At 44.3% G+C, this 144,179-nt stretch overlaps 1 protein-coding gene across 1 annotated transcript; it reads right to left on the bottom strand.

Moving 5' to 3' along the window:
* Positions 1–50,223: 50,223 nt before the first annotated feature.
* On the bottom strand, positions 50,224–141,889 carry LOC126095340 (lachesin-like). Its single transcript, XM_049910145.1, has 4 exons — positions 141,853–141,889; positions 141,544–141,723; positions 124,710–125,000; positions 50,224–50,303 (listed from the first exon to the last, which is right to left on the bottom strand). Exons 1-4 carry the CDS (start codon positions 141,887–141,889, stop codon positions 50,224–50,226), a joined length of 588 nt encoding a protein of 195 aa, XP_049766102.1.
* Between the last annotated feature and the right edge of the window lie 2,290 nt (positions 141,890–144,179).

Raw genomic sequence — 144,179 nt, 5'->3', positions numbered from 1 at the left:
ATGCACATTGATTTAGTATCATTTCTGGTAAATCCTTCTTCATTATATTCTCCTAACTGACTATATAATATCAGTTAACTCTTTTTGTAATTTGTATGTATTTTCTATCCAATTTTCTTAATTTCATTCTCAGCTAGCTGATTTGTATGATATGTTAAAGCGACTATTATTGCTCCAGGACAGCATACACTGTCATTATTATTAATTCTTGTGATATACTTTTTTCTTTTTATTATCAGCTAAATTTATTATATTTTTGTACCACTACCTGTAGGAACTAGTAAAATCTGAATGTTAAATATGGTATCTGCTATATCAATAGACTATCTCTTATTTTATTGTACAACTATTGAATAGATTATTTTATATTAGCTAATGTCTTATAACACATAATTATGGATTTGTGGATATTAAAATTTATCTCATTTTCTAAAATGAGTTCTCTTTCTTCCTCACTAATGGTATTGAGTTTACTGATATTAGCACCATTAAAGACAATTTTATGCTCAACACACTAAGCATTATCTAATTCATTACATTTAGATTTTATTTCTTTAATCTCAAATAAATCCTTTTTAGACAATTTGTTCTCTTTTTCTTGTTCAGATAGTTTTCCAATGAACTGATAAATTTTATCTAGTCACACTATTCTGTCTTTTCTTGGTGGTTGAATTTTTTTCAGAGACATCATCATCAAATCTGTAAAAATAATTTACACTCAGTATATTTTTTGACTCTGGTCTAGTTCTTTTGAATAATTTTGGGTGCACAGAAAGTCCAGTAATGCAACTTAACTAATAAATGCTGATTTCTTTAATTTGCTGCAGCCTCTAATACCATTATATTTAGCTAAGTTTTTGAGTTCAATACTTTCACATTATTGAAACTTCTTGAAGAAGGTGGTAAATTATGTGAAATAATTAAATTAATTAAATCACCTTTTAAATGGGCTATATACTCTTAAATTATTCTTTCAGCAATACTCAGCAAGTTGTGCAACTGTGAATTGTCTCAAAGACTGCTCCATTTATCTATGCAAAAATTGATCACATTTTTGAAAAATTAGAGTTTCAAAAAGTGGTAAAAATGTGGCGATTATTAAAATTTCAGATGCAGTTATTTTTATGACTGTTTGTTACAAACATATTCTGACGCTTTTTAAAAATATTTCTTCTCCATGTATACAAACTATTGTTCTTTTTTGTCTATCTTGTCATTGACAAATCATGCACCTACTTAAGAGCTTGTCTGTAGCTGCAGGATTTAATTTAAATCAATGAAAATCTTTAATTTTTTGGTAATCAATACTTTTTTGTTAAATTATAACATATTTTTTCATAGATAGTAATATATTAGAATGTTCATCTATCAAGGATCGTTTTAAATGATTTTTAAAATATTTGAATGTGACATAGTTTCCACACACACAGATAATTAATTTACTGTAGCGCATTTTTATTATATCTGGTAAGATATTCCTGCCATGAATTCTTGTAGTATCCTTTGCATATTTGTGTGAGTGAAAGTTTTCAATTGACTTCTCCACTGTATAGACTTTACACTTCTTGGATACTATTGCTTCAATTTACTGACAAATTTATTGTTAGTTTAATTATAGTTACATGAGTGATATCTCCAAGTTTCATTTTTCCCTAATATAACTAAAAATGTATGTAAATAAATGATTCTCTTTCTTGTTGTGTGCTCTAGATGGCTGTATAGATAAAATATTTACAGTCTTAATTTTTTTTGCTGTTGCTAGTGTTTCTCGTACGTATTATTTTATTTCATTTCTCAGTTTTTAGTGCAATATACATTTTATGAAAAAGAATTTCAGATCTATAAGCAAACTGTTTTAGACAGACTCTTAAGGAAATTACAAAACCAGGTAATTCGAATAAATAATCAGAAACTTTCCAGGCCCACTTCTGAGATCGATAAAGAAAACGATATCTGTCGAAGAATCTGAATGATATAAGCTAATATTTAAATTTAATTTAAAAAAAATTGTAAATACAATAAATAGTGTCAACCTCAGTTGGGATACATTTGCTTGTATCTCAGAAGTATCTATGATGAATGTTTTTCAGAATAACAATATGCCTTCATGTAATAATAAACAAGTGTTTGTGATAATTGATAAAGAGAATAATCCTTGGTTTAAAGCTAAAGATGTTGCTGAAATATTAGAATACAAAAATACAAGTCAAGTCATTGGAAAAAATCTTGATGAAGATGACAATATTATTTATGATAATAATAACAACCCTATCTGTCAGATGGGTTTAAAAGGTGAGGAAAAAAGTACTGTTTTCATCACTGAATCTGATTTATATTTTTAAAATACATCATCAAAAAGAAGAAGCCAAACAATTTAGAAAATGAGTAAGAAATATAGTTCTACCATATATCAGAATATAGGGTGAATATGAACTACAAGAAACTGTAAAATTAAAAGATGAGGAGATCAACATTTACAAAAACTGCTACAAGAAAAGGAATGTCTGTATTTAAAAGATGTAGTAGATGGTGTAATGGAGAAGAAGAATGAACAAATTATTTACATTACCACATCTAGGCAGTATGACAAGAAAAATTATTTTAAAATTTATTATCTAAAAGTGTATTATCTAAAAAATCATCTTTCATGGAGATTATCTGGTTATAACAGTGTAATAGCTAAAGAAGATAAAATATTTTATGTCACTGTTGTACAGTTCATAATGTGAAGTACCTGTCTTTAGCAACCAGTCAAGTAATAAAATAAAGGTGGATGCCTTGGGAGTACGTGTGATCAGATTATGTATTATTGATTTATCATTTACACCTATGGTTAGAAGAGTTAGTGGATATGTTAGTGATAATAATTGGGATTCTCATTTGAGATAACCAGATTTTTACACAAAAATTCAGATGGGTTGTGTATAGCAGAAGTTTGCTCATTGGTGTACCCTCTACCTAACTTAAGATAGTCACCCAAAATTTTCAAAGATAGAGGGATTTTATGAAATGCAGCAGGCAAATCTGCATAGCAGTTTCATTGAAAATAAGATTGTGTCTGTAATTAGAGGATAATATCAGACTTAGTTACATAGTGAACATCTTTATTTAAATATGTAAAGTTATAGAGACTGTAAATTTTGAGATCTGTTTAGTCTCATTTCCTTTCAATTCACGCTGTGCTGGATTCGGGAGTTTCTGGATTATTTTGGGTGTGTGGGAAGGCACAATACATTGGATTTGAAACGGGGCAGACAGAGAACGCAACGAAAAAACGGGTCTTTTCCGTGAGAGCAGGCCAGTGCCTCAGAGGAACAGGCTATTGGTTGTTGTTACTGCTTCGTCTTGCCCTGCCTTCACAGTTGGCAGCACTGTGCCAGTTTTTTTAGCTTTTATGAAGATCAGTTATTTAGATAGTAATAACAGGTAGTTTAGTACAAATGACTCATTAAATAAATGTATCAGTGCATTTTTTAAACTTACTATTAAAGGTATCACATTCCTTTGTATGTTAGACTAGAAAACGCGAAAAGATCGTAAGGTTGGGTTATAATTGTAAATTTGTTTCCGTTTTGGCACAATTATCTTACAGAATTTCGGTTAATGATACTGTTTTGCTGTTCAACAATTTAATTTGAACTTGTCCATTCACTGTTATGCATATATTTTCAGAAAGTAGCATAAATCTTAATTTGTTTGAGTTAGAATCTTTCGCACTAGTCGGTTGTTTACGTGCAGTTGCGTTCAATAAAGTTACATTCTTTTGTGATTAAGATAATTTAATGGATACTGCAGTTGAATGAGTATTAAGCTCTTATTCCAAGCAGAAATATATAACTTTTTACAATATATCATACACCTGATGTCCTAAGTGTGTTAAGTGTAATCCGTGTCGCAATGCGTGATAAGTGTGAATATTGCTGTAGGGCAGTCGAAGAGGCAGTGTTATGTATAGACTGTGGGTTGGAATTCCACTCGGGTGACTGTAGTGAGAGGAACTGAATGGGTAACTGAGCGATACTCTCCCATGGAAATGGAACTGTACGCCCATACACTTTGTGAAAGAGAGAGAGAGAGAGAGAGAGAGAGAAAGAGAGAGGGAGACAGACAGAGAGAGAATCACTGAGCAGGAGGTAAACATTTGTGCCCTTCCGGCTGAAGTAGATCACGCGAAATTTGAACTGGAGAGATTGAATAGGAAAAAAGATCTTGGGAACTGGGTAAAGGTAACAAACAGTGGGTGAAAGGAGAATTGCTGTTCAATTTATCTGCATTTGAGCTAACAATATCGAATAAATTTGACTTGTTACCTGAAGTAGGAGGGGAAGAGCCTCACTCAGCTGTGATGCACTGCAGGGTATAGCAGATTTCTGGCAAAGAAGCTTAGTGTAGGCCAGTACCAAAAGAGAGTAGGAAGAAAAGTGCCTTTCTGCTAGGTAGTAGTCATGGTAGGGCTGGAGGCTAGATAGTGCAGGACACATTAGGGACAGGGGACCAGGTTACAAGTAGGTGATAGACGACATAGTGAATTTGTGCAACGGTTTTGGCAAAGAGTATCATGTTATTATAGTTGGTGGAGCAGGGAACAGCCTGGCTAAGAACAGTATTGCAGCATGAGGGGTGAGGTGGATAAAATATGAGTAGCAACTAAACACGAAAATGTGATATTCTTGTCGGTCCTGCAGCGCCATGACCAGACCTGGGTAAATACTGCTGTAAGCCATGTGAATACTGAGTTGAGCAGGCTGCAGCTGGCTGAAAAAAAGTCTCATATAAGTGCTGTGCCAGCTGCTACAATTGGGAGACGGGAATATACTAGATATGGCCTACACCTGAGTAGGAGACGGAAAGATATGTTGGCTGAGCTTCTTGCAGATACTATTCGGAGCCACCATCACACAATGTAAGATCTCTGTGATTACTGGTGTCAGGGGGGCACCTTTTTAGGTTAGAATTAGGATTCAGACACCCAGTTTTGAAAGAAGTGAAAATAACAGACGCGCAGCATAAGATACAGAAAAGTGAGGTTAACTTATTTCATGAACATATTAGAGGATTGAGTAATATGGTAGAAGAGCTTCTTGTCCACTTGGAACATTTAGAGAGCTCTGAAAAGGTAGACATCCTGTGCCTGTCTGAGCACCACATAACCACAAGGTTAGATAAGTTACATATAAAAGATTACACTACTGCTGCTTACTCGTGCACACATAACACGGGAAAAGGGGTTGTTACATACATTAGGACAGAACACAAGTTCAAGAACGTTGAGGCACGTAGATTTTGTAGTGACCAGCACACAGTAATGCGTGCCTGTGAATTAATGCTGAAAAATGGTTCACTTTTAATTGTAACTGTATTTAGATCCCCACTGGGAAGTTTTGAACTTTTCATCAGGAACCTGGATTCCTTATTGTGCTATATCTCAGACAGTTAACAGTTTACAATCTGCTGCGACTTCAATGCGGATTTTCTAAGGATTCTGACAGGAAAAATGATATGGAAACCTTATTTGGATCCTACAATTTGATCACAGTAGTTAACTTTCTAACACAGATGGACAAGACAGTAAGATTGATAATGTTTTCTTTGATGAAGCTCGAAGCACAAAAATAACTGTTTGCCCATAAAAAACTGTTATCTCTGATCATGGTGCACAGATGGGATAAATAACATAGCTCCTTACAGTATGGAAATCAATTAATTAATGACTGCGAGAAAAATGTTTTTAAGAACAGTTTAGAGGAGACGACCTGGGACGAAATTGATAATGAAGCAAACGCTAACATGAAATTTAATCTATTCCATAATAATTTCGTACCATTATTTTAAAATAGCTTTCTGCATAAGCTAATCAGAAATGTCACTAACAACCACGTAAAAACAATGTATCACTAGAGGGACTAAATTATCTTGTGAAAGGAAAAGGGAACTGTATCTGTTTCCATAAACAAGTAGGGATCCTGCAGTAGCTGCACACTACAAAAACTACTCAAAATTACCACGAAAGATTATTAAAAATCAAAGCACATTGACATAATGTCAGAAAACAGCACTTCCGACAACAGACTTAAGGCTCTATGGGGAATACTGAAACGAAAGAGAGGAAAACCAGACACAGAACAAGACAACTTCACTACTGAACTGAATGAGCTTTAAATGATGAGGCACGTATAGCAAATGCGTTTAATAATAATTTCTTAAATATAGTGGAAAGCATAGGGACAAACAATTCAACAGAAAACCCTCAACAGTATGTTGAAAATGTAACGTTCACAAAATCAGTCTTATATCTGTCTTTCTGAAGTTAAGAAAATTATACATTCTCTCAAAAATGAAAATTCATCTGGTATTGATAGTGTTACAATAGAGAACTAAAAATTTGTTCCCGTGTAAAAAGCGCACTCTAACCTGAAATACGTAATGCGTCACTAAATCTGGGGGTCATTAAATCTAGGCATTTTTTGAGAGAGACTGAAATATGCCATCGTTAAATTCCACTTTAAGAAAGGTGATAAGAGAGATGTCAATAACTACCGACATGTTTCACTACTGACACCATTTTCCAAAATTTTTGAGAAGGTATATTCTAGAATAGTATCTCACTTTAGCAACAACAGTATACTTAGAAAATTACAGCTTGGGGATTAGAAGGGTTGCTCTACTGAGAATGCCATTTACACATTCATTGACCAGGTTTTAAAGCATTAAATAATAAAATAGCGCCGACTGGCTTTTTCTACGGCCTCTCTAAGGCATTAAATTGTGTGAATCACAGTGTTCTACTAGGTAAATTGACGTTTTATGGCTTGATGGTATAGCCATCCAAGGGATGATGTCACATCTAACCAAAAAAATGCAGAAAGGTGAACTTAATAATTCGAGCAATATAGTCCAGGGACATAATTCTGACTGGGAAGAAGTCACGTATAAGGTTCTCGAAGATTGAATCTTAAATCCAATACTATTCTACATGTATGTAAACGATCTTCCGTTTAGTACACAACAAGCCGAATTAGTTCGTTTTGCAGGTGACACTAGTATTGTAATTAATCGAAGCATACATACAGAAATAGAAAAAATGTTCTTAAAAGTATCATTGTCTGGTTTTCTGCGAACGGTCTCACCTTCGATCTTAAAAAGACGCAAGATATTCAGTTATGAACGCCTAGAGGTACTACGTCAGTTATATGTGTAACACATGGTGAGGAAATAATAAATAAGGTGAAAACTCCAGCCGGCCGGAGTGGCCGTGCGGTTCTAGGCGCTACAGTCTGGAGCCGAGCGACCGCTACGGTCGCAGGTTCAAATCCTGCCTCAGGCATGGATGTGTGTGATGTACTTAGGTTAGTTAGGTTTAATTAGTTCTAAGTTCTAGGTGACTGATGACCTCAGAAGTTAAGTCGCATAGTACTCAGAGCCATTTTTGTGGAAACTCCAAAATTATAAGGGGTGCATATTGAGGAGAATTTAAATTGGAGAAAACACATTTTGGAACTCCTAAAACAACTTAGTTCAGCCATATTTGTGCTTAGAATCATTTCAAATTTCAGCGATAGACTAATCAGTAAGTTGACATATTTTGAATATTTTCATTCAATACCGTCATATGGTATAATTTTCATTGAGCAAAAACGTCCTGTCAGAATAATATGTGGTGTTCACCCACGATCATCTTCTAGATATCTGTTTAAGGAGTTGGGCATTCTGACTACTGTTTCACAGTACATTTGTTCCCTCATTAAGTTTGTGTAAATCATTCACTACAGGTCAAAAGGAACAAAGAGTTACATAATTACAATACCAGAAGGAAAGATGACGTTCATGACTGCATATTAATGTTGATTTTAGCACGAAAAGGGGTTCACAATGCTCCAACAAAAATTTTTGATCACTTACCCAGCGATATGAAATGTCTGACAGACACCAAAGTAGAATCTGATGACAAACTGAGAAAGGTTCTCCTTGCTAAGTCCTTCTACTCCGTAGAAGAGTGTCGATTAGTGTAATGTGTAAAAGGTGGTGGGTAGGAATTATTAAATCTACATCTACATAGATACTCCGCAAGACACCGTATGGTGCGTGGGGGAGGATACCCTGTACCACTACTTGTCATCCCCCCCCCCCATTTCTGTTCCAATCACAAACAGAGCGAGCGAAAAACGACTGTCTGTACGTCTCCATATGAGCCCTAATTTCTCGTGTCTCATCTTCGTTGTCCTTAAGCGCGGTGTACGTTAGCGGCAGTAGAATCGTTCGGCAATCGGATTCAAATGTCGGTTTCTCGAAAGAATGTCGCCTCCCCTCCAAAGACTACCACTTGAATTCCCAAAGCATCTCCGTAACACTTACGTGTTGTTCGAACCTACCGGTAACAAATCCAGCAGCCCGCCTCAGAACTGCTTCGATGTCTTCCTGCAATCCGACCAGGTACGGATCCCAAACACCCAAGCAGTACTCAAAATAGGTCCCTCCAGTGTCCCATATGCGGTGTCCTTTGCAGGTGACCCTCTCTTTTCTAAAATTATCCCAAGAAACCGAAGTCGAGCATTTGCCTTCCCTACCACAATTCTCACATGCTCAGTCCACCTCATATCACTTTTCAACGTTCCGTCCAGATATTTAAACGATTTGACTGTGTCATGCAGGAAACTAGTGAAACTGTAATCGCATCTGTGTGTCTTTTGTCTTTCTGTAAAAAACAAAAAAATGAAATCCTTAGAAATGTTCAGAATGTAACCCTATGTACAAATTAGTGTGTGATGTGGATGTGAAATGACTCCTTACGCATCATTACAATCTATCGTGCAAAATCATCGATGCAACATGTGACTAACTAACTAACTAACCCACTAACCCACTGGAGTGGCGACGCAGCAGCAGGGCTGCGCAGCTTTTTCGTGTTTTCCGGGCGGTCTTTGCAGGCAGCCATCTGACGATTTTAGTAAGATAACACGGCCTGCAGAAAATAACGGCCTAGCCTCATGAGCTACTCCAGGAATTACAGAAGGGCTCCGAGGCAAGGTAGCTGCTGGTCACGAAAACGTGCCATTGATATCTCGGCCAGCGCAGCGACCGATTTTTAGTAGTAATAGGGTGTTTCACGATGTGATTGGCTAGAGATCGTGACGTCTTACATGTGGAGGGATTTTGTATGCACAATGAGGCTCAGTATTGGACCACTGTGTTTTCCATTTCCGCTATTGGTGATCAGGCACGGTTCGGCGAGAAAAGTCAGCCGGGCGTTAAAGTCCGCCAAAAATTTGACGACTTTTTGGGGAGACATCTAGACTTCTTTCGAAGAGGCTGAGCTGGGCGCATCTTGTACATGTCAGCCGCGTACCTGGGAGTCGGCACTCAGCTCACTGTAGCGGACGAGCAGAGGACACACCATCGTCTTCAACCGAGAGCCATTCGCAGCGTTCACTGCGGCGGCCGTGTGTTATTACGGCCAGTGCGAGTAGCAGCACCTGCGTAGTAGAACATTCTCGGTCTGCACATGCGGAATTCCGTACTTGTCTCGGATTCAGCCGCCTTGTGTCAAACGTGTAAGCTCTGCAGTTAGACACCAGGTTTTTAGTGTGGGCTTAACTTGCTTTTCTAATGATTTTATGGCGGACATTAGCTTCAGCTGGCCATGCTCCCAGTCAAATAACACAGCTAATCAATTAAAGCCACTAATCATAGCCGGCCGCGGTGGTCTCGCGGTTCTATGCGTGCAGTCCGGAACCGTGCGACTGCTACGGTCGTAGGTTCGAATCCTGCCTCGGGCATGGATGTGTGTGATGTCCTTAGGTTAGTTAGGTTTAATTAGTTCTAAGTTCTAGGCGACTGATGACCTCAGAAGTTAAGTCGCATAGTGCTCAGAGCCATTTGAACCAACCTTGCCTTCAAACTAATTATTCTATGTGCAACCCTCCACTTTCGCATCTATACCTAGGGCCAATAAAATTAACGTCACCAAATTAAGTTGTGCGCACTGAACTCATAGCGTATGCTCTGGGGTGGGGTAACTTCCCACACGCAGTAGCTTCGCACCACAAGCTCCTGAAACTGCTCCGTCCCAACCTGGAGGCTCAGTAATGCTCATCCTAGCGACTTCATCACTGTCCCTAGCCCACGTAATCTCTACTGTGAAGGGTTCAACTGCTTTTACTCTGCAGGTCCTCACTCCCCACAGACCTACGATCCCTCGTGTCCAATAAAAGTTTATCTCTCTTACCATTTACAACATCTACTGAGCAACCTCGCCTCTGCATACGTTTCTGCAGCGCTGAAATTCACTGGGAACGCCCACCGAAGGATTTGGAGTTCCCCTCTGTATTTAACTCTAGATTATTTCGCCGCTGCCCGTTTCTTTTTACATTCCTGCCATCCTGTTGCTGGTGATCACCTGCGCCACATCTCCTACTTTGTGTTTTACGTTATTGCATCAGGATGTGGGCCGAATGCACACATCTATAACACACTACTACTGTTTCTACATCTACATCTACATCTACATCCATACTCCGCAAGCCACCTGAAGGTGTGTGGCGGAGGGTACCTTCAGTACCTCTATCGGTTCTCCCTTCTATTCCAGTCTCGTATTGTTCGTGGAAAGAAGGATTGTCGGTATGCCTCTGTGTGGGCTCTAATCTCTCTGATTTTATCCTCATGGTCTCTTCGCGAGATATACGTAGGAGGGAGCAATATACTGCTTGACTCCTCGGTGAAGGTATGTTCTCGAAACTTTGACAAAAGCCCGTACCGAGCTACTGAGCGTCTCTCCTGCAGAGTCTTCCACTGGAGTTTATCTATCATCTCCGTAACGCTTTCGCGATTACTAAATGATCCTGTAACGAAGCGCACTGCTCTCCGTTGGATCTTCTCTATGTCTTGTATCAACCCTATCTGGTACGGATCCCACACTGCTGAGCAGTATTCAAGCAGTGGGCGAACAAGCGTACTGTAGCCTACTTCCTTTGTTTTCGGATTGCATTTCCTTAGGATTCTTCCAATGAATCTCAGTCTGGCATCTGCTTTACCGACAATCAACATTACATGATCATTCCATTTTAAATCACTCCTAATGCGTACTCCCAGATAATTTATGGTATTAACTGCTTCCAGTTGCTGACCTGCTATTTTGTAGCTAAATGATAAAGGATCTATCTTTCTGTGTATTCGCAGCACATTACACTTGTCTGCATTGAGATTCAGTTGCCATTCCCTGCACCATGCGTCAATTCGCTGCAGATCCTCCTGCATTTCAGTACAATTTTCCATTGTTACAACCTCTCGATACACCACAGCATCATCTGCAAAAAGCCTCAGTGAACTTCCGATGTCATCCACCAGGTCATTTATGTATATTGTGAATAGCAACGGTCCTATGACACTCCCCTGCGGCACACCTGAAATTACTCTTACTTCGGAAGACTTCTCTCCATTGAGAATAACATGCTGCGTCCTGTTATCTAGCAACTCCTCAATCCAATCACACAATTGGTCTGATAGTCCATATGCTCTTACTTTGTTCATTAAACGACTGTGGGGAACTGTATCGAACGCCCTGCGGAAGTCAAGAAACACGGCATCTACCTGTGAACCCGTGTCTATGGCCCTCTGAGTCTCGTGGACGAATAGCGCGAGCTGGGTTTCACATGACCGTCTTTTTCGAAACCCATGCTGATTCCTACAGAGTAGATTTCTAGTCTCCAGAAAAGTCATTATACTCGAACACAATACGTGTTCCAAAATTCTATAACTGATCGACGTTAGAGATATAGATCTATAGTTCTGCACATCTGTTCGACGTCCCTTCTTGAAAACGGGGATGACCTGTGCCCTTTTCCAAGCCTTAGGAACGCTACGCTCTTCTAGAGACCTACGGTACACCGCTGCAAGAAGGGGGGCAAGTTCCTTCGCGTACTCTGTGTAAAATTGAACTGGTATCCCATCAGGTCCAGAGGCCTTTCCTCTTTTGAGCGATTTTAATTGTTTCTCTATCCCTCTGTCGTCTATTTCGATATCTACCATTTTGTCATCTGTGAGACAATCTAGAGAAGGAACTACAGTGCAATCTTCCTCTGGGAAACAACTTTGGAAAAAGACATTTAGTATTTCGGCCTTTAGTCTGTCATCCTCTGTTTCAGTACCATTTTGGTCACAGAGTGTCTGGACATTTTGTTTTGATCCACCTACCGCTTTGACATAAGACCAAAATTTCTTAGGATTTTCTGCCAAGTCAGTACAATCTATCTCCTCAATCTCTGTAGATAGCCTGATAGTAGAAGCCACGTCCTTTTGAGTTCCTATCCACACCCTCCTTGACATATCTGCTGGCAGTCTCCTTAGAAAAGCAATTTATACTCTTTGTCCCACCGTTTGGAGAAGAGCTTTCCTTGCTTTGTCATTATCTATCAACCTATATCTGCATTAATTTTCTTTATTCTGCTAACTCGTCCTCCCTCTGTGATATCCCACTCAGCTCTTCCCAAAAGAATCTAGAGCTGTTATAGTTCTCATAGCGCTGTACAAGACACTCTTTAAGTTTCTGGAATGTCAATGCGTTCCTTAACCCCTCGTGGTACCTACCAAATGCCTCTGCCTCCCCTATAAAACTCAACCTAGTCATCTGCCACAATCGCTCTTCCGGCCACAAACTCAGTTTTGCGGCAGCCACTAGGTCATCTATAAATGGCAACACATCGAGCGGTAACCAAATGAAAGATGGTGAATCTAAAGAAAGAGCAGCCATAGTGGATGAGGCCCTACCCTCTCTCTCTCTCTCTCTCTCTCTCTCTCTCATAGCAACTATATGCTTATGCATCTGTGTGTTATTCATCTTTAACTGCACTTGTGGCTGCTTTGCAGCTACGCCACAACCAATCACTCAGGTAACGCAATTTTTATCTGTAGTGCCAATATGTGATCCATGTATATTTTCTTGCAGCTATAGAAAAATTAAACAAAAACACTAGCGCAACATGTATTTTGCACCCAATATGTTAAGTACCCCCACCCCCCCTCCCCCAATGAACAATGGACCTTGCCGTTGTTGGGGAGGCTTGCGTGCCTCAGCGATACAGATAGCCGCACCCTAGGTACAACCACAACGGAGGGGTATCTGCTGAGAGGCCAGACAAACGTGTGGTTCCTGAAGAGGGGCAGCAGCCTTTCCAGTAGTTGCAGGGGCAATAGTCTGGATGATTGACTGATCTGGCCTTGTAACACTAACCAAAACGGCCGTGCTGTGCTGGTACTGCGAATGTCTGAAAGCAAGGCTTAACTACAGCCGTAATTTTTCCCGAGGGCAGCTTTCCTGCCGGAGGTAAAATAGTCCCCCATTTGGATCTCCGGGCGGGGACTCCTCAGGAAGACGTTGTTGTCAGGAGAAAGAAAACTGGCGTTCTACGGATCGGAGCGTGGAATGTCAGATCCCTTAATCGGGCAGGTAGGTTAGAAAATTTAAAAAGGCGAAATTTATAGGTTAAAGTTAAATATAGTGGGAATTAGTGAAGTTCGGTGGCAGGAGGAACAAGACTTTTGGTCAGGTGAATACGTGGTTATAAATACAAAATCAAACAGGGGTAATGCAGGAGTAGGTTTAATAATGAATAGGAAAATAGGAATGCGGGTAAGCTATGCCCAAAAAAACAGCATAGTGACGCATTATTGTGACCAAGATAGATACGAAGCCCACGCCTACCACAGTGGTACAAGTTTATATGCCAACTAGCTCCGCAGATGACGAAGAGATTGATGAAATGTATGATGAGGTAAAAGAAATTATTCAAATAGTGAAAGGAAACGCAAATTTAATAGTCATGGTTGACTGGAACTCGATAGTAGGGAAAGGAAGAGAAGGAAACGTAGTAGGTGAATATGGAATGGGAGGAAGGAATGAAAGAGGAAGCCACCTGGTTGAATTTTGCACGGAGCATAACTGAATCATAGTTAACACTTGGTGCAAGAAACATAAAAGAAAGTTGTATACATGGAACAAGCCTGGAGATACTGGAAGGTCTCAGATAGGTTATGTAATGGTAAGACAGAGATTCAGGAACCAGGTTTTAAATTGTAAGACATTTCCAGGGGCAGATGTGGACTCTCACCACAATCTATTGGTTATGAACTGTAGATTAAAACTGAAGAAACTGCAAAAATGTAGTAATTTGAGGAGATGGGACCTGGATAAACTGAAAGAACCAGAGGTTGTAGAGAGCTTCAGGGAGAGCATTAGGGACCGATTAACAAGACTGGGGGAAAGAAATACAGTAGAAGAAGAATGGGTAGCTTTGAGAGATGAAATAATGAAGGTAGCAGAGGATCAAGTAGGTAAAAAGACGAGGGCTAATAGAAATCCTTTGGTAACAGAAGATATATTGAATTTAATTGATGAAATGAGAAATATAAAAATGCAGTAAATCAAGCGGGAAAAAAGGAATACAAACGTCTCAAAAATGAGATCGACAGGAAGTGCAAAATGGCTAAGCAGGGATGGCTAGAGGACAAACGTAAGGATGCAGAGGGGCATATCACTAGGGGTAAGATAGATACTGCTTACAGGGAAATTAAAGAGACCTTTGGAGAAAAGAGAACCACTTGCTTGAATATCAAGAGTTCAGATGGAGACCCAGTTCTAAGGAAAGAAGAGAAAGCAGAAAGGTGGAAGGAGTATATAGAGTGTCTATACAAGGGCGATGTTCTTCACAATATTATAGAAATGGAAGAGAATGTAGATGAAGATGAAGTAGAAGATATGATACTGCGTGAAGAGTTTGACAGCGCACTGAAAGATCTAAGTCAAAACAAGGCCCCAGGAGTAGACAACATTCCATTAGAACTACTGACAGCCTTGGGAGAGCCAGACCTAACAAAACTCTACCATCTGGTGAGCAAGATGTATGTGACCGGTGAAATACCCTCAGACTTCAAGAAGAATATAATAATTCCAATCCCAAAGAAAGTAGGTGTTGACAGATATGAAAATTATCGAACCATCAGTTTAACAAGCCACGGGTGCAAAATACTAACGAATTCTTTACAGACGAATGGAAAAACTGGTAGAAGCAGACCACGGGGAAGATCAGTTTGGATTCCGTAGAAATGTTGGAACACGTGAGGCAATACTGACCCTACGACTTATCTTAGAAAAAACACTCCTGGAAATGGAAAAAAGAACACATTGACACCGGTGTGTCAGACCCACCATACTTGCTCCGGACACTGCGAGAGGGCTGTACAAGCAATGATCACACGCACGGCACAGCGGACACACCAGGAACCGCGGTGTTGGCCGTCGAATGGCGCTAGCTGCGCAGCATTTGTGCACCGCCGCCGTCAGTGTCAGCCAGTTTGCCGTGGCATACGGAGCTCCATCGCAGTCTTTAACACTGGTAGCATGCCGCGACAGCGTGGACGTGAACCGTATGTGCAGTTGACGGACTTTGAGCGAGGGCGTATAGTGGGCATGCGGGAGGCCGGGTGGACGTACCGCCGAATTGCTCAACACACACCATTCGCAACCGTCTCCATGAAGCTGGGCTACGGTCCCGCACACCGTTAGGCCGTCTTCCGCTCACGCCCCAACATCGTGCAGCCCGCCTCCAGTGGTGTCGCGACAGGCGTGAATGGAGGGACGAATGGAGACGTGTCGTCTTCAGCGATGAGAGTCGCTTCTGCCTTGGTGCCAATGATGGTCGTATGCGTGTTTGGCGCCGTGCAGGTGAGCGCCACAATCAGGACTGCATACGACCGAGGCACACAGGGCCAACACCCAGCATCATGGTTTGGGGAGCGATCTCCTACACTGGCCGTACACCACTGGTGATCGTCGAGGGGACACTGAATAGTGCACGGTACATCCAAACCGTCATCGAACCCATCGTTCTACCATTCCTAGACCGGCAAGGGAACTTGCTGTTCCAACAGGACAATGCACGTCCGCATGTATCCCGTGCCACCCAACGTGCTCTAGAAGGTGTAAGTCAACTACCCTGGCCAGCAAGATCTCCGGATCTGTCCCCCATTGAGCATGTTAGGGACTGGATGAAGCGTCGTCTCACGCGGTCTGCACGTCCAGCACGAACGCTGGTCCAACTGAGGCGCCAGGTGGAAATGGCATGGCAAGCCGTTCCACAGGACTACATCCAGCATCTCTACGATCGTCTCCATGGGAGAATAGCAGCCTGCATTGCTGCGAAAGGTGGATATACACTGTACTAGTGCCGACATTGTGCATGCTCTGTTGCCTGTGTCTATGTGCCTGTGGTTCTGTCAGTGTGATCATGTGATGTATCTGACCCCAGGAATGTGTCAATAAAGTTTCCCCTTCCTGGGACAATGAATTCACGGTGTTCTAATTTCAATTTCCAGGAGTGTATATTACCTGCAGCTAACGGAAGGTGCATTTCTCCTTGCTGATAACTATTCCACATAGCTTAATTCTTTCGAAAACGGACCTGAAACGTTCTTCAAGCAATATTTTTATTTTTGAATACATCATATACATCATATAGGTACGCGAAAAAAAAAAAAAACACTTTAAACCCCACAGTACCTCGTCCACAAAGCTTTGCCACGCCTGCGCAGCGGTTTTGAGGCTGAAAGCCATTCGGACGAACTGGAACAACCAGAAAGGTACTGTGATTGCCGTCTTTGGTATATCAACCTCTGCGACTGGTACTTGATGGTATGCTTTCTTACAGTCAGTCACGCTAAAGACTGTCGATCCTGTGAGGAGATTAGTAAAATCCTTAGATTGCGTACCGAGTAACGGTCTGGAACTGTGCGGGCGGTTTACTTTCAATAGTCACCACAAGTGACGGATGGATGTGTCCATGGGCTGTCCGAACTAAGGAGCATACCCGTTTTTAACAGACCTCGAATTTGGCCTTTGCCACTAGAAAACTAACCTCGTTGGTCGTTGTGATGCTAGGTGACCGGACTGAAGTGCTCTCGTGCTGCCATTTTGGCTCCTTGCCACCTCTTTGTGGATGTAGCCTACGGTGCGAAGTATACCTCGTCCAGTAGTACCGATGATGACTTCATCACCTTTTTTAATCTGTGCAGCACCGATATTTATCTCGGTTCTCATGTCTCATTGGAAGCTGGCGCCTAATATGTCGTCTGACACCTCTGCTAGCACAAAGCTCCAATGGCAACTTTGTTTAAATACTAAATCCACCTACATTTCGCAGGTGCCATAAATCGTTACCGGTGACGCATTTGCCGCTGTGTAGTGCACCTGTGACGTCGTGGTGATAGTTTGATAATCCATGAATGGTAGTGCACTGACATCCGACACCGCCTCAGTCAGTAACGACACGACCTCACGTCTGTAACATATCATCTCTGTGAAGGCGTGGGTAGCGTTGACAGACTACTCACAAGCCTGGCTCCCTCGCTATTCCTACCCCTTTGCTGAAGGCGCTCGTGTGGGTTCTTGCCTACCGCCGACCGCCATCGCCGTTTGGGTACGCACACGTTCTTGAACACCTCGTTGCCTTGTCGCCAAACCGCCGGTGGTACCAACACATCTTCTGCTGGTTGCCGTTGTTAGTCAAGTTCTTATCTTTCTTTTAACCGGCTGTTTTTTGCTACAGACTTCATGGATAAAGTGGAACTACTGAGCCATGATTATCGGTGCTGGTTACTACAGAATTCATGGGCGAAGTCGGATTATTGAGCCATGATCATTGGTGATGCCTGAACTTATGTAGTGAGCGCATAATGTTCAGAAAGTGTGAACAGTTGTTTGTGCTAACCACTATGCCACATGCTGTTTCATTTTATGCGTTTCAGGTTCCAGCTACCGAGCGAGGTGGCGCAGTGGTTAGCACACTGGACTCGCATTCCGGAGGACGACGGTTCAATCCCGCGTCAGGCCATCCTGATTTAGGTTTTCCGTGATTTCCCCAAATCACTCCAGGCAAATGCCGGGATGGTTCCTTTCAAAGGGCAGGCCGACTTCCTTCCACGTCCTTCCCTAATCCGATGAGACAAAACAACCCCAACCAGGTTCCAGCTAAATCCAATTTTAGTCTAAGAGTTTACTGGTCACAATGTGGCTATCTTACATTGCTAATGGTTTGTGTCTATTAATGATAGAGTAATTCCTGTCCATCATGACTGAGGCTGGATTGTAATTTACGAATAAAGGTATGTGCTCATCTTCTGTAATTTATTATTCTAGCCAGAGTTAATTTTACTGCTTCTTGTTTTAGTCGAAGGCTTGTGAGGTCACTGTTTAAATTTTATTTATACATGCTTTTATACAACTAGCTTGAACCATTTGCACCCATCATACAGCCGGACGGGGTGGCCAAGCGGTTAAAGGCGCTACAGTCTGGAACCGCGCGACCGCTACGGTCACAGGTTCGAATCCTGCCTCGGGCGTGGATGTGTGTGATGTCCTTAGGTTAGTTAGGTTTAAGTAGTTCTAAGTTCTAGGGGACTGATGACCTTAGAAGTTAAGTCCCATAGTGCTCAGAGCCATTTGAACAATTTTTTTTTGAACCCATCATATACAACTGTAGTAATATTTCTCAGAAGCTTACGTCTCACATTTTTTTAATGACTGCCCGCTGGTTGTATTGATTTACGGGACTTACAGGTGTCAGTTGATGTCCTGACAAGTTGGTTGGTTGTTTTTGGGGGAGGAGACCAGACAGCGAGGTCATCGGTCTCATCGGATTAGGGAAGGACGGGGAAGGAAGTCGGCCGTGCCCTTTGAAAGGAACCATCCCGGCATTTGCCTGGAGCGATTTAGGGAAATCACGGAAAACCTAAATCAGGATGGCCGGACGCGGGATTGAACCGTCGTCCTCCCGAATGCGAGTCCAGAGTCTAACGTACTGACAAGTGTTTAGTGATGAGTGGTCTATTTTTTTTAGAACTGACGTCTTTTCTAATTGTTTCAGCAACGGCTGTATCTAAATTGTGCTCTGTTCAATTTATCTGATGGTGTACATAACGTTACGATGTTAAATCTCACCTGGAAGTTCCTAAGTATGCAGGTGTTAAATCTTGCGCTAGTTTTCATCTATTCATGTGGGACTGTTAAACTTGACATGTTCAAAAGGAAAAGAAACATTTTTTTACAATTTCTTAAATAAACTATGAGCTGTGGCTGGCTCGCGTCATGCCTTGTTTTTTTATCATTGGTTGCAGTCCAGTGGTGTCTTCCTTGTTCTTCGGTTACCGCCATAACTTTGCTGTCTTCTCTCCGTGAGTGGCAGCAGAAGCGTGTATCGGTACTAGTAGTGCTGTACGATCTTTGGTGTGGTGGATATATTTTCTGAGTGTGCTGCGTGTGGCATTTGGTCGGTTGGGGCAGAGCAGCGAGGAAGACTGCGTGCCGCGTCGTCGCGCGGTTGAAGTTGTGAGGCGCTTCTTGCGAGGGTTACGAAGTTCCTCGCCCACCGATCTTGGCCTCTAAAGTTGAGTGCTCACTTAACCTACTATCCAGTTTCAACTGCTATCACATCTCCTCGTTTGATCCTGGTTGTCGCTTTATGGGTGATTCCCACAAGCAACAACGTGTGTGCATTGAGGTCAGCTAGAACTGCAGCCGTCTTCCTGTGTGGTGTTTAACTTACTTTAATTCAGTCTTTCATTAATGGAGTGTACCAGCGGTATCTTCTGCCTCGTGGCCGTTGACGTTCCGGTGACCTGCCCTGGGCGTTGATGTAGTTTTCGGCAGTGTATTTTCCTTGTCGTGATGATGCTGTCCAGCACGGCGTGTAGTTCGACAGCTGAGATGTTGTAGGTAGCTTTGGGCGTTTATTTTGACTTGGCTGAATTAGGCACCAGTAACCAGAATGTGGTGCTATTGACATCTTGTTGTCATTTTGCTGGTCAGGTGGAGCAAAACTAATCTTGTTGTTTGGCTCGCCGGCTGCCTTTCGGTTGGGTTGCCTTCGCATTAAGAGGTTGTCGGTCTGGCTGCCTGTCTCACCAAAATTTGCGTTAGTGTTGCCTTCCCAGGCCGATCCTTGTAATCTTCTGAGCGCCGCTCCTTGTGTTTTACATAGTGATTTCCTTTTTAGTCTTAAGTACCCTGTGTGGCCTTCAGCCGAGTTTTAGCTTATTAAAACTTCAATGCTCATCTTCTTAGGCCATAAGCCGGAAAAAAATTGTTTCTTGTTTGATATGTGGCCTTCAGCTAAGTTTCAGCCTTTCAAAATTAAAACTGAAAATTCCTTGTGCCTAGCCCGTAAGACGAGAAATTTGTTTCAAGTTGGTATGTGGCCTTCAGTCGAGTTTTCAGCATTTTCAAACCAGAAGTTGAAAAATTTTGTGTAGGCCTTAAGCTGTATGAAATATTTTCTAGTTTTTATGTGGCCTTCAGTGCCGGCCGAAGCGGCCGAGCGGTTCTAGGCGCTACAGTTTGGAACCGCGCCACCGCTACGGTCGCAGGTTCTAATCCTGCCTCGGGCATGGATGTGTGTGCTGTCCTTAGGTTAGTTAGGTTTCAGTAGTTCTAAGTTCTAGGGGACTCATGACCACAGCAGTTAAGTCCCATAGTGCTCAGAGCCATTTTGTGGCCTTCAGCCGAGTTTTCCAACTCAAATTAAAAATTGGGAATTTCTTTGTCTGGGATTTAAGCCGAGAGATTGAGTTTCATATGTGGCCTTTCTTGTGAATTGGCAGGAGCCAATTCACGGAATTTGGAGGAAGCCGAAAGGCACGCGATTAAGCTCACGCAGGCTGGCCTGAGGTCTGGAACAGATCAGAGAAATAAGACTAGCAAAACAAGAGTAACTGGTAGAATACTTAACTTTAATCCACAATTGTAGAACATCGCTCTTGTTACTGTACAGGCTTCACAATAATAATTATCAAATGCTATGGCGCCTTGCTAGGTCGTAGCAAATGACGTAGCTGAAGGATATGCTAACTATCGTCTCGGCAGATGAGAGCGTATTTGTCAATGTAGCTTCGGTATCAAAGTCGGCTGTACAACTGGGGCGAGTGCTAGGATCTGTCTCTAGACCTGCCGTGTGGCGGCGCTCGGTGTGCAATCACTGACAGTGGCGACACGCGGGTCCGACGTATACTAATGGACCGCGGCCGATTTAAAGGCTGCCACCTAGCAAGTGTGGTGTCTGGCGGTGACACCACAGTCTTCAGCCTAGAGTTATGAGAAGCATTTTAGGATAAAGCCTTTAGCCTATTTTAGTTGAAATTTAGAAGCTCTATCCTTTAGGCCTTAAGCCGTAAAATTGTTTTCTGTATGGTGTGTGGCCTTCAGCCGAGTTTTAATGTCTCTTAAATTAAAAATTAAAAATCCTTGTCTTATGCCCTTAAGTCATAAGATATCATTCTTTATTATGAGGCCTTCAGGCTAGTTTTTCACGAAATATTTTAAGATAAGGCCTTCAGCCTTTTCAAATTGAAAGCTCTTCTTCCTGGGCCTTAAGCGGTTAATTTGTTTTGTTGATATGCGGCCTTCAGCCGAGTTTTCAGCCTATTTAGATTAAATATTGAAAATCTTTGTCTCGGCCTTAAGCTGTATGTAACATTCTTGATTAATGTGAAGCCTTCAGCCGAGTTCTACGTCAAAAATTTAAGCTAATGCTTTGAGCTTATCTATACCGAAGACAAAAATTTTTTCTAAAGAAGTGAAACCTCCAGAAGAACTCCCGAACCTCAATTCCTTGCTTAACCCTTGTGCCTTGGATTTTCGATGTGGCCTTCAGCCGATCTAAATTGAATCAAAGGAGGTCTTTCGTTAAAACCTTGAGAGTTTTTGATTCTTGCTTGTGTGATTGTTTTAAGAAATAAACTTTATATGTTGAGTGCAACTGACAGTAACTTATTTTGGCCCATTTCCACAAATATAACCTCATCCGTTCTGTCCTGCTAGCCCAGAGGTTTCTAAGTATTTTGTGGGCAATGCCCTCGCATCTTTTTACTCGCAGCTCCTTGTTTGTGGTCTTTACATCCTAGCCAGTTAGAGGAATGGAAGCATATTTTGGTATGAATTCGTTTGTGTCTTTTACCTCCAGTTGTGGTACTCTATCGTACTTTATTACAGAAAAATCTACACTAAAGAGCCAAAGAAACTAGTACACCTGCCAAATGTCGTGTAGAGTACCCGCGACCTTGTAGAAGTGCCGCAGCACCTCGTGGCATGGACTCGACTAATGTCTGAAGTATTGCTGGAGGGAATTCACACTATGAATCCTGCAGGGTTCTCCATAAATCCGTAAGTATGTGAGGGGATGAAGATCTCTTCTGAACACGTTGCGATGCATCCTAGATATGCTCAATAGTGTTCATGTCTGGGGAGTTTTGTGGCCATCGGAAGTGTTTAAACTCAGAAGAGTGTTCCTGTAGCCACTCTTTATCAGTTCTTCACGTGTGGGTTGTCGCATTGCCCTACTGGAAAAGCTCAAGTCCGTCAGAATACACCGTGTTCATGATTGGATGCAGATGACCAGACAGGATGCTTACGTACGTGTCACCTGTAAAAGTCGTACCTTGATGTATCAGGGGTCCCATATCACTCCACACAGCCCACACCATTACAGAGCCTTCACCAGCTTGAAGAGTCCCCTGTTGACACGCAGGGTCCATGGATTCAAGAGGTTGTCTCCACACCCGTACGTGTCCATCGGTTCGATACAATTTGAAACGAGACTCTTGTGACCAGGCAACGCGTTTTCAGTAATCAACAGTCCATTGTTGGGTTTGACAGTCACATACGAAGCGTAAAGCTTTGTGTCGTGCAGTCGTCAAGGGTACAAGAGTGGGCCTTCGGCTCCGAAAGCCCATATTTATGATGTTTCGTTGAATGGTTCGTACGCTGACACTCGTTGATGACCCAGCGTTGAAATCTGCTGCTATTGGCGAAAGGGCTGCACTTCCGTCCCGTTGAACAATTCTCTTCACTCTTTATTGGTCCCGTTCTTGCAGGATCTTCTCCCGGCCGCATCGATGTAGGAGATTTGATGTTTTATCGAATTCCTTATATTCAGACTATACTCGTGAAATGGTCCTACGAGAAAATCTAGTCTTCATCGCTATCGCGGAGGTGTTGTGTCCTACCGCTCGTGCGCCGACTATAACACCACGTTCAAACTCACTTAAATCTTGATAACCTGTCACTAGCAGCAGGTAACTGATATGACAATTGCGCAAGACACTTGTTGTCTTATATAGGCTTTGCCGACCGCAGTGCCGTATTATGCCTGTTTACCTACAGGGTGTTTCAAAAATGACCGGTATATTTGAAACGGCAATAAAAACTAAACGAGCAGCGATAGAAATACACCGTTAGTTGCAATATGCTTGGGACAACAGTACATTTTCAGGCAGACAAACTTTCGAAATTACAGTAGTTACAATTTTCAACAACAGATGGCGCTGCGGTCTGGGAAACTCTATAGTACGATATTTTCCACATATCCACCATGCGTAGCAATAATATGACGTAGTCACTGAATGAAATTACCCGAAACCTTTGACAACGTGTCTGGCGGAATGGCTTCACATGCAGATGAGATGTACTGCTTCAGCTGTTCAATTGTTTCTGGATTCTGGCGGTACACCTGGTCTTTCAAGTGTCCCCACAGAAAGAAGTCACAGGGGTTCATGTCTGGCGAATAGGGATGCCAATCCACGCCGCCTCCTGTATGTTTGGGATAGCCCAAAGCAATCACACGATCATCGAAATGTTCATTCAGGAAATTAAAGACATACAGAATGGCGCACCCACAGACTGCGTTGTCTTCTATATCTTTCACATCACTTGCAGCGCCATCTGTTGTTGAAAATTGTAACTACTGTAATTTCGAGAGTTTGTCCGCCTGAAAATGTACTGTTGTCCCAAGCATATTGCAACAAACGGTGTATTTCTATCGCTGCTCGTTTAGTTTTTATGCCGTTTCAAATATACCGGTCATTCTTGAAACACCCTGTATATCTGTATTTGAATACGCATGCCTTATACCACTTTCTTTGGCACTTCAGTGTAGTATCTTACTGGGGGAGCTATAATTCCCACACATCTTAATAATCCTTCACGAGTGTGTTTCCCTTCCACATGTGGTTAGTTAGGAAAGAGGAAACGGATTACTGCGCTCCTCATCCACATGGGAACACGTTTTTCAGAGATAAGTTGGACAATTTACCCCCTATTTACTCTACCAGGCATGGGTGGTTTATTTAGCAATCAACCATGCTACACATCACCCATCCAGTCGGGATATCTACAAAGTGGTTTCAACAGTAATTCATCTTCTTCCTCCAAATGTCTACCCAGAATAACGTCCGTAAATCACACAATTTGGATTATGGTGGAGGTGGAATCGATTACATTGTTAGTTAGCGGATCGTAGATGAGTGTGTTGACTTTATCTGTCCGAAATACAGCTTTACGCGTACTGATTCTTACAAAACTTTCGCTCGATGAGCATCTGACACAGGTGATGCAGATTCTACCTTCTTGTTCGTTTTATAACGCAGGATACTGATCGGCTGCAGCTGTTGGAGCTTCGTATATTCTGCAACTGTCCAAGATGTATGTAGCACATGGAAATCAAATCTGAGGAACTAGCTTACCCATTTGCAAACTCTTAGCTCAGTTCTACTATTTTGTGTGACGTAGGGATGACCTGACGATCTCCACTGCCATTTGGATCTGCTTAGTTCGTCCTCTGTTTGTGAGCTGTCCAGTTGTGTTTAGTGAGCTACCATTCATCTTAGACTATAGTGAGAACGCTGCAGGGCTGCGTGTAGTATTGGTTTGTTCTCCTCGTTGATATTGTGCGTACATTCCAACGTCAGGAACGCTTCAGTCAGGTGATTTTATATTCTGCGGTGGTCTGTTTCTACTTTCTCAGGTACTCCTCACTGCTGTATTTGTATTGTTTGAGGGTTTATTCAGTTTCATTAGAAAGTATAATGTGAATACGGATAGTGCTTGTTGTGAGCAGAAACATGGGAAACTGGCTGCCATCCGTAGACAGCTGTGTTGGCCATGGTCAACAGGCTTCTGGCTACTGCTCAAAGCTGCGGTGACATTGGGGTGCCTGTGACGACACATACAACATCGTTGGTGCTGTTGGAATCCCTGGTCACGTGGCTGTCGCTGTCTCTTCTGATGCACGACATCTAACTGGTCAGTTTCCACTCGAAGGTTAGTGGCAGACAGTGGTGGATTCGCGAGTTACTTGGCACAAGGCAAAAGCTGGAATGCAACACACGGGTGGCTCCTTACGTCTTAGCAGCAGGTACGAGATGCTACCCAGTGTTGATAATATGTCTGAGCCAGCACGGAATGCCTTTTGGGTCGGCGTCTGATTTTCCTATCCAGTCCGGAAAAGTGCAGAGGCCAATGGTAGCTCCAACAGTAGGCGACTAATGGGGGCCCTTAGGGGAATGGCAGGCAAGGCGGGAGGGGATGCCAGTGTGCACTCGGTATATTTGCTGGGAGGCCTGGTCAGAGACGTCGAGGGGGCTCTGCCGGCGGCTGTCGTGTGGACTGGGTGCAACCGGCTGCAAATACTAGCACAGGTCGGCTCTAACGACACCTGCCGCTTAAGTCCTCGGTTCTTTTCGAGGGACAGCCGATTTGGTGAAGGCAACTATGTCACATACTGGGCACATTCTAAGCTCACTATTTGTCTCATTGTACCCAAAGTCGATCGCGGCCCTCTGGTTTGGAGCAGAGTGGAAGGTCTAAACCAGAGGCTGAGACGATTCTGCGATGTTTTCGACCTACGCTATCGGGTGGAGAACTATAGGGTACCTCGTAAAGGGTCAGGCGTGAACTACACGCAGGAAGCGGCTACTATGGATCAGAGACGTATTCCCCACCAAAATCGAATATGCGGCCACAGTGTTCTCAGAGAATACTCGTCCTTGTAGATCCGATACGGAAAGGTTTAACTTTAGTAAAATGCAGGAACATCTAAGTTAGGCCCCACTTAGTATTAGGAGCAGACAGTTGGTTGAAACCGAAGTGAATAGCAACGGAATCCGAAGCTCAGTTTCGAATATTTATCGTAAGGACAGGTAGTCGCCACTCGTGGCGGCGTATTTATTCCAGTAAATAATTCGATTACATCTAGCGAGGTTATCACTGATTTCGAATGGGAGTTAATCTGGGTGAAGCAAAGGCAATGGTAATCGGATGCTCTTCTAGATCGCCGGCGTCAGGACCTGCACTGGTAGAGCGCTTCAGAGGAACTTGCGAAATGTATACAGCTTTCCTGATCATACCGTTCTAACAGGAATCGACTTGAACTACCTGGGCGTAGATTGCATAGTCATGGGATCAAAACTTCTACAAAGATCATGCGAAAGAACTTGCTCCCCTTCTAGCATCAGTTTATGATACACTGAAGCGCCAAAGAAACTGGTGTAGCCATGCCTATTCAAACACAGAGATATGTAAACAGGCAGAATACCGCTCTCCTGTCCGCAACGTCTGTATAAGATACCATGTGTCTGGCGCACTTGACAGATCGGTTGCGGCTACTACAATGACAGTGTTGTTACAGTCGGCGCACGTGCGATGGGACACAGCATCTCCGAAGTAGTGATAAAGTGATTTTTTCGTACGATCATTTCACGAGTGTACCGTGAATATTTGGAATCCGGTAAAACATCAAATCTCCGACATCGCTGCGGCAGGAAAAAGATCCTGCAAGGACAGGACCAACGACGACTGAAGAGAATCGTTCACAACATGAAATAACTGCAAACCTTCCGCAAATTGCTGCAGATTACGATGATGGGCCATCAACAAGAGTCAGCGTGCGAACCATTCAACGAATCATCATGACTTGTACCCTTGATGACACGACACAAAGCTTTTTCGTCTCGCCTGGGACCGTCAACGTCGACATTGGACAGATGATGACTGGAAACATGTTGCCTGGTCGGAAGTGTCTCGTTTCAAATGTAGTGGTGTGGAGCGCGTGCGACTGGAGTGATATGGGACCCCTGATGCATATAGAAAAGACTCCGACAGGTGACACGTACGTAAGCATCCTGTCTGATCACCTGCATCCATTCATGTGCGTTGTGCATTGCGACGGACTTGGTCGATTCCAGGAGGACAATGCGACACCCCACACGTCCAGGATTCCTACAGAGGCTCCAGAACATCCTTCTGAGTTTAAACACTTCCGCTAGCCACCAGACTCCGCAGACATGAACAGTATTGACCAGATCTGGGATGCCTTGCAATTTGCTGTTCAGAAGAGGTCTCCAACCTCTCTTACTCTTACAGATGTATGGACAGTCCTGCAGGATTTTTGGTTTGAATTCCTCCAGCACTACTCCAGACATTAGTCGAGTCCATGACACGTCGTATTGCGGGACTTGTGCGTGTTCGCGGGGGCCCTACACGATTTTAGCCACATGCACTATTTCTACATCTACATCTACATCCATACTCCGCAAGCCACCTGACGGTGTGTGGCGGAGGGTACCTTCAGTACCTCTATCGGTTCTCCCTTCTATTCCAGTCTCATATTGTTCGTTGAAAGAAGGATTGTCGGTATGCCTCTGTGTGGGCTCTAATCTCTCTGATTTTATCCTCATGGTCTCTTCGCGAGATATACGTAGGAGGGAGCAATATACTGCTTGACTCTTCGGTGAAGGTATGTTCTCGAAACTTTGACAAAAGCCCGTACCGAGCTACTGAACGTCTCTCCTGCAGAGTCTTCCACTGGAGTTTACCTATCATCTCCTTAACGCTTTCGCGATTACTAAATGATCCTGTAACGAAGCGCGCTGCTCTCCGTTGGATCTTCTCCATGTCTTGTACCAACCCTATCTGGTACGGATCTCACACTGCTGAGCAGTATTCAAGCAGTGGGCGAACAAGCGTACTGTAACCTACTTCCTTTGTTTTCGGATTGCATTTCCTTAGGATTCTTCCAATGAATCTCAGTCTGGCATCTGCTTTACCGACGATCAACATTATATGATCATTCCATTTTAAATTACTCCTAATGCGTACTCCCAAATATTTTATGGCATTAACTGCTTCCAGTTGCTGACCTGCTATTTTGTAGCTAAATGATAAAGGATCTATCTTTCTGTGTATTCGCATCACATTACACTTGTCTACATTGAGATTCAATTGCCAATCCCTGCACCATGCGTCAATTCGCTGCAAATCCTCCGTCATTTCAGTACAATTTTCCATTGTTACAACCTCTCGATACACCACAGCATCATCTGCAAAAAGCCTCAGTGAACTTCCGATGTCATCCACCAGGTCATTTACGTATATTGTGAACAGCAACGGTCCCATGACACTCCCCTGCGGCACACCTGAAATCACTCCTACTTCGGAAGACTTCTCTCCATTAAGAATAACATGCTGCGTCCTGTTATCTAGGAACTCCTCAATCCAATCACACAATTGGTCTGATAGTCCATATGCTCTTACTTTGTTCATTAAACGACTGTGGGGAACTGTATCGTGGGGAACTGTATCAGTGTAGTTCGAGGAAGCAACGGGGGGTACCTAGCAACTGGAAAAAGGTCAGGTTATCCTTGTTCTCAAGATGAGTCGTAGGACGATGCACACAATTATAGACCAATATTGTTGACGTCAATCTGTTGCAGAATTGTGGAACATGTTTTATGCTCAAGAATTTTTGCGTTTTAGGAGAACGAAAATCACCCCTTTAAAAATCAAAACGGATTCCGCAAACAGACCTCCTGCAAAACTCAGCTCGCTCCGTTCCTCCCTGAGATCTGCAGACCTGAAGACAACCGTGCGCAGGTTTATGTCGTTTTCCTTGACTTCAGGAGGCCTTTGACATCGTCCAGCACGGTTGTTTACTGAAAAAAAAATCGATCTTACCGATAATCGCACCAGATTTACGACTGGATTCAAGACTTCCGTGCGGATAGAAGTCAACATATCGCTCTTAGCGGAACAAAATCGACAGCTGTAAAGGTAATTTTCGGAGTACCCAAAGGGAGTGTGATTGGGCCGTTACCGTGTACAATGTATATAAATGATCTAGTAGACAGTGTCGGAAGGTCTCATTTATAAACCTCTATAAATGCAGGAAATAAAATGGAAAATTAAAATCCCAGAATACTCTTGGTTACCGGTAATCGGAGTGCATGCAGTCTCCTTAGTCGATTTTCTACATCTTCTAGGTGTTCCGATAAGAAAACGTGGGACTGGATAGAACATAAGTTGGTATTTAGGATATTCTGCATAGTTTACACTGCATTAGAGATACAGAGTTGCAGACCCTCTGGTTGAGTTAGCAAAGAATGCTACGTTAGTGTATATACGCCCAGAGGCTTTAGGTGCCTTTTGTTAAAGTGGGGCACCAATATCAACAGTTTATATGCAGAGAGATAACAGCGAAGCTTATCGGTTTTTAATGTGCTAGCTGTTATTGCTTTTTGGTCTTAATGCCATCTCTGACAAAAATGATCATCATTAAAACGAACACGATTGTGGTGACTAAACAAAGAACTGTCAACCAGGAGTCAGCTCAGTACTGCCATTTGTCGACGTAGGCTATCCTCCAGGGGATTAAACATCCCCATTTTATCCAGAAAAGCTGTGAGTACCGGGCGTGAGTCGTGCTTCGGTAGCTTAGATGGTAGAGCACTTGCCCGCGAAAGGCAAAGGTCCCGAGTTCGAGTCTCGGTCGGGCACACAGTTTTAATCTGCCAGGAAGTTTCACCTCCATTTTATTCTTCATAGAAGACTATTGTTAAGACGTATTACACATTTATGTATCGTCTGTTCTGCAAAGTTCGCAGGAGAGCTTCTGTGAAGTTCGGAAAGTAGGAGACGAGGTACTGGCGGAATTAAAGCTGTGAGGACGGGGCGTGAGTCGTGCTTGGGTAGCTCAGCTGGTAGAGCACTTGCCCACAAAAGGCAAAGGTCCTGAGTTCGAGTCTCGGTCCGGCACATAGTTTAATCTGCCAGTTTGGAACACTATTGCACTAACACTGTACTGTGTCATAGAAGGCATCCAAATGCAAACTATTGGAGCGTGTGGCCACACCATCTGAAAGTGTAGATAAGCTCAGTTGGTATTTTTATCACTCCTCGGGGCTATAAGGTATCACAAAGTATATAAGAGAGCGTAACCTGTTTTGATATTATCCCAATATACGATGTAAAGTACATCGATTAGTAAGCACTTGAGTCACCTGTCACAAAGCAAAATCCATCAACAAAACTAGTAAGACTGAATTGCAACCTATTTTGCCTGGAAAACTACTTGACATCAGAGATGTTCCTGTTGCCATTCCATGCCCGAACGCCTGTGGAGGTATCAAATATGTTATTACATTATAAGACTTTTTTCCAAGTTTGTAAGGCTATACCCTGCGAAGTCCGTTACAGGTACCGAAATTTTTTGAAAATCAAAAAATGATTACATTTCCACAGTAAGGAAAACCCAAGACATTGCTAACGGACAATGCATCTTGCTTCAGTGGCTACGAACAGAGAGTGTTTTTGTGAGAAAATGGCATACAAGTAATTTCAATATCACTCTTTAACCCACGAGTAAATCCGTGTGAACGAGTATTCTGTGAATTAAACAGTTTCATATGCACATATACGCATTATCAGCACACTCACTGGGTGCATTATCTTGATTAACAGTGAGCATCTAGTGAAGTATCTTCCTATTTATAGGGTGACAGTTATTGAACTATATGAAAAAAAACGTAAATCAGTTACTAACCACTGCGCGCTCACACTTTATTCAACATGTAAACGCCATTACAGATATTCAGTTTTAATTTATGGTATGTTCGATATGCCTGCCATCATTAGCAATGATGTGGCGCACACGAATAGCGAAACTCTGCATCACCCGCTGAAGTGCCGGAATATCGATGCTGCCGTTGAGCTCCTGAAAGACTGTTTTCAGTTCAGCAATGGTTTTGGTGTTACTGCTGTGCACCTTGTCTTTAATATAGGCCCACAAAAAGAGGGTCGCACGTGTTCAGATCGGGAGAATATGACGGCTAATCGAGGCCCATGCCAGTGGCCCCTGGGTTCTCCAGTCCCCAAAGTGCTCCTCCAGGACATCAAACACTCTCTTTCTTCGAGCTCCGTTTGTACAAGAACCATATCTAGTCGAAATGAGGGTCACTTTGGTAAATGGGGACGGCATCATATTCCAAAACTTTCACGTACCGTTCGGTAGTCACCGTGACATCAAGGAATATGGTTCCGATTATTCCGTGACTGGACATTGCACGCCACACAGTCACCTGTCGAGGGTGAAGAGACGTCTCGATCGCGAAATACGGATTCAAAATGGTTCAAATGGCTCTGGGACTTAACATCGGAGGTCATCAGTCCCCTAGACTTAGAACTACTTGAACCTAACTAACCTAAAGACATCACATACATGCATGCCCCAGGCAGGATTCAAACCTGGCGAAGTTTCGTGGACAACATACTGAAAATCCTTACCTGTAGCGTGTGAGCGTTGGGGCGGCGGGCGGGGGTGGGGGGGTGGGGGTTTAAAGGGCACTTTTTCACGTTTTTCTTGAACAGCTCGAAAAGCATGGCTTCTAGTGAAACTGCTTCCCAGTACAAAATTAAAGTGCGTTGAATTTCGTACAAAAAAGCTTCTATTAATTTTTTCTCTAGGACTAATATTTTCCGCGTTATAAGGGGTGTAAAAGCCACAATTAAAAACAAAACAGTGTTTTAATGTTGTAAAATTAATATTTAATGCCCAATGAACTTGGGAATAACAGAAAATACACATTGTTTATTATAAAACAACATCTTAGCTTCAGTTTGTACATTTCAAGAATCGACAACTGTCTCATCATCATCGTCATCATCTTCCAGGTCGCTCAACAGTGCACTATTTGTACACGTACCATGGCACGTGCCGCAAACCACTGGGCATATGATTCCTGCTTTTCGACTTCCGCATCGTCCCCAACACTCAGTAGAACATCGGCAAAAGATGGTGTTCAGTATAGCTTCAGGTACTGCTTTGTCTTTGGTAGTCAGTGGATGGAGCTATCCGTCCGACCTCGCTTCCATCCCCATTTAGTAGGCAGTATGGGGTTGTTGAGCCACTGTTGTATCTGTCCTACCAGTTCAAAATGGTGTGTAGAGATGTACGTAGAGTCTGTTTATATGCGTAGTTCTATTAATAACTGATATCAGCATCCCATTTAGTGTTAATGCATTTGTGGAAAATAAACACTTATTACACGTGTCCTCGTACAACGCACTTTGTAAAATATCGAAAATCTCCAGGTGATTCTGCGCTGTGCGTCACCAGTGATTTACGAGGTGCACTGTGGAATGGTCGGTATAACTTGGTGAAACATCCTGTAGCTGCTTCTTGCGACGCAGCGGGGTAGCTGGAGTGAGGACCCACTAATCGCTCTTCGTTTTGCGGACGCACAAGTAAGGGAAGTGCTTGACATCGTTCCGCGTCACGTCTTCCATCATCATCTTCTACCCTCCACCGCCCCTCCCCCTCCAAACTTCACTCACACCTGCTGCCATCTGTCACATCCTCAGAACAAAATTTATCCCTCAGTACTGTCCCACTGTACGCAAATGAGTTCTACCTATTTAATATTTGGTCTCAGTCACCTTCATTCAACAATAAACATTAATTTATACCATTAAGACATTGTTTTCATAAATTTGGCATTTTTCCACCCCTTGTAACGCGAAAACTATTGATCCTACAGAAAAAAATGAATAGGGCCTTTTTTGTAGGAAAATTTGTACTGGGAAACATTTCTCTAGAAGCCACAGTTTTCAAGTTATTCAACAGAAACGTAAAAAATTGACCTTTAAACGCCCCCCCCCCCCACACTCCAACTACAGGTGAGGAGGTTTAGTATGTTGTTCACGACACTCCCCTCTATCACTATACAAAAATTTGCGACTACACGAATTTTTTCCCCTAATCGCCATTTTTTGTCTTCGTTGACTGGGCTATACAGTCCTGTAGACTTGACGTTGAATGTCAAAGAAGGCAAAGAGTGGGTAGACCCTCTATCGGGATTTCCAAGACAAGCAGAATGCTGTGAAAAATGGGTAAAGTTCGTGTCCATTGCACTCACTCATCAAGCGCATCTTAGAAAATTGCAGTATGACAACAATCCGAAAAGCACGCCAAATTGTGAAGTAGGAAGTTATACTTTACTCAGGACTCACCCAAATCTTCACAGCTGAAATGGAAAAAGAAAAGGAAGTGGGCGTTTCTTCATCGAGGGCGATATATCATCATATGCATTCCAAACTCGTTATTTACCCACAAATCACAGAACGAGTAAGATTCAAACTTTGTGCCCAGGCTAACATCTTACACAAAACCATTAAACGAACATCAGAAAAGATAAGCACCAGCGACGAGAATAACCGTCAACTGATCACTGACTGTACTAAAACACGTGAAACATCTTGTACCCTGACTTCGCTTTGGAATAAGCATTACATCTACAACACGTGTATGCTCAGGACCTACACTCGCTCAAATTGCATTTATCGATTTCCACACGGACACACATATTAATCTGAAGAAGATATGCTATAGCATCGACTCATTTTTATGTTTATTATGAAGCTAAATGTTTTCGCCTGTGTAGGTGTAAGATTGTTTTAATTGGGTGAAAAAGTGCATCTCAGGGTTACACGTTGCTGAATACCCACTGTGCTTAACGTATTTTAATGCTACAAGTTATTTTGCGAGGAGAGTAAAAGATGGACGTAAACTTTTACAACTAAGTGACTAGTGAAATGACAGAGAATGATGTCCTGTCAATGACAGGAAACATTTACACAGAAACAATGCACTGCGTGCTATGTACCACCTGAATACAGCACAATGCCATGTAGATACGTAATGTTCTATCCTGTTCACAAAGTTAACATCATAAACACATAAAATACTACTCAGCAACACGAATGGTAGTGTACAGGCGACGTGAAACTTGTAACTAGAGGTTCTTCCTCTGCTCTTTTTAGGTGAGTCTCTGTTTTGCACATGAATCGTTTCTAATATTAGCTACTTTGCACTGACATACTTTAGGAGTGATATGCTGTAGTGGCTTTTCTCTGACCTGACATTTGTGGGTATATAAGCAAATGCAACTTCATAATATATGAAATTCACACCATGATCCACACCATGATTTTCAAGGCTGATAGCAGGATGAGTAAAAATCGTAAGAATATGACTGGTTAAAAGAAACTGTGAATAAAATGACTTTAACAGAAAGCCTGCAAATATAAAACCCCATAATAAATACGAAACATCGTACGAAGGTACCAAAATTTATACTACATTGGTGGTTGCGTAAGTGATAAAACAGTGACAAATCGTGTGTTGGGGTAGATAATTATTGAATAGCGCGTAATTCAGATCGCTAGAGGATGCTAATGGAACATTAGGACAATATGCAGCATTTCTACCGGATACGAAGATATACACTTACCTCTTGGGAGAAATGGAAGTGATTCCCTCAAGATGATGTGCTATCGAAGGTGTGTCGATGAGTTCCACTGCACAGGCGCTCAAAACGTGTCTCCAACATCGATATTCGCTGAGAAATCTTCACACCACATAAATACGGTGTGCCGCGTCCAGTGGTCATGTCTGAAGTAAGCCACGGGCGTGCCTATGGTAAAATGTGATCGTCGCCGGACAGTTGTACGGGGGATTTTGAGCATTCAAATTTACACTCTAAAACGCGTATAAAAAAGTAAACTTGGACACGGCAAAATTTGTGTGAATTTATGAACCTTCGTGTACTATCACATAAAAAGAAGACGCTTTTTCAGCTTCAGCCGAATTTAAAGAGTACCTGTGCACTGGGCAATATCCAAGTGTCTACAATTAACTAAAATAGAATGAAAACGATTAATTTCTATTGTAGATAGTATGAACAATCTAACTGCATGTTACTTTTGAATACATTATGGGAGTGAAAGTGATCAATACGTTACAAATATTTGCTATTAAAAGCAGTCTTGATCCCAATTTATTTATTACGGTGACCGGTTTCGACCACTACTGTGGTCATCTTCAGACCGATGAGTAAGAACCTCCTTCTGCTAGAGAATCACTACTGAATCAGTAGTGATTCTGTAGCAGAAGGAGGTTCTTACTGGTTCAGTGATGATTCTCTAGCAGAAGGAGGTTCTTACTCATTGGTCTGTAGATGACCACAGTAGTGGTCGAAACCGGTCACCATACTAAATAAGTTGGGATGAAGATTGTTTTTAATAGTAAATATTTCTAACTGCATGTGATTATGTATTGATACAAATGAAACCCAAACTTTATCTTCTGTAAACGCGCCATAGCAGTGCATCGTTCTCAAAAGACTGGTGGCATAATACGATCGCAGAGCTTCAGCAGTACTGCACGCATACGGGAGGACGCTGGGCTGAGAGGCACCGTGAACTGAGGGAAATCGTGACGGCTGACCTAGCCTAGGCGACGTGCAACCCGCGGCTGACGTCACTCCTCCACTACACTCGCGACCTGCACTGTGCTGCGCACACAAATCAACAAGTGTGTGAACTCTACTCTTGCTTCAGAACATTAGTGCTGCTCACGTACCATACTGTCGCGTACCTATAGATACGTCTGCACCGAGAACTTGACAACTAATTAATAATTGAATTACGGGACTATTCTTGTCGAACATTTAAAACCTAATATATTAATTTTTTTCTAGGAGTGTAGAGAATCTGTCAGTTCCATGAGTTGAAAGACTACTCACAATCAACCAACAAACTGTTTCGCAGTCATCCAAGGATCCAATGTAATATTCCTTACCATGTATCTGCGTATGCACTGAACTGGGGACCTAGAAACGACGGAGAGCCTTCGTCCCCGCCGTAGCCTCAGTGGTCCACAGCCCCACAACAGGCTACAGCAGTCTACTCACCCCACCGCCGCCCCACACCGAACCCAGGGTTATTCTGAGGTTCGGCTCCCAGTGGACCCCCCACCTCCTACCTCCCGATGAGTGTAACCCCAGTTTTTGCGTGGTAGAGTAATTATGTTGTACGCGTATGTGAAGAAAGTGTTTGTGCAGCAATCGCCGACAGAGTGTAACTGAGGCGGGAAAGGGGAACCAACCCGAATTCGCCGAGGCAGATGGAAAACCGCCTTAAAAACCATCCACGTGCTGGCCGCCACATTGGTCCTCGAAACTAATCCACCCGGCGGATTCGTGCCGGGGACCGGCACGCCTTCTCGCTCGGGAAGCAGTGCATTAGACTACGCGGCTAGCCAGGCAGGCTCTCCTTACCATACATTATTTTTGTGTGTGTATAATTTTGTGTATTCTTTTGCAAAGGAGCATACAATTGATATATCTATTAAGGATCAGAGTATCCATAAGACAATAATTATACTATCTGCATAAATAAACGAGGCCATGGCCTTAAATTTTTTCGTCGGTGGCAGCTAGAAGATGCCTGACTATTAGCTTTTGTCTTGGACCATCCTGATCTTGTCACGTAAGCATCGCTCTCTGTAGCTCTCAATAATTTTTGTCATATTGAGCTAACTGTCATTCAAAATGTGTGTGACTATCTTGTTGCAATACCAGTCCACATATTTCACAATCTGTGACATGGTCACAAATGGAACAGTAGTAGTAGGGAACTGGAGGCTTCAGGACACTTTTAGTATCCCATAGAAATGCAAATTAATTAAATTGGTTAATTAATCACTCCAGCCCCCACCCACCTCCGCCCCTGACAACGCCCACCCCCACCCCGGGATGACGTCACGTGTTTTCTCAGGTGCACATGTACCCCAGTGCCCTCCTCACTCCCCCTCCACCAAATCAACCCTCATGGTGGAAATTTCGAAGTTTTGTGAAAATTTTGGCGAGAATTTCGAATTTTCGTGGGAATTTCTTTGTCCCAGTGTTGCGCTGACCTTCCACCCCACCCCCACCTGGGAAATTAAAAATGGTGGTGCTCTTTCCGGGGCTTGAACCCTGATTCTACTGTATGGAAAGCCCAAGTGCACCCCCTACCACATGGAAACTGTCCAGATGCTGGAGAGGAAGGTTAGGTTGTGTACTTTATTTATTTTGGTTGGGAAACTGATACAAAGATCGGTCCTAATTACGTAATTAATCACAAAAATCGGTCCTAATTACATAACTGTATGCATAGCGCTACACAAGGACGGCATAAAAGCGCAATACACCGCAAAAACTAAACGATACCATGCAACTGGTGTTATGCTGCTGGCAAAAAATTTCGCAGGTCCACTCGAAACTAGTCACAGACACACTCATACTGTACCCTACACCTCCAAGCTGGTGGGGAAAATGTTGGGCTGTAAGGTACTATCTTTATTCTTTGTGGTGGGATCTCTTATCTCTCCCATGACACTGTTGTTATAACATTCCACATAATCCTGGGTGTAGGCTGCCAGTTCTTCTGCTGCACAATCTTGCGGAATTTCGGTATCGAACTTTCTGTTTACAACTTTTGCAAAAGAATTACCATTAAAGGTTGTTATTCCGTTGGTTTTAAACTCTGCAAACGGTTCTTCTGTTGCTAAGTACAGGGTTATTACAAATGATTGAAGCGATTTCACAGCTCTACAGTAAGTTTATTATTTGAGATATTTTCACTATACTTTGCACACACATACAAAAACTCAAAAAGTTTTTTTAGGCATTCACAAATGTTCGATATGTGCCCCTTTAGTGATTCGGCAGACATCAAGCTGATAATCAAGTTCCTCTCACACTCGGCGCAGCATGTCCCCATCAATGAGTTCGAAAGCATCGTTGATGCGAGCTCGCAGTTCTGGCACGTTTCTTGGTAGAGGAGGTTTAAACACTGAATCTTTCACATAACCCCACAGAAAGAAATCGCATGGGGTTAAGTCGCGAGATCGTGGAGGCCATGACATGAATTGCTGATCATGATCTCCACCACGGCCGATCCATCGATTTTCCAATCTCCTGTTTAAAAAATGCCGAACATCATGATGGAAGTGCGGTGGAGCACCATCCTATTGAAAGATGAAGTCGGCGCTGTCGGTCTCCAGTTCTGGCATGAGCCAATTTTCCGCGGGCTACGCGTGAAACTTGCCCGCACGCGTTCAACCGTTTCTTCGCTCACTGCAGGCCGAGCCGTTGATTTCCCCTTACAGAGGCATCCAGAAGCTTTAAACTGCGCATACCATCGCCGAATGGAGTTAGCAGTTGGTGGATCTTCGTTGAACTTCGTCCTGAAGTGTCGTTGCACTGTTATGACTGACTGATGTGAGTGCATTTCAAGCACGACATACGCTTTCTCGGCTCCTGTCGCCATTTTGTCTCACTGCGCTCTCGAGCGCTCTGGCGGCAGAAACCTGAAGTGCGGCTTCAGCCGAACAAAACTTTATGAGTTTTTCTACGTATCTGTAGTGTGTCGTGACCATATGTCAATGAATGGAGCTACAGTGAATTTATGAAATCGCTTCAATCATTTGTAATACCCCTGTATATGACATCAAGCCCACCACGTTTCGATACAATGTATCCCTCTTTTTTTAAGCACATCCAAGGAGGAATGGAGTTTGATAAACAGATTTTTCGTGTGTCCTTTAACATAGTAAACATGCTCCAGTCCGTCATTTTCGGCTAGTACTCCAACATATGGCAACTTGCCACTGATCTTTACTCTAAATGTTATTATCTTGTATTCCCCAGTCGTAGCCACATTTCTCCATACAATGTGTTTGAAGCCATATGCGAACCTGGCCTGCATATCTGCAACAGCCTCTTCCTTTTCCATTTGAAGCTTATATTTGTCCTTTATGGCAGTTGTCTCCTCTGTATAGTTTTCTTCATTTCGATGTCTTCCATTTCCAGTTTTATTTTCCGTGTACATAACACATTAACTGTAATTAAAGGTGTGATTTCTTTAATGGTAAATGGTCTAAGTCTGTGGCATACATTTACTCTTTTTCTTAGAATTTGTGGAATAACGTTGGTCGCGTCAACCAATCACAGCGCTGCAATGTCTGTACCGGACGGTATTGTGGGTATTGTGGAGAACAATGTTCTGGTCTGAGAAAAAATAAGTTTCTCCTGCTTTAACATAGCACTTACATTGTCTTTATTGGAGATAGAGTTAATAATCTCCACGTAGTTTATAGGTAGATAATTAAGACTGTATTCAGACAGAACAGAGCTGATAAGCTTTCCTCTGTCTGGAGTATCTGAAAGACTTACTTGTACACCTGTCAATTTTCGGGTATTCTTATTACCTCAGTACGCAAACTGCAGAACGTTATTAAACAAAACACAACAGTTATTCTGTACGTTATCCGTTGATTGCCGCCACACGGAAGCAAGAGGGACAGAGTAAAATGGAGCACATTGTAAATACTGATTACTGGTGTCCGATACACATAATCACTCTTGCACAGGGTCGAATACACGATCCATTCTGTAGTTGTATATTGTAGCCTCCAACCTGGCAATGCCAAGCTGCTTAGCCAAGGAAGACCTAAAAGTTCCTCGTAGTCGCATGTCTGGACACTTTATAAAATCTATAATATGGTTACCAATAGCTTTGTTCACTCCTGAACTTGTGATCTGACAGAAATTTGTTATATATCTTTAAACTACAGTTGGAGCTTAACCACGTCGGACCGTCTATTCCAATTACCGTTGTCCACAATCACATTGCTGGTTTCCTGGCGATCTCCTTCCCAAATCCTGAGATGGTATTAAGTAAGTCGTTAAAAATTCCGGCGATGTCTTGCTTTATGTCCAAGTACAAAAGGTAATAGTTGGCTACACGTAGCTGCTGCAGTTTTCCAGGCAACTCCTCCAATAGAACATCCATTTTAACGTCGGATAATTCCACTTTATATGGTATAACCACAGGATTCTTATATTTCTTCGAAATAGTACCCCTTGCTTCCTTGACGATTTTTTCCCGTATCCCTCTTACTGTCATACTGTCTTGAAGTGACAAAACTGGAGAATCCGTTTTGCGATAGCATTATGTTGATTAAAATCTGTGATCAAGTGAACTATCAAGACCAATAACAAAGTGGATGATGGTCTGTAGTGTTAAAGAAGGACATGTGTCACTGCAAGACATGGCGTCAAACCGAATCTACTTGTTAGTACTGTAGGGAGGGTTTCATAGTTCATCTACATCATACTCCGCAAGCGACCTAATGGTGTGTGGAGGAGGGTACTTTCGGTACCACTATACGATCCCTCCAACCCAGATCCACTCGCGAATGATGTGTGAGAAGAATGATTGTCGGTAAGCCTCTGTATTGGTTCTAATTTCTCGAATTTTCTCCTCGTGGTGGGGGGAAGTAATATATGTTGTCCTACTACTCCTGAAATGTGCTGTCCCGAAATTTCAATAGTAAATCTCTCCGCACAACGCCCCTCTTGTAACGTCTGCCAGTGAAGTTCGTTAGTATTTCCGTAACGCTCTGTCGCCAACTATACGATCCCGTGAGGAAACGCACTGCTTTTCGTTGGATCTTCTCTATCAGTCCTACCTGACAGGCATCCCAGATAGATGAACAATACTCCAGAATCGGGCGAACGAGCGCCTTATAAGCCACTTCTTTCGTGGATGAGTTGCATTTCCTTAAGATTCTTCCGATGAATCTGAGTCTGCTGTCTGCTTTTCATACTATCTGTTTTATACGGTCATTCCACTTAAGGTCACTCTGGATAGTTACGCCTAGATATTTTACGGCATACGCTGTCTCCAGATGTTTGTCATCAATAGTGTAGCTGTACAGTAGTGGATTACTGTTCCTACGTATGCACAATATGTTACATTTATTTACGATCAGGGTCAACTGCCAGTATCTGCACCATTCGTCAGTTCTCTGCAGGTCGTTATGCAAATTCTTACCATCACCTGGCGTTGATACTTTGACATAGAAAACTGCATGATCTGCGAATAGCCTTAAAGGGAATCCGACGATTTCTACTATATCGTTTATATATACTGTAAACAGCAGCAGTCCTATCATACTTCCCTGTGGTACACCGGATATTAGCTTTACATTTGTCGATTTAGTTCCTTTAAGAACGACGTATTGAGTTCTGTCTGCAAGGAAGTCTTGAATCAAGTCGCAGGTCTGCTCCGATAGTCCGTAAGCTCGTATTTCTTTCATTAAACGGCAATGCGGAACGGTTTCAAACGACTTACTGAACTGAAGGAACACGCCATCAGTCTGAGCGCCGTTGTCCACTGTGCAGTGGATCTCATGGAGGAACAGACCGAGCTGAGTTTCGCAGGTTCTCTGTTTGCGGAATCCATGTTAATTTTTATATAGAAGATGTTCATTTTTCAAAAACGTCATAATTCTTCCGAGCATAAAACATGTTCATGTATAACAGGGAAAAATCTTGTATCAGATTTAACAAATTTACAGAGATGTCTGCGATATATTATTCCTTACGGTAGGGAGCTGCTAAGGCATATTGTTATTATGTCTAATGCTGTGCTAAATTTATTGTATGTGCTAACGTCTTCTGTATCGTTGTTCTGTTATGGTTAAAAGCAGTTGTTGAAATGTTAACATATTAATGAAGCATATTTCAAATGTTAATGCTCTTATTAATCACGATTATAAGTTAGGGTCTTTCGAACACTTAATATACAGGAAAGGCAGTGTTTGGCCGAAGAGGAAGTAGATTGTTACACTAAGTCGTATCTGTGGATGGAATAAAACACAAGCTATATTTTTATTATAACTTTATTAAAAACATTGAGCGCTACGTGAAAAAGAGAATATAACTTGAAGTTTAAGATAAAGCAGAGCATGCTTTCAAAAGAACACACAACGATGATGCGGACATTGCACATAGACACAAATACAATTCGTTTGGAATTGGCACTTGTAGAAATCAGTTGCGCAGATCATTACCACCACTTCCTTCATGTCGAAATGTTGTTTGTCATGCTCCTTACAGAAGTTACAGATTATTTTCGTCGAGTTTCATGGAAACTTGAGATCTTTGTCTTTGGGCACACAGAATGTGAGTAACTCAACCTCAAGCTCTTCTTATACAAGGTAACCAGTTGAGAATGTTAGGAAGTTCACGAAGTTTGAGCAAGGTGGACCTTTTCGTAAAAAGACGAAGACGCTGCAGGGGGAAATAAAACGACTGAGGGTATTGACAGAGCTCTGTTATTGCAAGGACGGAGAGCTGTAATCGTATTCGTACACTTCTGTGGACTGACATTCAGTAGCGTGAATTTTCTGACTGAATCATGCTGTGACAGTCAATCAAACACAGAAATGTGCACCTGGTAGCGGATCAGATGAAGGTAGTCAGAGCTTCCTATGAAAAGGGAGTTAAACCAATGTCGACCCAGAAACCAACAATTGGTCTACGTAATTACAATGTGAGTTCTGGAAATCGGCCGGTTGACTGAGAAGCACATGCTTCTCTTTTTATATTCGCGATGTCACGTGGAACGGAGTTCCACCAATTCCTCCAGTGACAGTGTTGTTTGTGCTTCGTAGAGTGTGAATTCCACAACTATAGTTGTACCACAACAGCATTTGAACTCACAGAGATTGAATGTTTGCACCAAGCTGCTGTTACAAACTGAGTACTGATCATTATCCTCAAGTGCATTACTAAAAAAATTCTTCATGCCATTTTTTGAAAATGCCACCACTGAAGAGTTATTTATTTCACTGTGTGGAACTACGTAACTGGACTCCCTGCGGTGTGACTCCAGTCTTCGTACAATGTCTATGCTCGGTTTACTACGACAATTTTGCGAGTTCTGCAGGAAGAGTTTCCAAGGTGACGGAAAATTCATTTTTCTCTTCACAGTCCCTCGGTCTGGAAAAAGTACATTCACACAGTAGATATATTAATGGTAGTCAATGACAATCTTTTCCTCCTGTAGTTGCGTAGCTAGAAGACAATGTTCTACAGCTTCCTAGAACATGTATAAATGTGCGCGGGCGAACTAGCGAAAACAGCTTCTCAAGAGTACGACAGCAATTTCTGGTTCAGCCGTTGAGTGCCTCCGCCCAGTCTCATTAAAAGGATCAACTGTTTACTCTTTCGCTTATCAACACTAACAAGAAGCCTCAAAAGGACGAAATATTCAGAGTAGATTTTTCTGTGTGCTCTGTAAGAAATGATACTTGAGAAAAACTTGTCGTTCCAAATAGGTGTTGCGTAATGTCAGCTAAACGATGCAACCCTTTACATCATAATCATTTGAAAGAAATACAGCCAAACAGCCCGCCGCTCAACTTAAGCACGACTCACGGTGTAAGTTGAAAATGCTGGGTATGGGCAAAACTGCGAAAGAACTGATGAAAGTATTTTGGGAGATCGTAGGAACATACTCATTTATTATTGCGGTAAGATATCAACAGATTTATGAACACTGTAAAACTCTTTCGAACAGGATGCTTTTAGCAACTCGAAGCAAATGGAGAACACTAATTTTCGTGAGAGGAAAGCGTTCGGCTGTTCCGCTATTTCGACATTACTGTTTAAAAAAAAGTTGTTCGAGGGCTTTCCGTCAAGTATCAGAGCTTTGGATATCGAGAACCTCTGCAGAGTGAATATTTGTCACGGACATTTATTTTCAAAATAATCTGACAGGTCATAGAATTTGATCTCGTGTACGAAGTGTGTGAGAGGATACATCAATAAGAACATGACAACGTCTGCTTTCTGTGCAAACCAGCGATACGTTAATTGCACTCTGTTTCAGGCCCCCCACGAAGGGAAATTCCCTGGTTCTACCGAGTGTTCAACCAAGGTCCTCAATATCGCAGTCAAACAAACTGATTGCTGAGCTACGAAGGCTGAAAATACAAACTCAAGGTTTTTGTACGCATTCAAAAACGTTAAATAGCTAATGAGAGACAATTTCATCACTTTGTTGCACTCCATTCGAGGACAGAGGGTCAAAATGGTGTGACATAAATGAAAATACAGTGGTAACTACCGCTTGTAACTTTTTCATCGAGTTGCTTGTACTGTGAAGTGATATTTCATAACACAGACAATCTAATGAAAGATCATAGTCACCAGAATGTAAGTGGTAAAACCAATTAAGCTTACCAAGAGTAATAAGGTTGGTCTGGCGATAGAACACAGTATGTACAAAACAAAAATAGATATCGGGATGAGCAGAAAGGTACCGAAACACTGGAAATGAGCCATCATTATTCTAATACATAAGAAGAGTGACAAAATGGGACTCGATAACTATAAACGGATCTCAGTACTGATCATTGGGTATTGGATACTATCTAGATACTCTCTAGGTACTCTCTGCATAGAATGGCAGCTCAAATCAGGCATTGGATACCATGAAACTGGCTCCCGGAGAGAGAGAGTAATTGTACTGAACAGATTTGTGGACGCAAAAAGGTGTTAGAACACAGTCACAGGAAAGGTAAATACATTGCAGTGACCTTCGTGGACTTTACCAAAGCTTACAATGCCGTGCTGCTGGATGTCCGTGGTCCCAGTGACTGACACTCCCACGAATTAATGAGGGATACCTTGAAAAGTACTACTTCTAGGATCAAGTATCAGTTCCGCGTGGGAAAGCCTTGGAAGAAGAGACAGTTGTTCGTCAAGTAAAATGGGTTGTCACCGGTTCTCTTCAACTTATTACTGACTGAAGTGGTCCGTCAGTGACGGCAGGTGAACGAAAGCGTGACCATTGAAGCTGTACAAATTGGGTACAAAATGAAACATAATACAACAGCAGACTGTCTAGCCTTTACAGATGACGTGGCATACATAGATACACGAGTAGGATGAGGATGCAAAATGACACTGGAAAATCTTGCTGTGGCTGCGGCAGAAGTTGGCCTCAAGGCAGTGTCGAGTGAGACCAAGGTTCTGAATGCAGAGAGCAATTGGAAGGTTGAGGGTCAAGTAGTGGAGAATGTGAGCAGTTTCCGCTGTCTGTGAGTCAGCATAGTACCCAAGTTACAGAGCAATAATAAATAAACAGGTCCCAAGAGCTGCAGAAACTAGTACGTATTGTAAAGATGACTTATGAAAGGAGAAACCTGTCCAGGAACGCAAAACTGAGACACTACATGTAAAAAATCGGAGCTGCAGCATTGCGCACAACAGGAACAATCACCTTGGGCAAGAGGGTCTTTTTCCGCTTGCAGGCAAGGGCCTATACCCACTTGGAAGATCAGGAACGAAATATCTTGAGAGACATCTGGTCCATGAAACACAAACGTGAAATTTGTATACGTAGATCAAGGCAGGAGCTGTATGAGAGAGGTAAACCAATTGGATGAAGGAAGTCACGGGGGATTCGAAAACAATTGGAATTAACGGAAAAATTCGTACACAGTAGTGAAGGGCATGTCCATCAAAAGAAAGGTGGTCATTGGTGGACGGATGCCATGATCAAAATTAAGTTCCCAGAAGCAGAGAGAACAAGGAGACGCAAGAGAATGAAGAGGTAGCAGAAAGAAATAAGACGTAGTGAACAAGTGACCCGCGATCCTAAACGAAGTCTCTTTTACACCCGAGGAAAATTTAAGATAAATGTACACAACGTTCTTAAGAGAAACTTCCTTGTCGAATCACTGCCCCTGCGAGCATGGCGTTTCTGTGCTTCCAAACGAGCGTCATAACGTCTGTCGTTTAGCTGGAGTCTTCATCTCCGCACAGGTCTTGACCGACAGCGTCTCCTTCAGCTCGAGAGACTTTTGGAAGGACGGAGAAGCAAAGTCACTCTTGAGATCCTTTCTAAAAGTTTCATAAAGTCAGTTGTGAAGTACTATCACGGCTTTCTGAAGTCCATTTCCTCAAAAGGAGAAAAAAAAGAAAGAAAGAAACTGCTGCAAAAGATAGACCCTGCAGGCCCACATTCAACGAAATTGGCTGCTAGAAATAACTCGGACGTGGCCTGTAACACATGTTGGGGACGTAAAACGAAAAACTTCCGCAGACTATCGTCAATTTCGCGTCTTGGATTTGTATGTTACTGTACTGAAGGAACACTTTGTAGAGTGTACTACTATTGGTAGTAGTACGACGAATCGCTGGTTTTCCGTAACTTTCGGAGTTGAGCGCGCCTTTTCGCAGCAGGGCCATTGCCTTACTACTGTGTTCAACAGTGCCCAAGCGCTGCCGGTCACGTGGGAGAGTGGGAATCGAGTCGTTGTAAGGGTTTCGCGCAGAGCGGTTACTGATAGAAGCCTTGCAACTAAATTGTTTGCATAGTTACATTAAGTGATGACTTTTGAGTTTGGGAGTATTACGTCAGTAGGTAGGACAATAGCGAGCAATGATATCTTTTATTCGCGGAATGTCCTCGTAATTACGTGTGAAATCAGTGGGCGAAAGAGCATCGTTGTTGTCTGCCAACAGTTTACATTGGTGGAACTTAACGTCTTTGAACGGTTATAGGAAGGCTACCGTGGGTAGTTACAACTTGAATAAAAGCAATACAGCAATGGCAGTCTTCAGTGCGAATCTCGAATTAATTGTTTAGAGGAGTGTGGTTGGGAGGTGTGACTTGTAAAATAAATAGACAAAGTGAAATGATGTGTAGTGTTATTCTTTCAAAGCAATAGTTTTCCACTTAAATTTGAGGAACTAAAGTTAAAAACACAGATACATTTTCGTGTTATGCAGCACGTAAAATTCTTTTAACAACGAAGAGAATTCTCTCTGTTAACCACCCCGTACCAATATAGGATAGCAGCAAAATTAAACTATAAAAGGGAGCTTAGAACTTTCCTCGCTGGAAAGAGATATGATGACTGTTACTATGTGAAGTCTATGTATAAATGCTAATGAAGTAGCAGTGATGTGACACATTGTAAAATTGGTACCCAAAGACAGTTACTGTCCTCTTCCGTGTCTCGGGTGGTTCCTAGTGCTCCCACAGAAATCGACCGCCTGTCGCTGAACATCGGATGTTACCGATTGCTAACTCTCGGAAGGCCGCTCTGGACGCTGGTCTACGAAGAGAACAGTACGGCGTGCTTACATTTATATGTCGCGAGGGCTGTGGAGTGGTCTTCGTATACAGCAGAACACCAGTTATCCGAGTTCCTACTGTACAGATCACCAATAATCGGGATCGCTTTGAGGGAAAAGAAATTTTTGCTGTCTGATTAAAACTGTTGGTTTTGTTGGATAGTTCTTGCAGTATACAGTTTCGTTATCATTCTAAAACCAACCTACAGCGAATATATTAAAGGACAAAACCTTTCAGTGAACAACGAATACAGTACGCGCATTGCTGTACCCGTATTGTTGTATCTGTGGAGCCTGTGATTCCATGCGGCTCTTTGTTGTGACCTTAACGCATACACTGATTTGTCGCTGTACGTTCCGTCTTCTACGGTTTCTGTTTTGTTTTGTGTGTGGGTGTGTTCCAATTAACTTTGCAGCATATGGCTTCTAAAAGGAAATTCGTTGTCTTATCGTTGGCAGAGAAAATAAAAGTCCTCGAACAATTAGACAAAGGCGTGAGTGGTAAGCAGTTAGATGAGATGTTTAGCGTGGGAATATTAACAATTTAAGATATAAGAAAAACAATTCCTCAGTTTTAAACTTTATCTCTGTCCTTGAGAATAAAGATGGCAGTTCGTCGAGGAAAGCGATGACAACAGCAGGAAAAAGCTTGGAGAGGGTTTTCAAGTGGCTTTTGCAGCAGCGAGAATTTGGAAACCGTCTTTCAGGGCCAATAGTTTGCGTTAAATCAATACCTCTATCCGACGAAATCGACTGTTTGCATTCATTTAAAGCGAGCATTGACTGGCTATGGAATTTCAAGGTAAAGCACGGTATTTGTGAGTTGGATTAACGTGGTGAAAAACTATCAGCAGAGCCAAACCAGCAGAAATCTTTTTGAAAAATTCAAAATTGAAGCCGTGTCTTATCATCCTGAATTTTTATGCAGTGCAGGTGATGCAGGCCTTTTTTGGAACGCCTTGCCTAAAACAGTTGTAGCTCCCAAAAAGGGAAACTAGTGTGCCCGGCTGTACAGTTAGTAGAGAAAGAGTTACCGTGATGAACTGTGGCGACTCTACGGGAAACCACACAATATATGCCTTCTGTTGACAGGAAAATCGAAAACGCGCTGGTTTTCAAAAATGAAAGAAAACTTCCCATGTTTTGCAAGCATCAACCAAATGCCTAGATGTTTGCTGCTTTATTTTGTGAATTCAGTTTCGTATCTGAAGACCATAGGAAAATATAGGGAAATAAGGCTGTAAGGTGATGTTAATTGTGGACAATGCAGCTCCCATCACAAAGAAAGCCTTCTTGATAGACAAGATGGACGTTTCAGAACACTCTTCCTGCCACAAAACGTAGCTAGTTTGCTGGAGCCAATGGGCTCATTTGTTATCAGCACTATGAAGTTACGTTACGGAAGGAAGCTGTTGACGAAGGTTCCGATAGAACATGGAAATATAGACACTGTGGCTCATTATCAAAAACATTAATTCAAAAAGTGTTCTTAGATGGTGGTGCGTGCATGATATTCGGTGAAGACAAAAAGAGATCCTAATAAATTGAAAGTCTTTTCAACCAAATATGAGGTACGGGAAGACAAAAATGAGAAGGAGAAGCGTAAAAAGGAAGAAGAAGAAAGAGAAGCAACAGAGGACGAAACACCACTTGGGAACATAAGAAAGATCCGTTTGAAAGTTCATGGACGTTCCGATAGAAGTGCAGAGGGTATAGGCGAGTGGCCTGCTTGTGGTACTTCGGACCATGAATTGTAAATTCACAGTGGCGACGAAATCATTCAAAGTGTGACAGAAGAAACTGATGGACAGGAGGATGGCAGTGTCACTGAACCAGCTGCGGAGGCGTTCGCACGTCTTGACGCTGCGGTGACACGTACGAGCGGCAGCCTGAATGTGACCGTGTGTAACTGCTCACCGTCAAGCGGATGTCAGACTTGGCTGCAAGGGGAAGGACTGAACACAGGAACACAAGTGACTGTCCGATATGTCCAAGAACTAACACTGTACGTCTCTCCATTACTGTACAGAATCTGAACAACGTTGTTTTTTAGTCAGTAGATTACTGTAGTATGCATATTCTTGCTTTATTTGATTATCTGTATTGGAACCAATCGCAAGTCATCTGGGTACCTAGCGTTCTCCTGCAAACTGTGGTTACAAGTCACAAAAGTGGCTGGTAAGTTCCACACGCATTAGACTAGTTGAAAGATTCCTAGGTTTTTCCTGAGACCACAGCTAAGTTACCAGTTTCATTCTGTAGCACAATATTAGGCGATAGATAACCGTCAGGAAAAATTACTTCTAAAGCGAATAAGGATTTTTATTGCAGTTCAGCCCTTTTACAAAACGACACTGTGCTTGGATGTGATTCACTTTAATAAAATACTCCATAATTACTGAACCTCAGATAGGGCGAATTTCCCCTCAGACAGCATGATAAATCTTTATTGTTTTGTATATAGTCTGAGTACATTTTTTAAAGAAATATCTTTGTGAACCAATGTGCTCTAATCTTCCTTTCGTGTAATGTCGAAAGGCATGCGAGGATTAAGCGTTAACACAGACAGTAGTGGCAGTCTTATGTTTATTCCGCAATTAAATATGGTTCAGAATCAGATATTTTCCCCCCTCTCTTAGGATGTGTCCAATGCCCGTAGGCGACTAACACTGCCTGATCGTAAACTGTACTTTCTATACTGCATTCGTTGTTATCACTTGGGCACAGCTTGGCCACTCCTACATTACCTGTAAACCTATCCATAGGGTCACCATTTCTTGTTTCTTAGGAGCAATTAGTGATACTTTTAGCTTGTGGTGAACCAGTCACTTTCATAGTGATATAGCGGGCACGTCCCTGGTACAGACAGAACGTGCGCCTCGTCGTCGCCGGAAGTGAAGAAAAGGAACTATGTGGTAGACTATACGGGTTGATTCTCTGAGTGTTTTATATATATATATATATATATATATATATATATATAAAACTGTGAACGTTCAGAATAAACTGGAACCGTATTTTCGATGGGACTGTATAATTCAGTTTTTTTTTTCGATAGCGAGTAAACTCCAAGAACACGATGCTGGAGAAGTCAGTTTGCGACGGGCAGCAGTGTCGAACAGAGAACGACAGCAGCTGGTGCTGTAGCGGGTGTGCGAGCCGCCGGACGCCGGTCGTTCCGGCAGGGACTCCGCCGCCGGCGACTCGGCGACGGCCACGCAGCAGCGGGCAGCCGGCAGCCACTGGCAGGCTGCGCCGGACTCAGGCGAGGCGGCCCGCGGCCAGCACCAGCACCAGCAGCAGCACCAGAAGCAGCCTCGCCTCCGGCCAGCGGGCGCCACCTGCAACACGCCGAGCGCCGCTGCTTATCAAATTTCTTTGTCAAAGATTTGATCAAAGATATGATCAAATATTCTGTCAAATATACAGGGCTATTACAAATGATTGAAGCGATTTCATAAATTCACCGTAGCTCCATTTATTGACATATGGTCACGTAGAAAAAATCTCATAAAGTTTTGTTCGGCTGAATCCGCACTTCAGGTTTCTGCCGTCAGAGCGCTCGAGAGCGCAGTGAGACAAAACGGCGACAGGAGCCGAGAAAGCGTATGTCGTGCTTGAAATGCACTCACATCAGTCAGTCATAACAGTGCAACGACACGTCAGGACGAAGTTCAACGAAGATCCACCAACTGCTATCTCCATTCGGCGATGGTATGCGCAGTTTAAAGCTTCTGGATGCCTCTGTAAGGGGAAATCAACGGGTCGGCCTGCAGTGAGCGAAGAAACGGCTGAACGCGTGCGGGCAAGTTTCACGCGTAGCCCGCGGAAAATTGGCTCATGCCAGAACTGGAGACCGACAGCGCCGACTTCATCTTTCAACAGGATGGTGCTCCACCGCACTTCCATCATGATGTTCGGCATTTCTTAAACAGGAGATTGAAAACCGATGGATCGGTCGTGGTGGAGATCATGATCAGCAATTCATGTCCTGGCCTCCACGCTCTCCCGACTTAACCCCATGCGATTTCTTTCTGTGGGGTTATGTTAAAGATTCAGTGTTTAAACCTCCTCTACCAAGAAACGTATCAGAACTGCGAGCTCGCATCAACGATGCTTTCGAACTCATTGATGGGGACATGCTGCGCCGAGTGTGGGAGGAACTTGATTATCGGCTTGATGTCTGCCGAATCACGAAAGGGGCACATATCGAACATTTTTGAATGCCTAAAAAAACTTTTTGAGTTTTTGTATGTGTGTGCAAAGCATTGTGAAAATATCTCAAATAATAAAGTTATTGTAGAGCTGTGAAATCGCTTCAATCATTTGTAATAACCCTGTATTTGACAAAGATCTTTGACGTAGCGCTAGAAGGGGTATATTACACTGTCATCAAATTTTTCGTCAAAGTTCAAGATGGCTGACAACAACTTTTTATTAACCGCAGCAGTTGCACGTACCGCAATTGCATTGTGTGTGCACATGCGGAAAAGAAGTGGGGGGGAAAGAAAGGAACCATACATACGAGGTTGACAGTCTTAAATTCCTGGGATTACAACTTGATAATAAATTCAGTTGGGAGGAGCACACCACAGAACTGCAGAAACGCCTTAACAAATCTGTATTTGCAATTCGAGTGTTAGCAGATATAGGCAACATAAAAATGAAAAAGCTTGCATACTTTCATTCCATAATGTCATATGGTATAATATTTTGGGGTAAATCTTCAAGTCAATCAAAAGTTTTCAGAGTCCAAAAGCGTGTAATACGTATTATTTGTGGAGTAAATTCACGGACGTCCTGCAGAAACGTCTTCAAAGAACTGGGTATACTAACTACTGCCTCTCAGTATATTTACTCCTTAATGAAATTTGTCCTAAATAATATGTCTCTTTTTCCAACAAACAACTCAGTCCATACATACAATACCATGAACAAAAATGATTTGCACAAGGACTTAAAAGCACTTACTTTAGTTCAAAAAGGGTACACTACTCAGGAACACTCATCTTCAACGACTTGCCAGTAAACATAAAAAATTTAGTTACAAATAAAGATCAGTTTAAAAGGAGCCTGAAAGACTTACTAGTGCCCAACTCCTTCTACTCCATTGACGAAATTTTTAATATAAACAAATGATGTATTGTATTTATTCATACTGTTAGTACTGTTATTTCAGCTTAAAAAAAAATTGACATGTTCCACATCCACGAGGATCTCCTCAGCACGGATCTATGGAACGGAAAACTAATCTAATATGGGTGAAGCCGTGGGTTTTACGACGACACGATAAAAGCATTCAACAAAACTTCTTAAGTGAGCTTACAGTGGAAGACGCCAAGTGGTACATCAATTACTTAAGAATGGATGAGCATACATTTGTGTATGTGCTCAGTGAAGTGTATCCTCATATCACTAAGCACAATATTCACTTTAGAACTGCTACATCTTCAGAAGACATGCTCACTGTGACACTCCGATTCCTTGCTACAGGAGAGGATTATGTTAGGTTAGGTCAGGTCTCCAGTCTTCTTAATCTATTTTTGTATTCAGGGTGCCTCGCGTTGTAAAGCACCTCATCAGCTTCATACATCTCTACTAATTTTGTAGTTGTCGGCACACACCAATTGCATTTACCGGCAATGTTTATAAAAACACTACAGACGACAGAACGCTGCAGCGATGCTAGCGCTCCATGTGGTAACATGTCACATTGCAGTGAACAGAAGACAACAAGCGATTTATTTGATCAAATCTACAGCGAGGCCCTAGATATGACAAAGTTCCTATTACACCATCAAATATCTTTGACAAAGACATTTGACAAAGATATTTGACAAATAAATTTGATAGTGTAATACCGGCCTAACTGCTCCTCACGTGTTTCGGCCGCCTCCCGTCTAACACACGACTGTCAGTAACCTCTACACAGGCGACACTAGTACTGTAATCGGGCGGCGCAGTTGGTTTCTTCCACCGTATTTACACTACTGGCCATTAAAATTGCTACACTACGAAGATGACGTGCTACAGATGCGACAGGAAGAAGATGGTGTGATATGCAAATGATTAGCTTTTCAGGGCATTCACACAAGGTTGGCGCCGGTGGCGACACCTACAACGTGCTCACATGAGAAAGGTTTCCAACCGGTTTCTCATACACAAACAGCAGTTGACCGGCGTTGCCTGGTGAAACCTTGTTGTCATGCCTCGTGTACGGAGGAGAAATGCGTACCATCGACTTTGATAAAGGTCGGATTGTAGCCTATAGCGATTGCGGTTTATCGTATCGCGACATTGCTGCTCGCGTTTGTCGAGATCCGATGACTGTTAGTAGAATATGGAATCGGTGGTTTCAGGAGGGTAATACGGAACGCCGTGCTGGATCCGAACCGCCTCGTATCAATAGCAGGCGAGATGACAGGCATCTTATCCGCATGGCTGTAACGGATCGTGCAGCCACGTCTCTGTCCCTGAGTCAACAGATGGGCACGTTTGCAAGACAACAACCATCTGCACGAACAGTTCGATGAGGTTTGCAGCAGCATGGACTACCAGCGCGGAGACCATGGCTGCGGTTACCCTTGACGCTGCATCACAGACAGGAGCGCCTGCGATGGTGTACTCAACGACAAACTTGGCTGCACGAATGGCAAAACGTCTTTTTTTCGAATGAACCCAGCTGCTGTTTACAGCATCATGATAGTCGCATCCGCGGTTGGCGACATCGCAGTGAACGTGTAACCTCCCCCTCTCTTACCGACCTTAATGACAGTGAAAAATGAAACCGCGTGTACCTAATGGGAGTTTTGGAAAAGCAATCGTCACCGAAGTTAACCTGTCGGTAAAGAGGGAGGAAAGGGTTACATCTAGATGAACGGAAATGTGCTAATGAAACTGGTGGAAATTAATTTTGAAAAGGGGTAAAGTTAATAAAGAAAGTAAATGTGCAGCCATTACGTTAACAATTAACTAGCGGTAATTAGGTATTTGAGATTTGGGGAAAATCACGGTCGCCAGTCCTAAGGACAATTACTATAGTAACTGAAAAAAGAAAGGTTATTACACATATAATTAGCACTAGAAGCGTGGCAACTGAAGGTTGACACATGTAGTGTGAAAACTGAAAGTTTGTCAGAAGTAATAAATTTCGCTACACCCTGACTTAATTTAGCAAAAGAATTAATGAAACCGGAAAATCGAAAGTTAATTTAGTGACTGAAGTTAATAGTGAGCTTTCTTTCTGAAACACATAGAAATTCAGTAAAATACGGTTAGTCTTGGACTACCTCAACAATCATTTCAAAAGCTACTTGAATCTACGCAATTTAGAAAGAAGAGATTTAACTTTGAGCCTGAATTAAATGATTCTGAACAATTAACAATAGTAAAATTTAGTACGTACCAAGCTGAGCTGCAGTCACAGGTAAGCTAAAATATGGTAACAAAACTCGCACTCTTAATTTGTGCTTGTGTAATCTGAATATTGTAGCCAGCTCTGAGACTTTAACTGAACTTTGAAATTAAAGCAGTGAAATAGAATATTACTTTAATGCTGGCGTTCGAATTTCAATGACACTCGGGTTCATTCCGGAAAAGGAAGGGACTCTACTTGGTAATGCAATTGGGACAATGAGCAACAAAAGTTCATGCTAAGTTGCTGTAATTATATTGACGAAAATGGAACAGTTTGAAAAGCTGAGGTTTGCCATACAGTTCTAAAACTTTACTTGCTTCCAGTCTTGTTGGTTGATTGAAGGTTTGAAGCCGTCGATCGAGGAGGTGGCGACAGTCACTCATTGTCGGCCGTCGCTGTTGCAGAAGCTGGATGTTGGCGCGCCTTCTTCTCGACACGGTCACCAGACGAAACGGGCTCTTGATGTGCGCTAGTTAATGTTTCCCGTCCGCGACACCATGTCAGAAACTATCATCGCAAGTCGAGCGCAATTACCTGCTGCCAAACCCCGAAAGCGCGGCAACTCGCGGGAGCGTCACACCACGCACCTGCTCCACTCGCTACTCCCGCCAGACTCCTTCCCTCAGCCTGCGCTCCACGCGGCAGAGTTAACACTACCAAAGATCCTACACACTTTGATTCTTCACACGACCTATGGACGTAATCGTTCGATAGCAGTTTTCCCTAGGCAAGACCCAGCGTAAAAATACAAATAATATTTACGAAACAAACCAATTATACATCGACATAAATGCATAAATATACAAATAGTAAAACAATTACAGTATACAAAGAGACAGAAATGTCATATCTTGAGGTAACAAAGCAAGGAAAAAAAATAGTACGATAGATGGAAATAGGAGGATATGCATTTCCGGCGTTACAAACGCACATTGGAAGCGTGCATTCGTCATCGCCATACTGGCGTATCACCCGGCGTGATGGTATGAGGTGCCATTGGTTACACGTCTCAGTCGCCTCTTGTTCGCATTCACGGCACGTTACATTTCAGATGTCTTACGACCCGTGGCTCTACCCTTCATTCGATCCCTGCGAAATCTTACATTTCAGCAGGATACTGCACGACCGCATGTTGCAGGTCTTGTACGGGCCTTTTTCGATACAGAAAATGTTCGACTGCTGCTCTGGCCAGCACATTCTCCAGATCTCTCACCAATTGAAAACGTCTGGTCAATGGTGGCCGAGCAACTGGCTCGTCACAATATTCCAGTCACTACTCTTGATGAACTGTGGTATCGTGTTGAAGCTGCATGGGCAGCTGTACCTGTACTCGCCACCCAAGCTCTGTTTGACTCAATGCCCAGGCGTATCAAGGACGTTATTACAGCCACAGGTGGTTGTTGTGGGCACTGATTTCTCAGGGTCCATGCACCCAAATTGCTTGAAAATGTAATCACATGAGTTCTAGTATATTTGTCCAATGAATACCCATTTATCATCTGCATTTCTTCTTGGTGTAGCAATTTTAATGGCCAGTAGTGTGTATCTTGGACCTGTTACTCCTCTGTTTGCTGAAACTACGAAATTCCTGGGGCTCGTGCTCGATAGGAGGCTTTCTTGGTCCTCCGACGTCCCTTACCTGGCAACCCGCTGTACGCGGTCCCTCTGTGTCCTATGTGTCCTCGGCGGTACTTCCTGGGGAGAGGATCGGACCACCACTCTCCATTTGTACCGGTCTACATCTACATCTACATCTACATGGTAACTCCGCGATTCACACTTAACTGCCTGGCAGAGGGTTCATCGAACCATTTTCATACTACTTCTCTACAATTCCACTCTCGAATGGCACGTGGGAAAAAGGAACACCTATATCTTTCCGTTCAAGTTCTGATTTCTCTTATTTTATTATGATGATCATTTCTCCCAACGTAGGTGGGTGTCAACGAAATATTTTCGCTTTCGGATCAGAAATTTGGTGATTGAAATTTCGTAAATAGATCTCGCCGCCAAGAAAACCGCCTCTGTTTCAGTGACTGCCACCCCAACTCGCGTATCAGTGACACTATCACACCTATTCCACGATAACACAAAACGGGCTGCCCTTCTTTGCACTTTTTCGATGTCCTCCCTCGCTCCTACTTGGTAAGGTCCCCTCGTCCGGTCGAGACTAGGCCATGGGTGTTTCGTTCGTGCATCTGCATGTCCGTCTCTGTTACGCCGTCTGAATACTATCAACCATCGTGGCGTCCGCTTGCTCACTGGCGCCTTTTACTCTAACCCGGTTGAGAGGCTGTATGCTGAAGCTGGCGAACTACCTCTGTCCTACCGCCGTGAATTTCTCATCAGCAGGCATGCATGCCGTTTGTCATGCATGGCAAAAAAAAAAGAGGTTAAAATGGGTCTGAGCACTATGGGACTTACCATCTGAGGTCATCAGTCACCTAGAACTAAGAACTACTTAAACCTAACTAACCTAAGGACATCACACACATCCATGCCCGAGGCAGGATTCGCACCTCCGACCGTAGTTGTCGATCGGTTCTAGACTAAAGCACCTAGACCCGCTCGGCCACAATGGCTGGCTCATGCATGGCCACCAATCCTATGCCTCCTTCTTCGATGACTCCTTTGATCGCCGGTATAGGGCGCTTTCGGCTCTTGTTCCCGCGTCTTGACGCTACCTGCAACTTTCCCGGTGGCTATAAACCCTTAACCACCTTAGCTTCGTGCGACGACCCTTATTCACCTTGGCCTTCATTCGCTTCCTAAGGACACTACTCCAGCCCCGCTCTACCGCCTTTCACGACCTTCGCACGGAACTTCACAGAGTGCCTTTGTGTACACTGATGTCTCTCGGACTGACCGCGGTGTCGGGTGTGCCTTCGTCATTGGCGCCAAAGTTTTTCAGCATCGGATTCCGGACGCTGCACAGTATTTACAACCGAGCTCTTTGCCCTGTATCAGGTCACGGAGCAAATCAGGCGACACAGGCTTTCCAATTGCGTCATCTCCTCAGACTCTCTCAGCGCCCTTCAAAGCTTCTGTGTGCCGTACACCGTCCATCGCTTAGTGCAACGTATCCAGGTAAGCTGTCACTTGCTCAGTCTTGATGAAGCCACAGTCATGTTCATGTGGGTTCCTGATGAGGTCGGCCTGACAAGAAACGCGGCCGCTGATGCTGCTGCCAAGGCTGTAGTCTTCGTTCCTCAGCCCGCTAGTTCTTACATTGCCTCCGATGACTTCCGTGTTGTCGTCCCTTTATGAGAACAAGCTCCGAGTTATTAAGCCTTTCCCAGCGGCTTAAACGACCTCCTCTCGGCTATCTCACCGCGAGGACATCATTTTAGTTAGGTTGCGTATGGGGCACTGTCTTTTTAGCCACCGCCATTTCTTGAGTGGCGCTCCCCCACCACTTTCTGCACATTGCGCTCAACTTTTGACGGTCCGCCATTTCCTGACGCAATGCCCCTTTTTTTAACCCTCTGCGTTGTCGTTTCTGTTTGCCGTCTGAGTTTTCGGCCCTTTTTGCGAACGACGCGCCGGCTGTCGACCGCGTTTTCCTTTTAACCCATCGTAGTAATAAGGCGAAGGCCACTCAATTTTTATTTCTCGACCTCCGTTTCTCTATGGCCAACTTTATAGGCCCTCCACGTCTGTTTTTCAGTTCTCTTCTCTTCCGTCGATTGGGATTTACGTGTAGTCGTTTTTAACTGTGCTACAATTTTGACATGGCCGCGTATGACCCTAGTTGTTTTTGCGGCCTAAAACAAAACAAATCAAAGCAAAACGAGCCAAAACATTGTGATCCTCTGTGTAACAGCTTGTTTGTCCGTCTTTGGAACGAAATACATAACTGATTCATCGTATCAGAGATCCGAGAGTCTGCTGGTAGGTTTGTCTAGGTATGTGGCATTAGATCTCGTAATTCGCGTAAATAACGGGCCTCGGGTTTGCGTTCCCGGTGATGGCGCCCAATGGCGACGCCGATGAGTTTCGTAGGACTTAGATCAGACGAATTTCGTTGACGAGACATCAACATGTTCCTCAAACCATTGTAACACCGTTCTGACTCCTAGGCGGGGACAATTATACTACGCACGCACGCACAAGACACACACGCGCGCGAACGCATCTCTCACGTACATGACCACCGTCTCGGGCAGCTGGAGCTGCTGTGTGCGTGCGTGTGTGTTTAGTTTCGACAAAGGCCTTGTTGGCCGAAAGCTAACTCTTTCCAACAGTCTTTTTGTTGCTCCCTTCTGAGAATCAGCATCTCCGCTATATGATGAGTGGCAACTACCGTTTTCATAATATTGCAGCTGGAGTAAAAACTTCATAATTTACGTGTCCATATTGGTGAGAACTTAAACTGCAAAAACCCCATTTTCGAACTAAAATTACTTGGACAGCCACATCTGCATTCCGAAAGATTACAAATCTTGGGGGGGGGGGGGGGGAGAGATAAATTGTTAACATATTTTCCTTAGTTTCATTACGTCGTATGCAATAGTGTTGTGGGACAACTCATGTTTAAGAAAGGAAGTCATCATTGCTTAAAAAAAATAGTAGACTATGTGCTCCTCACCGACGATCATGTTGTTGACGTTTGTTTAAGGAGTTACTCGTTTTGACTACTGCTTCGCTCACTATTTGCTGTAAGTGGCACACCACTGTTAATAACAATGCTGTAACTATCTCTAGTACCAGAAGAAAAAATTACTTTCATTACTCTACAGCAACGTTGCCTTAGCACAAAATCAATGCAGAAGGCGGCGACCAGAATTTTTGATTTATCAAATGGTAAAAAATATATGACAGCGAGCAAAGTAAATTGGAAGAAAATCGGAGAAGAGCTATAGGATTGGGGCTCCGAGGTTTCCTTACAAGCTTTATTATTTGCATAGATGGTGATGATGATAATAATTTATTATTTGCATAGATGGTGATGATGATAATAATTTGGTGCGGCTCAGTGGCCTGGTGCAAGTATTTCTATTGGACGCCACCTGGGCGAGATGAGTGACCGTAACCTACACCGGTTATCCGAACGGGGAAACGAGGCCTGCAGTTTAGCGTGTAATCCGGACCACGCGTCATTTCTAGCGACTTCTCGCACCGTTTAGAGGTGAAGTCTCGGTTAATACGAAAACTGAGGAGGCTGTTGTCCGACCCAGATCCGATCACGCTGCCTTTACCACCATACCACCGAGGCACCAGGCCCAACACGCTTTGAAGTTCATCTACAAGTTCTGATGATTGAGTTTGGAAGCATCGAAATGTGTGACATAAATGGCCGTACCTTTACATTGTACTGACTTACACGCCTACACTTTCTACTCCGTCAAGGAATCGTGGACCTTAGCATGTGACATAAATTGAAAATTCTAGCCGCTCCTGAGGAAAAGGTGTCGTAACAGAAAGACGGACAATAAGTGACCCCATAAGGGTACCATTTTTGGCTACTGAGATACAGAACCCAAAAGAAATTGAAAAATCATAGTATGAAGGCTTTCACGACCGGATGACATATCTTTTTAGACCAACGAACAAAATTTGTCATGTTCTCCGGTCTGTAAAAGATAAACGCGCTCCTCTATCAGCCAGTGGCGTATATAAAATTCCGTGCACATGTGGAAAAGTTTATATTGGAACAACAAAAAGAAGCGTAAATACACGGTTAAAAGAACACAGAAGTCTTTGCCGATTAGGAAAACAGATAAATCGGCTGTAGCAAAACACGCTCTCCAGTCAGGAAATCATCAAGTGAAGTTTTCCGAAACAAAAATTTTATCTACGACGACGAACTATTACCCACGGCTTTGTAGAGAAGCAATTGAAATATATAAACATAGGGATAATTTTAATCGGAAAGAAGAGACCATGAAACTTAGTGATATTTGGACAGTAGCCCTACAGAATTGCTAGACAGTTTTATCCGTGACGAGATTACGATCGATAGTTAAGTTTTATCTCTGACAAAGATTATCTCTGCATATCACGTGTAACTCTGGCCACGCCCACTTTCTACGATATATGAGTCGCTCTCAGACGTCCGACCCGTCAGTCGGCAAGACTCACCGGAGGAGAAACACCTCTCTGAAGATGTCCAGCGCAGCTCTGGACGAAACGTTAGGAGCTGAAGAGTTTTATGGACCACGACCTTACATCCCGGAAGGTTTACCAGAAAATTGAAAAATGTTCTCCTTGACAGCTGTTCTGTTTTGTAGAATAATTCCTATTTTTGTAATGAGTGAAAGGTGCTGGGTAGGAATTACCAATTCACGTAAGTATTTAGAAAACTAAACATATAAAAAATAAGTTTAAATAGTTAGTAGGTACACCTATTTACATGTAAGATGACTCGTTGCACTTCATTACGATTAAGTGAGTGATCCACGAGCAATGGAACCAGTAAAGACGGAGCACGGACCTTACGGAAAGTGGGTAGACAACGTGCAGGGAGAACAGGGTAGCAGGGTAACGTGTTGAGCACGTGGGTGTGAGGCGGGAAGCGCGGCTCACCTGCGGCGGCAGTGAAGGCCGGCGTGGCGCGGCCGCCCCCGGCTCCGCCCCTGCTGCTGACGCCGCCGTCGACGCCGCCCCAGTCGCCACCGTCGGCCGCCGCCTCCCCCGCCACCTCCGCCGCCGCACCCGCCAGCTCGCTCCGCGACGTAGGGGAGGCGCTGCCCGCGTGTTTCTCTGCCAACAGCGGGCGCCAGACGATACATTTCGTTGCAGATTAATCGAATTCCGCAATGTATTTGTGTCAAAACGGCACTGTGGTATGATGTATAATGGCCGGAGTAAAGTTCAGAAGCATAACAAGGCGTATTCTCTACTGAGAGTCTATTACAGGTACAGCCTAATGGGGCGTGTACAGAACAATCAAACAAGGAAATAAAAACGTCCGTAAACAAATGGTTCTCCCGATACGACTTGTAGAAAAGTGCAGTCTTAACAGTGATACTACTCTGTTAATGTCCGGGGCTAACTTTATGGTACAGCTCGTGGTGAAATAATGTGAATGTGGTGTACAGAGTGTCTGGAAATTCCCTTTAAAGACTTCTGGGACTTGTACAGGGGAGTGAGTACGTAATATTTTGATGTAGGAACACATGTCCAGAGACGTCATCCAACGACACTACAGAGCGTCAAATTTATAGGCGCCGGCGCCCGTAAATGTACGGATATACAGATTGTTTCCGTGATGATGCCAGAAACGGTCAAGGGTGATGCAGAAGGATAAATGTATCAATATGAGGTTAGGGTCCCTTACCGGAAACGAACGAATCGAAAGTGTTAAGCGAAAATCGTTGTGATACCCGGTTGCTGATGTTATAGGGTAGACAACTTACAGAGGTAATAGTATGGACCAAAACAAGGTTGAGCCATGGGAAAAATTGCTGTTTTGAACAGCGCGCCGCAGCGCGTTGTATGAATCAGTCGCTTTCCGTTTCTGGCGGTGGCGCCGCTGTGGCAGTCGCAGCTTTGGTGTCTCCCTCTGGTGAGAAAGGGGAAAGGTTGCCTGTTCACGTGCATTTAAGGGGCGCTAAGAGCTCATCAGGGGTACCCGTGGTCTAAAGGGATGTCTGCTTTCCGCAGCGCTGCGGCGAGGACGTCTTGTTTACGTCCCGTCCGCGCGGTCGCGAGTGCCCGTAGTTGTTTACTACTGCGTTGTCGCTAGTTTAGAGTCCATCACTACCGACGCAACATGGCACATTCATACAGACAAACCACTATCAAGATCAGTTTTCAACCCGATCATGCACGACAGCGAGCTTTTGAAGTGGAACGTTTTCTACGTGACGACGTTAAAATTGAACCGCGAGACATAATTGGTATCCATCTCTCTATCACGAGCAGTGTTGTCTACGTCAAGCTAGTAAGTGACAAGGTGTGCAACGGAATCGTGCGCGCACATGCGAACGATCTTAAATTCAAACATTCTGATGGCCATATTGGGGCGGTCTCTATCGATCACGCGGGGCTTGGCCTCCGTACGATACGCGTCTTCGAACTCCCTTTCGAAGTACCACCGGACGTAGTCACGGCGGCTTTCCAGCCCTACGGCAGAGTGATCAGCCATATGGCCGAAAAATGGACCACCTTTACAACGTACCCCGTTCTTAATGGGGTGCGACAGATAAAAATTGAACTGACCAAACATGTTCCGTCATATCTTGTCATCGGAGGATGTAGGGCGATCATTATGTATGACGGTCAGCCACGCACTTGCTCTGGTTGTGGCCAAGAAGGGCACGTCCGGTCGGATTGTCTCCGACGACGGCTTACTCAAGTCCCGACAGGTGAATCTATGACTCCTTCTACGGTGACGACCCTTCCTCTCAATTACGCCGAAGTTACACTGGCAGCAACCCTTTCTGATGCTGCCCACGTTAGTCCGATAGCCGCCCCCCATAGCGAGACCATAATGGCTTCTGCAGTACAGGATCCGGCCTCTGCAACGGCGCCCCCACCTGAAGATAATCACCGACCGACCTTGCAAGAAGGCGTGGATGCTAGGATGGACATTGACCCACGGGTTGTGCCGACAGCGGCTTTTCTTCCAGACACCGGAACAGCTGAAGAAATTCACCCACATTCAGATACTGAAACACACGTCCGTAAACAGCGTTCCCCGCGAAAACACAAGAGACGGCGGCGTGCTCCATCGGACGATTGTTTGCAGCGATCGTCTGACATGGACTGTGGAAATTCCGACGACGGTACCGGCGCTACAGAGGCCGCTGTAACATCAAACTCAACAGATCGCCGTGGTAACGGCTTCAGCCCCTCCGACCCCACAGAACAGCAGGATCACAAGCAGACAGCCGCTGCCGATTCCCAGCCAGCAGAGCCGATGGATTCAGCGCCGAGTGCCGCAGCAGCCACTAACAGCCACCCACAGCCGATGGTATTTCATGGCGACTGGGCGGACGACTGTGAGGAACACTCCTTGCCCATCGTGTCGGACGACACGCGGGGAACTTTACCCCACCAATGTTGATCCTTTCCCGCCATCAGTTACAGCGACGAGACAGCCTTACAAGGGTATTGATGGCCAACACGGATGCTATGGATAGACCTCAAACTTATCGCGTTGCAACTATAAACATCAACACTATACGGACGCGCGCTAAGTTATCCTTGCTTCAGGATATGTTGAACTCTGCTTCCATCGACATAGCCCTTCTCCAGGAAGTGTACATCGACGACTTTCCAGGCATGTACGGTTACGATGCTTGCGTCTCTCCAGCTTCCCCAACAGGCAGCAGTGTCGCTGTACTTCTTCGGGAAGGGATAGTGGCGGACGATATCCTGTTTCTGCCTGGGGCAAGAGGAATGGCACTCACAGTACTGTGTGTCCGCCTTATCAAAATCTACGCACCTTCCGGGACGGACAAACGTCGCGAACGTTCACGATTCTTTGCGGAAGACGTCGCTCCGCTCTTCCAAGGCCGCCACGACCATCTGGTGTTTGGAGGTGACTACAATTGCGTACTGGCGCCCAGAGACCAACTCCCACGACATAATCCGTGCCCGGAACTCGAGACGCTAATTCGAGACCTGCAGATGGTGGACACTTGGGAACATCTTCACGGCCACCGATCGGGATTCACGCACTTCACGAGTCACTCTTCCAGTCGTATCGATCGGATTTATGTCTCACGCTCTCTCGCCGCTGGAACACAGGATGCGGAACTGTGGCCTGCAGCATTCTCGGACCACACAGCTTACATTTGTGCCGTCACCCTGCGGCGGCAACAAGTGTGGAGAAGCCGCAGCCCGTGGAAATTAAACATCGCTCACCTGTCGTACCCGGATTGCCGCCAAGCCGTTGAGGATACGTGGCATTCGTGTGAAAATCGCCTCCGTGCATATCCCACAACGATCCGCTGGTGGTTGGACTGCGCCAAACCGGCACTGAGGCGAACGTTGATAACCTACGGTCGCGACCACGCTACTTGGCGAAGACATACACTCGACTTTTACTTCCGGGTCCTGCGCGACTGCGATGCTATGGCGCCGTCTCCGGAACGACAAACGGCGGTCCACCGTGCTAAGGCTCAGATCCTCGCTCATATGCGACGCCACCTAGAGGGGGTAGTCTTCTGCTCGAGGACGCAGGATCGGATACCGAGCGAACGCCCGTCAATGTTCCACGTCCTTCGTAAACGTAAACGACGCCAACGAGCGCTGATACGCTTCATCGACACGGAGGACGGTCGTCGCCTCACCACGCAACAAGACATAAACACAGCGTTCTACAATTATTATTCCCAACTCTATTCCGCTCAGACCCCTGATCCGACAGCACTGGAGGACGTCTCTCAGACGATTTACGGCACCGTCACCCCGGCAATGGAAGAGGCCTTGATGGACGAAATTACAGAAGAAGAAGTGATCGACGCCATTAGAAAAGGAGCTGTCAACAAGTCACCGGGTCCTGATGGCCTCCCCTTGGAATTTTACCGGACTTTTCAATATTTATTAGCCTCCCGATGAACGGACATCTGTCGCGAACTACTATCCCCGGACGTGCCGCTCCCTGCGGCCCTTGTGGAAGGGATGATTATTCCTATTCACAAACCGTCCGGTGGCTCACGACTGCAGGACTACCGCCCGTTGACGCTATTGAACTGCGACTTTAAGATCTTTTCTCGACTGCTGGCGGCGCGGATACGCCAGACCTTACGAAATGTTATCTCGCCCGATCAAACGTCATTAGGAGGCGACAATAATATTCAAACAGCACTCAGTGAATATCGTGACTTGATCTCACTGGCGAGGGCATGTTGTCTGAAGGGTGCACTGGCGGCAATCGATTTTAGTCAAGCTTTCGACCGAGTGGACCACGACTATTTGGAAGCGGTCCTCCACCATATGCGATACCCACAGCCATTCGTCACTGTCGTCATGCGACTACTCCGTGGCGCGACATCCAAGGTGATCGTCAACGGCCGACCTTCGCAGCCCCTCACCATTTCTCGATCGATACGCCAAGGCTGCCCTCTCTCCACTTTACTTTACGCTGTGGCCATGGAACCTCTCCTCTGCGGCCTGCGCCAACGACTAACGGGTATGACGTTACGAGGCCACACTTTCCGATGTAAAGCGTACGCTGACGACCTGGTGATTGTCATCCGCAACGGTGACGACACCGCTAGCGCACTGAATTGGATAGAGAAATACGGCATGGCCACTGGTAGTCGTATCAACGTCGCAAAATCGGTGGCGATGAACATCGGGGCCGGATTGTCTGAGAACAGTGTCACCCCTTTACAGCTCAGAGATAGTTTGAAATGTCTCGGCATTGATTTTACAGACGATATACGACGGACCGCTGCTCACAACTTTCGACGGCTTTTACGAAATGTTCGGACTGGAAATGCCAACAACCGCCTACGAGCCCTGGACATCGTCCAAAGGACCCAGTATGTTAACACACATTTAGCGTCACGCATTCCGCACATCGCCCAGATATTACCTATACCGGTGATGTTAGCTCGCCGTATACTTGCGGCTTTTGGTTCCTTCGTGAGTTCAGGAATGCTTTTCAAGATCAAATATGAGACTCTCACCCTTCCCCCGGATCGGGGAGGGCTTGGCCTTTATCACGTTCATGACAGAGCGGTCGCCCTATTTGTGAGCACATTAGTCAAACTATGGCACCGCCGTCCGGACAGTTTGACCAGTTTGTTAATAGAAGAACTAGCGCCGCCCTCCCTGTTGCCGCCTGTGCCGATATACCACGTCCCCTCCTCGCTCTTCTACATCGGTGTCTTTTACCTCGAACTCTGTTACGTTCGGCTTGCCTTACCAGCGACTCACCTGGCGACGGCAAAGGTGGTTTATAGGGTCCTGCAACGTGGACGACCCGATAACGTCGTGGAGAGGAAGCACCCGAACGTCAACTGGCAAGTAGTGTGGAGGACAATTCACCACGTAACACTGGACACTGACGTCACGGCGATGTTGTATATCACTGTCAACGGTAAGCAGGTGACCAGATCAAGGCTATATGCGATCCACATGGTCGACTCACCCACGTGCACGAGCTGCGGCGTTCAAGACAGCGATGAACACCGTCTTAGCTGTGGCGAGTCTACGGCAGTGTGGCACTTAGTGAGGCAAACGTCAGCATACTTCCTTCGGGTAACGCCGAATCATATCGACCCCAAGACTATCCTATTCCCGGATGAGATGTATTACCCACGCACTAAAACTAATGCAATGACGTGGCTTCGTGGACATGCAGTGCATTATTTGTTTCAAGACGGCACTAAGGACACTTTAGACTTCTGGAACTATTTGCAGGAACGACATTGCAAGATCCTCCGTAACCCAAAGTATCGACAATATTTTTCCAATTTTTTGTGGAGTGCGTTCCACGACCCTCCACGTAGCTAGAACATCACGGGTAAGAGAAGCTAAGATTACAAGACGATGATAGAACACTACACGGTACAACGTGGGATCTACTTTCATCATTACGAGAAGTCATACTGGATGATACAGCAGATGGAGAGTTTCGTTGTGAACCCTCACACCCTGTAGCAGTATTTGCCCCATTTCCTCTTTTTGTCCCCGGTGCGAAAAGGTCTTCGCAGTTTTTGTTTTCCCATCCAGTGCAAGATGTAGCACTGGTTAATGGTGGTAAGGATTCCACCCTTCAGTTTTGTTTCATGGTTTCCTTCGCCCCGCACTTTGCTCTCTTTCTTTATGCCTTTTTCTAAAACTATTTGCATGGTTTTAGTTATGTGCGTCCCCAACTCGACCCAACGAGTGCACTTACTAGTTTTCAGTTCCTTACTGTTAAAAAAATACAAAAAATAAAAAAATAAAAAAATCCATCTCCCCCCCCTATTAAAAAACAAAAAGGGGTAGCGTCTTTGATTCATAATCAAAACGTCTTCGGTCTCGGGTTAGATCCCCGCCACTGCCTAAATTTTGATAAATAATCAGCATTGGTGGCCGAAGACTTCCGGCATAAGAAGTCAGACTCATTCTGCCAACAGCCTTGTCAAAGAGGGTGGAGGAGCGGATAGAGGTTCAGGGCACTCTCTTGTCCTAGCGGTGGGAAATTGCACCTAAAGGCGGAAGAATCAGCAATGATCAACGACATGAGGATGCAGAAGGCAATGGAAACCACTGCATTGAAGACACGTAACGTGTATCCACAGGACATGTGGCCTGTATTTGAGGAAGTGTCATGATGATCTCTCCATTGGCAAAAGATTCCGGAATAGTCCCCCATTCGGATCTCCGGGAGGGAACTGCCAAGGGGGAGGTTACCATGAGAAAAAGATTGAATAATCTACGAAAGGATAACGTTCTACGAGTCGGGGCGTGGAATGTCAGAAGCTTGAACGTGGTAGGGAAACTAGAAAATCTGAAAAGGGAAATGCAAAGGCTCAATATAGATATAGTAGGGGTCAGTGAAGTGAAGTGGAAGGAAGACAAGGATTTCTGGTCAGATGAGTATCGGGTAATATCAACAGCAGCAGAAAATGGTATAACAGGTGTAGGATTCGTTATGAATAGGAAGGTAGGACACAGGATGTGTTACTGTGAACAGTTCAGTGACCGGGTTGTTCTAATCAGAATCGTCAGCAGACCAACACAGACAACGATAGTTCAGGTATACATGCCGACGTCGCAAGCTGAAGATGAACAGATAGAGAAAGTGTCTGAGGATATTGAAAGGGTAATGCAGTATGTAAAGGGGGACGAAAATCTAATAGTCATGGGCGACTGGAATGCAGTTGTAGGGGAAGGAGTAGAAGAAAAGGTTACAGGAGAATATGGGCTTGGGACAAGGAATGAAAGAGGAGAAAGACTAATTGAGTTCTGTAACAAGTTTCAGCTAGTAATAGCGAATACCCTGTTCAAGAATCACAAGGGGGGGGGGAGGTATACTTGGAAAAGGCCGGGAGATACGGGAAGATAGACTACATCATGGTCAGACAAATGGTTCAAATGGCTCTGAGCACTATGGGACTCAACTGCTGTGGTCATAAGTCCCCTAGAACTTAGAACTACTTAAACCTAACTAACCTAAGGACAGCACACAACACCCAGCCATCACGAGGCAGAGAAAATCCCTGACCCCGCCGGGAATCGAACTCGGGAACCCGGGCGTGGGAAGCGAGAACGCTACCGCACGACCACGAGATGCGGACATGGTCAGACAGAGATTACGAAATCAGATACTGGAATGTAAGGCGTACCCAGGAGCAGATATAGACTCAGATTACAATATAGTAGTGATGAAGAGTAGGCTGAAGTTCAAGACATTAGTCAGGAAGAATCAATACGCAAAGAAGTGGGATACGGAAGTACTAAGGAATGACGATATGCGTTTGAAGTTCTCTAACGCTATAGATACAGCAATAAGGAATAGCGCAGTAGGCAGTACAGTTGAAGAAGAATGGACATCTCTAAAAAGGGCCATCACAGAAGTTGGGAAGGAAAACATAGGTACAAAGAAGGTAGCTACGAAGAAACCATGGGTAACAGAAGAAATACTTCAATTGATTGATGAAAGGAGGAAGTACAAACATGTTTCGGGAAAATCAGAAATACAGAAATACAAGTCGCTGAGGAATGAAATAAACAGGAAGTGCAGGGAAGCTAAGACGAAATGGCTGCAGGAAAAATGTGAAGACATCGAAAAAGATATGATTGTCGGAAGGACAGACTCAGCATACAGGAAAGTCAAAACAACCTTTGGTGACATTAAATGCAACGGTGGTAAAATTAAGAGTGCAACGGGAATTCCACTGTTAAATGCAGAGGAGAGAGCAGATAGGTGGAAAGAATACATTGAAACCCTCTACGAGGGTGGAGATTTGTCTGAAGTGATAGAAGATGAAACAGGAGTCGATTTAGAAGAGATAGGGGATCCAGTATTAGAATCGGAATGTAAAAGAGCTTTGGAAGACTTACGGTCAAATAAGGCAGAAGGGATAGATAACTTTCCATCAGAATTCCTAAAATCATTGGGGGAAGTGGCAACAAAACGACTATTCACGTAGGTGTGTATAATATATGAGTCTGGCGATATACCATCTGACTTTCGGAAATGCATCATCCACACAATTCCGAAGACGGCAAGAGCTGACAAGTGCGAAAATTATCTCACAATCAGCTTAACAGCTCATGCATCGAAGCTGCTTACAAGAATAATATACAGAAGAATGGAAAAGAAAATTGAGAATGCGGTAGGTGACGATCAGTTTGGCTTTAAAAGGGACGAGAGAGGCAATTCTGACGTTACGGTTAACAATGGAAGCAAGGCTATAGAAAAATCAAGACACTTTCCTAGGATTTGTCGACCTGGAAAAAGTGTTCGACAATATAAAATGGTGCAAGCTGTTCGAGATTCTGAAAAAAGTAGGGGTAAGCTATAGGGAGAGACGGGTCATATACAATATGTACAACAACGAAGAGGGAATAATAAGAGTGGACGATCAAGAACGAAGCGCTCGTATTAAGAAGGGTGTACGACAAGGCTGTAGCCTTTCGCCCCTACTCTTCAATCTGTACATCGAGGAAGCAATGATGGAAATAAAAGAAAGGTTCAGGAGTGGAATTAAAATACAAGGTGAAAGGATATCAATGATAGGATTCGCTGATGACATTGCTATCCTGAGTGAAAGTGAAGAAGAATTAAGTGATCTGCTGAACGGAATGAACAGTCTAATGAGTACACAGTACGGTTTGAGAGTAAATCGGAGAAAGACGAAGGTAATGAGAAGTAGTAGAAACGAGAACAGCGAGAAACTTAACATCAGGATTGATGGTCACGAAGTCAATGAAGTTAAGGAATTCTGCTACCTTGGCAGTAAAATAACCAATGACGGACGGAGCAAGGAGGACATCAAAAGCAGACTCGCTATGGCAAAAAAGGCATTTCTTGCCAAGAGAAGTCTACTAATATCAAATACCGGCCTTAATTTGAGGAAGAAATTTCTGAGGATGTACGTCTGTAGTACAGCATTGTATGGTAGTGAAACATGGACTGTGGGAAAACCGGAACAGAAGAGAATCGAAGCATTTGAGATGTGGTGCTATAGACGAATGTTGAAAATTAGGTGGACTGATAAGGTAAGGAATGAGGAGGTTCTACGCAGAACCGGAGAGGAAAGGAATATGTGGAAAACACTGATAAGGAGAAGGGACAGGATGATAGGACATCTGCTAAGACATGAGGGAATGACTTCCATGGTACTAGAGGGAGCTGTAGAGGGCAAAAACTGTAGAGGAAGACAGAGATTGGAATACGTCAAGCAAATAATTGAGGACGTAGGTTGCAAGTGCTACTCTGAGCTGAAGAGGTTAGCACAGGAAAGGAATTCGTGGCGGGCCGCATCAAACCAGTCAGTAGACTGATGACCAAAAATAAATAAATAAATAAATAAATAAATAAATAAATATAAAAAATAAATAAATAAAAGTGCTTATCAAGGGGTCAGTCTGGGTCAGTCTCTCGTCCCCACCTTGCTAGTCTGTCTCTCGTCCGCATTTGTTAGGCAGTTACTGTCTGTCGTTCGGAGTGCTAGTATGTCTGTCGTTCGGATCAACGTTTAAAGCCGGCAAAATTAGAGTTTTTCCAGTCAGCCAGTAAGAGAAAGCGAGTGGTCACCCGGTCGGGACTTAGTTCCTGCATCTGAGTCTGCGCGTTAGGCTGCCAGTCTGCTCGAGTTTTCTCAGTTAATGGTCATATGCGGTTGGATAGATCGATCGGTTGGTCGGTCACGCACTGAGACACTAGATGACCGTTCCGTGGGCCGCGGCGTATAGCGACGGGTAGTGGCTTCTCGGCCGACGCGAAAGCAACAGGAGTCAACCCACGACATCAGTCTGGCCGGTGCGAGCTGCGACACCGTGAGACGGGAGACCGGCGTGCCTTCCTGCGACCGTTGTAGCGGTTGGCGTCGGACGGTTTGGGAGAGCGATTTCGCGGTGCTGCGCCAGGTCTTCTCGAGAAATCTCAATTTATTAGAAGTTAAGTGACTGGTGATATTTTGTTTGATTTACACTTGTTAAAGTCTACTTGTTTTCGTGGGGAGGTCAACAGCCGTTTTGCTTTGGGGTAGTCCCAACATTCTTCTCCGTTTGCCTACCCGTGGGAAGGTGGTTGTTTATAAATTGGGTGGTCCGTTTTTCCCTTGTGGAGTAGGGGCGGGTTAAAGCAACCTGCAGTTCGGGTTGTTCGGTGATCTCCCAATCAATCTACCGTACGTTAGTAGCTGCCCCTGTCATGTTTGTCGGATTTGTTGTGTTGACGAATTTATTGCTTGGATTGTAACGGCCTAATACCTCAAAATATGTTCTGATCTTTCGAAACTTTGATACTATTGCCTATGATCTTGAGAGGCGGTATCTGTGTACTGTAGAGCATCTTAACTATTATTTGGCCAACCTTGTAGAATTTTATATAAGATTGCATTTCATGGTCTTTTATTTAATAATAAATGAAAAGCACCAGTTTGCTTTTGTTCTACAATATTATTTTTATTGCTAACCGGTTTTCGGCTTTCAAGGCCATCTTCAGATTTTTTACTTTTATTTAAATGATCATTTTACTATATAAAGTTGCCACCCTTTCATCATAAGACTTTTCTTAGAAGTTAAAAGAAGTTAAAAGCAAGTTGCTCCTTCGGTGGCAAGGTTAATATTTTAACTGTTAGTGTTTGATACCATTTCCATCCGTCCTACGGGGGGGGGGGGGGGGGGGTGCATAGTTTGTGTGCTTGTGTAAATTATTGAAACTCTTAGTTTAAAGTTATCTGGTGTGTTGCAGATTTGCACCAGTGTAGTCTTTTAGAGGCTGTAGTGGGCGGTCGTAACTACGGCCGTGTCAAAAGGGAGCGGCTAGGTTTCCTGCCCGAAAGGTCATACAGTCAAAACGTGTTTCTTTCTGCCTCTGAATAAATTGTAACTTTGATATTTAGAGGGTGCTTTCTGATTATAATTTTAAATCTGTTTCTTTAAAAAAATTCTTTTAGGCACTATTAAAGTGAATAAAATTCCCATTTGTTAAAAGGAATTTGGTTATGATTTCATCAATTACTCTCTGGCAACTACTTCCATGCTTACATAGTGTGATTAAAAGTGTTAATGTTCTTGATGAATCGCTAGTAAATAAAATAAATTCTTAAGAATATTCTTTGAAAATAAATCACGGTTCAAAGATAAAATGTTTAGTGACCATGGGCTCTAAAATGTATACCCGAGAAGCCATGAGAACCTGTTCTTGTTACTTGTGTTAAACACATCTCCTCTACTGAACAAGTGCTCATAGCTCTTAAGGTATGAATTCTAAAGCCCATGTTTACTCATTTTTATTTTTTATTTATTTATTTATTGTTCCATGGGACCAAATTAAGGAGAAGTCTCCATGGTCATGGAACGAGTCAATACATAAAATTATAACACGATATTAGAAACAGATAAAATGAAATATAAAAAAAAACATATTCAGGTGACAAGTCGTAAACTTACTCGACATTTTTTCTTGTTTTGGTCCATACTAGCACCTCGGAAAGTTGTCTCCCCTATAGCATTAGCAACCACAGTACCGGTACACGTTTTCCACTGCCAGAGGTATCACAACGATTTTCTCTTGGAACTTTCGACTCGTTCATTTCCGGGACAGGGACCCTTACCTCAAACTCATACATTTATCGTTCTGCGTAATGACGTTTGCGGACATGTGTTCGAAATATTACGTACTCAGTCCCCTCTACAAGTCCTAGAAGTTTCTAACGGGAATTTGCGAACAGGCTGTATACATGATGATACGCATGCACACTTTCATATGGCTGTTCACGAATTCGTAGTAGGAATCTTCGACATCTGGTATATCGGCGCTGTCTGACCATTACTATGGCCTCCCACCTCTCCCTAGTCGAGCCCGTTGGATTTTTTGTGTGAGGGTGTATTTAAGGGGCTCCGGAAAGGCTCAAAATCATGAAAAGTTCAATTTTTACTTTTTTGCGTTTTCTGAATCTGCAGACTATTACCTTTTAATAGATATATAATTTATTCAATTCCGAAGACTACAACTATTTTTAAATGTTTTTTGAAATGTGTTCTACATGGGCGTGACCCACTGTGGCGCTGTTTAACTGCTGTCAAATGGTGTTATTATTAACGTTCGTGTTCATCAGGTACATTTTAGTGATGTGAGATAAAGTATGTGTTGTGGCTAACCTGTGATGGTTCAATATATATCGCTGGTGTGATTGTCGTTTGTTTCATGTTTATTTACTCTGTCGTTATCTCGAAAATATTCGTAATTAATTCTGTTTCTTGAGTTTCTGTTTTGTTGAAGTATAATAATGAGTAAAAGTAAAGTTATTAGAAATCATCTGAAGGCTTTTAAGAAAAGGAGAAATGTTGGAAAGCCAAAGGTATGTGTTATTACTGTAAATAATAACATTCTAACATGGTACGAGCGATGCTTGCTTTAGACAAGGAACGCCTTCGGGCTGCAGACAGGGCTGTAAAGAGTCTAGAAATACAAGCAAGAGTAAACAGGAGGAGGAACAAGAGGAAGCTGGAGGAGGAGTTTGCAGAGGATGAAGATAATCCATCCCATGGTCCTGGAATGCACTAAAAAGTTAATCCAATCTTTGTCGCTCGATTCCCAAAACTTTTATTTTCTCATACTAATTACATGTTTTCTAGGGATCTTCCGAACATATTTGTTTCAAACTTTCAGTAAATGTTACACAGTACCTTCTGCATAATTTAACACAGCCTTTTTCCAAAAAACTGTATATTCTTGAATATATAAATAAAAAATTGCAAAAAAATGTTGTGAATTTTCATTACAATTGAAAAAAAATCATCTTTAATAACTGAACTAAAATTTTGTAAAATCCCTGTGTTAAGTTGTAGCCCATATTCCAATAAATAATCTATAAAAAGTTCAACTTCCTACCTCAAATACTTTGTGAGGAAAGATGTAATTTATAAGCGTTATTTTAACATTGCAAGTATAGGGCGTTCCGGAGCCCCTTAAAAGCTTTGATGTATACTGTTGATACAGTCGATTGACTCAGCAATGCATTGTAGATGGTTGTCGGTACATTCAGAAATCACATGCGTTTTATGGCGCCTTCTCATGGACATACCTGGTGCAGTTTGGAAACAGCACCGAGCGAGGTGACACAGTGAGCAGCACACTGGACTCGCGTTACAGTGGACGGCGGTTCAAATCCGCGTCCGGTCATCCAGATTTAACTTCTCCGTGATTTCCCTGAATTACTGCAGGCAAATGCGGGGACAGCTGCTTTGAAAGAGCACGGCTGATATTCTTCCCATGTTTGAAACATTCCGAGATTTTCCTCCGTCACCAATGACATCGATCTCGAAGGGACGTTAAACACTCCTTTCCTTCCTTCCATTCAAAATGACTGAGAAATGATATGCCACCTGTATCCATGTGAATACTTCAAGTATAGCTACAGTAGATCATTTGTGAGAAGGCGCTTTCAAATAAAGCTAAGAAATCGTCCATATTACGTGATCACTTACGAAAATTGTTTCAAAGTGTGTAAGACACTTTCATTTTTGCAGCAATGATAACGACAATAATTTGTACATAGGAAATTTCGGATATAAAGTATACTTCGACGATAGTGTATAACATCTATTGAGAGACGCATATGAGGTTGGGCAGTACTTCACCTCTATGCCAATAGGCGTTAACTGTGTTCCTCTATCCAGCAAAGAAAAATTGAAGTCATTACACTGTTTTAGCCTTAAGAATGCGCATACCTCAAACTAATCTCACTCAAAACTGGGCCTGTTACAGCACTGGTTACCCTTCTGGCCTGGCAGAATGTGCTGGGAAACTCATTCTTGGAATAAAAGCGGAGTTCATTTGTGAACGAGACATGCCTTCATTCATTAAAAGTCCGCCATACGCGCCAACTGCACTCAATTTCCGTGACATGTTTTTAGGCAACTGTAAACTACACGCACAGTTGTCTTGGAGATGTCATTCGGTTATATTGAGCTGTCATGTACTGTTTTCTGGTGTTGCGGATTGGTTGCGTCCACTCTGACGAAAATCTTGCTCCTGCTGAAAAAGACTAATAAAGGTATCCTGGTAGGACGGATGTGTGGGTTCTAGGGCAGCACACACACACACACACACACACACACACACACACGACTCGTACATAGTAAAACATATTATTGTTTTACTAAGGCTGGTTACAGCAGTTGTAGAATGCAGGTTTAGCCCCTCTGTCCTGCGTTGAATACAGTTCCATGAACACAAACTAAATAATGTTCTCTGAACTAAAGTCGGAAAAATCTAATCTTTTCTTTTATGTACTGTTTGAAGAGCAGTTCCAAACTAACAGTACTCACTTAAATCTCCATACACGGCAATTCCTTTCACCGTTCTGTATCTATTGAAGACTGACCACTGTCTACCCATCGGCCACTGTTTCTAGCTCACTCAACGATTTGAAGACTTCAAGATGCGAAAAACGTTCTGCGGGAACTACCTAGCAAGACTTGGATTGGCTTACAACTTTTGCTCGTGTGTCTCTCTTCCTGGTGACGCTGCCGCTCCAGGGAGAGTGATTCTAGTAGGGGGGAGGGGGGGTGACAGGTTTGCGCGGACCGATCTTTCTGCTGCGAACGGATGTCCACTGTACTTCTGGTACCAAGTGTCGCAAACTCCTCTTGTGTTGTACCTCAGCATAACAGATCTGGTCTGTTGTCGAGTGTTTCCTACAGATCGATTTTGTTGAGTCTATGTCAAAGATCGCCACTACAGATACTACAGATACTACAGATGCTACAGATCTAGTTGAGGGGTACTCTTGGCAGTTATTTTTCACCCTTTGTCTTTCCACTTTTTCCTGATTGTACCTATTTTTCTGAACTAGCGTACGGGGAGTATAATATGTTCTAAAGTATAAAGCGCGATGCGATAAGAGTTCTCCCTACATACATAAAGAACAAGGGATTGTATAAATTGGTAAAAATTATGGATCTACGCAAGAAATCATTGCTTTTGATAGAGCTTGTAGCCACGTGTGACATGGTAAAGAAAGCTGTTCGAATGAACGTGGGGTTGCTAACTAGGCTAATGAAGTGTAATTTGACGAGGGAACTGTACTAGAATCTCAGAAATAGTTCGTTTCCAGTGTAAGAGTATTCTGGGTTAATATAGGAAGTTCCTCACTCCGTGCGCTGTTTCTCAAGAGAAAGTTCAAAGGGCATCACGTTTTGTACTATCGAGAAATAGTCAGATCGTATTGCCTAGCGTAGTCATTCAATTTGATGTTCCTTGTGCAGAATTTTGACTTTGATGGCACCTTCTGTGACTGTCAGATCGTAGATAGTGCTGCCTAGTGAAGTGTCTGTTTCACATGTTTCATGTGGTGCACTGGGTAGAGTTGATTCGCGTTGCTGGCGCCTAGACGTAGTACTAATATTTAATTATTATACGTGTGTATTTTCATGCTTTTGTTTTGACTTCAGTGTAACTAGATTGTTTCAGACGGCGAACGGCATTGTGAGGATTTGTTAGGATGGGTTGAGACGTTTGTTTGTGAGCATAGATAAGCGTGCTGTTATTGGAATTCGTTGTCAGGAACTAGGAATCAGTAGCTCACTGGAGTGCAATTTAGACTAGAATCTGTATGGCATATGAATGCGTAGTTTTAAATCCGTTTGGATCGGAATTAGAGCGCATGCCTACAAGAAGCAAGGTACGTTTTCTATAGAGTAGCGGAAGTAACTGTGTTTTTTTAACCATGGAACCACGTCAGATTATTAGCGATGAACATGCTGATATTACACGAGATTCTCAGGTAAGTGTGACTGCAGATCGGGCAGAAATTTCGAACGTAGAACCTGCAGAGTAGGACGACATGTCTCAGTCAGGTGACGAAAGTGAACGGGAGACCGCAGCAGAACGAAATGTCGGTGCTGCTGGTACGAGACGCACCATCTGTGAGACTTCCACATCAGAATAATGAACGAAACGCCACGGAATGATGGAAACTCATTCATCTAGTCCTGGACGTGTTAGCGGTGGATCTCAGTTTGTGGCTCTCATGAAATGCATGCAAGAGGCAGAGAAAAAGAGACGGGAGGAAGAGGGGGAAAGACACAAATTAGTCATAATAACGGTTACAGACTGTATACATGGAGTCAAGAAAGAGATCGCAGAAAACCAAGAAGAGCTAAAGAATGTCCAGAAAATGACAGCAGAAACGCGTGAGGTCGCCGAGCAGACCGAGAGCGATGCCAAAGCAGCGCTGTTGGTAGCGCAAGTAGCGCCAGAGGACCCATCGGTGGCCAAATAAGTTAAACTGTCAAGAATTAAGGACTGTAAGCAAAAAAGGCATTTGTAAAACAAGGCAAAAAAATAGTTCGAGAAGCGCAAGAAAAAATGAGTCAGGCTGCGAAGCGAATTGAACGGATAGAAATCAAACAGGCTTTTTTTTTGGTCATCAGTCTACTGACTGGTGTGATGCGGCCCGCCACGAATTCCTTTCCTGTGCTAACCTCTTCATCTCAGAGTAGCACTTGCAACCTACGTCCTCAGTTATTTGCTTGACGTATTCCAGTCTGTCTTCCTCTACAGTTTTTGCCCTCTACAGCTCCCTCTAGTACCATGGAAGTCATTCCCTCATGTCTTAGCAGATGTCCTATCATCCTGTCCCTTCTCCTTACCAGTGTTTTCCACATATTCCTTTCCTCTTCGATTCTGCGTAGAACCTCCTCATCCCTTACCTTATCAGTCCACCTAATTTTCAACATTCGTCTATAGCACCACATCTCAAATGCTTCGATTCTCTTCTGTTCCGGTTTTCCCACAGTTCATGTTTCACTACCATACTACTCCAGACATACATCCTCAGAAATTTCGTCGTCAAATTAAGGCCCGTATTTGATATTAGTAGACTTCTCTTGGCCAGAAATGCCTTTTTTGCCATAGCGAGTCTGCTTTTGATGTCCTCCTTGCTCCGTCCGTCATTGATTATTTTACTGCCAAGGTAGCAGAATTCCTTAACTTCATTGACTTCGTGACCATCAATCCTGATGTTAAGTTTCTCGCTGTTCTCATTTCTACTACTTCTCGTTACCTTCGTCTTTCTCCGATTTACTCTCAAACCGTACTGTGTACTCATTAGACTGTTCATTCCGTTTAGCAGATCATTTAATTCTTCTTCACTTTCACTCAGGATAGCAATGTCATCAGCGAATCGTATCATTGATATCCTTTCACCTTGAATTTTAATTCCACTCCTGTACCTTTCTTTTATTTACATCATTGCTTCCTCGATGTACAGATTGAAGAGTAGGGGCGAAAGGCTACAGCCTTGTCTTACACCATTCTTAATACGAGCATTTCGTTCTTGATCGTCCACTCTTATTATTCCCTCTTGGTTGTTGTACATATTGTACATGACCCGTCTCTCCCTATAGCTCACCCATACTTTTTTCAGAATCTCGAACAGCTTGCACCACTTTATATTGTCGAACGCTTTTTCCATGTCGGCAAATCCTATGAAAGTGTCTTGATTTTTCTTTAGCCTTGCTTCCATTATTAGCCGTAACGTCAGAATTGCCTCTCTCGTCCCTTTACTTTTCCTAAAGCCAAACTGATCGTCACCTAGCGCATTCTAAATTTTCTTTTCCATTCTTCTGTATATTATTCTTGTAAGCAGCTTCGATGGATGAGTTTTTAAGCTGATTGTGCGATAATTCTCGCACTTGTCAGATCTTGCCGTCTTCGGAATTGTGTGGATGATGCATTTCCGAAAGTCAGATGGTATATCGCCAGACTCATATATTCTACACACCAACGTGAATAGTCGTTTTGTTGCCACTTTCCCCAGTGATTTTAGAAATTCTGATGGAATGTTATCTATCCCTTCTGCCTTATTTGACCGTAAGTCCTCCAAAGCTCTTTTAAATTCCGATTCTAATACTGGATCCCCTATCTCTTCTAAATCGACTCCTGTTTCTTCTTCTATCACATCAGACAAATCTTCACCCTCATAGAGGCTTTCAATATATTCTTTCCACCTATCTGCTCTCTCCTCTGCATTTAACAGTGGAATTCCCGTTGCACTCTTAATGTTACCACCGTTGCTTTTAATGTCACCAAAGGTTGTTCTGACTTTTCTTTATGCTGAGTCTGCCCTTCCGACAATCATATCTTTTTCGATGTCTTCACATTTTTCCTGCAGCCATTTCGTCTTAGTTTCCCTGCACTTGCTATTTATATCATTCCTCAGCGACTTGTATTTGTGTATTCCTTATTTACCCGGAACATGTTTGTACTTCCTCCTTTCATCAATCAACTGAAGTATTTCTTCTGTTACCCATGGTTTCTTCGCAGCTACCTTCTTTGTACCTATGTTTTGCTTCCCAACTTCAGTGATGGCCCTTTTTAGAGATGTCCATTACTCTTCAACTGTACTGCCTACTGCGCTATTCCTTATTGCTGTATCTATAGCGTTAGAGAACTTCAAACGCATCTCGTCATTCCTTAGTACTTCCGTATCCCACTTCTTTGCGTGTTGATTCTTCCTGACTAATGTCTTGAACTTCAGCCTACTCTTCATCACTACTATATTGTGATCTGAGTCTATATCTGCTCCTGGGTACGCCTTACAATCCAGTATCTGATTTCGGAATCTCTGTCTGACCATGATGTAATCTAATTGAAATCTTCCCGTATCTCCCGGCCTTTTCCAAGTATACCTCCCCCTCTTCTGATTATTGAACAGGGTATTCGCTATTACTAGCTGAAACTTATTACAGAACTCAATTAGTCTTTCTTCTCTTTCATTCCTTGTCCCAAGCCCATATTCTGCTGTAACCTTTTCTTCTACTCCTTCCCCTACAACTGCATTCCAGTCGCCGATGACTATTAGATTTTCGTCCCCCTTTACATACTGCATTACCCTTTCAATATCCTCATACACTTTCTCTATCTGTTCATCTTCAGCTTGCGACGTCGGCATGTATACCTGAACTATCGTTGTCGGTGTTGGTCTGCTAAATCTCTGAACAGCAGCAGGCCCGAGTCGCCCTGCAACAGAACTTATTGGCTGAGGACGTTCAGCAGGCACATGAGCGGGTCGAGCAATTGCACACACAAACTCGTCCGGCAGAGCGCCATCGAGAGCATCACAGAAGTGAAGAAATGTTTTGCGACTCTCCGAACCGCTATGTGAGGACACACCCCCTGCACATTTGCGAATGCAGTAGGAATATGCTTCTGCACTGGCGGAACGTGTAATAGAAAATACTCCGTCGGTAACACTTACCATGTCAGAGACTAAGCCCGAAAACAATTGTACACGTCTAGAGGTCGGAAACGTTATTACGGGCATCTGAAAACACGAGAGCATACCATAACAGTGCACAAGGATCGTTGGGGCACGGATACATGGAATTACGAGCTGCAGACGAGAAGGAAAATTCGTACGGCGGATACGTCTAACCTTTCGACCACAAACTTTTCTTGACCATCGAGAATTTTCAACTCGACAAGGAGGCAAACAACGCATTGCATCCAAAGACCTGGATGGCACAGGACGATCACGTGCTACCCGAAGTACAAGATCCAGTTTATCTGTGGTTTGTTCGAACGGTCGATTGCAGAACATATGCGCGGAGTTGCGCATACTGGTCGCAAGACACACAGGAGAGGATAAAACAGGGGATCATGTTAGGAAAGGACTTAGAAGCTTCTGTATTGCGCATTTCTGTCAAATTTTTCGAATCCCTGGTCAAGAAGAACAGATTCTTGGATCAACCGTACACTTCCAAGAAAATTATAAGGCACTGCTGCATTAAACTGCCTTTACGTTACCAGCAACTGCTCATCGGAAGATGCAGCTATTCAGTCGAACCTTCCAAGAGTGCACTGTGCGAACTCGAGTACGTGAATGAAATTCACAACTCGCGGGAAAGAAGTAGAAATAATGGCCGTAACTGGCGAGTTTTGCCAGAGAGGAATGACGATGTCTGAAATGGAAGAAAACATCGATAGCATCCAAAACTCAGACTTCAATGGGAATAACCATCATGGGAAAATAGAATAAGACGAGGAAATTATAATCATAACAACAACAACTACCGACGAAACGGAAAATGAAGAGAGCAACAGAACCAGGATCAAAAGGATTCTAGGGACCAACAGCAAAGCAATAGCAGGACCTACAACGGTCAAGGTCGATGGAATGGCCGACATTGCGAATATGTGGAATTGAGGCCACCTAAACCATCGCAGGTGTCACGCAGAGAAAATTCAAATAGGAATTGATACACAGCCGCTGTCGACTCAGCTCCAAGGAATGCCGCAGAAACTGTCGGAATGAGCGATATCAACTTGTTAGAGTACGAAGATACAAGAGAACTGCCATGGGAAGACAACGTGCAGTATGCAAATAGTCTCCATGGGTGAACTGTTTTACATAATTTGATAGTGTGCTTCTTAGCGTAATTTTCAATTTCTTCTATTTTCGTGTTATTTTGTTTGTTTGTGATTCCCATTGGTTTTCAACAGGAGTCCTTGTTGAGCATGGTCAAATGAGTGGCGCATTTGTGACATCTTCACGCCAATATTTACTGGCAGGTGTCAGATTGAAATAAAATTCCGTTGAAAATTATGTGTCATCACCAGTTGGCACTTTTAGTGGCATACCAAACCAGGCACACTGCAATACTGAGTACTCCAAACAAGTAAATACTGCTATCAGTTCTTTGGAGCTCAGAATTGTCCTATTTCCGCAACTGAGCATCGTACTCTGTCGTAGCATTCTCGTAGAACGGCCTTCACAATTATCACCATGGTCGATGAAATTGCTTCTTTTTACTTTCTGTGGTTTCTTGCACATTGTCCAAGGGACGGATGTATGTCACTCTATGTTTTTCGTGGTGTCTAGACGGTAAATCGTGAGAGAGCATGTGCGTCTCGATTTTTGGATGTGCTTCGTATGGTGTTAGCAGTACACGTTTTAGGCGCGTGTCGACACTAAGGCTCAGTGTGGTATGAGCATGCGTGTCTCGATTTTCAGATGTGTTTCGTATGGTGTCAGCAGGCCTCGCTTTGGGCGCGTGTCGACACTAAGACTCGGTGTGTTTGAGCCATCACCTGTCGTGCGATGTAGCCTGTCCCGTGGTGTAATTTTGCCAGCGCCATGTGAGCACCGTCGGCGAAAATTGTGTATGGGGAATTAGCTTGGACAAGTGCAAGTTATGGTAGAGTGGCGAACCCCAGGCCCAAAAATAGGAAGCAGAAACGAAATGATGGACCATGGATGAGACTTAAATCAGAAAAATATTTAGATGTATATCGTTCATTATGGTTTTGTCCCATTTCAGCAGCAGCGATCCTGACAGATGAGACAGGAGGCATTTTTGTAATATGTACAATTACGAGTACACAATCATAAAATGCCACTTCAAAGATTTCAGGCAAACCACCAGCGTCTGAATGAGTAGATGGACTTCCTGGCCACTTCAGTGTCAGCAGACAACACTGCCTGACATGGAAAAACAAAAGACAAGTATACAAGGAATAAAAGGCATGGAAATTCGCTTTGGTAGTATTAGCAAAGGCATAGGGTGGTACAACAAGTTAGTATTTAGTATTGGGAGAAGCCTGCGCGTTTGGTAGAGGTATAGATGTAGCGCTAGCGTAAAAATTAGAGTGCATGAGAGGAGCAGAACTAACAAAAAACTAACAAGAACAGTTGCACACACAAACAAAGACACCTCACACCTCATACTTTACTTCCATACAACGTTAACAGGGCCCTGCAGTCATTAAATTTATTTTTGGATTTGCGTCCTTAGTAATAAAATGAATAAATAAATAAATATATTAAGTAAAAGAGTTTTTCGTATTCTTCAGTATCCTTTTCTGTACACTGATTATATCAGTGTAATGACATTTTTGAGAGAATGTAGCACTTGACCACACATGAGGATTCAATTCGTGTAACATTTTCAATAGTAAATTTTGTCTCACCAGGGCCCTTGTGGAGAAAGCGATAGAACACCTTTCCGTAACATCATTATGTAATATTTTTTTGTGTTTTGTATGTATCAATTCAACTGTCTTGATTGTGACATATAGGCCGGCCTGAGTGGCCCAGCGGTTCAAGGCGATTCAGTCTGGAACCGCGCGACCGCTACGGTCGCAGGTTCGAATCCTGCCTCGGGCATGGATGTGTGTGATGTCCTTAGGTTAGTTAGGTTTAAGTAGTTCTAAGTTCTAGGGGACTGATGACCTCAGATGTTAAGTCCCATAGTGCTCAGAGCCATTTGAACCATTTTTTGTGACATATACACTACTGGCCATTAAAGTTGCTACGCCACGATGATGACGTGCTACAGACGCGAGATTTAACCGACAGGAAGAAGATGCTGTGATATGCAAATGATTAGCTTTTCAGAGTATTCACACAAGGTTGGCGCCGGTGGCGACATCCACAACGTGCTGACATGATGAAAGTTTCCAACCGATTTCTCATACACAAACAGCAGTTGACCGGCGTTGCCTGGTGAAACGTAGTTGATAATGGTCGGATTGTAGCCTGTCGCGACTGCGGTTTATCGTATCGCGACATTGCTGCACGCGTTGGTCGAGATCCAATGACTTTTAGCGGAATATGGAATCGGTGGGTTCAGGAGGATAATACGGAACGCCGTGCTGGGTCCCAACAGCCTCGTATCACCTGCAGTCGAGATGACAGGCATCTTATCCGCATGGCTCCAGCGGATCGTGCAGCCACGTCCCGATTCCTGAGTCAACAGATGGGGACGTCTGCAAGACAACAGCCATCTGCCTGAACAGTTCTACGACGTTTGCAGCAGCATGGACTATCAGCTCGGACACCGTAGCAGCGGTTACCCTTGACGCTGCATCACAGACAGGAGCGTCTGCGAAGGTGTACTCAACGACGAACCTGGGTGCACGAATGACAAACGTCCAGGCTCTGTTTACAGAATCATGATGGTCGCATCCGTGTTTGGTGACATTGCGGTGAACGCACATTGGAAGCGTGTATTCGTCATCGCCATACTGGCGTATCACGCGGCGTGATGGTATGGGGTGCCATTAGTTACACGTCTCAGTCACCTCTTGTTCGCATTGACGGCACTTTAAACAGTGGACGTTACATTTCAGATGTGTTACGATCCGTGGCTCTACCCTTCATTCGATCCCTGCCAAACCTTACATTTCAGCAGGATACTGCACGACCGCATGTTGCGGGTCCTGTGCGGGCCTTTCTGGGTACAGAAAATGTTCGATTGCTGCCATGGCCAGCACATTCTCCAGATCTCTCACCAAATCAAAGCGTCTGGTCAATGGTGGCAGAGCAACTGGCTCGTAACAATACGCTAGTCACTACTCTTGATGAACTGTGGTATCATGTTGAAGCTGCATGGGCAGCTGTACCTGTACACGCCATCCAAGCTCTCTTTGACTCAATGCCCAGACATATCAAGGCCGTTACTACGGCCATAGGTGGTTGATCTGGGTACTGATTTCTCAGGATCTATGCACCCAAATTGAGTGAAAATGTAATCACATGTCATTTCTAGTATAATATATTTGTCCAATGAATACCCGTCTATCATCTGCATTTCTTCTTGTTGTACTAATTTTAAAGGCCAATAGTGTATGTTTATTCTCCACATTTATTAATGTTCTGATATGTGCCTGTAATTGTTTTCATGTCGGAGAAAAAACACACAAAATACACAACTTAGATACAAATTACACATGAAGAGTCTTGTGTTCGAAGCTCTGGCCTGTGTGGTTGGTGCTTGGGACCGGTCCTGAGACTGACTTCTCTGGCAAGTAGTTAGACTGGAGAACCTGTGATGAAGCTTTTATTGTACCGACAGTGTGTCTTCGAATGTCTCGGATTACTCATTTGCCAAGGGCACACTAATTCGTTTTTGGTTTACCAGTTTCGACGTTTGGTATCTAAGTGAGCCAAATTGGTCCTTGGTACGGCCAACGAAGGGGTGTGCCACTCACTGAAATCTACCGTTGTTTCAGGTCTCTGGTAGATAGTAAATTCCGATCCGTCTGCCTGATCGCTAGACCATGAGATTTTTGCATGTCGATTAACAGGTGCCGACTCCACGTCTCGCCACCACTGCGCACTTCTCGCAAGCTGCAAGTTACATCACTGCACGATGCAAGACAGGGTAGCGTACTGCTGCTGCGGCCTTGCCGGGGCGTATAGATCTCAATCGCCACTTCCTCTCAGTTGCTCCTATGTTGAGAAACTTCTGCAGATTGTCAATCAAAGTCTGCTCAGCGTCTGATAAGTTCTGATTGCATTACCCACATTTTTAGGGCCAGAGTACTTAAGTCACTTCTACCATTCAGGATCCTTGTCCATTGTTCTCCTAACCCAGCTGTTAGTTGTTTACAGTATTCAATCAATAACTGTAATTTATGTCTGTTTATGCTTTTGAAAAATAATTGTTGTTACTAAATTTTCCTACATTCTCAATCATTCTTTTATAGTCACCCCACGGGTTAACTTTCATTGTGACGTCCCATGCCAGGATAACTTTCAAGCGTCACGGACGTGATACAGGATTTAGGGTGGATATCATTAAAACGAAGCCGTTTCTCCCTGTCGCGGGATCTTCTCACGAAATTTCAATCACCAAATTTCTCCTCGAATGTGAGAATATTTTGTTGACGCCGACCTACATAGGAAGAAACGATCATCATAATAAAATAAGGGAAATCAGAGCTGGCACGGAAAGATGTACGTCTTTGTTTTCTCGGCGCGCTGTTCGAGAGTGGAAGGATAGAGAATTGTTGTCAAAGTGGTTCGATGAACCATTTTCCAGGCAGTTATGTGTGATTTGCTGAGTATCCATTTAGATGTAGATGTTGATGTAGGCCTCAGGTTCATGTCACGACACAGAAAGTATTCGGAGAACACTCGGGCTAGTCCGTCCATCCTTACTATAGACTCTGGCGGACGACTGATCGTAGTTCTTCGTGTCTAAAATGAGCGTGAGATATTGCAGTTGCCATCGTTTCCTGCAGAAAGACAAAGCTCGTGTATTCAAAGTGTTGTAACCGCCACCGGAACGGTCGTGGGGTTGGCGAGAACGAAAGCGAGGCGGGTCCATACGGGAGCGGCCCACGAACAAACAAAACGAACGGGGAAGGACGGATACGAACAACGACGGACGACCGAGCAAGACCTAACGAACAACAACACGCAAATAGCAATAGGGTCACAAGCGAGCGAAACCTCACGAATCCACAACGTCCACTCGTACACGGAAACCAAGTAAACAGGTTGTCTCTAGGCGAGATGTCGATAGACTAATGCGAATATCAGACTACCTGCTGAGATTTTTTTTCCTTTATTGAATTTCGATTCGCCCCGAAGGCGGCGGGCTGGCAGCAGCTTAGTACGCTGCTCTACAGCCTACAGACTTTTAAAAAACGTAAGAAGAAAAGAAACAATAAAAGCAGGCGATAAAACGGTGACTTAAATTGGAAAACGGCGGAAAATTGTGGAAAGTTAAAACATAAAGAAAAGGGGTTGGCAATGCTAATAAAATACAGAGGAATCAGACAAATAACATAGTAGACACACATGGCGACAGTCTGGTTTCTGTTCGCAAGAGATAAAAAATCACACCCAGCGACAGTATGATGGCCGTTCGCAACACTTCCCAAAAGACACACAACACTGAACACTCACTGTAAAACACTGCACGAAAATGTTGGCACAAAGATGACACTCCCTAGCAAAGGGCAGAGAAAGGGGAGGGGGGGGGGGGGACCTGGACACATGACAGGGAAATCGAGGAGGGTGGAGAGGAAAAAACGAAAGGGGGGGAACCAAAGCAGGGAGAGGGCTCATAAGGGGGGGGGAGGGGCAGGCCAGATGGGAGAGGGAATGGGAAAAGGCAGAGGAGGGAAATGCAAAAGGACTCAGGGGAGAGAAGGGGGGCAGAGAGAGGGTAGGTGGGGGAAAAAAGAGGATGGAAGGGGGGAGAGGGAGCCCGGGAAAAGGACAGAGGAAAGGAGGGGGAGTGAGGATCAGAGTTGATAGGAGGGATAAATGGAGGGAGAGATGGCATCATCTGGGAGGGGGAGATGATGGAAGCCACCTTGGGAAAGGAGGTGGAGGGTGTAGAGATGGAGGGTAGGGGGGACACAACAGTGAAGGCGTGGCAGGGGGCAGGGATGGGAGAGGAGAGGAGCAACCAGGGGGTGAAGGGGATCAAGGCGGCGGGAGGTGTAGAGTATGCGGATATGTTCGAGGAACAGGAGCAGATGGGGGAAAGGAATGAGGTCATAGAGGATCCGCGTGGGGAATGGGAGGCAGACCTGCTGAGCGAGAGGCAGGCACATAAATACCTGATAGACTATATTGCTATTGGCCGCTGTGACCACGTGCTGTGCCGTGGCGCCCTCACGTTACACGCGGGCCAGCTGCAGAGACCTCTAGTGGTAATCGAGGTCCATGCCGTCTGGCGCGGATTCGAAACCCACGGCTCTCAGCACCAGACAAAGTAATGGAAATTTGGCATTCGGAGAAATGAATGGGTTTGTATGACGATTTCCTTTATGTGGAAGAGTGTATCATAAGTAGCTTATCTTTTGACTAGCAAACACTCAACGGCGAATTAAAGATAATAACTGTACATTTCCAGAACATCAGTCACCTCACTAAATTCTACTATTCTCTAAATTGTATCCCATAAAGTGAAACACAGAACATCCATGTTTTCTAAATAACAGTAATGGAACGAATAACTGTGGAGTACTTGCCCCGATCCCGATAGTTGGGGTGCAAAAGGGGGGGGGGGGATATGCCGATTCTGGCGTTTTCAAGTATCGCTACATCTACGTGCAAAGGCTACATAATACAAGCCGCGTCCGCCTACGTCGGCAACGTATGGCCACGTCCTGCCGTGTGCGGGAGATGTTTCCGCTAGACGTGCGAGAGAACACTTTGGATGGTTCCTCCAGCTCACCTCCGTACGATATGGTGAGGTGACGCGGTGCGAGAGCTGTCCAACGCGTGAAGCCCGGTAGCCATTTGCTCAGCCGCACTCGGCGCTTCTCGGGAACAGCGTCACCACACCACGGGAGCCCTGCCTGCCATTCTCTTCCTTCCTGCATACCCCATCCTCTCAACACTGGTCAGGCTCGTGTTAAATTACTTCGTGGGGTCACTAGCCGTAGAACAGCGCTACATTTCGGTATTTCTTATAAAATGTATATGCTCCCACGTTTTAGTTTATTTAAGGGGCTCCGGAAAGGCTCAAAATCATGAAAAGTTCAAATTTTACTTTTTTGCGTTTTCTGAATCTGCAGATTTTAATAGATATATAATTTATTCAATTCCGAAGACTACAACCATTTTTAAATTTTTTTTGAAATGTGTTCTACATGGGCGTGACCCACTGTGGCGCTGTTAAACTGCCTTCAAATGGCGTTATTATTAACGTCCGTGTTCATCAGGTACATAATGGAGGTGATAAAACCTATTTTCAGAGACTTAGCAGCACCTGAACTGTTGAAAAAGTGTATTCACGGAAAAACTCAAAACCCCAATGAAAGTGTAAATAGTGTTATATGGTCGAGAATCCCCAAGACTGTATTTGTTGGAATAGAAACACTTCACTTTGGCGTGTATGATGCTGTTGCGACTTTCAATGATGGCAACATTGTAAGGTGCAAGGTATTTAGAAGTATGGGAATGAAGATAGGTTCTAACATGGTACGAGCCATGCTTGCTTTAGACAAGGAACGCCTTCGGGCTGCAGACAGGGCTGTAAAGAGTCTAGAAATACAAGCCAGAGTAAACAGGAGGAGGAACAAGAGGAAGCTCGAGGAGGAGTTTGCAGAGGATGAAGATAATCCATCCTATGGACCTGGAATGCACTAAAAAGTTAATCCAATCTTTGTCGCTCGATTCCCAAAACTTTTATTTTCTCATACTAATTACATGTTTTCTAAGGATCTTCCAAATATATTTGTTTCAGACTTTCAGTAAATGTTACACAGTACCTTCTGCGCAATTTAACACAGTCTTTTTCCAAAAAACTGTATATTTTGGAATATATAAATAAAAAATTGCAAAAAAATGTTGTGAATTTTCATTACAATTGAAAAAAGTCATCTTTAATAACTGAACTAAAATTTTGTAAAATCCCTGTGTTAAGTTGTAGCCCATATTCCAATAAATAATGTATAAAAAGTTCAATGTCCTACCTCAAATACTTCGTGAGAAAAGATGTAATTTATAAGCGTTATTTTAACATTGCAAGTATAGGGCGTTCCGGAGCCCCTTAAACTTTGTTGGCACCTTCTTTCCCAGTGCTCGACGCTATAGTTAATATAGCGAAGACGGTTCTGGTAGGCCAACGAGCAGTCTGATTTCACTGAAGAAGTAGTAAACAAAATCCTTTTACTTTTTCCTCCTATAAATATGAACTTGTCGGGTTGAGTAGGTTCGGAAGGAAGGAGATACCCATCTCTTGGAAATCACTGTGATCAAGAAAGCCATTGTAATCATAGTTCAGACCACAAACCTCAGCTGCATGTACCGAATTAACTCCAGCAACAGATTTTATTCATTTTCGCTGGATGTGAATGAATTGCACCGGCGCAGCGACAGCTGCCCACGCCTTCCCGCGCCTCCTCCCCTGTTACCACGTGGTATCTCCTGATAGCAACGCGTCGACAGAAAGCGTAGATTACAAATAGTACGCTGTCGGATAAAAAAAAAAAAATCATCCGGCCGTAGCAATGTAATACGGAATTGACCACTAGACGTCACAGGAGGTGGAGCCGTCAGTACAAAAGGAGGCGGGGAGTGTGGTGTCAGTAGAGAAGCAGTTGACAGCAGAATGGGTCGGTCAAGAGGGCTCAGTTGACTTGGAACTTTGACTGGTGGTGGTGGTTAGTGTTTAACGTCCCGTCGACAACGAGGTCATTAGAGACGGAGCGCAAGCTCGGGTTAGGGAAGGATTGGGAAGGAAATTGGCCGTGTCCTTTCAAAGGAACCATCACGGCATTTGCCTGAAACGATTTAGGGAAATCACGGAAAACCTAAATCAAGATGGCCGGAGACGGGATTGAACCGTCGTCCTCCCGAATGCGAGTCCAGTGTGCTGAACTTTGACTCGTCATCGGCTGTCACCTGAGTAACAAATCAGTCAGGGACATTTCAACCAGTCTAACGCAGTCCAAGTCCATAGTCGGTGAGGTAACTGTGAAGCACAAACGCGAAAGGATAACCGCAGAGAAACAGAGACCAGGCAGGCATCACGCACTGGCGGGTTTGGACCGCCGAGCATTGCGGATGGTGGTTGCAAAAAATGGCTTGAACTCAGCAGAAGACATCAGCCGTGAGTGCCAAAGTGCTCGCAGCATTCCAGCGAATGTGCGTTGGGAGTTATAAACAATGCGGTGCAACGGTCGAGAAGCTTCACACATGTCTGTAGTAAGCGTCAGCCCTTAGCTACTACATTGTTTAGGATTACGTTCCAATTGCAACGTTGCCACTCCGCTTCTGTGTTATCTTCATACCGGCTGTGATTTCCACTGCGCAGGCGAATGTTAACCAGCGACCATCACTTCCGCCGGTATGTACTAGCTGGGTACGAAATCTACTCTATCAAGTTATAAACGTTACTTTTCTTAACAAGTTTCTTGCGCTGGCCATTTTCGCAGTAGCTACATTTAATTACAGTCGTTCAATACAAAAACACCTTTTGTATGCTGCACATTAGGTTTTTTTTATTTAACTTGTGCACCTAGGCCCGTTTCACCTTCAAGGCATCTTCAGTGGCTGTCCTCAAATATCACACGATTTTTTCTTTTGCACATATAGTTTATAGTTTGCTGCCATATGTTTTAGATCTTATCGAACTGTTATAAATATGTAACCTGATGTGCAAACTGTTACATGTATGGGCAAACGAAGAGTTCGTGTGGTTTCAGGACATCCATTGACGACGTCTTGTAGTTAAGGTGAAACGTGTCTGGTTGCAGAAGATAAACAATAAAAACCTAATGTGCATAATGCAAAGGCGTTTTTCTTTTCAACCACTGTAATTTTGTTATTTTTCTTATCGGCCATTACAAATTGTCGGAGACAGTTCGAGCGACATTCGAACGATAATCATATTTTGAGGTTATTCTCAACTAGTGACGAATGCTGACTCATTGGACACAGCAGATACTTTCCAAGTTGTATATGAGTTAGGGGAAATGAAACAGAAATATATCATCATAAAACTGATAGTGAAATATAGAAGGATGAAGAGGCAGAAGAAGAGAAAGTTTCTGTGCGAAAAACCGTAATTTGCATTGATCAAAGTAACAAAGTAAACATCAGAGAGAGGAATATGTATTTCAGAGTTGTAATAGAGACTCTCGAACTGCAACGGACAAAATTCTTCGTAAAAATTTTGGAAATGGAAGCAGCGCCGACGAATCTGCAGTGCGTGTCCTAGAGGGAACGAGTCATCCGAAGAAGTCGAAAGTGCAGCGATGCCACGCGTGTCCACGCCTTAAAGTCGTGAAAATAACCAAAACATGTCCTAAATGTAAAAAAATGTGTGTATAAAATGTATTCCTTGATAACAACTCATGTCTTGACTGTGGTCAACGAAAATGAGGTTTTTGTTGACTCGTTCACGTGCTTATTGTCACTTTGTTATTGGAAGTCATCGTTCATTTCTGTCGTTACAGTTCACTTAATCGATCAGTATTTGATCTCAAAACATTTTTCTGCACATTAGGGAGCAGCTGCTTTGCTTAAAGTCAATTCCGAGAAGGCTGTTTAAGAGGCCAATATTGATGTAAGAGCCTTAATTCTTTTTTAGGGAAGATGGATTTCTCGTAAATATAAGCCTCTCCTTTACTGATTCTTTAACAATGCTTTAGAGAAATATAGAAGTAAGTAAGATTTATATGATCAAAATATCCACGGGTGTGCTGCCGGTCTATAGTGTCCAACGGGCACAATATTTCGGCGATCATACATGTCGCCATCATCAGGTGAACTGACGGACTGAGCTCCTGTGAACGTGCCGGCATGGAGATCCGTACGCTATGGATGCTCAGAGGGAACTGGGTTCGGTCGCGGCGGCGGCCGATTTAAATACCCTCCGCCCGCGGCGCGCTCCCTCCGCCGTCCGCGCCACGCGACACGGTCGCGCGGTGGAACAGATTGCGACGGCGTCTGAGATGACGTCGGAGTGATGGCCCTGTCCGCCGTGGTCTTCACAACTATACGTTTGCTCGATTTACTCTTGATTAACCCAATCGCTGGTTCCCAAGCCTTGCTAAGACTATAGCCACAGTCACGGTTTATGAGGTCGTCATTGTTGCGAATTTCGATGGCCTCTCTAACAACGCTGTCCCAGTATCTCGACGTATGTACCAGAATCCTCGTGCGGTCTTACTCCATGGCGTGATTTTCCGACAAACAATGTTCAGCGACCGCCGACTTGCTCGGATACATCAGTCGAGTGTGCCTCTGGTGTTCACAGCATCGATCCTCGACGGTACGCATCGTCTGACCAATATACGACTTGCCACATTGACACGGAATCTGGTACACGCCGGCCTTCCTCAATGAAGGGTGAACGACGCTTGAGGTGGTGTGAAGACTGGCACCAAGCGAGAGATTAGGATTGATGAATCCCGCTTCTCGCTGTGGCAATGCGACGGAAGGGTTCCGGGCTTGTGAATGCTTGGAGAACGTTGCTGCAATCATGGGCAGTGCGAGTACTGAAGTACTGAGAGAGCAGTAATTCGCAATGGTGAAATTTCTCGTTGCTAGGTTGTGGCCTCCGTGTTGTGCTTAAGAAAACCCGTAATACGTAATAGTATGGACACACATTACAGCATTTTGTGCTGCGTTCAGTAGAGGAATAGTTCTGAGATGACGACTGTCAGCATGACAGTGCACGGTCTCATAAGGCGGCAGTGGTTGGGTGACAGCGACCATCCTGAGACGGACCGGCCTGCGCGGACTCCCGACCTGAGCCCAGTGGAACACCTCTGGGGTGAGTCAGAAGGTCGAGTTCGCTGCTGACTGCATCTAGAGGTGTACAAATTCCCCTTGCAGCCTGCTTGCCCCTAGCTCCTCTGCAACCATTCATGCAGGCCAGCCTGCCACGACGTATACACAAGAGTGCGCGTGTACTGAGGCATAGTAGGTAATGCGGCCGACACGGGCTCCCCCAAGCCCGGGCTACCCGGGTTCCCGCAGCCTGCCAAGCTTCACGGGACCCGCCCAGCTTGCTGCGCCTGACAATAGGTTGCGCTGTCAAGCTACCGTGAATAGAGTAGCCAGGTAGTTAGCCCGCAGTTCATTTATCGCAACGCTGGGGACAGCACAACGAATAGGTCGAACTTTAGTGAGATTGAAAAAAATTGACAACTGGCGAAGACATGCTGGTAACGAAACAGAGAGCCGGCCGGAGTGGCCGTGGGGTTCTAGGCGCTACAGTCCGGAACCGAGCGACCGCTACGGTCGCAGGTTCGAATCCTGCCTCGGGCATGGCTGTGTGTGATGTCCTTAGGTTAGTTAGGTTTAATTAGTTCTAAGTTCTAGGCGACTGATGACCTCAGAAGTTAAGTCGCATAGTGCTCAGAGCCATTTGAACCATTTGAACGAAACAGAGCTCAAGTGCCGCATGGGAAACGTTTTCGTGTGTTTATGACGCCGCAAACGATGTCAAAATCTTTTTTAAGGTACTCTATTTCATGCACTGTCCGAAATATTATGTAGACAGTGATATTCCTCTTGATGGTCAAGTGTGCAAAATTTCTTCAACATCCGAATAAACCTGTAGGTTGGTGTAGAAGTGTGTAAGTAAAGTACCCTCCGCCATGCACCATTCAGAATTTTAAGCAGACAGCGCCCTTCATCATGCTTTGAATATCAAGTGTGAGAAATTTCATCAAGATAGGAATAAAATCGTACAATTTGTCGAATTCCGTTAGGTAAAGTAACCTCTGCCATGCACCCTACGAAATTTTATGTAGACTGTGACCTTCCTCTTGGTTTCAAGGTATAGTGTGCAAAATTTCGTCAAGATTGCATGCAATAGAAACACACGGACACAATGAAAACGCACTTTCAGTTTTTCTCAAATTTTCCAATTTTTCGGTCGATTTTCCAAAATTTTATTTCATAAAAACCTTGTACTGAGAATTAAGAATACAGCAAAAAAAAAAAAAAAGCCGAATTGGTCCAGCCGTTCTCGAGTTTTACGCTTATCAACACATTTGGCAATTCATTTTTATTTATATAGATAATAGGCCCGAAATGTACCCATAAAGGAAGAATGTACAAATAAAACCCAATATTTTTTGACCTGAAATTAATATATATAATTATATAATGTTGGAGTTTGTCTTTTGGTGCTCAGGTAAAATGAAACTTTTAATTAACGTTCATAATACGACAATGACGCGCGCAGACTAAACGGCTGCGTAGCGCAGCTCAGCAGTAATATGGGCAGGCAAGCAAGTCTCCCGCAGCGTGCCCGGCTTGGTTCCTGCTTGGTTTGGTTGGGAGTGAAGCAGCCTGCCCGTTCTGTTGACAACGCGCGGTGGCCTGCCCGCCTGGCCACCGGGCAAGCATGGGCGGGCTAAAAGCGGAACATGGACACCACTGACTGCATCGTCCAGTGCCACAACCGCCCCTGGGTTTGGCTCCTGAGTAAGACTGTACTGCCACCCTCCGCAGACACTTGGCACCTTGTTGAAAGCGTCCCCACCAGATTCCAAGACGTCGTAAAGGTTGAAGGGTGGGCACACCCAAGCCCACTCCACACTAATGCCCACTGATCAGGTAAGGTATATTACAGTTAACGTAGCGAAAAAATGGCATTACAAACGGCAGCAACATAATATTTGGCGAATACCTTCAGAAGACGAAGTAAATGAACACCATCTGCCGCTCATCCTAGCGCTGGACTCTTAGATTTGACACTGCTTCGGTGGGTTATACGACGATTTCACACCACATGATTTGTCTCTACGAGTCAGAGTCCACCCTTTCCACTGCTTCCGTTCAAATACTTGTTTCCAGCAGGAATCATACCCAGAACGTCTGCGTCACCTGTCAGCGCTGCTAAGCACTTCACTAGTTTTTTTCGATTCTGTATAGAAAAGATCTTCAATTACAGTACAGACGTTAAGATTCACAAATCCTGAAGAACGTTCTCTGAAATATGTTCAAGTAGGTAACAGACTCAGACAATGCAATCATGCGATTCATTCGCAGAACACGCGAAAGATAAGGAATTGCAATCCGCACACTCCGACGTTTGTTTTAATTCGGGCAGATACGTTCCGTCTCATAGAATACATATGTACCTCAAGTTTAGATACAGTATTACGTACTGTTCATCTGTGTTCTTACTTTTACTGCAGAATGTTATTTGATTTGACTTTCAAATGGTTCAAATGGCTCTGAGCACTATGGGACTTAACTTCTGAGGTCATCAGTCCCGTAGAACCTAGAACTGCTTAAGCCTAACTAACCTAAGGACATCACACACATCCATGCCCCTAGGCAGGATTCGAACCTGCGACCGTAGCGGTTGCGCTGTTCAAATGGTTCAAATGGCTCTGAGCACTATGGGACTTAACTGCTACGGTCATCAGTCCCCTAGAACTTAGAACTACTTAAACTTAACTAACCTAAGGACAGCACACAACACCCAGCCATCACGAGGCAGAGAAAATCCCTGACCCCGCCAGGAATCGAACCTGGGAACCCAGGCGTGGGAAGCGAGAACGCTACCGCTCGACCACGAGATGCGGGCACGCGCTGTTCCAGACTGTAGCGCCTAGAACCGCTCGGCCACCTCGGCCGGCGATTTGACTTGCAGCGAAGCTTCATTTTATTCCTTCGTTGTGAAATACGACAGACAGGTCGATAATCGTGGAAATAAACTTCCCGTACACAGAGCTTTGGTAACTCCTGTAACACAGTTTTATAGATTCTCTGCCTTCTACCCATAAAGATTTGTTCACCATACTAAGTCGATAACTGATCACCGGATTTAGCGGAAAACACTCAGGAAGTACAGTCCACAATATTTTAAATACAACAATTAGACGACTTTAAATGTGAAAACCTTTCACAGGCGAAATTGCTAGCTAATAATGGAGAGATGAGTGTTAGGAATTAGCTGGGAGGTGTGGCCGAGCGGTTCTAGGCGCTTTAGTCTGGAATCACGCGTCCGCTACGGTCGCAGGTTCGAATCCTGCCTCGGGCATGGATGTGTGTGATGTCCTTAGGTTAGTTAGGTTTAACTAGTTCTAAGTTCTACGGGAGTGATGACCTCAGATGTTAAGTCCCATAGTGCTCAGAGCCATTTGAACCACTTTTTTGTTAGGAATTATCGGGACAAAGAAATGTCAGGGAATAGACAGGAGCAAGAAATTTGATCATGACTCCAATGAGAACGAAACAGATGTAGCCATGTCAATGGACGGCAAGGCAGTGAAGTTTTTTCATGGCAAAAAATGAAATGATCGTATGGCATGGTTGGCCGGAAGGCCCCATTCGGGGAAATTCGGCCGCCAACTGCGAATCTTATTTGAGTCGACGCCATATTGGGCGACTTACGTGCCGGTGATGATGAAATGATGATGAGGTCAACACCACACCCGGTGCACGAGCGGAGAAAATCTACAACCCGGCCGGAAATCGAACCCGGACCTACTGCTTGGTAGGCAAGCACGTTATCACTCAGCAAAGCAGGCGGACTTTTTCATGACATTCAGGACATACGAAAAGATCTAGTGGACAGTCTCATGCAATATGGGTGGATATTAAAAGTATGCAGAAACCACGTGAATATGCATGGCTGAAGACCGGTATGATTAGAAAGCTTGGGAAGGAACCCTTAACCAACAATCATCTATACAGGGAAAAGCAAAGTTCACACAATCTGACGCCACAAGGTGCTTCTTTGCCAACCAACTGTACAAAAACGTCCCTTTGCAAAATTTCGCCCTGTGCATGTATGTCAAAGAAAAGCATTTTGGCCCCACTGTAATCACATGACTGATAAGACTCTTCATTCAATACGTACACATATACTGCCCATTTAGGGTAGTGAGTATGGGTAGAAGGCAGAGAATCTATAAAACTGTGTTACAGGAGTTACCAAAGCTCTGTGTACGGGAAGTTTCTAAGTACCAGGTACTTTTTTATTTTCTAGTCTATCCAATAATAATGTAGTATGCACTGTTTGTTAAGCAAATATGTATCCTACAAACCTTAACAATAATTGGCCACAGACGTCTACAATAATCTCTAACTTAAAATTTACCTGCCATAGTACAGAAATAATTATGCAATTTATGAACGTGAAAATGTTGAACTTATTTGCTACATCCAGGAAGAACGACCAGCTATAGTTTCTTAAATATACTATCTGTGACAGCATGTCTTCCAAGTAATCTACACAGTCTACATAGCAGACGCCCAAATTGCTCTCCCTGTCTATCCAAATGTTTAGCGATTCGCTGGTTTGTATTTCCGTGAACTCTTGGTTTGAAAGTTTAACAATGAAAAGGACAGTGCTCTCGTTTCTATGTTAGTACTAAATAATTCGATAATTATAATAATTTATATTATAAATAATAATAATAAGACGTACTATAATTGCTGTATAACAGTTAAGTCTCAAATAAGGAAAATAAGAAATAATTGAATGTAGGCCCAGAATGGACCTGCAATACAGATACTGGAACGGAAAAATTTATCCATTGCACTAACTAGCCAGCGTAACTATACTCTACTAGATCGCAAATTTCGTTTTTTGACGTCTATTTGCGCCCGATGACATGCACGGGACGAAATATTGTCACAGACATTTTTGTGCTCTTCTAATATGAGGAGTCGCACAGAGGCTCCTGAGGACGCGGATATTGGTTCATCTCATATACAGGGTATACCAGGAAGAATGGCCAATATTCAAAGGTGATGAGCGTTCATTAGAAGCAAAGAAGTCAAACGTGGTCACTGAAATGCACAGTTTAAGGGCTATGAGCACTAGTTCACCTTCGATACTGTGTAACAGATCTCTTGTGCTGCAAATTCTTTGCTTTCCATATTTTGGGAGGAGGTAATATGGACAGAAACATGAAAAATATTCGGAAGTAGACATGGTATTTAAAATACATATCTTAACAGCAACGAGCACCTGATATCGAAATAGATGACAGAGGTATAGAAAAACAATTAAAATCGCTCAAAATAGGAAAGGCCTCTGGACCTGATGGGGTACCAGTTCAATTTTACACAGAGTACTCCAAGGAACTTGCCCTCCTCCTTGCAGCGGTGTACATTAGGTCTCTAGAAGAGCGTAGCGTTCCAAAGGATTGGAAAATGGCACAAGTCATCCCCGTTTTCAAGAAGGGACGTCGAACAGATGCGCCGAACTATAGACCTATATCTCTACCGTCGATCAGTTGTAGAATTTTGGAAAGCGTATTATGTTCGAGTATATAATGACTTTTCTGGAGATTAGAAATCTACTCTGTTGGAATCAGCATAAGTTTCGAAATAGACGATCGTGTGAAACCCAGATCGCGCTATTCGTCCGCGAGACTCAGAGGGCCATAGACACGGGTTCCCAGGTAGATGCCGTGTTTCTTGACTTCCGCAAGACGTTCGATACAGTTCCCCACAGTCGTTTAATGAACAAAGTAAGAGCATATGGACTATCAGACCAATTGTGTGATTGGATTGAAGAATTCCTAGATAACAGAACGCATCATGTCATTCTCAAGGGAGAGAAGTCTTCCGCAGTAAGAGTGATTTCAGGTGTGCCGCAGGGGAGTGTCGTAGGACCGTTGCTATTCACAATATACATAAATTACCTTGTGGATAACATCGGACGTTCACTGAGGCTTTTTGCGGATGATACTGTGGTGTACCGAGAGGTTTTAACAATGGAAAATTGTACTGAAATGCAGGAGGATCTGCAAGGAATTGACGCATGGTGCAGGGAATGGCAACTGAATCTCAATGTAGACAAGTGTAATGTTCTGCGAATACATAGAAAGAAAGATCCTTTATCATTTAGCTACAATGTAGCAGGTCAGAAAATGGAAGCAGTTAATTCCATAAATTATCTGGGAGTAGGCATTAGGAGTGATTCAAAATGGAATGATCGTATAAAGTTGATCGTCGGTAAAGCAGATGCCAGACTGAGATTCATTGGAATAATGCTAAGGAAATGCAATCCGAAAAGAAAGGAAGTAGGTTACAGTACACTTGTTCGCCCATTGCTTGAATGTTGCACACCAGTGTGGGATCTGTACCAGATAGGGTTGATAGAAGAGATAGAGAAGATTCAACGAAGAGCAACGCGCTTCGTTGCAGGATCATTTAGTAATCGCGAAAGCGTTATGGAGATGATAGATAAACTCCAGTGGAAGACTCTGCAGGAGAGACGCTCAGTAGCTCGGTACGGGGTTTTGTTGAAGTTTCGAGAACATACCTTCACCGAGGAGTCAAGCAGTATATTGCTCCCTGCTCCGTATATCTCGCGAAGAGACCATGAGGACAAAATCAGAGAGATTAGAGCCCGCACAGGAGCATGCCGACTATCTTTCTTTCCACGAACAATACGAGACTGGAATAAAAGGGAGAACCGATAGAGGTACTCAAGGTACCCTCCGCCACACACCGTCAGGTGGCTTGCGGAGTATGGAGATAGATGTAGATGTAGATCAGTGGAAGAGATATATTTCACCGCTGCAAAGATGAGCAACTGGTCACGGCTCTTAAGTACTAGTTTTAGAGGCCGTGTGTACTGGACTTTTTTTTGCTGCGAACGATTGCTCCTGTCGTGTCTCCCACTGTCCGACTGACAGTCTCCGCAGCTGTGTGGTTAGCCTGGCCGCCTCACTGGCATGCGGAGTACCCGGGTCGATTCCCGTTACTGCTGTACCAGGCAGTTTTCCTTGGCGCGAGTACATTCACCCTCGTGACGTCCATTTGCGGCGGCACCTCAGCAGCTAAACAGACAGCGTCCGAGAGAGCGGTGTGCAGTGCCCAGTGGTGTCCATGTTCCGCTTTTAGCCCGCCCATGCTTGCCCGGTGGCCAGGCGGGCAGGCCGCCGCGCGCTGTCAACAGAACGGGCAGGCTGCTTCACTCCCAACCAAACCAAGCAGAAACCTACCCAGGCACACTGCGGGCATCTTGTTTGTCTGCCCATATTACTGCTGAGCTGCGCTACGCAGCCGTTTAGTCTGCCCACGTCATTGTCGTATTATGAACGTTAAGTAAAAGTTTTTATTTTACCTGAGCACCAAAAGACAAACCCCAACATTATATAATTATATACACTCCTGGAAATGGAAAAAAGAACACATTGACACCGGTGTGTCAGACCCACCATACTTGCTCCGGACACTGCGAGAGGGCTGTACAAGCAATGATCACACGCACGGCACAGCTGACACACCAGGAACCGCGGTGTTGACCGTCGAATGGCGCTAGCTGCGCAGCATTTGTGCACCGCCGCCGTCAGTGTCAGCCAGTTTGCCGTGGCATACGGAGCTCCATCGCAGTCTTTAACACTGGTAGCATGCCGCGACAGCGTGGACGTGAACCGTATGTGCAGTTGACGGACTTTGATCGAGGGCGTATAGTGGGCATGCGGGAGGCCGGGTGGACGTACCGCCGAATTGCTCAACACGTGGGGCGTGAGGTCTCCACAGTACATCGATGTTGTCGCCAGTGGTCGGCGGAAGGTGCACGTGCCCGTCGACCTGGGACCGGACCGCAGCGACGCACGGATGCACGCCAAGACCGTAGGATCCTACGCAGTGCCGTAGGGGACCGCACCGCCACTTCCCAGCAAATTAGGGACACTGTTGCTCCTGGGGTATCGGCGAGGACCATTCGCAACCGTCTCCATGAAGCTGGGCTACGGTCCCGCACACCGTTAGGCCGTCTTCCGCTCACGCCCCAACATCGTGCAGCCCGCCTCCAGTGGTGTCGCGACAGGCGTGAATGGACGGACGAATGGAGACGTGTCGTCTTCAGCGATGAGAGTCGCTTCTGCCTTGGTGCCAATGATGGTCGTATGCGTGTTTGGCGCCGTGCAGGTGAGCGCCACAATCAGGACTGCATACGACCGAGGCACACAGGGCCAACACCCGGCATCATGGTGTGGGGAGCGATCTCCTACACTGGCCGCACACCACTGGTGATCGTCGAGGGGACACTGAATAGTGCACGGTACATCCAAACCGTCATCGTTCTACCATTCCTAGACCGGCAAGGGAACTTGCTGTTCCAACAGGACAATGCACGTCCGCATGTATCCCGTGCCACCCAACGTGCTCTAGAAGGTGTAAGTCAACTACCCTGGCCAGCAAGATCTCCGGATCTGTCCCCCATTGAGCATGTTTGGGACTGGATGAAGCGTCGTCTCACGCGGTCTGCACGTCCAGCACGAACGCTGGTCCAACTGAGGCGCCAGGTGGAAATGGCATGGCAAGCCGTTCCACAGGACTACATCCAGCATCTCTATGATCGTCTCCATGGGAGAATAGCAGCCTGCATTGCTGCGAAAGGTGGATATACACTGTACTAGTGCCGACATTGTGCATGCTCTGTTGTCTGTGTCTATGTGCCTGTGGTTCTGTCAGTGTGATCATGTGATGTATCTGACCCCAGGAATGTGTCAATAAAGTTTCCCCTTCCTGGGACAATGAATTCACGGTGTTCTTATTTCAATTTCCACGAGTGTATATTAATTTCAGGTCAAAAAATATTGGGTTTTATTTGTACATTCTTCCTTTACGAGTACATTTCGGGCTTATTATCTATATAAATGAAAATGAATTGCCAAATGTGTTGATAAGCGTAAAACTCGAGAACGGCTGGACCAATTCGGCTATTTTTTTTTTTTTTTGCTGTATTCTTAATTCTCAGGACAAGGTTTTTATGAAATAAAATTTAGGAAAGTCGACCGAAAAATTGGAAAATTTGAGAAAAACTGAAAGTGCGTTTTCATTGTGTCCGTGTGTTTGTATTGCATACAATCTTGACGAAATTTTGCACACTATACCTTGAAACCAAGAGGTAGGTCACAGTCTACATAAAATTTCGTAGGGTGCATGGCAGAGGTTACTTTACCTAACGGAATTCGACAAATTGTACGTTTTTATTCCTATCTTGATGAAATTTCTCACACTTGATATTCAAAGCATGATGAAGGGCGCTGTCTGCTTAAAATTCTGAATGGTGCATGGCGGAGGGTACTTTACTTACACACTTCTACACCAACCTACAGGTTTATTCGGATGTTGAAGAAATTTTGCACACTTGACCATCAAGAGGAATATCATTGTCTACATAATATTTCGGACAGTGCATGAAATAGAGTACCTTAAAAAATATTTTGACATCGTTTGCGGCCTCATAAACACACGAAAACGTTTCCCATGCGGCACTTGGGCTCTGTTTCGTTCAAATGGTTCAAATGGCTCTGAGCACTATGCGACTTAACTTCTGAGGTCATCAGTCGCCTAGAACTTAGAACTAATTAAACCTAACTAACCTAAGGACATCACACACAGCCATGCCCGAGGCAGGATTCGAACCTGCGACCGTAGCGGTCGCTCGGTTCCGGACTGTAGCGCCTAGAACCCCACGGCCACTCCGGCCGGCTCTCTGTTTCGTTACCAGCATGTCTTCGCCAGTTGTCAATTTCTTTCAATCTCACTAAAGTTCGACCTATTCATTGTGCTGTCCCCAGCGTTGCGATAAATGAACTGCGGGCTAACTACCTGGCTACTCTAGTCACGGTAGCTTGAGGGCGCAACCTGTTGTCAGGCGCAGCAAGCTGAGCGTGTCCCATGAAGCTTGGCAGGCCTGCGGGAACCCAGGTATCCCGGGCTTGGGGGAGCCCGTGTCGGCCTCATTACCCACTATGCCTCAGTACACGCACACTCTTGTGTTTACGTCGCAGCAGGCTGGCCTGCATGAATGGTTGCAGAGGAGCTAGGGGCAAGCAGGCTGCAAGGGGAATTTGTACACCTCTAGCTGTACCCCACTCCTCCACACAGCCTCCGTGCGGCGCCATTGGCAAAGGTTGACGCGGCGGTCGGTCGCTCCCGATTGGCGAGACGACGGTGCTTCGCTTTCCTACGCAAACGCGTTATATTAATATCCAGTAACTAATGCTGCCTTGCGATGGGAAATAACGGCACCGTTCTCGGCCAGAGTTTAGCGATATTTCTAGGGACTGCGTGAAAAACAATATCCACTCAACGCCATTTGCATTGTATGATTCGGAAATTAAGTGCTAAACATTCAGAATGATGGATGATACAAACGTTTATAAAGCTATCGGAAAACACACGGAGTGTATGTTGATCAACTACTTCCTTTCCTTACCTTCACGCGATGCCCCACTTCGTATCTCCGTAGCTCTCGGTGGGGATGACGGCTTTGGAATCTCTGAAAAAAAAAAAACATTGATAATAGTAGTCATATCTCAAACAGGTGAACACGAATCGCTAGATACGGGGTGTATCTCCAATCGAAGCATTATTTAATCAAATATTAATAAGGGAGTGTCTGTCAGAATTAGGGACAAAAGAAATTTGCCAGTGACAGCCAGTTATCAGAAGACTATGTAGTCTGATAACTACTTATTTGATTGCAAGTGGCTACAAAAGCTTTGGACTTTCTGAAATGAACGTCGACGTTATAGTCGTTTTACTGCTCCATTACATTCATATTTAGGCTGGAATATATCCCATTTAATATTAACGTTAACGCAAAATAAGTCTTAGGTTGAAACAGGTTACCTGAAGTGCTGGTGTCCAAGCTATATTTACAGTCATCTGTGTGCGAGTATCAGCTGCTGAAATCTGAAATTCAATTACAACTTGATTATAGTATGAGAGCACGAAACGTGTTTGTTGAAGTTGCCCGTATTGATGAAATGGCGAGAGTTCACGGATCTGTAGCTATTTGCAGCCTCTTAGCGAACTTCGGCGAATTACGTCAATACTAACACCTTTAGCAAACACACCTTCCGAATCTCAGACTGCAATGAAGTTATAATGAATTTTCAGACCCAGTAGACGCTGAGGAGCTGACTGTAAATACGAGACAAACGGAGCCGCTGCAGGCAGAATGGGACGGCACAGTAGTTAATCTACTGGTCTTCAATAGGAGAGAACCGTTTCCCAAATTCTTGTCAAGAAAAACAAACTTGTGCATTTCGTAGTTTCCGTAAAACGTCTGAGGCGGATACGATTTTATACAGTAAACAAAACAGTGGCCTGTGTCTTTCCACATTATGTGCTCAGTCCCTGCTAGTGCTGCAGCTATGAAGGTCTCATCAAAAAGTAGCTAAATGTCACATAAAAACGAAGGCTCGGAAAACGCAGTATTAAGTTGTCACAGGGAACAAGTGTGAGGGGAAATTTATGACTACCGATACCATCAAACGTTTAAAGATGATGACACTCTATTACTTAACTCAGGTTTGCGCAGTCGCTCTTAGCTAAGTTCTTCGTTAAATCCAGAGAGGCAAGGAGAACATAAAACTACAACCTAATGGACGATGGGTAGTTGGTAATAAAAGACATCCAGGAGCGGCATAAATGCTAATAGGTGATGAGCGGAATGCACAGAAAAATCTAGCGGAGGGCTTTATCTGTCAGTAAGTGTTAACTGGTTGGTGATGATGATGTCATCGGATTGAATATTATTAACACACACAGTCGTTGTTTTGTTATCATCACCATAAACGACAGTAGCGTCCTGCGTAATGAAGAAATTTAATACAGGCAAATCTTCTGTACACCAGTCTGGTTTCTTTCGGAGTTTGCTGACGAAACAGCACCATTTTTTTCAATCATATCAAACCGCTAGGTCGATGAAAGACTGCAAAGTTGCACAGCCCACACCAATGCACATGAAAGGAAATGCAGGTAATCCACTGAATTACAGACTCATATCAATGACAGTGATTTGAAGTATAATTTTAGAACATGTCGTGTGTTCGAACATTTAGAAATTCTTGGAAGAAAGCGACCTATTGACACACAGCCATCACAGATTCAGAAAATATTGTTAGTGTGTAGCACAATTGGCTTTTATTCATAAGAAGTAAAGAGTGTTATCGACAGGAAAACTCAAGTTGATTCCATATTTCTGTACTTCCATTCACACTGTTCTCGACAAGCGTCTTGGAATCAAATTGCGCGCCTACGGAGTATCGTCTCAGTTGTTCGACTTCATTTGTGATTTCCTGTCAGAAATGGCACAGTTTGTAGTAACTGACGGGAAGTCATCACGTGAAATGAAGTGTTATCGACATTCTGCTTTTCTTTTTCCTTAATAAACAGTTTTGGAGGCGATCTGAAAAGCCGTCTTAACGTTGTTTGCAAACAATGCTGTCGTTCATCGTCTAGTAAACTCACCAGATCAGTAAGAATTTCATACTTGATTTACGAAAGATATCTGATTGTGCAACAATTGACTAAGAATAATAAAAAGTGTCACGTAATCCACAAGAGAATTAAAAATCCGTTAAATTCTGGTTACACGAAAAATCATACAAATTTAAAGGTTGTCGATTTATCTAACTACCTAGAGACTACAATTGCGAACAACGTAAATTGGAGCCCAGAACTTTGTGGCAAGGAGAACCAGAGACTACTTTTTATTGGCAGAACACTTAAGTTACAAGATGCAGCAAATCTTGTTATGTTGCTAGCCGGTCTCAAGGCTGCGGAGAGTGAAATGACTTAAGTCCATAGACAATTCTCAACAACAAAATTTATTTACCAGGCATCGAAACATGCAACTCTGGTAACTGCACAGAGACACAATTATAATACAACTTACTACACTGCTGGCCATTAAAATTTCTACACCGAGAAGAAATGCAGATGATAAACGGGTCTTCATTGGACAAATCTATTATACTAGAACTGACATGTGATTACATTTTCACGCAGTTTGGATGCCGAGATCCTGAGAAGTCAGTACCCAGAACAACCACTTCTGGCCGTAATAACGGCCTTGATACGCCTGAGCATTGAGTCAAACAGAGCTTGGATGGCGTGTACAGGTACAGCTGCCCATGCAACTGCAACACGATACCACAGTTCATCAAGAGTAGTGACTGGCGTATTTTGACGAGCCAGTTGCTCGGCCATCATTGACCAGACGCTTTCAGTTGGTGAGAGATCTGGAGAATGTGCTGGCCGGGGCAGCAGTCGAACATTTTCTGTATCCAGAAAGGCCCGTACAGGACCTGCAACATGCGGTCGTGCATTATCCTGCTGAAATGTAGAGTTTCGGAGGGATCGAATGAAGGGTAGAGCCACGGGTCGTAACAAATCTGAAATGTAACGTCCACTGTTCAAAGTGCCGTCAATGCGAACAAGAGGTGACCGAGACGTGTAACCAATGGCACCCCATACCATCATGCAGGGTAATACGCCAGTATTGCGATGACGAATACACTCTTGCAATGTGCGTTCACCGCGATGTCGCCAAACACGGATGCGACCACCATGATTCTGTAAACAGAATCCGGATTCATCCGAAAAATGACGCGTCGCCATTCGTGCACCCAGGTTCGTCGTTGATTACACCATCGCAGGCGCTCCTGTCTGTGATGCAGCGTCAAGGGTAACCGCAGCCATGGTCTCCGAGCTAATAGTCCATGCTGCTACAAACGTCGTCGAACTGTTCGTGCAGATGGTTGTTGTCTTGCTAACGTCCCCATCTTTTGACTCAGGGATCGAGACGTGGCTGCACGATCCGTTACAGCCATGCGGATAAGATGCCTGTCATCTCGACTGCTAGTGATACGAGGCCGCTGGGATACATCACGGCGTTCCGTATTATTCTCCTGAACCCACCGATTCCATATTCTGCTAACAGTCATTGGATCTCGACCAACGCGAGCAGCAATGTCGCGATACGATAAACCGCAATCCCGATAGGCTACAATCCGACCTTTATCATAATTGGAAACGTGATGGTACGCATTTCTCCTCCTTACACGAGGCATCAGATCAAAGTTTTACCAGGTAACGCCCGTCGACTGTGTATAAGAAATCGGTTGGAAACTTCCCTCATGTCAGCACGTTGTAGGTGTCGCCACCGGCGCCAACCTTGTGTGAATGCTCTGAAAAGCTAATCATTTGCATATCACAGCATCTTCTTCCTGTAGGTTAAATTTCGCGTCTGTAGCACGTCATCTTCGTGGTGTAGCAATTTTAATGGCCAGTAGTGTATTTGTTCAAATAGTACTAAAAGGCAAAAATTCTGGAAACCCTAGCAAAGTAACGAGGGTAACGTTTAAGATCACTAATTTTAATTTAAGAAAAAAATAGTGACTTCCTACAATAAAGTAATTTTTTAAAACTTGGAACTTATGCTTCTGCTTGTGACAAAACTTAGTTGCAAAATATAATTTTCTCAAAAACAGAACAAAAAAATTACCCAAAGACCTTGCAGGTATTCTAATTGTTCCATGCAAATACTTTAGACAAAATAATTTGACAGAGGACTAACTGGACTAACAGCTCCGAAACGTTTTGAAATCTTTTGAATAGTTTAAAACGCCATAAATATTATTTTCAAGCTACAGTTTTAAACCTGAAAAAAAAAATTCTTAAAGGCAGAATACATCCATCAATTGCAGTACAATTCAAACTTAGCAGCCTTCCGACGTCGTAGACGCACTTAGTTGTACTGGTCACGTGGCAACGCATGAGGCGCAGCACAGCTAGGTTAAAAACAGCAACGAACTATTAGAACATGTAAGTCTGCAGTCTATTAGAACATGGTCCGTTTTACGCTAACTGTGAAGCCAGCAACCTTTTGCATGCAATATGTTAAATCAGATATTAACGTACATCCTTGAAAACAGTCAATAAGCCCCAAGTTCTTAAAGCAAACTACATAATTTAAAGCACGTAAGACATTTTCATTGCAACCTTATCCATCAAATAATTTACGTAGGAGGCATATTGAAATATTCTAGCATTGCGCATAGCAGTAAAAGCACAGTTCATTATAGGGTTAAGATAAAACCATACCTTTAAAATTACAACTAAAATGGCACTGAATAATTTAATCTGTTTACACACAGAGTTGAGCAGCCTTAACCTGTAATTAATCAACTATTTCTAGAGCAACCGTTACCTATACTTTGAGTGACTCACAGTAGTAGAGTAAGGATAGCACTAGGACACTTTGGTATCAACTTCATATGCAAATTAATCAATTAATTACTCCCACCTGCACCCCCGCCAAACCCCACTCCCGGACGATGTCATGTCTTCTTCTCAGCCGCCACGTGGATCTTCGCTCCTTCCCCCTCGCTCCCCCCCCCCTTCACCCTTCCCCATCTACCCAATTGACAGGAATAACAAACTTTGGTGGACATTTTCAAATTTGGTGGGAATTTAGAATTTTGGTGGGAATTCCAAAACTGGTGGGACTTTCTTTGTCACAAGGATGTGCTGATGTCCCTCTCACACCACTTCCAACAGAAATCGGCGGAAAATTCAAAACTGGGTTGGAATTTTTTTTACTTTCCTCACGTGACCAGGATTCGTGGGAGAGGTTCAGTGTGAGGTGTCGCTGTGAAAGCATGGCGATGTGTTAAACCAATGAGATGAATGTGAAGCATAGAGGAGCTTCCAATAGCTGTATTACATGTACACATTTGAAGGAGGACTGCAGCAACAGTTCACTAACGGGAGATGGAAGACTATGATAACGGAAGAGTGCAGGAGAAAGTAGCAGAAGAATTCGATTCAGCAAAAAAAATGGTTCAAATGGCTCTGAGCACTATGGGACTTAACATTTATGTTCATCAGTCCCCTAGAACTTAGAACTACTTAAACCTAACTAACTTAAGGACAGCACACAACACCCAGCCATCACGAGGCAGAGAAAATCCCTGACCCCGCCGGGAATCGAACCCGGGAACCCGGGCGTGGGAAGCGAGAACGCTACCACACGACCACGAGATGCGGGCAATTCGATTCAGCAGACTGTGGTAATGCAGAGGGACGGTGCCAGGATGCACGTCGCCAGCCATCGTTTTGCATGCAATATGTTAAATCAGATATTAACGTACATCCTTGAATACATGCTCATCTACATCTACATTTATACTCCGCAAGCCACCCAACGGTGTGTGGCGGAGGGCACTTTACGTGCCACTGTCATTACCTCCCTTTCCTGTTCCAGTCGCGTATGGTTCGCGGGAAGAACGACTGTCTGAAAGCCTCTGTGCGCGCATGCGCAAACTGCCGAGATATTCCACATGAAGTATTCACTCCTCCAAACTGCAAGAGGCAGGCAGCTGATGCTAAATCGCTTCAGTGGAAGCTTACTCATATGCGTCATGCACATACCATTGAAGTGCTGCAACAGCTCATTACTCATCCCTATCTACTTCCCCCTCCACCAACCCATGCTCTCATCCCATCATCACTCGCTCGCCATCCTCGCTTCTGTGCGTAATGTGTTTTGTCGAAGATCTGTTACTGGCTGACCAGGCGGAGTGTAACAGCCATCTTGCCTGTAAGCATACAGCCGGGGACTCATAGCCTCCTACACGCAGACTGGAAAGGAATTATATGGATGGGTGCCTGCAGAAGAAGAGGAATACTGCTCAGCAGATAATGGTTATGCAGCTGGGCTACACATGAAACCATACAAGAAAGGACTAAATCTCTTCATAAACAAAAAAAGACCCCAGTAGTCCTGTCAGACAGGACGCTTACAAATACAGATCTGCTTAAATTTGTTAAGAAGAAATTCAACGTTCCTATATTCCGAGGTGAGTTTATACGGAATACATTACCGAAGATTGTATGGAAATCAGGAGAATACGGATCTGTGAATCTGGATGTAGTAGGGGGACCTGAACTCGCTTGATAGCATATGTTAAAAAAAGGAATATAAAAAATTTATACTATTTTGACCGACACATTCCGCGACCTGCAACCTCCAGAAGAATTACAATAATACTTTACAGACAGAAGATACGTGTTCTAGAATCTTCGACGTTGCCAAGACATTAATGCATTCCTTTGTGGTCATCTGTGCATGTTCTTCCTGACGTTTAAGAATGATATTTAAGGATGGATACTAGGCGTCCATTCACCAGTGGATGTTTACATGCAATGTCGTACACTCTGACTTTAAAAGAACGATCGTCTCTATTACGTGCGAATTACTTCCCACCAACTCACTTAAGCAATGGAGATTGGAGCATCGCGCTGATTGGACTGGCGACATACAGCATCCAAAAACCATGGAGGTTAACAATAAACTGCATCTGGAAATTAAAGGTAAAAACTAAATTGTGGAAACTGAACCTGATACATACGATATTGATAATTTAAATGAAGTTTTAAAACAGTCTGGAAAAGCGATTGAACTCCTTGAAAACATCAGTACACTTATATCTGAAAGAAGGACGTTGAATGCATCGATTGATTTTAAGCGGAAATTTAAAATAGGTCCACTACTGGATTTCGCAAACGGACAGGTTTTGATGAAGGATCCCAGTAAATTTCACAAATCTGATCACACAGTGCATATTCTCCCCGTCAGTACAAACTGTGTTCAGTGTAACATTACAACGAACTCATATCTCAACGATAGATTGATTCACTTAAACTGCGGATTCTTCCCATCAGTTGGAACAGGGTATAAGATTGTTGAGACTCCTATCAAAGCTATGTGCCATCCAGTGACAGTTCAGACATTGGACTGCCTGGAGCTGCGTATTGTGGACCAAAATAATCAACTTGTTGACTTTCGTGGTAAGGCAATCATTGTACGACTACATGTAAGACAAGACGGGCGTAAGGTTTAAAACCTGCGCACACAGCGCACAGCACAGCACTTCGCAGCAGAACTGCAAGGTGATAACACGTGCGTACTACGAGTTTCTTGAATCAGTAGGCTTGCAACCTCGCAATGACGTCGCCGCTCAACATATCTCAGCCAGTGGAATATGACGAGTGAATTATACGCCAGGATTACTTCTCGCACAAACCCTACGCTTTAACGACATTTGACAAGAGGAGGAGGAGGAGATTTGTGTCAACCTCCCGTCGACAACGAGGTCATTAGAGACGGAGCACAAGCTCGGATTAGGGAGGGGTGGGGAAGGATATCGGCCGTTCTCTTTCGAAGGAACCATCCCGGCATTTGCCTGAAGCGATTTAGGGAAATCACGGAAAACCTAAATCAGGATGGCCGGACGCAGGTTTTATCCATCGTTCTTCCGAATGCGAGTCCATTTAACAATAAAATTAGGATTGCAGTCCATCAGCAAGACACTTTAACTCTTCCATGCAAGAGTTTCACATACACACAATGATTTGGCATTCCTGTTCCAGGAAATACGATTTGGACAGAATGGGGTAGAGATTGATCATACACGTAGTGTTAGCATAGCATCAACCCTTCGAAGATACATCTCATCATCGCCCTCGGATTTCAATGGTTTAGTAAATGCAGGATGCTTCTTAGCCGAGCCTATGGGCAGAACAGTAAAAGAGTACCGCCAATTTACTGTATGCGTACTTGTAAAAATGGTTATGGGGTACTTTGAGGACATGCAGCGAATTATTATGAATGCTAAACAGGAACTTCTGGTACATAGTGCAACGGATATCATCTCTTACAGGGAGCTCAAGGAGCTCAAGAATAGAATCAGATCGTAATCAATAAAATTATACGGAAATGCCACACATCACTGTGGCAGACGAGAAGCGCTTCAAGTTTTTAAAATTTCCGAGCACGGCTGACGGAAGTTTTTCAAGATCCTGTGCTACCCACATCAAGCAGACGAACATGTGCTACTAGAACCTCCATCCAACTAGAAACACAGAGATTCATTATACTTGCATTTCAGACCAATAGAAGGGGGAATTTGGCACTTGATTCCACCGTATTTGACAACATTAATTTACACCATGGTCTACTTGAATTCAGAATTCTATCCGTATGATAATTTACCGCTGGAGTAGGAGCAGAATGTATACAGCGTATCATCTGCGTGCATCTCATTATGAAGGTGTTGAAGAGGAAGAATGCCTACTCAGTCCACGGAAATTCAAGGAGCTGGTACCAATTATCGTAATAGACTGTTTTAAGTAGAATGAGATAATTGAATCAGGACCAATAGATGTAAGAATCGAATCTGAATCCTCATCAACTTCCCCAGAACACACTGCAGCATGTGCTCTAGTTCTACATGATTATGTGATTAACCATTGTCCACTTACTGGTGTTGTGCAGCGTGCTGTATAAATGACCAAGTGCTGTGTCATACCCAGAGCACTTTGCAATTAAAACTTGTAGTATGAATGTCGCTGCCGACATTCAAGGTTTCTTTGATGGTGAGCGCAGACAATTCATATTTAAAGATCCTGCATTGATAGCATGCACAGAAGATGCTAATAGAGACATTCTCAGCGAGAAATGCATCCTCGAGGCCTTTCAATTTGGCTAAAACATGGAGTGAGAAGTTGCTAAAACTTTACTTCCATGGGCTCCATTGGGACGATAAGGTATACCTTATAAAGATCTGATGCCGTCACTTCGAATATTCGGTCATCCTGATGCCGTCATCTACGACAAAGGCGAGGAGAAGTTCACCTGGATGCAGCGACTCTACAAGTTTGCATCTATTCAAATGGTTCATATGGCTCTGAGCACTATGGGACTTAACATCTGAAGTCATCAGTCCCCTAGAACTTAGAACTACTTAAACCTAACTAACCTAAGGACATCACACTCATCCATGCCCGAGGCAGGATTCGAACCTGCGACCGTAGCGGTCGCTCGGTTCCCAACTGAAGAGCCTAGAACCTCTCGGCTACAACGGCCGGCGTCCTTAGGTTAGTCGGGTTTAAGTAGTTCTAAGTTCTAGGGCACTGATGACCATAGATGTTAAGTCCCATAGCGCTCAGAGCCATTTGAACCATTAGTAAGTTATTTGGAAGCTGGAGTGAGCGGGGCCTGCCGCCGTTTTAATTAGCCCAAAACGATCGCAGACAGCTGTTTACGATTGCTTCTTGTTCATTATTTCTGTCACAAGCATACAACAACTGTTTTAAATAATAAAAGTTATAGAGCTTACACGAATAATATAGTGTCAGGAATGCAATTTCGGACGTTTTTCTGTTCTTGATTGCGTATTTGCTCTAGTAATACTTCACATTTGACCTCGCTAATGTAACGTGTTTCTTGCTGTTGTGTTTCGGATAACCAGACACAGAAGGAAGTGAGGAGAAAAGTGTACTTTCGTAATCGATTTAATTCCACTTTTACTGTATTTGTATCGATAGTAAATGAAACTGGAACTCCGAAACTAGTGCTTGTTTGCTTACTAGTATCGATGTTGCTTCTTGTTCGTTACATTTTCAGGTTTCGAATCGTAATTTTTGTTTTCACATTTGCAAGAACCTTACCTACGTGCCCGCATCTCGTGGTCGTGCGGTAGTGTTCTCGCTTCCCACACCCGGGTTTCCGGGTTCGATTCCCGGCGGGGTCAGGGATTTTCTCTGCCTCGTAATGGCTGGGTGTTGTGTGCTGTCCTTAGGTTAGTTAGGTTTAAGTAGTTCTAAGTTCTAGGGGACTGATGACGATAGATGTTAAGTCCCATAGTGCTCAGAGCCATTTGAACCTTACCTACGTGTTTTTCTTTCTAAACGTGTGCAATTAGGAAAGAAGCAAGGCATGCTATCGTATCTTGTGCGCGTCAACAACGTGAATGATTATTGAAATGTCAAAGAAATAGAATTGCATACAGGAATAACTCCATGCAGAATAGACACCTTGTTTTATTAGACTGTCAGTGGATTAGTCTCAGTGCAGTTTACCCATCCTCTCGCTTCGAAATCTTATCTAAGACGCGTCATTCAGTGTGTGGCCAATACTATCAACATATAGGGTAAAAGAAAGATATAATTTTTAAATATCTTCCAGCATTTTATGGATGCTATAAATGTAATTAAGGCGATGGTAACAAACCCTTAAGACATCTTAAAACGGATGTTTTGCTTTAACATGTATGTGAATAACTTTTAGTGATTGTGTAAGATGTGGGCTGATCTTTCCAAGAGTAGTCTATTTGCTTCTTTTCCCGGAATATTTCTCGTCAGTGACTCTGTCAGTTATTCAGGAGTGCCGGCCGCTGTGGCCGAGTGGTTCTAGGCGCTTCAGTCCGGCACCGCGCTGCTGCTATGGTCGCAGGTTCGAATCCTGCCTCGGGCATGGATGAGTGTGATGTCTTTAGGTTACTTAGGCTTAAGTAATTCTAATTCTAGGGGACTGACGACCTCAGATGTCAAGTCCGATAGTGCTTAGAGCCATTTTCAGGAATAACCAAATATAGAACAATTAGAATGTACGTCTACTTTGACCATGTGCTTGATTTTATTTTTGAATTTCATTTTGAGGTTTCCAGAAAATATGTAAGTCCATACCTTCCTTCGTGATGTTCCATTAGGTAGTTACTTGTTGTGGGCCGTGTGGCTCTCCCCCCCCCCCCCCCCCCCCAATAACGTCGTTGCGCTACTGCAGCAACAACGACTGTATCTCATTTCTCTGTAGTACGCGCGCTATGCTATACGCATTGTGTATACGCTGCAAGAATAAAAGGATCCATAGTAAGTAACTGGAGTGCGAATGATTATTTATCGCCGTAATGCAATCCGAAAACAAAGGAAGTAGGTTACAGTACGCTTGTTCGCCCACTGCTTGAATACTGCTCAGCAGTGTGGGATCCGTACCAGATAGGGTTGATAGAAGAGATAGAGAAGATCCAACGGAGAGCAGCGCGCTTCGTTACAGGATCATTTAGTAATCGCGAAAGCGTTACGGAGATGATAGATAAACTCCAGTGGAAGACTCTGCAGGAGAGACGCTCAGTAGCTCGGTACGGGCTTTTATTGAAGTTTCGAGAACATACCTTCACCGAAGAGTCAAGCAGTATATTGCTCCCTCCTACGTATATCTCGCGAAGAGACCATGAGGATAAAATCAGAGAGATTAGAGCCCACACAGAGGCATACCGACAATCCTTCTTTCCACGAACAATACGAGACTGGAATAGAAAGGAGAACCGATAGAGGTACTGAAGGTACCCTCCGCCACACACCGTCAGGTGGCTTGCGGAGTATGGATGTAGATGTAGATGTAGAATTACCACTCCCGCTCCCAACTACCTACATTAGTTTCCTGTTCCTTGTACCAGTTGCACTGTAAATCGTAATGATATGGTTCAAGTGGCTTTGAGCACTATGGGACTTAACTTCTGAGGTCATGAGTCCCCTAGAACTTAGAACGACTTAAACATAACTAACCTAAGGACATCACACACATCCATGCCCGTGACAGGATTCGATCCTGCGACCGTAGCGGTCGCGCGGTTCCAGACTGTAGCACCTAGAACCGCTCGGCCACTCCGGCCGGATTCGTAATGATATGGAAGGAGTCATTGTATATTTACATCAATTTTTTGCCTCCATGCTGATCGTTTATTAGTTTTTACCCTTTTCAGTTGAAGGAAAGGCTGACAGATTTTCTTCAGTAATTCCTGTGCTGCGAAATGGAGGAGTTATCAAAGAGAAACGTTTACAGTTTAGTTTCAAATTTTACTTTGCTCTATGTCAGCTATTTTGTATCAATGGGTAAGAGATCAAAACTTTTAGTTGGAGCATTGTGAACCTGTTTTTGGGCAACAGGCAAATTTAATGTGGCGTAATGAATGTCATTTTTATCTTCTGTTATTGTAATCATGTACATTATTATTCCTGATGAAGAGGGATGGAGCGTTCACAACAAACTTCCTAAGGGAATAACTATAATGTGGAACGGATAGATTGCTACTCACACGCCGAGCAAAAGGCAGGCACAACGAAAAGAGTGTTCACACAGATTTTCAGCCAAATCCTACTTCAGAAAGGAAGCACAGCACACATACACTTTCATACAACCATACACACAAAACTAACGACATGACCACTGTCTCCGGCTGTTCAAGCCAGAATATTTTTACAGCAGGAGGAAAAGGGAAAAATGAATAATAATTATGGACGTAATTAAGGGCATCAGATGCTGCTCCGGCCGTCAGCGCGGTTACGTAGCCGTGTCATGTGCGGGGATGAGAGACTGATGATACAGTGTGGCTCGAATGTCGCAGCGTTTGCGACTTGGAAGGCAATGGAAAACAAAGGAACGAAGCGAAAGAGGGGGCACTGAGTAAAGTAAGGCAAATCGAAAGTAAAATGACAGAAATGAAACCATTACAATAAAATTAAACAGTGCAACAATAATTCACGTATGCAAAAGAAACTGCTGCTTGAATTGCTCTACTTACGAATGAAATGTCATTCCTTTCAACGTTAGATTACGATCGTATCGATTAGTACACTCTTAAACAAAGCAAGCTGGCATTTCTGATGAAACAACTACATCTCCACAAAATCAAAGCACCCAACACGATCGAAATTGGGGACGAGCACGTGAGAGTGACGTCATGGGGAAGTATCAAAGTCGAAAAGCACGGAGGCATGAATGTAGTGAATCTAACGCTTTGGGCTAGTTAAGATGGCTGACAGCGGCTTCAAATTTGTGACGTACTGACACTTTCCTTCTTTGTGTGTATGCATTATCATGGGTGTCACTGAAGCCAGCAGTTTAGAACAGCAATATGGGGAGAGCGCAAAGCCCGCGTAAACAGCTGTTTGGTTCAAATGGCTCTGAGCAGTATGGGACTTAACTACTGAGGTCATCAGTCCCCTAGACTTAGAATTACTTAAACCTAACTAACCTAAGGACATCACACACAGCCATGCCCGAGGCAGGATTCGAACCTGCGACCGTAGCGGTCACGCGGTTCCAGACTGTAGCGCCTAGAACCCTCGGCCACATCGGCCGGCTATACAGGTGTTTATTTACTGATAAAACACTCGTCAGAAATGGAATAATGTGATACAACTACGTTATCTTTAGAGTTTTGACATAATGGTCAGTACATGCGTCCCTTTCGGCTGTAATTTTTCCTGCAGCAGACGGAAAATACAAGGAAAGGACCATGTCTTTCGAAACACAATTAGAAACATCTTAAGCACTTTTGCACTGTATAAGCCTAAATACAACTTGTCATATCCGAAAAACCGGCAGTATTTAAATAGCTTATGTAAATTTTAGGACGTTTATTAATCTAGTATTAACAGTCATAGCTTAATGATTTGCTTTTAACCAATTCTGTTCAACCTTGGCTTTTCATTGAATAGTATGCCCCTTATGAAAGTGCTGCTATTAGTAGAACGTGCTATTTGTCGTTGGTACTGTGGTGTCATCGCCAGACACCACACTTGCTAGGTGGTAGCCTTTAAATCGGCCGCGGTCCGTTAGTGTACGTCGGACCCGCGTGTCGCCACTATCAGTAATTGCAGACCGAGCGCCGCCATACGGCAGGTCTAGTCTAGAGAGACTCCCTAGCACTCGCCCCAGTTATACAGCCGACTTTGCTAGCGATGGTTCACTGCCTACATACGCTCTCATTTGCCGAGACGACAGTTTAGCATAGCAGTCAGCTACGTCATTTGCTACGACCTAGCAAGGCGCCATATTCAGTTACTATATTCTGAACAGATAATATTGTGAATCATGTACCGTCAAGAGCGACGTTCATCATTAATGGATTAAAGTATCAAACTAATTACGTCCGCTTTCTGAATTGTAATTCCTTGTCATGTTCCAGACCTCACGTCAGTATAGTTCTTCCCTCCTCACGCCAGCCTGCGTGAGCTAAAACGCGTGCATTTCGGTCTCCTCTAGTAACACGGTCTTGGCTCTTCAGCCAACACAACAGGTACGAACTGTGTTTATTCATTTGTGTGTTCTTAGAAAAATTGCAGTCTGGTTTAAAAGTGTCTATATGTTCGCATAACACGATTCTACTTCGTATGCGTTAAACTCAACTAGTATGCAAATATTTACCCTACTGCAGAAATTCTTTAAAACCCCTCGCAAAGCTTACAGCGCCATATAGTTTCAGAAAATCGTGCTAGTACCACACACACACTTCCTGACACCACCATCTTACGTAACCAAGCGTCAAGCATCAGCAAAAGCTACGTCTCTGGCAGTCTAGTAATGTATGTCTGTGGAGATACCTAAAGACATAATCACCTCTGATCATAGTTCGTTACTACGTAAATATGAAACATTTATGGTGTGAACTGTCAAAATATTACAGGACATATGTCCACTATTATATGAAAATATTACGCCACGCTGTATAAAACAGCACAAAATCGACGTTAAATCGGTATTTTAGATCTTTACTTCAAATATAAAGAGAACAGTCACCAGATACAGTCACATCAGATGTTATATATATACGTTAGGACAACGTAGACGCAAGTCTCCCTCTTACTTACATGATTTAGAAATATGAAAATTAATTACAACGTAGTTTTTTGCGTAATTAGTGATAATGAAAATTATGACTACAGTTTCAGTTATACCTCAATAATTTACGAAATTCTTCACTTATAAAAAAAATGCTGTGGAAATATAGCGCATTATAATTCTCAAACTTTGTATACGCGGCTGCTTGAAAATGGAAATCTTCGGAAATGTTTTAAGCAGTGAATCTGGAACCTTACTTACAACGTCCTTTGAAGACATGTATTTCACTGCAGACCCAATCATCAAGAAAAAAAATTCCCACTGTTGTTTAACGGCTTCCCTTTCCCCCTGTGCTTGCCCCCTTTCCTGGATCTGTACTCCTGGGCCTTACGCCTGAAGCATTGAGAGTTTAGCATCGTCACATCTATTACCCTTAAAGTCAGTCAAACGCATTGGTTCACTTGGCCTTCTAAAAGTTACTTCCCAGTCTTTAAGTCCTATAACGGATTTAGCGTGAATATAATTTTCTGTGAACAAGTAACAACGCTGCTTAGTGACTCACCCCGTGTGGCTGTTGCATACATTGGTTGCTGACAACCCTCCATTCATACATCGGGTTGGAGCGACTCACTTCCGGGGTTGACATCCTTTTCAGGTTTGTCCAACATTACTTGCCATCTAGTTTTATATCGATGCTGGGCTTGAACATTTCTGACATCCAATTTGTACCAGTCGTCCACCCTGGACTGGAAGCTCCTCCTGTTTTATGATTTGCCTGACGATCTGTGGGGCGTCGCGTAACGTAGATAAAAAAAGATAAGTTATTACTCATTTTATTGTTAAGCTAGCTGTGGACTCAGGGACGGCCAGTTGCTGTGTGGGCCACAATGGATTCTGCTGTCCTCAGTGGCAGACTGAAGTCTGCCCATAAGTCTCTGTGTCAGCCTCTAGCACAGGCAAGCAGCTCGCGGTCTAGTGGGTTGCACAGTTGCCGATCAGTAGGTGCTAACTGCTGGCTACCAGGGTGCATGGGTACTGCGGAAAGTGAAAGGGCTGATCTAGCAACCAAGAAGTCGTGTCGTGATCCTCAGTTTTTTCAGTGTGCCATCCCCCTGCATGCCATCAGTTCGCTGTTTAGGTCGGTTGGTTGGTTGTTTCGTGGAAGGAGACCAGACAGCGAGGTCATCGGTCTCATCAGATTAGGGAAGGACGGGGAAGGAAGTCGGCCGTGCTCTTTGAAAGGAACCATCCCGGCATTTGCCTGGAGCGATTTAGGGAAATCACGGGAAACCTAAATCAGGATGGCCGGACGCGGGATTGAACCGTCGTCCTCCCGAATGCGAGTCCAGTGTCTAACCACTGCGCCACCTCGCTCGGTGCTGTTTAGGTGCAGAGTCATGCGTCGATGGGAAGACTAGTGGCTGGAAGTGAAAGACAATAAGCTCCATCTAGTGAAGCCCACAGCGTGGCCGTGGCACACCATCTTCCAGCCACGTCGATGGGACAAGGTCCATCTCACTCGTCTTCGCGTAGGCTACAGCCCAATGACGCATGGGTCCTTGCTCCTGCGAGAAGGACCCTCGTTTCTGACCAACGTTCGAACGCTCTGAGTTACATTTACATCTACATCTAGATCTACATGTGTACTCCGCAAGCCACGCAACGGAGGGCACTTTACGTTCCACTGTCATTACCTCCCTTCCCTGTTCCAGTCGCGTATGGTTCGCGGGAAGAACGACTGCCGGAAAGCCTCCGTGCGCGCTCGAATGTCTCTAATTTTACATTCGTGATCTCCTCGGGAGGTATAAGTAGGGGAAAGCAATATATTCGATACCTCATCCAGAAACGCACCCTCTCGAAACCTGGACAGCAAGCTACTCAGCGATGCAGAGCGCCTCTCTTGCAGAGTCTGCCACTTGAGTTTGCTAAACATCTCCGTAACTCTATCACGCTTACCAGTGATTGAGGTGTTGTGATAAAGAAGTGCGGCAAAATTGAGAAAATATTTTATTCATTAATGTAATAAAGTGAACTAATGTTTGATATGTTCTTGTTTGATGAGCGTTCTCCCCGAGCCGCGCGGGGTTACCCGAGCGGTCTAGGGCGCTGCAGTCATGGACTGTACGGCTGGTCCCGGCGGAGGTTCGAGTCCTTCCTCGGGCATGGTTGTGTGTGTTTGTCCTTAGGATAATTTAGGTTAAGTAGTGTGTAAGTTTAGGGACTGATGAACTTAGCAGTTAAGTCCCATAAGATTTCACACACATTTGAACATTTTGTTCTCCCCGAGCAATCAAAAATCGACAGTTATGGCCGGACAAGCAATTATCATGACGAGTTTCAATGACAACCTGATGTTATAAGGTACCTAATTATAAGTTGTACAATAATTGTTTAATTATTTAAGTGAAGTGCGAAAAGACTTTTTGCTGGTTGTGGCAGTGAGTTAATGTTTCCAAATCCTGCTCCGCCTGTCCCTAAAGAATAATTTATTTTATGAACCACTACGTGTGTTGATTTACTCTCGAGGGTATCTTTACTTATCTGTCGGAACATATTTTCATCTGCCACATGTAGAAGATAAACAAGCACCCCATCATCAGTTCACACTTTCTTACGCACTTGTTTACATGCTGAAGATTATTTAGTTGCTAAGATAATAAATTCTTCAACTTACGATAATACAAAAATCGTGAATAAATTTTTTTTTTGTAGAAGCGTATTTGTCACCATGACTCATTTTATGTAGCGTGAGGAAGAAAAAAATTGAAATACCATCTGAATAATATTGAATAAGTTAATAAATATTAAATAATCGCTGTGTATAAGATTTTTCACGATGTAAATATGCTTGTACAAAAAGATGTATTCTCAGTTTATATATTACCTTAGCTGTTGAACTACGTATTATCTTTACACCTGAAGAATCTTCGAAGTGTAAGCTAAAATATGAGAAAGCCTCCTGTGCTTCACGTGCCAGATTAATACATCGTCACCCAAACTGGAAGTGAAGGCATCATTGAGATTATTTAAATATACAAAATACACTACTGGTCTTTAAAATTGCTACACCACGAAGATGACGTGCTAAAGACGCGAAATTTAACTAACAGGAAGAAGATGCTGTGATATGCAAATGATTAGCTTTTCAGAGCATTCACACAAGGTTGGCGCCGGTGGCGACACATACAACGTGCTGACCTGAGGAAAGTTTCCAACCGATATCTCAAACAGCAGTTGACCAGCGATGCCTGGTGAATCGTTGTTGTGATGCCTCACGTAAGGAGAAGAAATGCGTACCACCACGTTTCCGACTTTGATAAAGGTCGGATTGTAGCCTATCGCGATTGCGGTTTATCGTATCGCGACATTGCTGCTCGCGTTGATCGAGATCCAATGAATGTTAGCAGAATATGGAATCGGTGGGTTCAGAAGGGTAATACGGAACGCAGTGCTGTATCCCAACGGCCAAATGACAGGCATCTTATCCGCATGCCTATAACGGATCGTGCAGCCACGTCTCGATCCCTGAATCAACAGATGGGTGCGTTTGCAAGACAACCACCATCTGCACGAACAGTTCGACGACGTTTGCAGCATCATGGACTATCAGCTCGGAGACCATGGCTGCGGTTACTCTTGACGCTGCACCACAGACAGGAGCGCCTGCGATGGTGTACTCAACGACGAACCTGGATGCACGAATGGCAAAACGTCATTTTTTCGGATGAATCCAAGTTATGTTTACAGCATTATGATGGTCGCCTCCGTGTTTGGCGACATCGCGGTGAACGCACATTGGAAGCGTGTATTCGTCATCACCATACTAGCGTATCACCCGGCGTGATAGTATGGGGTGACACTGGTTACACGTCTCGGTCACCTCTTGTTCGCATTGATAGAAATTTGAACAGTGGACGTTATATTTCAGATTTGTTACGATCCGTGCCTCTACCCTTCATTCGATCCAAACGAAACCCTACATTTCAGCAGGATAATGCACGACCGCATGTTGCACGGGCCTTTCTGGATACAGAAAATGTTCGACTGTTGCCCTGGCCAGCACATTCTCCAGATCTCTCACCAACTGAAAACGTCTGGTCAATGATGGCCGAGCAACTGGCTCGTCACAATACGCCAGTCACTACTCTGAACTGTTGTATCGTGTTGAAGCTGCAGGGGCAGCTGTACCTGTACACGCCATGTTAAACTTAACTAACCTAAGGACATCACACACATCCATGCCCGAGGCAGGATGCGAACCTGCGACCGTAGCGGCCTCACAGTTCCAGACTGCAGCGGCTAGAACTGCACGGCCACTTCGGCCGGCGCAGATGTGGTTGTTCTGGGTACTGATTTCTCAGGATCTCGGCACCCAAACTGCGTGAAGATGTAATCACAAGTCAGTTCTAGTATAATATATTTGTCAAATGAATACCCGCTTATCATCCGCATTTCTTCTTGGTGTAGCAATTTTAATGGCCAGTATTGTACATAATCGTTTCTTGACAGGGGCAGGAACGTATCGAAACAACATAACATTAGAGACAAACTCAGCAAAAAATCTTTCTGCCCTTCGCCCAAATGTGTAATTCCCAACAGATAGTCCTGATAATGACAATTCCATGTGGTTTAACAGGCTCGTGCAAGTCTCTCTGCCGGACTGCACTTGGACGACTCTGTTGATCCAAACGAATCGCAGTAGTAGTACCGAGAAAGGGAACCTACAGTTTAACGTGGAATATGAGGCACGTGTGATCCCTGTAGGACCTTGTAATGGTACTTGAATTACGTAACCATTACGGCACCTCAACTCAACCTCTCGATACCAGCAATATTATACTGCGTTTCTGTTAACTGCTTAACATATTTCTGAGACAACATTCAGATTTGATTTCATTTTTGATACATCGATATGGTTATATTATAGTGATATTATTCTTATGTGTATTCTTTCGCTTGCCACTATGATCTTTGACGTACTTTTGGGCGCGTAAGCAATTATTAGTTAGTTAGAGTGTCGGACCTTGAGAAAGTTAAGTCTTGGACATCTTGTTGGAAAGACGCATATTGTAGTCAGCTTGTAAAATGTTAACTTTAAGAGTGAGGAAGATGTTTTCAAGTATGTTTTGTATTGTGAAGTGATGTTTTGTGTGTTACGTGATATTGCAGCAAAAGTAATAAAAAAGAAGTGTAACTTAAATTCGGAGTGCTGATTACTTTTTTACATCACCATTGTTCTGCGAAAGTGTAATCTTCAAGAATGGTTTGTGAAACAAATCTATAAAACTTCTGAATATAGCAGAATGAAAGGTAGACTGATTTGCATCCTGAATCATCACCACCTAGATTTTCGACGATTGAGCCATGATTTTACAACGAGACCAGCGTGGGAAACACGAAAGGATGAGTGCCTAGTTTATTCATTATTACATGAAATGACTTTATTAACTGTGCTCTAATGACACCTGCCACATAATTGTTGTTGCCCGAAAATGCAGTATTTAGCAGCGTGAGCAACACCACAATCATTATTAAATTTTGACCTTTGTTGTGGTAGGGTTGTTAGAACCTCTACATCATGCAGTGGTAAAGGCTAGCTTAAGGTGAGACTGAAATACTGCGTGGTACAACCGGGTTTCGAATCGGAGACATTTTTCTTTGCAGCAGACCACTGGGCAGCTGGTGATAGCGGCATGCTGCCGAAATGCGAATGAATACAGCAAAATAAATGCGACTGAAGCTGGGAGACTGCCATCTCCTATTGCCCGTCGACGACAGAGAGGTGTGCTGGGGTACTGACCGTAGAGGCGGATGGAGCCCTCCGTCTCGCCGAGCGAGTTCTTGGCGATGCAGCGGTAGCTGCCGAAGTCGTGCGGCGCGGCGAGCTGGGCGACCGTGAGGCGCATGTGGCCGCGGTACGAGTTCTCGGCGGCCTCGAGGCGCAGCTTGCCGGCCGCGGGCAGCACCATGGCGCCGGCGCGCAGCCAGTAGGTGATGGCGCGCGGGTGCGCCTCCGTGTGGCAGTCCAGCGTCACGTTGGTGCCGGCCGGCGCGCCCACCAGCTGGTTCGGCACCCAGATCATGGGCGGGACTGCGGCACACACAAGCGCTCCACTCAGCCTCGTCTGCGTGCCAACGTGGGGGGGCAGCAGAGTACCTAACGTCGATCAGGTGTACATCAACAAGGCTGAAACTTCCTGGCAGATTAAAACTGTGTGCCGGACCGAGACTCGAACTCGGGACCTTTGCCTTTCTCGGGCAGGTGCTCTACCAACTGAGCCACCCAAGCACTACTCACGCCCCGTCCTCGCAGCTTCAATTCGGCCAGTACCTCGTCTCCTACCTTCCAAACTTCACAGAAGCTCTCCAGGAAGTTTCATATCAGCGTACACTCCGCTGTAGAGCCAAAATTTCATTGCATCAACAAGGCTGGTTATCCTCTTTTTAATTTTATTTAATTAACTGGTGGACACTTCAGATTTACAATCTACTGAATAACTTTGTTCCCTGTGCATTTGATAATGATCTGTAGACAGAGAAAATCAGTCTTGTTCGGGAGTTAGCCAACAGAGGGAGACTCGTTACACCATGAGAGCACAGTAAGGATATTTCCCATCATTCGAATAGCCTGGGTACTGCAGTTTACAATTAGAACACCAAATATGAACATTTGTGCTGCTGTTAGTGAGAATTTACTTACGAATGTATAAGCTCCGAGATAGTCGACATAAGGACATACCCCTGTTTTACACAATGCTGTTTCTTGAATATATCCACGGTACTTCTAGAATGAAATTTTCACTCTACAGCGGAGTGTGCGCTGATATGAATCTTCCTGACAGATTAAAACTGTCTGCCGGACCGAGACTCGAACTCGGGAACTTTGCCTTTCGCGGGCAAGTGCTCTACCAACTGAGCTACCCAAGCACGACTCACGCCCCGTCCTCACAGTTTTATATCAGCGCACACTCCGCTGTAGAGTGAAAATTTCATTCTAGAAACATCTAAGCCATGTTTCCGCAATATCCTTTCTTTCAGGAGTGCTAGTTCTGCAAGGTTCGCAGGAGAGCTTCTGTAAAAGTTTGGAAGGTAGGAGACGAGGTACTGGCAGAAGTAAAGCTGTGAGTACCGGGCCGTGAGTCGTGCTTGGGTAGAGCACTTGCTCGCGAAAGGCCAAGGTCCCGAGTTCGAGTCTCGGTCCGGCACACAGTTTTGATCTGCCAGGAAGTTTCATATCCACGGTATTTCAAAATTACACAGACAAACTTCGAAGGGATGTAGAGGGTTTCTGGAGAAACAAATTGAGGATAGGAACCAGTGTCCGGAAACGTCACCGAACGACGTTACAGAGCGCCGACTACGTATCAGGAATCGGACAGTTTGTTTGTAGGTTTGTGCAGCTATGTGATTTTACACACAGGTAATTTGCGTAAATAACGGGCCCCTGATTTGTGTTCACGGTCACGGCACCCGTAAGCGACCCAGATGGATTCCATGGGATTTACATGAAGCGAATTTGGTCGCCGATACATCAACGTGAGGTTGCTGCAATGCTCCTAAAATCACTGTACCATGGTTCTGGCTCCGAGATACGGACAGTTATACTGCTGAACGATTACATCGCCGTCAGGGAAGACGTCAAGCATGAAAGAATGCAGATAGTTCGCAGTAGTCAGTCTGTCTCGATTACCACCACAGGTCACGCGCAAGGGCAGGATTTTAGTCAAAGGATTTGATTCTTGATGTGGTTTGTTTAAGATGAATTAATTGTTTAATGTTTTCTTTATTTTTTTCTAGTGGTTTATTCTTTTCGTTTATTTTATTATTCAATATCTGGGGATAATAATTTTTATTCCAGATTTTCTTTCGATGATAAGGGTTATTATATTTCATTTGGTATTATTGGTTTATTATTTGTTGCTGTTTTTGGTGGTAAAGCATCTCCCCTAGCATTATACTGCTCCTATCATCCAGCGTCCGTAGCGCGCTGCATGTTTCGAGCCGCTGTTCACCTCGACGATGGCGTTTGTGGAGACGACCATCACCTAGTGTAGCAAAAATGTCATTCACTCGAAGAGCCGTCACGTTTCTATTGATCGACGGTCGAATCCCGATAGCCCCATGCCCGATGCACTCGTCACTGACGATGTCATTGCGTCAACAGGTGAACACGTAGAGGTGATCTGCTGCGGATCTGCATGTTCGACATTGTGCGATGAACGGTGTGCTCGAACACACTTGTGCGTGCAGCAGCACTGTGCTGTTCTCGGCAGAGATGCCACAGATCACCGTCTATCCTACTTCACAGAGCAGCCAACCTTCTGGACCCCATGCTCTCTGAAGAGTCTTAGACGTCCAGCCATTTAGCTCCCAGCTTCACTGTCCTACCTCTTTCCGTAGATGCTCACGACAGTAGCACGTAAACATTCGACTAGTTTCGCCGTTTTCGAAATACTAGTTTACGGGATACCGTGTAATAATAATCTATCCTTTGTCACAGTCCCTTTTTTCTCAATGGATTTGCCCGTTTGCAGCCCATATCATCACTGGCACGCTCCAATTACATACTTTTGTTACTGTCGCCACCATGCCCCATTCAAAGTCGCGGTGGGCAGTGGTCATAATGTCTTGGCCCATCAGTGTATATACAGGGTGTTTCAAAAATGACCGGTATATTTGAAACGGCAATAAAAACTAAACGAGCAGCGATAGAAATACACCGTTTGTTGCAATATGCTTGGGACAAAAGTACATTTTCAGGCGAACAAACTTTCGAAATTACAGTAGTTACAATTTTCAACAACAGATGGCGCTGCGGTCTAGGAAACTCTATAGTACGATATTTTCCACATATCCATCATGCGTAGCAATAATATGGCGTAGTCTCTGAATGAAATTACCCGAAACCTTTGACAACGTGTCTGGCGGAATGGCTTCACATGCAGATGAGATGTACTGCTTCAGCTGTTCTACTGTTTCTGGATTCTGGCGGTACACCTGGTCTTTCAAGTGTCCCCACAGAAAGAAGTCACAGGGGTTCATGTCTGGCGAATAGGGAGGCCAATCCACGCCGCCTCCTGTATGTTTCGGATAGCCCAAAGCAATCACACGATCATCGAAATATTCATTCAGGAAATTAAAGACGTCGACCGTGCGATGTGGCCGGGCACCATCTTGCATAAACCACGAGGTGTTCGCAGTGTCGTCTAAGGCAGTTTGTACCACCACAAATTCGCGAAGAATGTCCAGATAGCGTGATGCAGTAATCGTTTCGGATCTAAAAAATGGGCCAATGATTCCTTTGGAAGAAATGGCGGCCCAGACCAGTACTTTTTGACGATGCAGTGACGATGGGACGGCAACATGGGGCTTTTCGGTTCCCCATATGCGCCAGTTCTGTTTATTGACGAAGCCGTCCAGGTAAAAATAAGCTTCGTCAGTAAACCAAATGCTGCCCACATGCATATCGCCGTCATCAATCCTGTGCACTATATCGTTAGCGAATGTCTCTCGTGTAGCAATGGTAGCGGCGCTGAGGGGTTGCCGCGTTTGAATTTTGTATGGATAGAGGTGTAAACTCTGGCGCATGAGACGATACGTGGACGTTGGCGTCATTCGGACCGCAGCTGCAACACGGCGAACGGAAACCCGAGGCCGCTGTCGGATCACCTGCTGCACTAGCTGCGCGTTGCCCTCTGTGGTTGCCGTATGCGGTCGCCCTACCTTTCCAGCACGTTCATCCGTCACGTTCCCAGTCCGTTGAAATTTTTCAAACAGATCCTTTATTGTATCGCTTTTCGGTCCTTTGGTTACATTAAACCTGCGTTGAAAACTTCGTCTTGTTGCAACAACACTGTGTTCTAGGCGGTGGAATTCCAACACCAGAAAAATCTTCTGTTCTAACGAATAAACCATGTTGTCTACAGCACACTTGCACGTTGTGAACAGCACACGCTTACAGCAGAAAGACGACGTACAGAATGGCGCACCCACAGACTGCGTTGTCTTCTATATCTTTCACATCACTATCAGCGCCATCTGTTGTTGAAAATTGTAACACTTGGGAGGTTTTTTGTTCTACTGATCAGTAGAACAAAAGAAAAGACCCCCTAAGTGCTATTCAACCCTCAATATGGAATTGTTCTATCTAGAAGAGACGGAATAATCCATAAATAAAATTTCGCTTCAGTTTATTTCATGAACGACTGCTTTCCTGCCTTGAACAGTGATGGAAATTATAAAAATTCAAAATTGCAAATTTTGGTATAACTGATTATTGAGTTTGAAAACAGGCCGTGCCTCAGTTCCAAATTTCGACACGAACGTATGAAACTAAGTGTATTGCTAACGGCTGATAATTATCCATTTATCCGTTTACCACTTTTAATGTAGATTGCTTTGATACCTAAAAGATATGCATGCTTTAATAGTGTATGCAATTTTTTGATATTGTTATTGTGCGTATGGATCCTACCTTCAATATTCAACAGTCATATATTATATCATTGAATGATTATGCGGTATCGGAAGCGCCTTCGGTGACCGCACCCGCGCCACGCGCACTGCTTACGGTCACACTAGCTAAGGAGGCGGCACTTGCGAACCTTCTCACAACGCGCCGCCAGGGACCCGCTCTTCCGTGGCTAGCTGTTTCAGAAGGGTGAGTGAGGGAGGGGGGGGGGGGAGCCGCGCGTACAGGCCGCCGAGGAAGCTGAATTATACATGCTTTTATACAACTAGCTTGAACCATTTGCACCCATCGTACAGCCGGCCGGGGTGGCCAAGCGGTTAAAGGCGCTACAGTCTGGAACCGAGCGACCGCTACGGTCGCAGGTTCGAATCCTGCCTCGGGCATGGATGTGTGTGCTGTCCTTAGTTAGGTTTATGTAGTTCTAAGTTCTAGGGGACTGATGACCTCAGAAGATAAGTCCCATAGTGCTAAGAGCCATTATTATTATTTTTTTTTGATTCCGTTATTTCTAGGTTTCCAGAAGTCTTTTGACACTGTACCTCACAAGCGGCGTGAAATTAAACTGCGTGCTTGCGGAATATCGCGTCAGTTATGCTACTGGATTCATGATTTCGTGTCAGAGAGGTCATAGTAGATAATAATTGACGGGAAGTCACGGAGTAAAACAGAAGTGATGTCTGGCGGTCCTCAAGGTAGTTTCATAGCCCTCTCCTATTCCTTATGTTTATAAACGGTATAGGAGACAATCTGAGCAGCCATCTTAGGTTGTCGTTTATCGTCTAGTAAAATGATCAGAAGGTCAAAGCCAATTGCAAAACGATTTAGGTAAGATCTGCATGGCGAGAAAATACCTAGGGATTACAATTACGAAGAACTTAAATTGGAAAGAACACTTACAAAATGATGTGGGGAGGCGAAACAAAGACTGCGTTTTATTGGCAGAACACATAGAAGATGCAGCTCGCGTAATAGACAGACTGCCTACATTACGCTTGTCAGTCTTCTTTTGGAGTACTGCTGGACGACGTGGGGTCCTTACCAGATGGTATTAACGGAGAACATCAAGAAAGATCAAAGGAAAGCAGTACGTTTTGTATCACCGAGAAATCGTGGTGAAGGTGCCATGGACATAATACAGGATTTTGGATTAAAATCACTAAAACGAGGGTGTTTTCCTTTGCGGAGGGATCTTCTCACGAAATTACAATCACCATATTTCTCCTAGGAAAGCGAAACTTTTTGCTGGCGCCGACCTACATGGGTAGAAACTATCAACTTAATAAAACAGAAGAAGTAATAAAACAAGGGAAATCACAGCTCGCACGTAAAGATATAGGTTTTAATTTCCGCGCGGTGATCGTGATTGAAATGTTAGATAATTAGAAAGGTGGATCGATGGAACCCTCTGGCAGGCACAGAAGTGTCATTTGCCATGCAGTAAACAGATGTAGATGAAGTCGAGTGAATGTTATCCGATTGGACAATATCACACAGCACAAGTGCCAGGAGTTTCCCTCCACTCACCTAAAAAATTAAATGTCAGTGGCCGACCGAGGTGGCCAGCAGCAGCCGACATTGACTCACATTGACGACGGGGTACAGAAATTCCTTCGGCATTGCATGCTATACGTCCTCCGCCGACGTCTCTCCAAGATACAAACGCCTCCCTCAGGAATTTCCGAGCCATTGGATAGGTGCTGGGGTACTGCAAAAGCTCCGAGGTCTTTGTTGGAGGCATTCAGCTAGTGTACATCTATGATACTGGGGTGCCAATGGTCACCGAATGGAACTTCCCCTGGATGTCTAGTAAGTTCTAATTGATGCACCGTTCCCGGTTTGTTGTAACCGTCGCATACATTGACCATGAGATATAAATATTGCTTCGCCAATGCATGCTATAGGCCCTCCGCTCACGTCTCTGCAATACACTGACGCCGACCTTACGAATTTCTTCGGCATTGGGTAGGTGCTGGGATACTGCATAAGCATCGAGGTCATATCGAAATCATGCTGCTGGTTTCCATTTGATTTACTAGTGCAGCTACGATCACCGCATGGAATCTGTCCAGTATGCAGCAGCTTATAATCAATGTACCGCTGTTCTTTTACTGTAATTGTCGCACCATCACAATGACGATGGGGGTACAGAAATTCCTTCGCCATTGCGTACTACAGGTTCTCGACCAACGGCTGTCCACAACGCTATTGCCGCCCACAGGAATAGCCTCGCCTTTGGGCGGATGCTGCGCTATTGCATTTTCTTCGAGGGCATTGTCACAGTTTATTCTGATAGCTTACATCTATGATACAAGCGCGGCTTTGGTCAGTGTTGGAACCACTCCCTGGTGCCCAGTAACAAGTAACCTACGCACCGTTGCCATTTCATTTTAACCGTCGCACACTGACATTGACTATGGGGCACAGAAATTGCTTCGACACTGCATAATACGGGCCTTCTGAGCACATCTCTCCCAGACACTGAAGCCGCCGTCAGGAATTGACTCACTATTAGGTATGTGCCGGGCTACTGTATAGGCCTTGAGGTCAAAGTCAGTGTACATCTATGATACTGGGATGCCAATGGTCACCGAATGGAACTTCTCTTCGGAGTCCAGTTGCTTGTATCCGATGCACCACTGCCTGTTTACTCTAACCCACACAAAGAATTTGCATCGCGATTGAATACTACAGGCTCCATGGTGACTTCTTTCCAAGAGACTATAGCCGCCCTCAGGAGTTGGTTCAAATGGCTCTGAGCACTATGGGACTCAACTGCTGAGGTCATTAGTCCCCTAGAACTTAGAACTAGTTAAACCTAACTAACCTAAGGACATCACAAACATCCATGCCCGAGGCAGGATTCGAACCTGCGACCGTAGCGGTCTTGCGGTTCCAGACTGCAGCGCCCTTAACCGCACGGCTACTTCGGCCGGCCTCAGGAGTTGTCTCGCTGGGGTATTGCATAAGCCCCGAAGACATTGTCGGACTAATTCTGCTAGTGTACATGTATGATACTGGCAAGCTTAAAGTCACCACATGTAATCTTTCCTGGGAAACCTGTAGCTCGAATGCGACACATAACTGCAACTTTAATGTAACCCTCGTATCCTCACGGTGACGAAGCAAGGCAGAATTGCATCGCGATTGAATAAGACAGGTTCCATGATGACTTTTCTCCAACAGGCTAATGCAGCCCTTGTGTGCCATTATGTGCGTGCTGGATTAATGCATAAGCGTCGAGGAAAATGTCGCAGTCATCTTTCTAGTGCACTATTAAGGTACTGGCGAGGCTACAGTTACTGCATCGAACCTCTCGTGGAAGTCCATTAGCTTGTATGCGACGCACCACTGCCTGTTTACTGGAACACTCGCACCCTAACATTGACGTTACGACACAGAATTTGCATCGCGATTGAGTACCACATGCTGCATGCCAGATTCCGTCCAAGAGACTAATGCCGCCCTCAGGAGTTGTCTTGGAGAAAGGTGGATGCTGGGCTGTTGCCTAAGCTTCGATACATTGTCGGAGTCATTCAGCTAGTGTACAGCTATGGTAATGGCGCCCCACAGTGACCACATGGAACCTCTCCTGGGAGACATGTAGCTTGAATCCGATGCATCATTGCAAGATTACTGCTGCCCTCGCCCCCTCACATTGACGATGCGACACAGATATAGCACTGCGATTATATACTATAGGCTTCACGAGACTAATGGAGAACTTTGGAGTTGTCTCGCCATTAGGTGGGTGCTGGGCTATTGCAGAAGAGTCGTAGACAATGTCGGACTCATTCTGCTAGTGTACATCTATGATACTGGCAAGCCTACAGTCATCACATGTGACCTCTCCTGGGAAACCAGTAGCTTGAATCCGAGGCATCACTGCAAGATTTCTGTGTAACCCACGCACACTCACATTGACGATGCGGAACAGAATACTATGCTGAATACTATGAGCTCCATGTCGACTACTCATCAAGAGTCTAATGCCGCGGTCATTAATTATTTCCCCATTAGGCGGATGATGGGCGTTGCATAAGTCTTGATGACATATTCGGAGTACATCGGGTAGTGTATATCTATGATACTGGCGCGCCTCAGCCACCACGTCGAACCACTCCTTGGACACCTGTTGCCTGAATTCGATGCATGACTGCAGCAAGTATACTGCAAGCCCCTCACACTCACCTTGACGATGCGGCACAGAAGTTGCATCCCAGCTGAATGCTATAGACTCCATTCCGATTTCACTCCAGGAGCCTAACGTGTTCCTCATTAATTGACTCGCCATCAGACGGATGATAGACTATTGCTCAAGACTCGATGACATTTTCGGATTAATTCTAGTAGTGTACATCTACACTCCTGGAAATTGAAATAAGAACACCGTGAATTCATTGTCCCAGGAAGGGGAAACTTTATTGACACATTCCTGGGGTCAGATACATCACATGATCACACTGACAGAACCACAGGCACATAGACACAGGCAACAGAGCATGCACAATGTCGGCACTAGTACAGTGTATATCCACCTTTCGCAGCAATGCAGGCTGCTATTCTCCCATGGAGACGATCGTAGAGATGCTGGATGTAGTCCTGTGGAACGGCTTGCCATGCCATTTCCACCTGGCGCCTCAGTTGGACCAGCGTTCGTGCTGGACGTGCAGACCGCGTGAGACGACGCTTCATCCAGTCCCAAACATGCTCAATGGGGGACAGATCCGGAGATCTTGCTGGCCAGGGTAGTTGACTTACACCTTCTAGAGCACGTTGGGTGGCACGGGATACATGTGGACGTGCATTGTCCTGTTGGAACAGCAAGTCCCCTTGCCGGTCTAGGAATGGTAGAACGATGGGTTCGATGACGGTTTGGATGTACCATGCACTATTCAGTGTCCCCTCGACGATCACCAGTGGTGTACGGCCAGTGTAGGAGATCGCTCCCCACACCATGACGCCGGGTGTTGGCCCTGTGTGCCTCGGTCGTATGCTGTCCTGATGGTGGCGCTCACCTGCACGGCGCCAAACACGCATACGACCATCATTGGCACCAAGGCAGAAGCGACTCTCATCGCTGAAGACGACACGTCTCCATTCGTCCCTCCATTCACGCCTGTCGCGACACCACTGGAGGCGGGCTGCACGATGTTGGGGCGTGAGCGGAAGACGGCCTAACGGTGTGCGGGACCGTAGCCCAGCTTCATGGAGACGGTTGCGAATGGTCCTCGCCGATACCCCAGGAGCAACAGTGTCCCTAATTTGCTGGGAAGTGGCGGTGCGGTCCCCTACGGCACTGCGTAGGATCCTACGGTCTTGGCGTGCATCCGTGCGTCGCTGCGGTCCGGTCCCAGGTCGACGGGCACGTGCACCTTCCGCCGACCACTGGCGACAACATCGATGTACTGTGGAGACCTCACGCCCCACGTGTTGAGCAGTTCGGCAGTACGTCCACCCGGCCTCCCGCATGCCCACTATACGCCCTCGCTCAAAGTCCGTCAACTGCACATACGGTTCACGTCCACGCTGTCGCGGCATGCTACCAGTGTTAAAGACTGCGATGGAGCTCCGTATGCCACGGCAAACTGGCTGACACTGACGGCGGCGGTGTATGATACTGGTACGCCAACGTTCACCACGTGGAAACCTCCTAGGAGACCTGCAGCTTGAATCCGCTGCAGCTTTACTGTATCATTCACACCCTCACACTGACGATGCGAAACAGAAATTGCATTTGTGACTGAATACCTCAGGCACTATGCCATCTTCTCTCCAAGAGTCTAATGTCACCCTCAATAGTTGCTTACGCTCGGCTATTGCATAAGACTCGAGAAAATGGTAAATGGAAAACCTTCGGGAAATATTACAGTACCTTCTAATGAGAATATTGTAGATTTTTCGTAGTCAGACTTCATGGGCGAAATCTATTCGGTAGAAAAATTGACAAAGTGCACACACCTAAAAGGCGATTACCTCGATAAATGTCTTTCAGAAATAAGCAGCTTTTAGCTGTAGATGAATTTTCTTTTTATTTAAAAGAGTATGATTGGTATCGTGATACCAAACGACTTCACCATCAACAGCATAAGAAGCACACAATCGATATTATGATAAAAACTGGATGCCTATTGTAACAATAACGAATGGAAACTGATATCAAATACTCACACATCAGCAAAGCATAAAGTCCGTGATGCGGGAAGGAGGAGGACTTAAACTTCTCAAAATAAATTACTGTTATCCGCAACAAGCAGGGTGTCATAGATCAAATTGACCAGCTGCTAGCCTGACATGTTAAAAGTGCGTTTACGTACAACGACACCTCTAACATTCTGCGTGGTGTCTGTTGTTCTAAGTCGTGTCTCCCTACCACTTTCGCGCAACGACGCTTTGAGTATATTTTTTAGGGAATTGACTAGTTTGAACCTGGGACCTGTTGCTGGTAAGGAGACGCCAGACCACACATGACATGTAGAGTTCAGAAGAGTTCAGTGAGACTAGCGATGATATAACCAAATACTTAGTGACTTCAGCGTCAGCTCCACTGCACTCCCTGTAAAAGAATCTTAATACTAACTAAATTTAGTGGAAGGGGTCCAAGGCTTTCCTATTTTTAGTTAGCTGGTAAAATAACGTCGAAAAAGCAGTTAAGTTTACCCTTGGAAATTTTATTCTACTCACAAAACATTGTTTATAAATTGCACTATTGATAAAAGGAAATATTTTAATACAGGATGATAAAAACCAACTGCGTTGAACAAAAATGTGAACGAATCTTCCCTGAGTGGGTTTCCAAGTTCTACAATGGATCGAAGGATAACCTATGCCATATCACATCTATAATCTAGGTTTAAATTAAGTTTCACAAAAGAGAAAACTATCAAAATGGTCTACAGTGACCCTCAATTATCTTTAATTACTTATCTAACTTGTCGAAAATTACAGTGGATGATGTGGCTTCTCAATAATTATATAACAGAAAAATATTCGCGTTTCAGATTTTTACTTCAAGTGGCAAATATGAACACCATGAGATTTAATTGACGATCGACACTAGTATTAGGCAAAAAGGGGATGTAACAGATGAGACGTCTGCAGTTCTGAGTGAAGCTTTATGCGCGCTTATGCGGCATCGCGTGCGTTCATTACCTTGTCGGTGGTTAGTCAGCGTCAGGGAGCAGCGGTCGGCACAGCTCCACGCATCTCGCCGTCTCGGAAGCAACTCTCTCCTAGCTTCTCCTTACTACAATTTACCGAAGTTGGTTTAAAAAAAACTGTCTGACTGTGTTTTCATCTGACCAATCAGGGTCTCAATGTTAACCTTAAGCTCCGCCTACAAAAGTTCTGTCTATCCAATTAGAAACGTTATACTTTTTGTGGTGGGGCAATGTTTTTAAAGTTTGCAACGTAACAGAGACGCGAAAAAGTCTCACGCTAAAACTTGCAGCTGGTGTGGCCCTTTTAGTGTTATCGTAAGATCTATACTGTTCTTCTGGAGAGCTTTATCTTTTAACATGGGCTGGGGGGGTAGTCCTGGCGGTCACTTTTCGTGGTGGGGCAATGTTTTTAACGTTTGCAACGTAACAGAGACGCGAAAAAGTCTCACGCTAAAACTTGCGGCTGGTGTGGCCCTTTTAGTGTTATCGTAAGATCTATACTGTTCTTCTGGAGAGCTCTAGCTTTTAACATGGGCTGGGGGGTGGTCCTAGCGGTTACTTGGCGACGTGGGTGTCCGTCCCTTATCGTAGGGCCTTCTAGCTTAACACGGTTCTGCTGTCGGCTTCTGTTCTCGTTTCTCCCCTCGAAACTGCGTCTGTCTCACGGTGGGAAGGTATGACATGCATTTAGGCATACTTGTGTAAGTCTGTGGTATTCCATTTGCTCACTCGTTACTCGTATTACTTTGGTTAATTTAATGTCACGATTTATTCGGAGCTATGTGACGTACTACTGGATTTGCTTAACATGTAAGGGTTTCCATGGAAGGTGTTGGATTTGCCTGACACATACCAACTGGTTAAAAAGTAATCAGTTGGTATCGTTGAAAGCCCATGGTTAAAAGAAGTACTTCATACCAAGAAGTGGCAGACACCAACCTTCAGACCGCTTCAAATGGTTCAAATGGCTCTGAGCACTATGGGACTTAACTTCTGAGGTCATCAGTCCCCTAGAACTTAGAACTACTTAAACCTAACTAACCTAAGGACATCACATACATCAATGCCCGAAGCAGGATTCGAACCTGCGACTGTAGCGGTGGCGCGGTTCCAGACGGTAGCGCCTAGAAACGCTCGTCCACCCCTCCCGGCTTAGACCGCTTCGTTGACTGCTAGTCAACACGCTCATGTGTCTGGCATTACCACACACTTAGTGGGGAAAGTCACAAACATTTTCGCGAGCATCCAAATAGCATGGGAATGATTGAGGCCTCTGTTACACAATACATCCATACAAGCTACAGCATAGTTCAGCATAAAACACCATTGAAGCTGACAAGCGAAGTTCCCCATCTCAACCACCCTCATATTTATTAGTGAAATGGCTCAGTCAATAGTCCGTAAAAAACTGGACGCAGATCAAACAAGAAAAAGTGAAGAAGGGGTACTGAACTCAGAAAAAAGATGCGAAATACAAACAGTGAACCGTCCAAGCTCAAGATGTGCGTTCAAATCTCCCTCGTGGTCCTTTTATTTTCACAAAATTATGAGCTTTCCGTCCAGTCTTTGATATGTTTGTTCTCCTTCTGTAGTCTTGGCAGTTGTCATTCTCTACGTTGGTTATAGAATATGAGTCACAGGTAAATGTCGTGAATAGCCACAGCAGGCTAGATGCCGCATAGACCTACAGAAAAGAAAACAATGAATAAACTGGTGTGACCTATATTACAACAAAAGAATTCAAGAGAAAAAGATTCCAAAACAGAACGCAAGAGTCATAACATGTGGTACATGTGTAGAACAAATGGGAGGTGCGTATGTCTGGAGATCCATTCGTTACACGTCGCTGTTGACTTTACACCATCACATAGACACAAATTTGAATACAGCGAACAGACACATTAATGACCGGACGAAGATTTCATAATTTTGTGAAAAGAAAAAATTTGGCATAACGGAGATTTGAACACGGACCTTACCCTCCGCACTCGACACCTTAACCACATGACCATGACGATGTTGCGCACTTTATCTTTTTTGATCTCCTGCTTACTATGCAGGTGCGTTAACTACTGCGCCACCTTTTTTGTGATAATCATTTTTTAAAGACCTTGCCTTTCGCTTGCAAGTGCCCTACTAACAGAGCTATTTTCCTTTTTTCTTGTTAACCACTACGCCATTTTTTCTACACTTTGTTTATGACAAATTACACTTTGAAAGTGAAAAAGAAAGATTGACCCCAGCCAGGATTCGATCATGAATCCTTTCAGTTCCTTGCCAAACGCACAACCACGAGACTTTTTGTGTGATTTTTTGTATGATCTTTGAGAAGATTTTCGGCCACTGGTAGGCGGAGGCAAAGAGGGCATGGTCGAATTCCGAGGCCTGGCCACAATGCCTGTCGCATACCTGTCACTGAGTAGCTCCATTATTCTCACGTATTCTCCCGTTTATTCCTAAATAGGCCTTATATTGTAGAACATAACTGAAGTAGTAATTAAGGCAAAATTAAATAACTGATTGGTAGCTTGCACCGTTCACTCTTTCTGTTATGCTTCTTTTTTCATATTTCAGTACACTTCCTCCTGTTTTCATGCTTGATCTACGTTCATTTTTTGTCGGGATATCCACTGGTCCCTCTTACCTTTAAGTCTGAGGGGTAGTTTCCCTGGTAACTAGAGCAGACGCAGCGGAATATAACAACCAGCACAGTATTGATAACCGAGCAGTCGAAAAACTGTGATCTATGTCCTTTAAAGACGATCCACATTAGATAGTACATTGTAATGTCTTAAATATACCTGATTGTTGCAAGTGTGTTAGGAGTATAGCTTTAGACTCCACATAATTTCGATATCTTCCATATTTTTAAGGTCTGCCCCTGTACTTCTCTGTGTAAGACTACTAAATTATTAGCTGCATTTGTTATGGAGTGGCGGGAATCACATATGTGGTTGCTTGAAGTAGACTTGGAATTCCTCAGGCTTTGGTGTTCTTAACGGAAAGAAAAGTTCTGATACAGCTGAAAGCGATATATTTCTGAAACACGGATTACTACAGCTGCGGCTGCCCTACTACTCGACAGATACCACTCCTTCAGGTCCCTTTCATTTGTCTACTGGAGGCCGAGTGCTCACCATTCCAGTCACACTATTAAAAACCCTTTGCTCCATCGAGTGCCGACGCAGATGCTCCCCGTGGTTAGTCAGACCAGTTGAGCGCAAAGTTTTAAGAGCAGGGCCAAGAGCTATTATCAAAGATGTGATTATAGCGATGGGCGAATGTAGTAAATTGGATGGAGGAAGTTTGAGACACATCTACATAAACTGATAAATTCAACAGTAAGAAGTGAACAATGAGATAAAATTTTGGAGTGCTTATGCGCCACCTACGTATACACTCCTGGAAATTGAAATAAGACCACCGTGAATTCATTGTCCCAGGAAGTGGAAACTTTATTGATACATTCCTGGAGTCAGATACATCACATGATCACACTGACAGAACCACAGGCACATAGACACAGGCAACAGAGCATGCACAATGTCGGCACTAGTACAGTGTATATCCACCTTTCGCAGCAATGCAGGCTGCTATTCTCCCATGGAGACGATCGTAGAGATGCTGGATGTAGTCCTGTGGAACGGCTTGCCATGCCATTTCCACCTGGCGCCTCAGTTGGACCAGCGTTCGTGCTGGACGTGCAGACCGCGTGAGACGACGCTTCATCCAGTCCCAAACATGCTCAATGGGGGACAGATCCGGAGATCTTGCTGGCCAGGGTAGTTGACTTACACCTTCTAGAGCACGGTGGGTGGCACGGGATACATGCGGACGTTCGATGACGGTTTGGATGTACCGTGCACTATTCAGTGTCCCCTCGACGATCACCAGTGGTGTACGGCCAGTGTAGGAGATCGCTCCCCACACCATGATGACGGGTGTTGGCCCTGTGTGCCTCGGTCGTATGCAGTCCTGATTATGGCGCTCACCTGCACGGCGCCAAACACGCATACGACCATCATTGGCACCAAGGCAGAAGCGACTCTCATCGCTGAAGACGACACGTCTCCATTCGTCCCTCCATTCACGCCTGTCGCGACAGCACTGGAGGCGGGCTGCACGATGTTGGGGCGTGAGCGGAAGACGGCCTAACGGTGTGCGGGACCGTAGCCCAGCTTCATGGAGACGGTTGCGAATGGTCCTCGCCGATACCCCAGGAGCAACAGTGTCCCTAATTTGCTGGGAAGTGGCGGTGCGGTCCCCTACGGCACTGCGTAGGATCCTACGGTCTTGGCGTGCATCCGTGCGTCGCTGCGGTCCGGTCCCAGGTCGACGGGCACGTGCACCTTCCGCCGACCACTGGCGACAACATCGATGTACTGTGGAGACCTCACGCCCCACGTGTTGAGCAATTCGGCGGTACGTCCACCCGGCCTCCCGCATGCCCACTATACGCCCTCGCTCAAAGTCCGTCAACTGCACATACGGTTCACGTCCACGCTGTCGCGTCATGCTACCAGTGTTAAAGACTGCGATGGAGCTCCGTATGCCACGGCAAACTGGCTGACACTGACGGCGGCGGTGCACAAATGCTGCGCAGCTAGCGCCATTCGACGGCCAACACCGTGGTTCCTGGTGTGTCCGCTGTGCCGTGCGTGTGATCATTGCTTGTACAGCCCTCTCGCAGTGTCCGGAGCAAGTATGGTGGGTCTGACACACCGGTGTCAATGTGTTCTTTTTTCCATTTCCAGGAGTGTAAATAATAGGCACACTGCAACAAACTACATATCCCGTGCGTTCAACATCGCCTAGCGCTGTTGCAGGGTGATCAAAATAGAACCGCCCCAGAAATTATTTCATGCACCTTATGGTAGACCACCTCACTTACATCATCCGCCTCCGGTGCGGACGGCGTAAGTTGGGTTGCCTACCTTGAGGTGCACAACGTATTTGGCGGGGCGGTAGGTCGGCAGGTTTATGGAGCTCGCCTTGCAGTTACTCACACTCGACGTCGACCGTGATCCTCTTGCTGACAGAGGGCGGCACGCCGTTGGTGGCGATGCAGAGGTAGGCCCCCATCTCGGTCCTCGAGATGCGCGACAGGCTCAGCTGCTCGCCGTCCAGCACGTTCACTGCAAGACACGCCGTGCTGCCGGTACTTCTATTCTGCCTCGTCTCCTCGCCTTATGAGTATAGTTGCAAACCAAATACAGTTATGAAGGATTATTACAGGCAAAATTATGTGTAACGCCACAATTCGAGAGCAGTATACGCCTTCTGGAAGTAGTGCTTTCTAACTGAACTATACTAACTCGTTTCAAGGACGGTCTTCAAGTCACAGCACGTCATTCTTCAGGGACCCCCTGACAGCCATGCAGGAATATATATAGAGGGTGGTCCAATGATAGTGACCAGGCCAAATATCTCACGAAATATGCATCAAACCAAAAAACTACAAAGAACGAACTCGTCTAGCTTGAAGGGGGATACCAGATGGCGCTATGGTTGGCCCACTAGATGGCGCTGCCATAGGTCAAACGGATATCAACTGCTTTTTTAAAAATAGGAACCCCCATTTTTCATTACATATTCGTGTAGTACGTAAAGAAATATTAATGTTTTAGCTGGACCACTTTTTTCGCTTTGTGATAGATGGCGCTGTAATACTCGCAAACGTATAAGTACGTGGTATCACGTAACACTCCGTCACTGCCGATGGTATTTGCTTGGTGATACATTTCCCGTGTTAAAATGGACCGTTTACCAATTGCGGAAAAGATCGTGTTGATGTATGGCTATTGTGATCAAAATGCCGAACGGGCGTGTGCTATGTATGCTGCTCGGTATCCTGGACGACATCATCCAAGTGTCCGGACCGTTCACCGGATAGTTACGTTATTTAACGAAACAGAAAGTGTTCAGCCACGTGTGAAACGTCAACCACGACCTGCAACAAATGATGATGCCCAAGTAGGTGTTTTAGCTGCTGTCGCGGCTAATCCGCACATCAGTAGCAGACAAATTGCGCGAGAATCGGGAATCTCAAAAACGTCGGTGTTGAGAATGGTACATCCACATCGACTGCACCTGTACCATATTTCTCTGCACCAGGAATTGCATGGCGACGACTTTGAACGTCGTGTACATTTCTGCCACTGAGCACAAGAGAAATTACGGGACGATGACAGATTTTTTTTGCACACGTTCTATTTAGCGACGAAGCGTCGTCATTCACCAACAGCGGTAACGTAAACCGGCATAATATGCGCTACTGGGCAACGGAAAATCCACGATGGCAGCGACAAGTGGAACATCAGCGACCTTAGCGGGTTAATGTATGGTGCGGCATTATGAGAGGAAGGATAATTGGTCCCCATTTTATCGATGGCAATCTAAATGGTGCAATGTATGCTGATTTCCTACGTAATGTTCTACCGATGTTGCTACAAGATGTTTAACAGCATGACAACCGAGCGAGGTGGCGCAGTGGTTAGACACTGGACTCGCATTCGGAAGGACGACGGTTCAATCCCGCGTCCGGCCATCCTGATTTAGGTTTTCCGTGATTTCCCTAAATCACTCCAGGCAAATGCCGGGATGGTTCCTCTGAAAGGGCACGGCCGACTTCCTTCCCCATCCTTCCCTAATCCGATGAGACCGATGACCACACTATCTGGTCTCCTCCCCCAAACCAACCAACCAACCAACTGCATGACAGAATGGCGATGTGCTTCCAACATGATGGATGTCCGTCACATAGTTCGCGTGCGGTTGAAGCGGTATTGAATAGCATATTTCATGACAGGTGGAATGCTCGTCGAAGCACCATACCATGTACCGCACGTTCACCGGATCTGACGTTCCAGGATTTCTTTCTGTGGAGAAAATTGAAGGATATTTGCTATCGTGATCCACCGACAACGCCTGACAACATGCGTCAGCGCATTGTCAATACATGTGCGAACGCTACGAAAGCGAACTACTCGCTGTTGAAATAGAATGCATTATAGTTGACGGACATCGTTTTGAGAATTTATTGCATTAATGTGGTATTTACATGTAATCACGCTGTAACAGCATACGTTCTCATAAATGATAAGTTCACAAAGGTACATGTATCACATTGGAACAACCGAAATAAAATGTTCAAACGTACCAGCGTTCTGTATTTTAATTTAAAAAACCTACCTGTTACCAACTGTTCGTCTAAAATTGTGAGCCATATGTTTGTGACTATTACAGCGCCATCTATCACAAAGCGAAAAAAGTGGTCCAACTAAAACATTCATATTTCTTTACGTACTACAGGAATATGTAATAAAAATGGGTGTTCCTATTTTAAAAAACGCAGTTGATATCCGTTTGGCCTACGGTAGCGCCATCTAGCGGGCCAACCATAGCGCCATCTGGTTTCCCCTTTCAAGCTAGACAAGTTTCGTTCTTTGCACTTTTTTTCGTTTGGCGCTTATTTCGTGAGATATTTGGCCCAGACACGATCAATGGACCACCCTGTATATAGGGTGTCTCACCTAACTCTGCCACCTCAAATATCTCTCGAACAACAACAGATATTCAAAAAACGGTTTTCACCAGCATGGAAGTACCAAATACTATGCGAAATTTTAAAACGTAAACAAAT

This window comes from Schistocerca cancellata, chromosome 8, assembly GCF_023864275.1.
Source record: "Schistocerca cancellata isolate TAMUIC-IGC-003103 chromosome 8, iqSchCanc2.1, whole genome shotgun sequence".
Classification (NCBI taxonomy): domain Eukaryota; kingdom Metazoa; phylum Arthropoda; class Insecta; order Orthoptera; family Acrididae; genus Schistocerca; species Schistocerca cancellata.
Note: the sequence above shows the minus strand (reverse complement) of the source record. Positions and strands in the feature narration are given on the sequence as shown.

Coding starts and splice junctions, on each gene's coding strand:
- LOC126095340 (XM_049910145.1), bottom strand. CDS start 141,889: ATGACGTGCTGTGACTTGAAGACCGTCCTTGAAACGA. Junction 141,724..141,852: donor GAAGACCGTCCTTGAAACGA/GTTAGTATAGTT, acceptor TATACTCATAAG/GCGAGGAGACGAGGCAGAAT. Junction 50,304..124,709: donor GGGCTCCATCCGCCTCTACG/GTCAGTACCCCA, acceptor GGCGTGTTGCAG/GTGGCGCCCGCTGGCCGGAG.